General features: G+C 39.9%; 1 protein-coding gene across 2 annotated transcripts; it reads left to right on the top strand.

Moving 5' to 3' along the window:
• The first annotated feature begins 64,035 nt into the window (after positions 1-64,035).
• On the top strand, positions 64,036-134,738 carry l(2)10685 (5-methylcytosine rRNA methyltransferase l(2)10685). Of its 2 annotated transcripts, none has more exons than XM_067147033.2 (8): positions 64,036-64,347; positions 66,309-66,488; positions 76,917-77,490; positions 89,281-89,412; positions 91,410-91,564; positions 104,869-104,993; positions 114,224-114,361; positions 134,519-134,738. In XM_067147033.2, exons 1-8 carry the CDS (start codon positions 64,258-64,260, stop codon positions 134,661-134,663), a joined length of 1,539 nt encoding a protein of 512 aa, XP_067003134.2. In that variant the 5' UTR covers positions 64,036-64,257; the 3' UTR covers positions 134,664-134,738. The 2 variants fall into 2 exon arrangements, with proteins under 2 accessions (XP_067003134.2, XP_067003144.2); XM_067147043.2 differs by lacking the exon at positions 134,519-134,738 and adding an exon at positions 106,798-106,884 and having other exon boundaries at positions 114,224-114,358.
• The last annotated feature ends 9,441 nt before the right edge of the window (positions 134,739-144,179 follow it).

The raw sequence follows: 144,179 nt of genomic DNA, 5'->3' as shown, positions 1-144,179 counted from the left end.
TGTGTCACCAGAGATCTTTTAACATGCTGACTCTTACAACATGGAGTGTCGAATGGACTTATTCTTGCGCCCTTTAAAAATCTGCCAAGTTTGAACCCACCAGATTGAGACCTGGAATTTCGTCAATTTACCACCGACCCGCAGAGGGAGCTTTACTAAAAAAGTGGGTTAACTACAGCGACTTGTGTCGTTTCTAACGGTTTATTTTAAACAGAACTTTATATGCAGGCGTTACCACGGTAATGTTACAAGAAGGTGGAGTACTTGAGTGGGGAGAATAGGCCAGCAACTTCGTGCCATACCAGAATGACCCCAACAGTGACGTCCGGCTGCCAAAGAACGGTTACTAGTTTATTTTAGCCCGCTATATTGAGTTCGGTTCCCAGTGTGACAGACGGAGCGCACTCAGCCTCAGCTGAAGAAGAGGAGGAATTTATTTAAGGAGAAGCGCTTTTCCCATGGTTTTACTATTCACCTCCAGCGAAATGCTGGGAAAGAACTGAACATTTAGGCCTCGAACACTTTTTTACTGTCTCCAGCCCAGGTTAGCCCCTAAATGTTTACTTTATTATTTCCCCTCCGCCTCTGTGGTGGAATGGTTAGTGCGATTAGCTGCCACCCCCGGAAGCCCGGGTTCGATTCGCGGCTCTGCCACAAAATGTGAAACGTGGTACTAGGACTGAAACGGGGCCCACTCACACTCAAGAGGTCAACTGAGTAGAGGGGGGGGGGTCGATTCCCACCTCAGTCATCCTGGAAGTGGTTTTCCGTGGTTTACCACTTCTCCTCTAGGCAAATGCCGGGATGATACATAACTTAAAGCCACGGCCACTTACTTCCCTCTTCCTTGTTTATCCCATTCGATCTTCCTATCCCCCCCCCCCACAAAGCCCCTGTTCAGCATAGCAGGTGAGGCCACCTGGGGGAGGTACTGATCCTCCATCCTAGTCGTATCCCCCCCAACCCAAAGTCTCGCGCTCCAGGACACTGCCCTCGAGACGGTAGAGGTGGGATCCCTCGCTGAGTCCGAGGGAAAAACCAACCCTGGAGTTTTGCTTTTGGGGACACGTACAGTCTGTCGTCTATTCGATTGCTCTTGATGATGGACCAACTCTCCTTGTTTGCACTGAGGCAATCCGTCAGTCAGTCCTCTTCGGCACTTAATTCGAAGACGAATGGAGGATTGTATTCAGGTCGGAGGAGATCACTTTGAAAAATTCATGTGATACATGAACAGAGTGTTGCAGCAGGCGTTACAACAGTGTAACAGTGCAACAGTGGCGGTGGTGATTATTGTTTTAGTATGAAGTACAACTGGCTAACCGCCCCCTATTAACACTGATCAGAGGGAAAAATGGAAAGGATCCGACACTTAGGAAAAGGAAGGTATTAGCCAAAGAAAGACAGGAACCACGAAGAGAGTGAAAATGAAAGATTCCCGAAGCCTCGACACCTAACAGCGTCGAGGTCGGAAAAGAAAAAGAGTTAACCAAGGGAGGTCGGATAGAATAGAGGAAAGTGAGGAGCCTGACTGAAGTAAGTGGAATCAATGTCATGACTCAGCTAAGGTCCCCGTGGTCGCAAATGACCTTCCAAGTAAATATCACCTGGTGCCCCTTTTAGTCGCCTCACACGATAGGCAGGAGAAACCGTGGATGTTATTCTACCCCCCTTAGACCCACAGAGGGTGTAACAGTGCTGGGAGTGTGAGATTGCACTGACGTTACCAAAGGATGGATAACTCCGTAATTATGCATTTCTAGACCCAAGTTGCCATACTTTTTTTTCTATACATGTATATATTATGAGGAATCAATTTGTTAAGTTTGATCGTTGAGTTTCGATACTCCCTGTCTAAGTAGAATGATAAAAGGGCATAACCAAAGTTACTTACCACGCTCCAACCCTGTTTGATCTAAATAACGAACATCGGAATATTATGACGTCGAAAATGTTTACAATCTCCATCCTAAAGAAGATGAGGTTGAAAGAGAGCTGTGGTTTTATTAACAGAAGTGGCTTGGGCCTCTTGGCATAGGTTTTATTCTTTGATGTTTTCACAAAATTGATGTATATGATTACATGCAAATGCACGAGAATAGGGAACAATCTGGTGTCACAGTACAGTATGATATATTGGAATGATATACATTTAGAGGTAAGTATGAAAGTTTGTATATTTATCTTTATTTATTATTATTTTCTCAGATCTACAGTAAGAATACCTATTTGATCCGTTAAAGAGAAAATAACAATGTCCAGCCTAGGCCAAAATTCACACTCTATGAACTGTAAAACACACTCTGTGTGCTGTACAGAAAAAGAAAAGAAAATAATGTACGGAATGAACAAAAATGAATAGAACAATATTTCTATTGTTTTCCCAGAATATGCAATTACAGCTGTATTATGTATGTCACAGACCTTCGTGCCCCTGCTGAGTAAACACGGCGAACCTTTGCACATTCCATTCCTCCTACATTTCCTCTACTTGACTCCCTCGGAGATGCTGATTCCTTACTTCCGTTGCACACACATTCTGCTACAACGTACTCTGCACACGTTGCAAATTTATCACTGCACTACTTATCTGTTCCTGCTCGTCTTATACAACCATTCTTAATCTAATTTAAATAATCATATACAACCAACTTTGCTTACCGATCTACCATTAATTAATGAATCACTTATCAATACCATTTAAACTGTGCTGTCTCTCTTATCATCTATCCATCATCACCTTTCATACTTAACACTTCAATTAGAGTCCTCCATCTAAACTTCACTACCTTTCTTATCATCCATCTATCGAACTCCACAAACCATACACATACAGACACCATCACTTGAATAATTACCATCTAAACTTCGTTCCCTCTCCTCATTTCCATCCATCATCTAAACTTCACTACCTCTCTTATCATTCATCTATCGAACTCTACAATTCATCCATCTTATACCTAAAAACACTTGAATAAATACCATACCATTACAATAAACTTGAAAACACCTTATCCCTCGTAACCTCTCTTATCCTTCGTCCATATATACAGACACCATCACTTGGATAAATACCATCTAAACTTCACTACCTCTCTTATCATCTATACCATTTAAACTTTGCTACCTCTCTTATCATCATCCCTCTTGACACTTCCAATCCAGTCGTCGTATCATCACTTGAATAAATACCGTTCAATTAATCCATCCATCTTTTACCTAAAACACCATCACTTCAATAACAATTATACTACACATCATCCATCTATCGAACTCCCCAACCATCCATCATTTTCCAGGCCACATTTACTTCAACACTTAGTTACACATACTGACACCATCACTTGAATAATACCGTCTAAACTTCTTTACCTCTCCTCATTTCCATCCCTCATCTAAACTTCGCTACCTCTCTTATCATCCATCTATCGAACTCCACAATTCATCCATTTTGTACCTAAAGACACTTGAATAAATACCATACAATTACAATACACTTAAAAACACCTTATCACCTCGTTACCTCTCGTATCTTTCATCCATATATACAGGCACCATCATTTGAATAAATACCATCTAGACTACGCTACCTCTCTTATCATCAATACCATTTAAGCTTCGCTACCTCTCTTATCATCCATCCCTCCTCATCACCTTCCATTCTTAACACTTCAAATCCAGTCGTCAAATCATCACTTGAATGAATACCATATAATTAAGCCATCCATCTTTTACCTAAAGACACCATCACTTCAATTACAATTATACTACACATACAGGCACCATTACTTGGATAAGTACACACATACAGACACCACCATAAACTACACTTCCTCTCTTATCATCCATCATAGGCAAACTATGTTACTTACTACTGTTACTTGACTTTTTACTTCTCGTAATTATTCCTTCCATTTTTCCCTTTTTGTCCCATAGCTCCTTTAAACTCAAGCTTCTTCCTTTAATCACGGCACTTCTTACTTCTGCTTCCTCCCTCAAACCATTATTCTCGTTCCGATTCTGACCACTTGTCTTCCCTTGTGATTCTTTTTCTTCCCTCGCGCAGACCTCCGACACTAGTTCGTCCATTAATTTCCTAGCTACTTCCATCCTCCTTGCATTTCCTTTTTCTTCAGCTCTTTTCATGATCTCTTCCCAGGAACCCCATCTACTAAGTGTTCCTTCCTTTACAATATGTACATCAGCCCTGGTAATTTCTTCTTGCCTCGAACTGTCAGCCCTGCTTTTTTCTTCTTGCCTTACATCATTCCTGGTAGTTTCTTCTTGCCTCAATCTCTCAGCCCTGCTTATTTCTTCTTGCCTTAAACTCTTTTGCCTCGAACTCTCAGCCCTGCTAGTTTCTTCTTGCCTCAAACTCTCATCCATTAATTTCAGTTTCAATATTGTCCACTTTCGGGTCCAATTCCTGTCGCTCACCACAAGTATCTGACCACTAATATACGCTTTCAATCCCTGAATTTTTGCTTTCACAAAATGTTTCTTAAGGATTTTAAAATTTCTACTCTCTTCTCTTCCGAAATCTCTCTTAATTCTAATGTTCTCACACTGTAGGTTACCAGCGTTCCTTATCACTATATCTGCCATCAATGAAGATAGCAGCGACACTTTTATGGGCCTGTGCCCTCCCACCTTGCCAACTCTCTCCACATTGTCTATATCTACCTCACTGAAATTTATTTTCATTTTTTTTTGTGTGTGTAACATCTACCACTTTGTAAATAATGTCTACTTTAGATTCTGACTTTTCTTCCTCCACCCCATAAATAAATATGGATTTCTTCTTACGCTCCTGTCTGCAGACTTCAATTTCTTTCTTCAGGTTTACCATCTCTTCTTCCATATTTTTTATTTTCTCTCTTAGTGACACCAGTTCTTTCTCGCTGCCTTCTATCATCGCCTTCGTATTTTTCATATAATCCTGGATCCACTGTCTCGTCTTTTCTTGCTCCTGGACTTGTTCTTGAAGCATCTTCTTTAATTGTTCAAACGGACATACCTCCTGTATTACTTCTTTTACTACTTTCCTCATAGCCTCTACGTCTACCCAATTCATCGTATCTATCTCCTTGCCGACCACTTGACCTTACCGCTTCCCCACTCCTACTCCACTCCACTCAGCAGGCGCACGCCACACGATACGTCCGTCCTCCTCACTGGCTTAAGCTAGACTGTGAAGTTTGTATATATTACAGTAAACTTGCTTAATCTGGGCGTCCGTAATTAATTACGAGGGCTGTACATAAAGTAGTGGGAACATAGTCCAGACACTCGCAGGAGGTCGGGCATGAACATAAAGAATATGGGAGCGGTCAGATGGCGCTGTTGTCAATGTGTAGTGTGCATTTGACGGGCATCCAGTTGGGAGCGTTGTTGATGTGTGGCGTTGAAGTGAAGAGTGTCAATTTCACCATTCAAAAGCATATTTTCAAAAGGTTATCAGCGTTCGTGGATTAAAATCGAGGTTGCCTGCGGCCAAAATGCATCAGAGTGTTATCGAGGATTACCTGAAGCCTGTGACGAGAATGCATTACAATACAGGACAGTTGCACGATGGGTCAAGGCGTTTCCTGCGGGTCGGAATGATACTGCAGATTTGCACCGCACAGGTCGGCCGTCTATTCCTCAAGATTAGATCGACATCGTGAGTGGTCTCGTCTCCGTAGACCATCAATGGACTGTTCGGGAATCATCTGTAAAGCGTGATATCAGTCATCAAACGGTGTGGAAGATAGTGACGAAATGTCTTAACATGAGGAAAATTGCATTCCGTTGGGTTCCACATCACTCACCGACGTACAGAAATGACACCGGTATGCATTGTTTGGCATCCACCTGGTCAGATACCGCAACGAAGGAGACGCATTTCTGCAGCGTAATTTCGCCATTGATGGGACGTGGGCACGAACCTACCCTAAATTAAAACGTCAATCCCATGAATGGCGTCACCCAGGTTCGTCACGTCCACAGCAATTTTGACAGGAACCCAGTCGGGCGAAGCTTATACTAATTGTGGCATACGACTACGAGGGCGTTACTCGTATTGTAACGCATGCTGTGTCTGGGGGGGACAAACTGTCAACAGTGACTACTAATGCCAATTTCTGGAGCGAAATCTGCGTCCGGCTATGTGGCGCAAACGCCCGTGTTTATTGCGAGACGATCGCTCTATCGCTCATGTCGCAAACAATGTCAAGCTCTTAATGCAACCGTGAGATTGGGAGGTCTTGGAACACCCTCCGTACCCACCAGACATAAGTCCTTTTGATTTCGATCTGTTTCCGAAGTTGAAGGAACTCCTCCGAGGCCGCCGATTTCCTGAAGTGCCACCTGTACTCCGCGCAATAGGGCACTCCGGCGCTATCATCAACAAAGAAAGCTTTACCAATGGCCCCCAACGGAATCCCGACATGTGGCAAAAGGTAATAATAAACTTTTCCGGTGACTACATTGAAGGGATGTAATGCATTATTGTACTTGGTAGTTCATTAAATATTGCGTTCTATCAATATTGCCACTACTTCATTACAGCTCTCGTATAATCTAACATTACTTCTTAAATATGAATGAACAGCATACTTCAGTTGCAAAGTCTACATACCATAATCACATAATCTATCTATCATACGTCACGAGTCACACGACACTGTCAGCGGTATTCAGCAAGTAATCTCCGCATGCAATCTTATGTTTCGAGATTGTCTTAAGTTCTTTGCAGCAGCTGGAAGTGAATTCCAAAGTCGTAACCCAGCCACAACGAAGAATCTATTGTACAAAGACGAAGTGTTTGGCGGAATGAGGGTTACAATTATGGAATGAGAAGAAGAAATTAAATTTTGAAGAAACGTATTTGATGAGATTTTCCGGTATATCAACGTAAGTAAGCTCACCGGACAAAAATTAGTCAGCCTGGTGCACACGCACAGATGGATCATTAAGCCTGTACAGATGACGCAGCGAATGAGTCCCGTGTTCTACTGGTTCTACTGCTCGCGCACTGCCTCTACGTGAGCATAATGCAGTAGCAATCAGTGAGACATCGATGTTCTAAGCGGGCAGTGTATGTCAATATGGGTAGATATAAGGATGTGACAGAGGATAAAAGAGGGCAATCGTGTTTGGCCGTGCCCATGGCAATACGGTGCGTGAAATCGCTGGATTTGTTGGTGTTTCGTAGCGGACTGTTGAACATGTCTACAAGCAGTGGTGTACTATACGTAGCCACGAAACACGACGTCAGAATTGTGGTCGGATAAAGACCCTGACTGAGAGGGACCGGAGACGCGTTTCTCGGCTTGTGAATCAAAATCGCTTCCAAACCTGACAGGAATTGTTGCAGTCAGTGAGCGAAGGTCCGTCCCAACCTGTCAGCGAGAGAACATTGCGACGGGAACTGCATGCAATGAACGTTTGGAGTCGGTCATCTCGCAAGAGGCCATTGCTCACACAGGCACATCAAGCTGAGCGTCTCCAATGGGCTAGAAATAATCGAACGTGGACAGTAGCTGACTGGCGGAACAGAATGTGGTCTGACGAATCACGTTTTTGTCTGTATTCCAATGACGCACGTCCTCAAGTGCACCGAAGGCCAAATGAAGCATTTCATCCTGGATGTGCGCAAGGTCAGGTTCAAGCCGGAGGTGGGCCTGTGATGTTTTGGGGGTGTTTTTCATATCATGGATTGGACCTGCTCACTGAGGTGACCAGTAGCATGAACCAGCATATTTGTTTAAACATCTGCATGATGATTATGCTACTGATACCCCGATTTTTTAAGATGACAACAACAAAGTTCATCGGGCTGGACCCGTATGTAACTGGTTTTATGAGCTCTCCCCCACCCTATTACATTTCGATTGGCCTGCATAATCACCTGACTTCAAGCCCATTTATAATCTGTGGGACATGTTGGAACAGCGGGTAAAACGTCGATATCAGCATCCCCGCAATTTGGTGGAAATGCGTGATCACATCCTCAGTGAGTGGCTTAACCTGGATGCGACGTACCTGCACAATCTTGAGGACTCACTTTCTAACCGAATTCAAGAGATTATCAAGTCCAGAAGCGGAGTTATACGGTATTAAATGATTCTTGTAATGATTTTTCCGAGCGTGACTAATTTTTTGTCCGGTGAGCTTATTTGAAATTTCCTTCGCTTGTCGGGTTTCAACCGGAAGAGAGTTGTGCAACTAGGGATTAAGTGAGTATTGTAACTCAAATTAAAAGCAGTGGCGGTGTTATCTCTTTTCATAGTTGCCATTTGTCCACTTCAGTTGTGTCATCACGGTCGTTGATTAAATCTACCCATTATATCCATTGGTAATCAAGTCTGTATTCATTTCTCTTCCCTCTCTCGTATTAGTTCTCTGTAGTTCTCCGTAATGGCAGCGGCATCGTTCCACACATCCTGTGGGACTTTAAGCACACAGCCCGTAAATGAGCTCCTAGGTTTCTTCTCTGAGGGGATGGAGGAGTTGGTTGAAAGTGGTTTCTGGACTGTAGACGGTTGTGGGGGTGAAAGAGAATGTGGGCAGAGCCCGTGAACGTGATGCCAAAGGTACACTAATCTAGTCTGATAAATACAGCTTATTATTATTATTATTCCTGAATTAATTGTTGAGAGACAATAAAAATATATTGTAGAACACCAAATACGTATCCTCATACACTAAATATAGCTAACCATTGTCCTTCTTGCAGATACCATCCCGGTTGGAATATGCGATATATACAGATGAAAGGACGAGGTGGGAACTACATGTGTGGACCATGAAGAACACGCCAACAGTGTGCTTCACATATTTATTCCCTTAGCGTGCAGAACAATACTGGTTTCATTGTGAAAAATAATTACAGTTAAGCACATCTCCTACATTGCAGCACAGCACAGTACACATGTAGTTGACTTGACAAAACTGGGTCTAAATGCCCTCAAAGTAGTCCCCTGCAACGTTCACCACACGCTGTCAACGATGTGAGAGGCACAGAATACCATCTGCCTCACCATTCGTCGCACAGCTTTGGCAATGTCCTCTCGTGTCGCAAACTGCCTACCACATAGTGGTTCCTTTCCCTTTCGTATGAAATGAAGTTCACAGGGCGAAAGGTCAGGAGAGTATGGCGGGTAGCCGGGTGCTCCAATTCTTCCCAACCCCAGCATCGCAGTTGCCACCGTACACACTCTGCTTTATGTGGTTTTGAGTTTTCGTGTGACATTCTCTCGCATCTCCCCGCCCACCCCACCAAAGGAGAACAGCTATTCTGATATATGCGCGCTGCTCAACACGGGTTACTTCCATCTCGCACGGCGCTCGCCACACAAACAACAGATTTCACAGCGCTCTCTGTGCTACTACTAACAATCACAGAGCCATCTGCTGTTGTGAATACACACTATGCCTGCATAGCTTCCACGCGACAAATAGCAGTTTGTATTTGCTTACGTACCTGCAAGGAAAAAGTACTTGCAATGACTTTTTCACCAACCTTATAATAAAATTGTTCCGTTACTGTTTTCGTGTTATTTAACTGCCCACTTTGGACAAATGTGATAGACAGGCTATGATTTAATAGCGTTTACAGCCCCTTCAAATAAGAATCAAGTAGCGATAGTATCAAGGTTTGGAGAATTTTTATCCTTACGCCTTGCGGTAAAATATTTGTATATCATTTCAGAGGGAGTAGCGTCGCGTACATCTTTCTACATGTATTTCTTATATGCAGACCAGCCAAGAGTTTCAGTCAGGGTCACACCTAGGGTCTTCACTTCCTTACTGAACGGAATTATAGTTGTAGTTAATGTCAATGAAGGAGTAGTATAAATTGTATACATGGCATTTAATAATTTTTGACAGCCGGTTATAATTATTTGATGTTTTTAGGGTTGAGGAGGAGAGAGGTTTCGCTGGTGTACGCGCTGAGTTGTTGAAGGTCAGTATTAATATGCCCTGTCGCGTATGATATATATTTGTTATTAACGTGGCTGTAAATTTGGAGGTCATTTGCGTAAAGGTGATATCTATTACATTTTATTACGGAGGAGATATAATTAATATACAGGACAAACAGGAGAGGGACAAGGACAGAACTCTGTGGAGCTCCTGAATAATCGCCGTCTCTAGATGAGACATGCGTAAAAAAGCATGCATACTGTACAACTGCACTAAAGACTGCCTTTTCGGGGCTATACCTTAATTAAGGCCACGATGGCTTCCTCCCCAGTCCTAGCCCTTTCCCATCGTCGCCATAAGACATGCGTATGTCGGTGCGACGTAAAAAACAAATAATAAATACTCTTATGCCTTTAAACGTTCAGTCTTCAAGTCTTTGTGAATTAACTAAGAGCTCTCATAATCCTTTGTATGCAACTAGATCTGTAGGCTCGTTTAGTTTCACATCCCTTATCACTGAAATAATAAAAACTGAGTCTACCATGAGTCCCTCTACTTATCATAACCTCCATGGCCGATTCAGTTTTTCTCCTACGTAAATTATCCTCCCCTATTCGCCTCACATGACCCCACCACCGAAGTAGATTTTTATGTACTGTTACATCGACTTTATTTCCTCATTCCGAGCATCTTCTCATCATTGTTGCAACCTGCAATCAATGTCGTTAATGTCGTGTCTTTTACTTCCACCTTATGAATAAGATATACTGAGTACACTCAGCTTTCACTCCCGTTAACACAGTAGGTCTGAAAACACACCGAAGTAAAGACAGTTTCGTTCGGGAATACCGTTGAACGCAACTACAAGCTAATTTCATTAGCTATGCTGCACCTTTATTCTATCACGGGCGTAACGATTATGACACGGGCTCGCCTGAAGAAATAAAAAATTGGGTCCCCTCAAAGAGATTGTATAAAACCTATCAATAACGCATACAAATTTAACTACAGCAGATAATTATAATTAATTGCAACCTATATTCATTTAATATTGTACAAAGGACGCACTACAAGATTACACTGGTGCTCTCCAAATCCATTCCGTCGTGTTCCACTCAGTCCGAGAACCATCCCTTGAAATATCTTCCAAACAGCAGAAGTCCATGTTTTCATTCCAAAAAGCTGTCGTCGAGATTTCTATCCGGTTTACTTGTACAGGTGTTCTGTAATGTTTTATTCTCAAGTGTGCAAGTTATTAGCCCACAGTACCCAAAACACAGTGAAGGGGCTGCCTCCTATAGTATCTATGCGTACTAATTTTCTTTCAGCGTTTCTTCCCTTAGCCTTTGGAGAATCAATTCCATATACTATTAGGCAGCAGCTTAACCAGAGCCCAATAGTCGCTATTTTCAGGATATCTGTAAGGCTATCGCAGCTACAGTAACACACGAGGCCCCCATTGTACTTCACCCTTAAGCGCACTACACACATGGGAACCTGGTTCGCCGAATCGACTTCGTGAGTATCGCTCTCTACTAACAGTGAAGGGAAATGTCAAAAAACGGTTCATCCAAAAAGTCATCTTTGAATCCGGTCGAGATGAGTTGTTCAACGTTCCTCTTGTTTCTTAATGGAACCTGTCTTCCGTTAGTCTATCTATTTAAGACTTTCTAAGATGTATTAAAAAGTAAACTACAAAACTTGTAAATATAAATATTGTTTAAATTTTCATTTATTTTTTTTTAGTGTTATTGCACAGTTTGGCTGAATTTTATTCATAGGCTTACACTGGAATGTTTTCATCCCTGTTATAATAAAATTTGAGTTATCAATAAACAGTAAAAAACAAAAAAGTAGTCTCAGGAGTTTCTTATCTGACTTTCATGTTGAATTCCTTCGTCCACTGCTCCCTATTCACCGTGAAAAGTTGATGTTGAAGTATTGTACGCCTTGTGATCGGCGATGAACGATAGGATGTCATCATGGTCTATACACGCTCTCCTCAGACATACCAGATTTCATGGAATCTTTTACCTTTCTCAATTATTCTCTTCGGAAACTCTGCTTCCGTGACCCAATTCTGTTTTTGAGAAAGTTAATGTCAGCACCGGGAATGGTCTCACGAATCACGAGCAGAATGTTATTCAAAGCTTCGTCACGCTTGTTCCTGTAGCTGTACTCGTCAGTTTTCACTTTCCACAAACACTGGTACTGACGATAGGCTTTAGTAAGATCGTTCAGAAAATAAGTGTTCCTAAACTTAGCACTATCATACATTTTATCAGCGAGTTAAATAAAAAAGCAATGTAAACATAAACAACTGTAAAGTGAGTCGACCGGGCGAGTTGGCCGTGCGGTTAGAGGCGCGCAGCTCTGAGCTCGCATCCGGGAGATAGTGGGTTCGAACCCCACTGTCGGCAGCCCTGAAGACGGTTTTCCGTGGTTTCCCATTTTCACACCAGGCAAATGCTGGGGCTGTACCTTAATTCAGGCCACGGGCGATTCCTTCCCATTCCTAGGCCTTTCCTGTTCCATCGTCGCCATAAGACCTATCCGTGTCGGTGCGACATAAAGCAAATAGCAAAAAAAAAAATAATAATAAAAAAAAGTGGGTCGTTCCGAGCTGTAGTAGCGAGCGTCTCCACAGACAAAATGGCGAACAAGGTTCGTGGCCTCTACACACAGGCGAATGTCCTGAGCCCAGGCGGCGAACCGAACACATATTTTCCAACCCAATGGAAGACCAAGTTCGTCACGAACGTTCGTTAAACTGTACACACAGGCAAAAAAAAAAAAACGGCGAACTTGGTCCTTTTAATATTGCTACACCACTTGTAATGGTCACTTACCCCAGCCTTACCTCTCATACATTGCTCCAACATCGACATCATCTCCGGTTTTTAACTGAATGGTATAGCTATTCCATCAACTCAGTTCTTCAAAATCCGTCATGATATTAGCTCCGCACTTTATTCCGTGCACCACCAAGCAACCTACCAATTACACTAAGTGTTGGATGATTTTCAAGGCTAGCTCTAAAACCCCGAATTACTTCTACCCCATCGTCTGTTACGTTACATCGTGGCCTTCTTCCATTGGCCCCCAGTGACCCAGGACACTTGCGTACGTTAGTGTTGATGCCCCACCTCATTTTCTTACTATAAAAGCCCATCTAAAATTGGGCAATATTATACCTCATCAGTGATGAGTCATCACCTTATCTGCCTGGCAACATGCTGAGCATGGGGACAGGCCGATATTCCATGAGTATCAATTAATTCAAATCCTCCCTGCTGTCTCTTTCTCTCATTAGAAATAACAGCATGTCTGAGGTGGAAATTGTGTTGACCGCCACGCGTGGGGTGCCGGATTTGGGGGCCCATCCAAAAAAAAAATGGCGTATGTTCATTCACCACCTTACGGCTCTCATCAAGGAGAGATTGGATTTTGCAGCTCGTCTGCATTGTACATCAAAATTCGACTGGGGAAGGAAGGGCCATATAATGACTGTGTATTAAATTATAAACACGGACTCTGATATCAATCTGGCACTTCGCCAGCATGAGCTCTCGCTAGTTCTTCTTTTCTCTTTTTGCATGGTCGGACCTTTTGTTTTGAATTACGTTCGTCGGCTTTTTTATGGACAGTTAATAAATAAATTTATTGAAAAAAAATTAATGTCGGAGGCTGGGACACGTTCGAGTTGGGCCCACGGTCAAAACATTCCCCTGCGGATTATCGTCGATCCTCGAAGAGTCGAGGTCTAGTTGCGCGCTTGTTCGTTGGGGTAGGTTACTCCATTTGTTAATGTTCGGCCGCTTGTTTTTATTTGAATGTCCTTAATGTTAACAACTATCAAAATTACATTTCAATATCAATTACAGTTATTGAAATTATTACAACCCCATTTAATGATTACCGTACCATAATGATATCTCAGTTAAAATTACTTTTTAACATGCCGGGCTGAGTGGCTCAGACGATTGAGGCGCTGGCCTCCTAACCCCAACTTGGCAGGTTCGATCCTGACTCAGTCTGGTGGTATTTGAAGGTGCTCAAATACGTCAGCTTCGTGTCGGTAGATTTACTGGTACAAAAAAGAACTCCTGTGGGACTAAATTCCGGCACCTCGGCGTCTCCAAAAACCATAAAAGTAGTTAGTGGGACGTAAAGTGAATATTATTATTATTATTATTATTATTATTATTATTATTGTTATTACTTTTTAACAAACATAAAGTAAAGTTTTAAAAATCCATTTATGACTACATCATTACTTAGTTTTGAGTACGGACTCTACGCCGTTTTAAAACTTATTTTAACTGATTTCCGAAAGTTGTAACTACTGGGGGCAGTTCCATGGGGGTAATTCCAACCAACTCAATCATCCTTTTTATGGACAACGCTGACCGTGGGCCCAACTCAACATACCCCAGAGGTTGGATGGCGTAATTCTGTGCAGTGTGCATATAAATCCGCGTAATTGTTTGTTTGTGCATCACGCCAATATTTCTTTTTTTTTTCAATTGTTTTGGAAGCAGAGGGAAATGACCTTTCACTGTGACTGAACTTAAGTCAATGGCGTAACACATGTAGTTATTTGTGAAATTTTAAATCTCTCTCGGATAGGAACATGAATCTATAATCTGTGCTTCAAGAAGGGTTGGTTGTACATAGATTACAGCCTGCTCGCACTTTGTATCAGAGGTTCAAGGTTAACCACTGTGTCGCTCAATCTTGCTGTCAAGGTACTGGGCCAAGGCTTTCTTACAAGCATCTGGTTTCTCACTCTACGGGGTTACAAATGTTAATCTCTCTGTGTAGAGCTCACATTTCGTATATGAAACTAATTGTATTGTATTGAGCCCTTCCCACGTCCAGGTACGACACAGCTATCAATTCCAGTCATTCGGATGTACTATCAGGGTATCTCATCAAATAAGAAAAATATTTAATTTTTCTATAGGTTAGGCTTTACGTGAATTCCGAGAAAGACGTGGCGACCGTACATGATAATCACCGATGAACGTCTCCATCCTACCGCATAAAACTATAAATTCATCACCGACCACAATTTCTTAATGAAAATCACATGAAAATCACCTTACAAACTAAGTCAATCTCCTAACTACTACTATAAATTATCACTCACTGAATTATAAAATAATGAAGAAACATATTTATTACACTAAAAAAACTCAAAGAAATGAGAACTAGTATCATTATGAACTTCCACAATTGTTGTTTCAAATAAATAATAATCCGTAAAATTCAACATTTAAGTCAGCGCTGGCTTATTAATAAAATAACATGATATTATGAATTCAATATTTATGAAATGAAATCAAATTATCCATAATCATCTTTGAAAAATTAAATTAGTCATTCACATGCATCAGTGTGACACAATTACATTAGCATTAGGAAAATTTGGAATTCCTCCTCATAATTTATACACCTTTAATTCATGGAATCTGAATTCGTATTATCTTCGGTAATCCCTTGATGTATTTCTGAGATCCATTTTAGTCTGAATACCCCCCCACCCCACCCAACCCTGGTTATAAAATTTCTCTTAAATAACTGAAGATTTCGGAGGTTTGTTAGGATATCTTATTTTATTGCGATATATTTTACGATATTTTAAAATATGATATTGAAACACGTCTCATTTCCCTTTGTGTCTCGTATTACTGCCACTGGTCGACTAAGGTATATACGTTATGTTTTTTTATAATGCTATTTGTTCGGGGCGTCGACCTATAGAGATCTTTTGCCTCTTGTGATATGAACCTGCGTGTAATTGGAATTGCGGAAGTGTAGAGTGTTGAATGTGAGGAAAGGAACATTAAGGACGACACAAACACCCAGTCCCCAGGCCAGGGATATTAATAATTTACAATTTAAAATCCCTGCCCCGGGCGAGAATCGAACCCCGGGCCGCCGGGTGACAGGCGGACGCGGGCCCCCTACTGAACCCTTAATCCTACCGTTCCATCGTTGGTCGTCTGCCACAGCTGCTTCAATAGAGCAATATCGAACTCTTACATCTTGGGGTCGTAGCGGGTTTATTTCTGTCATTACATTGACCAAACGATGGGCTTCAGAAGAGAGCTTAACTACTTTAAATGAGAAGCAAAAATGTGCTTACTATAAAGTTTTACTCAATTAAATCACGACAAAAATATTTATTAAAATCATCCATAAAAAATCACTTAATCATTTATAATGTCTTGAAGCAGTATATGTTATAAAAAATGAAAATGTGTTATAAAATTCGTGGACCGCTAAAACGAGAAAAACGAGAACAAAACCTGAAAATAGGGCACCATTAATCCAAACGATAACTGAGAGTTAATCCACACGATCCGTGGAAAATCTGACCTTCAACAAGTAGAATTCCAGATTTACATTTAAGGTTATCCACCAGTGTGCTATCCTATCGGATATTGGAACATCCCCCAAATGGACCCTTGATCGAACCAAATCGACTATCAGTTGCTTTGGATAGGTTGCGAAATATTAGTAGAAAGCATGGTGTTCATTACAAGTTAACAACAACGGTCACAATCAAAAATAAAATTCATCTCATGACACACTTAAGTTACAGAATAATCCCGGTGCTGAAACATGCATCACCCAAACAGATGTTCAGAAGGAACCAACAACATCTTGATCCGAGAGGATCTTACGTTATGTCGTCCTGAAGGAACAAAACTGAGAAACGCAGGAAACATTAATTCATTATGCATTTAGAAGTAATGCCAAACACTGAAGTTAAAGAAAAGTGATGTCACTTGAAAATGTTCTTACTAAACCGACTTCCAGGTCATAAATAATTATATCGTTAAGTTTATTAATATACAAGTCCACGCCCAAACAAAATAAAGGAAATTTTTCCAATTTGTATAACTACGACTATCATTACATATCTGTCTACCTACACATGTCCCATTAAACCAAACTACAAGTAATCGGTAGACCAACGTCTCACCTAATATAAAGTGAAATAACGAAAATTGAAAATAAAATATATTAACAGCTGACGAATCGAATCCGCATTCATAACATAAGTTCAACATAAACTAACTAAGTGTCAAACAAGGCGCTATCCTAAGATACCAAACCTCTGAACAATAAATTTAAAAGGAAATAAATTAAATAGAAAAACGAAAGTTCATCGAACTTGAACAGGCACGGCTAAGCAGTAATGATTAGTCTCCATTAGCCACGTTTCCATGTTGGACAACCCTCACATTCATGCCACCACTGATGCAACACTATTATAGGAGCACCTTCTGACTATTAAGAATTATGCCGAAACATGGTCTGAATACTACCCGCTAACACTCTTCACATCCGTATTCACTACTGCATACACTAACATCGTTCAAGTCGATTCGCAAAAATGACTAACCTATGGCTTGACTACGTACAGACGACGCCCTAATCCTGTCGTTGAGCCTACGTAGTGTCTGCACATCCTTAAATTTATATAATACACGCAGCATCCTAAATCTATCGTTGAGCCAAACTTGGGATATCTATACATCCTCAATACTGTCAGGAGAAATTAAAACTTGAAACACAATGCCGGATATTAAAATTTAATCCTCGTTGAAACCCTAAAACAATGAAATGAAATTCGCCATAGAGTGAACTCAAACATGGAAATATAACTACAGTATGTCCATTTCTTACAATAAAACGTGAAATCGAAATTAAGCAACATGACCGACTACTTTAATCCATTCCTCAATACAGTCTCAACACATGCAGTGAAGTTTGGTAAATGAAAATAAATTCAACCTTCGTCTAATTTTACGTACAATCACTGAAAACAGTAATCACCACCATCACGAAATCCATAGAATAACTCAAGCGTAAGGCTTCAAACGGCCTTTCGTCTCACCGTTCCAAACATGTATTGCCGTGAACTATGCAGTAAATCAACTTTCCATCAATCTACTCAAGCTAGGCTAACATTCTAATAACATGCAATTTCTCACACGCAATGTTTCTAGTCAACGATAATTTCATCTCGTAAAATACAGAATAGGATTCAGTTTGCAATAATCAAATATTACCTTGACCGTGTGTCAGAATGAATTTTGTTGTGAGGTCGTCTATCACAAAAGTGCACTATGCTGGTTCTACATAGAATCGTCACTTGGACTTAACTGCTAAGATCTACGATCTCATACAAAAAGGGTAACCATAGGAAACATCGACTTGTAATATTAAAATAGTCGTTACAACGCGCTCGCTTGGGTTCTGACCACTATTAAATTAGTCAACTGTTCTGGATTCTTTACAGGACATCGATATCATACACAGCCTGTCTCCGAAATATTACATCATTTTATACTATATACATACATACATACATTATCATTATAGTCTGTCATGCCTTTCAGCGTTCAGTCTGCAAGCCTCTGTGAATTTACTAAACGTCGCCACAATCCTCGATTTGCAACTAGTGTTGTGGCCTCATTAAGTTCTATACCTCTTATCTTTAAATCATTAGAAACTGAGTCTAACCATCGTCGTCTTGGTCTACCTCTACTTCTCTTACCCTCCATAGCAGAGTCCATTATTCTCCTAGGTAACCTATCCTCCTCCATTCGCCTCACATGACCCCACCACCGAAGTCGGTTTATGCGCACAGCTTCATCCATCGAGTTCATTCCTAAATTAGCCTTTATCTCCTCATTCCGAGTACCATCCTGCCATTGTTCCCAGCTGTTTGTACCAGCAATCATTCTTGCTACTTTCATGTCTGTTACTTCTAACTTATGAATAAGATATCCTGAGTCCACCCAGCTTTCGCTCCCGTAAACCAAAGTTGGTCTGAAAACAGACCGATGTAAAGATAGTTTCGTCTGGGAGCTGACTTCCTTCTTACAGAATACTGTTGATCACAACTACGAGCTCACTGCATTAGCTTTACGACACCTCGATTCAATCTCACTTACTATATTACCATCCTGGGAGAACACACAACCTAAATACTTGAAATTATCGACCTGTTCTAGCTTTGTATCACCAATCTCACATTCAATTCTGTTGAATTTCTTACTACTGACATCAATTTAGTCTTCAAGAGGCTAATTTTCATACCATACTCATTGCAGTTATTTTCAAGTTCCAAGATATTACACTGCAGGCTTTCGGCACAATCTGCCATTAAGACCAAGTCGTCAGCATAGGCCAGACTGCTTACTACATTTCCACCTAACTGAATCCCTCCCTGCCATTTTATACCTTTCAGCAGATGATCCATGTAAACTACGAACAGCAAAGGTGAAAGATTACAGCCTTGTCTAACCCCTGTAAGTACCCTGAACCAAGAACTCATTCTACCATCAGTTCTCACTGAAGCCCAATTGTCAACATAAATACCTTCGATTGATTTTAATAATCTACCTTTAATTCCATAGTCCCCCAGTATGGCGAACATCTTTTCCCTCGGTACCCTGTCATATGCTTTCTCTAGATCTACGAAACATAAACACAACTGCCTATTCCTCTCGTAGCATTTTTCATTTACCTGGCGCATACTGAAAATCTGATCCCGACATCCTCTCTGTGGTCTGAAGCCACACTGGTTTTCATCCAACTTCCTCTCAACGACTGATCGCACCCTCCCTTCCAAGATGCCAGTGAATACTTTGCCTGGTATACTAATCAATGAGATACCTCGATAGTTGTTGCAATCCTTCCTGTTCCCTTGCTTATAGATAGGTGCAATTACTGCTTTTGTCCAATCTGAAGGTACCTTACCAACACTCCATGCTAATTTTACTACTCTATGAAGCGATTTAATCCCTGCCTTCCCACTATACTTCACCATTTCAGGTCTAATTTCATCTATTCCTGCTGCCTTATGACAATGGAGTTTATTTACCATCCTTTCCACTTCCTCAAGCATAATTTCACCAAAATCATCTTCCTCCCCCCCATGAGCTTGGCTGTTCGCAACACCACCAGGATGATTTCCTTTTACATTGAGAAGATGTTCAAAATATAAGTTATATATTTATACTCTGTCACACAAATTCCTTTCCGTCGTAAATCAGTGATTCTTAACCTCAGTTTCCTGTTCGTTACAGATCACTCATAAAATACAAGCTTAGTCTGCCTTTAAAATCTTCCTAACTATTCCCATAAAACAGTAGAAGTCCGCCGTAGCGAGTATGTCATATAACGAGAACCGCGTTTTAACGGCAATCTTTTTCTGTCCCTTCAAAATTCCTATATTAAACTGTGTATTTTCCTTCAGTTACAGCGTGAGCCCTCTCACTGACGCATCCGTTATTACGAGTGATTACGCGTGCGCTACTTTTTCGGTTACCGGTGTGTATGCACCCCAGCGATTATGTTGCATGCGATCGATTACCTTCTGTATCGTTCCCTCGCCATTTCCACTAGCGAGTTATCTCATCGACATTCGAAGGCGATATAGGAGTCGATTTTTAATACCCGTCGACTGCTGTTCCGTAATGAAAATTCGAAATGAAAGAGGACATATTTCATGATAAATGCGTTAATAACGTGTCCGATAACAGTTGTTAACTCGTTAAAAATAAAGGCTGACTAAACGATTGCTTAATTTTAATGCAAAATAATCCAATTAAGTAAGAATGGGATACACCTCGAGATATAGCAGAGTGCATATTTGATGTCTGAGGTAAGTTTATATTTTCTCGCGTCTGGTTAAATTACGGAAAGGCTATTATCGTGTTAATTTATAGCGAGAAGATCATAATTTCCCCACTGGCGCTTGAAGCGTGTTTTCATCATGTGTATAGTACGGTTAATTAGGATAGGTGACGCTGTTTGAATAAGAAAACTGGAACGTTTGCCACAAAATGCGATCATTTTCGGTACGGTATAGTTTTCTCACCACGTGCATTTGCGAGCTCTCTCGTAGACATTCGAAGGCGATTTTGGAGTCGATTAGTAATACCCGTCGACTGCTGTTCTCTAAAGAAAATTCGAAATGAAAGAGGATAACACGTTTTCGTAATCAATGCGTAAATAACGTGGCCGACAGCAGTTGTCAACTGGTTAAAAATAAAGGATGAAGTAAACGATCGCTTAATTTTAATGTTATATGCTGAAATTAAGTAAGAATGTGATACACGTCAAGATAGGACAGAGTACATCACTGATTTCAGAGGATAGTTCATATTTTCTAGTGTCTAGTTAAATTTCGGAAAGGCTGTTCACATGAAAATGTTTAGCGAGGAAGTTATCATTTCTCCACATGGGTTTCAAATATGTTTTCAAGGTACAGATACGGTTAGGTTAGGTGACGCCATTCAAAGAAGGAAACGGCAATGATTCTCACTATGAACACGATGTAGCTCGCGGAGTTTCTATGAACTGCTGGTTAATCTCATTTTTAAAGTCAACCTGTGCTTTAGAGTTTTGTTCCATCTTATCTTTCCTAATATTCTCACTAGCTTCCTTACAATTTTCCTGGGTGTCCTGTACGTTAATGTCCACTGTTTCTAACTTATTGTCCACTGTTTCTAACTTATTGTCCACCCTTTCTAACTTATTGTCCATTGTTCCTAACTTATCGTTGATAGATTTAATACTCTCACTTAAGCCCTTCCTATCTGCCTCCATACTATCCTTTAAGTCCTTCCTATCGGCTTCTACACTCTCCTTTAAGTCCTTAAGCATTTGGATAAATTCCCCTTGGGCAACTGCTGCCTCGCTCATAGAAATACTTAATTGATAGACCATTAGTCCCCGGTGAGCCTGCGACTTCCGCGACGTACTTCACGAATGCAGACGATAAACAATGTAACATTCTTTCAATAATTATTTAATAAAAAGGTGAAATTCAACGTTCACGTGATCAAAGTGATCAGTTAAGGCACTCAAACCAGTATATCAAATTTTGGGAAATTATTCTAACATATACTTAAATTATACCTTTCATTCAGTAGATAAATTACTCTCATAGTGGTATCTCCTAGCCTTACTCATCGAGCGTTTATCTATTTTCTTCGAGTTCACTCTCAACTCTGGTGCACAATTTTACCATCCATAATGCGGCATAGCCTCAACATTAATTTCCATTTCCTCTGGTACACGATTTTCCGAAATATCCTCACCGTTATCGTGACTCAGGTTTCCTCATCGTTATCGTAACTCAAGCCTCACTGTTAGTTGACTTAAGCCCGACGCTGGTCGCGCCAATTTACTGTCGACCAACGTGTAACATATCCTACAATTGGTCATCATTTTACTTATGTCAACCAACCTGACTTGTAGTTCTTCCCTTAATGTACTTAGGCCCTTTCTTAAGTGACTTAGGCCCCACGTTGGGCGCCATTTTACTGAACCCTTTGGTCCACTCTGAAGGATACCTACCTTCCTTACCTATCAGCAAAATTTCATGAGATCTGTCCGTGGCTCGTTTCGGGTTCTTCGTCACTTGCTGAGGTAAAAGGTAGGGTTCAGTAATCCTAATATATCTATTCAAATGAAAGGTTTATTCATAAAATATTTGTATTTTATTTTGGAAAAATTTACTGAAGAAACTAATAATTCGTAATCCATGTATAATTCGGAATCTATCTTGTCCACTTAACACCATAATCATTTTTACACAGAGGGGCCGAACGCTGGTTTGAGCCGTTGACTTAACTGCCTGATGGGCATCCTTACTAGAAACCATTTGTCTCAATCTATATATATAAAAGCAAGTCGGGCTGGAGCGATGTATATATAAATATTTAAAAATTTAAAAAAAACGTGAATTAATGAGGCACTTTCAGAAATCTCAGAAATTTGAAACTTGGTACGAGAGAAGCTGATGACCCCGGGATCCCTAGAAAAATCGGAAATTCACAAAATTCCCTCAAGGGGGCACGCTGGGGGGGGCCTCAAATTTTGAATTCAGCGTAAGAACGCAGTCGTATAATTTATCCAAAACGACAACCTATAGGTTACGGGTGGTTAAAAATTTTCGGGAATTTCCTCTTTTTTATCCCCCGTCCCCCCAAATCAAGATGGCGGCACAACCTGCCAGACGAGGTAGAAAATTGAAATTTGTTTAAATTATAGCTTTTGGTCCCTAACCGACGGAAAAATCCCAAAATGTTCAAATTTTTCACTTTTGACCCCCAAAGATATCGAAATATGGAGGCATTTTAGTGACTGTGCAGACATTCCTTTTGAGCTATTTGTTGGCTAAACGGTAAGTCGTATCACAAAACGGCTGGCACAGTCTCACTTCAATTCGGTGTGATCTACAACTTTGGTCCTATGACATTTTGTCGTATCTCTCTCCCTTATACGTTAGATTTTGCCGTATTTCTGGATTGTTGGTAAATTTGGTGATTTTTACAAGTTTATTTCATTGTTTACACAATTATATGAATGATAGGATCATCAAGTTGGGTTCGCACATTGGCACGATCAAGGGCCATATGTGGACCAAATTTCATGATTCTAGCTTATACATAAGTAGGCAAAAAGTAATGTAAAACGTTACAAATGTACCCAAATATCATCCTATTAAAATTTTGAACTCAATTTACCCACTAACTATTGGCAATACGAGGAAATGGTTTAGAAACAAACATGTAGAGCGATAAATGAGGCGTCTGATGGCACAAACCGTTTGTTAATATCATGCACCGTTTATGAGTTATGAATCTCGAAGTGGAAGTCTGCACTTTTCAACGTGCTCATGCTTATCCGTCATCTATATATATAAAAGCAAGTCGGGCTGGAGCGATGTATATATAAATATTTAAAAATGAAAAAGGACGTGAATTAATGAGGCACTTCCAGAAATCTCAGATATTTGAAACTTGGTACTGGAGAAGCTGATGACCCCAGGATCCGTAGAAAAATCGGAAATTCTCAAAATTCCCTGAAGGGGCCACGCTGGGGGGCTCAAATTTTGGGCTCAGCATAAGAACCCAATCGTATAATATTTCCGAAACGACAACCTATAGGTTTCGTGGGCTTAAAAACTTTCGGGAATTTCCTAATTTTTATCCCCCGTCCCCCAAATCAAGATGGCGGCACAACCTGCCAGACGAGGTAGAATATTGAAATTTGGTGAAATTATAGCTTTTGGTCCCTAACCGACGAGAAAATTCCAAGATGTTCAAATTTTTCACTTTTTACCCCCAAAGATATCGAAATATGGAGGCAATTTTAATGACTGTGCAGACATTCCTTTTGAGCTATTTTGTTGGCTAAACGGTAAGTCGTATCCAAAACGGATGGCACAATGTCCCTTCAATTCGGAGTGATCTACAACTTTGGTCCTGTGACATTTTGTCGTATCTCTCTTCCTTATACGTTAAATTTGGCCATATTTGTGGATTGTTCGTAAATTTGGTGATTTTTACCAGTATATTTCATTGTTTGACACACTTATAAGTATGATAGGATCATCACGTTGGGTGCGCACATTGCACGATTAAGGGCCATATGTGGACTAAATTTCATGATTCTAGCTTATACACATGTAGCAAAAAGGTAATGTAAAATGTTCAAAATGTACCCAAATTTCACCCTATTCAAAACTTGAACTCAATTTACCCCCTCAATATGGGAGATACGAGGAAATGGTTCAGAAACAAACATGTAGAGCGATAAATGAGGCGTCTGATGGCGCAAACCGATTCTTAATATCATGCACCGTTTAGGAGATATGAATCTCGAAGTGGAAGTCTGCACTTTTCAACGTGCTCATGCTTATTCGTCATCTATATATATAAAAGCAAGTCGGTCTGGAGCGATGTGTTTGTCCAACCCTTGTCCCGTTTCCCTATGGGGTCGGGTATGAGGTGAGATGAATCTGTCGTGGCGGGTTTTTATGACCGGATGCCCTTCCTGACGTCAACTTCATCAGAGGAGTTAATGAGAGATGAAATGAATGACGTGATATATGATAGTAGGGAGAGGGTGAAACCCGGTGCCGGCACATAGCCTACTCCTGTCGAATAGCACCAAGGGGTCTGCTCAAGGCTTAACGTCCCCATCCGACGGACGAATCACCATCAACAGCGTCATATGCCCTCACTCCATATGAGCACTGCGGAGAGGTTTGGAATTTAATCCAGGCTTTTGGCACGCAATCTAGTGATTAGAAATTGTATACCACCACCTCCCCTACCCTGCCGGCCAACATTCTGATGGTGAAATTTTTTTCGATCAACGGGACTCGAACCGGCTAACGTCGGTGTTAGACCGTTTTAGACTTCAGCGCCTTAAAGATCATGGCCACCAGGCGGGCAGGTGTTATATAAATATTTAAAAATGAAAAAAGACGTGAATTAATGAGGCACTTCCACAAATCTCAGACATTTGAAACTTGGTACGGGAGAAGCTGATGACCCCAGGATCCCTAGAAAGATCGAAAATTCTCAAAATTCCCATCAAGGGGGCACGCTGGGGGGCCTCAAATTTTGAATTCAGCGTAAGAACGCAGTCGTATAATTTATCCAAAACGACAACCTATAAGTTACGGGTTCTTAAAAATAATTTTCGGGAATTTCCTATTTTTTATCCCCCGTCCCCCCAAATCAAGATGGCGGCACAACCTGCCAGACGAGGTAGAAAATTGAAATTTGGTGAAATTATAGCTTTTGGTCCCTAACCGACGGAAAAATCCCAACATGTTCAAATTTTTCACTTTTGACCCCCAAAGATATCGAAATATGGAGGCATATTTAATGTCTGTGCAGACATTCCTTTTGAGCTATTCGTTGGTTAAACGGTAAGTCCTATCACAAAACGGATGGCACAATCTCGCTTCAATTCGGTGTGATCTACAACTTTGGTCCTATGACATTTTGTCGTATCTCTCTCCCTTATACGTTAGATTTTGCCGTATTTCTGGATTGTTGGTAAATTTGGTGATTTTTACAAGTTTATTTCATTGTTTACACAATTATATGAATGATAGGATCATCAAGTTGGGTTCGCACATTGGCACGATCAAGGGCCATATGTGGACCAAATTTCATGATTCTAGCTTATACATAAGTAGGCAAAAAGTAATGTAAAACGTTACAAATGTACCCAAATATCATCCTATTAAAATTTTGAACTCAATTTACCCACTAACTATTGGCAATACGAGGAAATGGTTTAGAAACAAACATGTAGAGCGATAAATGAGGCGTCTGATGGCACAAACCGTTTGTTAATATCATGCACCGTTTATGAGTTATGAATCTCGAAGTGGAAGTCTGCACTTTTCAACGTGCTCATGCTTATCCGTCATCTATATATATAAAAGCAAGTCGGTCTGGAGCGATGTATATATAAATATTTAAAAATGAAAAGACGTGAATTAATGAGGCACTTCCACAAATCTCAGACATTTGAAACTTGGTACGGGAGAAGCTGATGACCCCAGGATCCCTAGTAAAATCGAAAATTCTCAAAATTCCCTGAAGGGGGCACGCCGGGGACCTCAAATTTTGAATTCAGCGTAAGAACGCAGTCGTATAATTTATCCAAAACGACAACCTATAGGTTACGTGTGCTTAAAAATTTTCGGGAATTTCCTATTTTTTATCCCCCGTCCCCCCAAATCAAGATGGCGGTACAACCTGCCAGACGAGGTAGAAAATTGAAATTTGGTCCCTAACCGACGGAAAAATCCCAACATGTTCAAATTTTTCACTTTTGACCCCCAAAGATATCGAAATATGGAGGCATATTTAATGACTGTGCAGACATTCCTTTTGAGCTATTTGTTGGCTAAACGGTAAGTCGTATCACAAAACGGATGGCACAATCTCTCTTCAATTCGGTGTGATCTACAACTTTGGTCCTATGAGATTTTGTCGTATCTCTCTCCCTTAAATATGGAGGCAATTTTAATGATGGTGTAGATCTTCGCGAAGTCCCATCACATAAGGGAATGCACAATCTCCATTCAATTTGGAGTGATCTACAACCTTGGCCTTATGACTTTTTATTGTATCTGTATCCCTTTTACATTTGATTTTTGTCTATTTCTCGACGTTAAGTAAATTTGGACTTTTCACATGCATAATTCATACTTTCAATAAGAATGATAGAATCATCAAACCCTACACGAAAATTGGCCCACCCAGTAGCCATATGTGAGGCAAATGCTATGTATGTAGCTGTCACCTAATTATCTGAAAAGTAATGCAATGTGAGATAATCTTACAAAAAATTTACCCTATACAACGTTTCTAACTCAATCGGACCCATGAATAGATCAGATATCATACGACCAGCCATTTAGGCCGCTAAATTTGACGTCTTATGGTACAATTCTTTGTCGATATGACGTCCGTTTTGCAGCAGTCAATCTGTAAGTTAAGGTCTGCAATATTTTAAGCATGCATATACTTTCGTATGTCGATCTATAAATATTCACTGATGTCGTCTTGTAGCGATCGAGAAGGGGTTTGTCTGCTATTGTAATCAGTACTCCCCACATCGACTTTGGCAGTAGGAATGGGGTCCTTCTCCAATTCCTGTGTAACTGGCATTAATAAGGCAGGCCTACCATTGTAATGAATAATTCACTTCTCGATTTGACTTGCAGAAGGTAAGGGAGCATGTGGTTTTGTTCAAAACTCCCCTTACCCGATTGTGTTTGGCTGTAGGCAAGCGTTCCCGCAGTTATAAACAGATGTACCCATCTAAAATGTGACTGGCACTAGGCATACTGGCCTGCTATTTTGATGGAAACTCACCAACTTGGTGTGACTGGCAGTAAGCTGGCTGGCAGTTGGAAAAGGGGCCTCTCATTATAATGATAACTGCACAACTCAATTTTGACTGGTTGTAGGGAAGTTTCCTGCCATTATAATAAAATCTCCTCAATTTTTAATATGTCTGGAAGTAGGAAAGGGGGACTGCCATTGTAACGGAAAATCCCCAAATCGATTGTGACCGCGCAGTAGGCAATGGGGCCTGCAATTATAATGCAAACTTCCCAACTCGATTGTGAATGGCAATAGGCAAGTGAGCCTGTCGTTATCATCACAAATCCGTAACAAGCACTTTACATTGGAAACAACGTATGGGGACCTCTCCATGCTGTTTCTCGGATAACGCTAAGAGACATGCTATTTTAAAACAATTTTATTTACCGCATGTACAGTATTTACTTCAATATTCGTATACAATGCAGAATACCGTGGCGAAGCACGGGTACATTTGCTACTTATTGAATAAAGAAAGGAAAGTCTAGAAATCCTTAAATTCGGCTTCCATGTGAGACTACATGTACCATCATAATGATTCTTGATGGTCCAGCCCCGTGCGCGTAGAGGCGCGCGGCTGTGAGCTTGCATCCGGGAGATAGTAGGTTCGAATCCCACTATCGGCAGCCCTGAAAATGGTTTTCCGTGGTTTTCCATTTTCACACCAGGCAAATGCTGGGGCTGTACCTCAATTAAGGCCACGGCCGCTTCCTTCCAACTCCTAGGCCTTTCCTATCCCATCGTCGCCATAAGACCTATCTGTGTCGGTGCGACGTAAAGCCCCAAGCAAACAAAAGATGGTCCAGCCCTCGTAACACGAACTCTGGACTCTGGGTATAATTAAGGCAATCCAATTGGTGTGTGCCACACAGTGGTTGTACGGCATGGACCCTTAATTGAATCGATGTGACGTGCGACTATGTCATGTACCGACCTCTAAACTTCTAAGTTACTTTAAAGTCATTGTGGATGATGACCGCAAGAAAAATGATGCTACAGTGGCATATGGCCCTAATGTAAGTCACGGAGGTTGATGACCCCATGACCATCCAAGTTCCTGAGTTGAAGGTTAAACACAATTAAATTACATCGGTTGATGACCAAAGTTTCCACTTTACTAACCCCAGCACATTTACTGCTCGATCAGTTAAAGTCAAATAATGCAACAACAACAACGCTCACAATACTTTGTGCAGTAAAGTCCATTACCTTCGGAAATGTCCCCTTAATCGTTACGTTAACATTTAAATATTCCCAGAAAAATAAACTAAGATTTCCAGAATGTATCTCCAAGTTATTCGCTTGCTTTAAAGTTATTTCACAAATACGGTTCCATTGAATTTAATAATTAAATAAATTAAAAATGATTTAATGAAATCTTAATGAACAACAAATTCTATCTCCACGGACGAAGGGTTTCTTTCACAAGTCCCTACTCAACGTTTGACACAGTTATATTCAGCTCATGTTTAATGTGTATCATCTATCGTTATTTTGCAGTTGGAAAAAATTTGCATCATTCATTTCCAGTATTTATCTTGTTTCATGACATCACACTTTAAATCTAATCTAACCCTAGCCATTATTAATACTTGGATAACCCTAATAATTACATACAAACCAAAAGTAACTTGCCGTATAATGTAAGCCGATTACGAGGTCATATCTTGTCATAACATTTCATAAAGTTTTGTGCATCCCTCACAAACAAAACGATCATCACTACCACCACTCTATATTTTGGACAACCCTGAAATTGGCTAACCTCGCTCATTATACTCTAACTCTAGGGTTTCAAATATACATTACGATCTCAATTAAACAAATTCACAGTATCTAATAACCTACACGTTATTTCCGGATGATATTTTCAACTAGTTACCGCAGTTAATGATCTCCGTTGCCAAGAATGCAGTTTCATTTTTAACACGTAGCAAGCACACAACCACGTTATCTTTGAGCGGCGAACTCCGATCAGCTGTCGGCATCGAGCACAAATGACCCTCACCCTGTCTGTCAGTTTTAATATGAAACACATGTCTATCACCACGCTTGACTGGCTTCTAAGAATGAACCCCTCTGACTTTGCAAAATAGAACAAAATACGATATTCTGACCAAACAAATATGCACATAGATTTACTTTTAAATGTCCTACAATAATTGTACACGTCGCAAATTAATACCGGCGCGGATTCTCGCACTCTACTTTCCATCCCAAACATTATAAAAATCTTCCTCGGGCTCACACCAAAGTCCCGGGTTCACTACAGGCTTCCAATCTCCTGATTCACAAATCCTATCTCAACTCATACTACTCTAACTCTTGCCCCAACTCGACGACTCTCACTGACAAATGAACTGGAATAGAAATCCTTACTAGAATCCACGCCGCCAAATAACGCACAATACTTTCATAATGAACAACTTCGCATAAAATGATCTCGTATTTTAAAACTGGATTTTCACAAAAATGACTGACAAATTTTACTGCTATTATTGTCACTCAGACACTGTTTAAACGGACATAGAATACGTTACACTTCGCGACAAATTCACCTATCTGCATTACTCAACACTACATACAGCGCTTCCATACGATTGAAAATGGGTAACCACGGATCCCTTTTGCACCAATTCCATCAAAATTCCAACTGAAAATGTTACGTCGAATAAACATCTTAATTTGACATCACAAAATATAGGCAATAAATTCACGGAAATGACGATCCACTTTGGACGTGATATCACTTCGAAACCCTCATTAGTAACTTTTTTACAACATTACACGGCGCTCGCACTACTTTAAAAATTTATCCAAGCAGAAAATAAAACAAATGACCCTTTTATCATATTCTGACATTCACAAAGAAACATATGGGTGACCAACTGCGTCATAAATACCCATTTCAAATACATATAAGTTTGACATCATAAAACAAGATATAGTAGGCGGTATGATGGCATGTCACCCACCTTAGGTTACGTCAGCGTTCCTCTTCGGACTCACCTGTGACCCTCTGTCATTTATTTAGCCATTTTTACATTTTGGCTGTACATAACATTTCCCTTCCTGTTTCCTGAAAATAAAGCATAAAAAAGAAATGCCCTTCCTTGTCGTTTTTATTGATCGCACTCGACTGATTATATTTATTACCCGCACACGAATTACTTTGTTTACCACACCAAAAAATTTATAAATACTTCTTCGGTACCTTGACCGTCCTTTTTATACAATTACTTCTGCTCAAAAACTATCTTCGCATAGAGTCAAGACCCCAGCCACATCGGCTAAAATCTGTTGGTTGGACTTAGTCTACTTCTTGCCGACTGATTTACAGAACAGTTCAAACCTCTGTCTTCAGCCTCAACGATCCAAATGCAGGGGTTTCGATTTGGCGTCCCTATTTATTTATAGACAGTACCCCTCTCTCCAGGCATTTTCCCTTTGCCGCCAAGAAAATTTGCGTAACTTTTCGACTTAAATGAACTGTCTTTAAAAGAGTTTTGGATGTAACCACATACTTGCTACTTTACTAGCAGTAGTGTTCCTGAACCTTTAAAATTTATTCTTATTAAATTAACTGGTTAAATGACCTCATTTGATAGGCACTATTTTTTGTCGACTTAGCGTGGGTAAACTATACACGCGCGTCCTTCTGAAGTAATTCCCAGAAATGGCTTAGCAGTCTCAAATCCGTCTTACCAAAGACCAAGTGTCTTACAGATAAATGCAGGACCCTCATTATATTGCGTTCACCACTAATTCTTTCATTTAAATATATTTATTCAACATAAACTTTCTTCTGTATCCTTCCACATTCGACACGTGTGGATGACGTCACATCTCATAGCGTGGGACAGAAGGTAGCCACCCCCTTGCCACGTGTCACTCCCGTGATATCAAGAAATGTTCAAGCTCCTCATCACAATTGACATAGGGCCTTACGTAGTAACTTTCATACTTAAAATTCTAAGGGCATAAAGGTCATGGGTTCAGTATGTATCGATGTATGTATGTATGTATGTATGTATGTATGTATGTATGTATGTATGTACACGCATCTCGTGAAAACGGATGAAGGGAATTTAATTAAAATCGGTATGCAAAGTCGGGTAATAAGTCGCTACAATCTAGGCCATAAATAATGTTATTCACCCTGAGTGAAATGGTAATTTAGGGAAGGCCTAAACTTTAATTCTGAAATATTTATGTTATTAGTGGTCGTATTTTAATGAAAATCGGTAGGCAAAGTCAAAAATAAGTCGTTACAATCTAAGCTATGAAAAATTGCATTCAAGCTGAGAAAAAAGGTAATTTAGGGGAAGGCCTAAAATTTAATTCTTCAATATTTATGTTATAAGTGGTCCTATCTTAATGAAAATTGGTATTCAAAGTCGGGAAATAAGTCGCTATAATCTAGACTATAAACAATTTTATTCACGCCGAGTGAAATGGTAGTTTAGGGCAAGGCCAAAAATTTAATTCTCAAATATTCATGTTATTAGTCGTCGTATCGACAAATACTACATAACTGAAGTTATATAGTATTAAATTTCCGATCATTTATGTCTTATACATCCAGCATTTGCCTGGTGTGAAAATGGGAAACCACAGAATACCATCTCCAGGGCTGCCGACAGTAGGGTTCGAATCCACTATCTCCCGGATGCAAGCTCACAGCTGCGCACCCCTAACCACACGGCCAACCTTCCCGATCGTACCGAGTGTAACAGCCTGCCTGAATATTGTCGAGAAGTAGCTTGGGAGTTAGATAACTTTCTTCTTTAGCATGCCATTCCTCTGGTTCATAAATGTTCTGATACTAGGGTACGTAACACGCTGGTTCATCATAGCATTCGAGCTATCCAAACCCCATTCTGAGGGACTGATTAGAATGAGCAGTGTGCATATATTAACGGAATAATGGCAGAGGGGTGTTCACGGCTGTCTGCGGCCTGGTCATTCCAGCTCTGGGACATTGACTGTTTGATCGGCACCGTAGTACTATTCATTAAAAGTGAGAAAATGTGCGGTTTTTCACTTGATCCAGTATTTTATATAACGTTGCTTTTAACCGCTACATTCCTACTGACGTTTCTGTAATGAAATGAAATGGCGTATGGCTTTTAGTGCCGGGAGTGTCCGAGGACATGTTCGGCTCGCCAGGTACAGGTCGATCGCTTTGACTCCCGTAGGCGACCTGCGTGTCGTGATGAGGGTGAAATGATGATGGAGACGACACATACACCCAGCCCCCGTACCAGCGAAATTAACCAACGATGGTTAAAATTCCCGACCCTACCGGGAATCGAACCCGGGTCCTCTGTGACCAAAGGTCAGCACGCTGACCATTTAGCCGTGGAGCCGGACGTTTTTGTAATGACCTATGCTGACTTCAGTTAGGAAAACCACAAAGTCAGTCTTTCTGAGAATCCCGTGACGAAGCACGGGTACATCAGCTAGTTTATTTATATAGATAAATTGTACTTTTCAATTTAAAAGCTTCGAGGGAGGGGTTTGCCCAAGTCATGAGAATCGGGATATTCTGGGTCTCAATTTTGCGGATGACATCCTTCTGCTCACACCGACTCCCGCTAGCATGCAGGGAATTATAAATGAAGGGGTAAATTACTGTAAAGAGTTGAATTAAAAATTAATGTACAGAAAACCAAAACATTATATACATTGTCAAAGAAATAAGTCGCTATAATCTAGGCTATAAATAATTTTATTCACGCTGTGTAAAATGGTAGTTTAGGGCAAGGCCTAACATTTAATTCTCATATATTTATGTTATTAGTGGTCGTATCGACAAATACTACATAACTGAAGTTATACGAGTATAGTATTACATTTCCGATCATTTATGGCGTCTCATGCCAAAACTCGTCTTATCCACTTTTTTCCGAAATTGAGATAGCTGGATTCCTTGGGTTAATCCCTATTTGTTGGTGATACACATATCGTGCTAAAACTGATCATTTCCTGTTAAAATGGACGTGTGAGAAGAGATTAGAAGTTGTCAAGAAAGTAGATTATTTGGGTATGATATTAAGTGGAAATGGAAAATGGTAACAACAAATAAAACGAGCTGAACTAAAGGCATGAGTTCACTGACAGCTATTAACATTTCGGATAAAAAGGTGCCCAACACTGACTACAGAGTGTATAAAAATGTTTTAATGCATTAGTTATAACTAAGGTCTTGTACGGAGCAGAGATCTGATGAGTTGAAGGGAAAGTTTATACACTTGATGCAATTACAAGTAGATTTCCTTTACTTCTTTCTTTCTTAATCTGTTTACCGTCTGGGGTTATTTTTTCCCTCGGACTCAGCGAGGGATCCCACCTCTACCGCCTCAAGGGCAGAGTCCTGGAGCGTGAGACTGGGTCGGGGGAAATGACTGGGGAGGAGGACCAGTACCTTGCCTAGGTGGCCTCACCTGTTATGCTGAACAGGGGCCTTGTGAGGGATGGGAGGAAGAGGGAAGTGGCCGTGGCCTTAAGTTAGATACCATCCGGCATTTGCCTGGGGGGAGAAATGGGAAACCACGGAAAACCACTTCGAGGATGGCTGAGGTGGTAATCGAACCCCTCTCTACTCAGTTGACCTCCCGAGGTTAGTGGACCCCGTTCGAGCCCTCGTACCACTTTTCAAATTTCGTGGCAGATCCGGGAATGGATCAAGGGGCCGACAGGGCGAAACAAGCTAACTCATTATATCCTGGATGGAGGGAGTCAATCGAGCTTCATCCACAATTCTCTGATTGATTCGCTGCAGCTTAATGTTACTGATCGCAAGACTCTTGAGATAAGCACGTTTGAATCACCTTCCACTATGTATGATATTAGACGGAAGGTTTGTTTCGACATTATGGGCTACTCAACCAGAGCTCAAGTATCGATTCCCGCCTTTGAAAGTCACAGCTCCTACACCTTTCAATCAACTGCACCCCAAGACATAACCACGCTAGCATCGCTAAGGAAGATGAAGCTGGCTGATCCGAGTGACGACCTTGACAAGATCTTCCAATCTAGGTACTTATAGGTGCGGATTCATGCTGGAAGATAGTAATAATGAAAGAACCTATCAGAGTATCAACATCACTGGTTCTTCTACCTACTATCTTCGGATACATTCTCAGCGGAAGTAGATCTGGTACTACGATCAACCAAATAATGGTCCATCATGTCTCACTCACAACGGATCAGATAACTGATGAAAGCGTGCGACGGTTCTGGGACTTGGAAACTATTGGAATTATGGATAACCAGGTGCGAAAATTATTCATTAAAGAAAATACTATTTGTCAAGAGTTTCGAGACTCTTACCGCATCGAACATGGAGAGTTGTATCATTACCTCGAAAGGTGGGAATTCCTTAGCTGACAATTGCACCACCGCTGAAAAACGATTCTCCCTGTTAGAGGCGAAACTGCAGAGAAACAATGACTTGAAACACATCCATTACAACCATATGTGGGACTACATCAGACAAGAGCACGAGGAAGTTGCACCCGAGGACGTCACTCCTAATAATGTTTACTATATGCCACACCACATTGTAAAGAAACAAAGGGGAGACATCACAAATTACAGAATTGTCTTCGACGCGTCCACATGAACCAGACTTGCCTGCACTGAACGACACACTGAAAATAGGTCCTAACTTGCTCCCCGAAATATTGGGAACCCTGCTACGTTTCAGGAGCCACCCGAAAGCTATCGCGTGTGATGGTCACCAAGCCTTTTTGCAGTTAGCGTTAGACGAAAACGACAGAGGCCTCACGCGGTTCTTGTGGTATCGCACCGAGAATACAGGAGATGATGCGTACAATTTCACTGACGAGGTCATAGCCTACCGTTTCAAACGTTTGCTTTTTGGACTTACTTCGAGCCCATTTCTTCTGTCCGCTAGTCTTAGGGAACTGGCAACACTGCGTCAAGATAATCATCCATTTGCGTCGAGACTTCTCGATAAATCAACATTTATGGATGACTTTATAACAAGTGTTGCAGATGACATCCTCACGATGAGGTTATATCACTTTCTCACCGACCTTTTGATGGAGATCAAACTCCCACTCTGTAAGTGGGCTACCAATTCACTGACCTTGAAGGAAGCCTTGCGCAACGAGGGGGTGGAAATTAGATCCGTAACGAGTGTGCTGGGTATCGATTGCGATACCTCTGAAGACATCATTTCGACCGACCAGGGAGAAATAGCAAGAGACCTGGTGGACACACCAGGGACGAAGAGGAACATTCTACGTGCCACTGCCAGATTCTATGACCCTCTCGGACTTTTCGTACCTGCGGGGATCGTAGCAAAACTTATATTCCAAGACACGTGGCTCCGAGGCCTATCATGGGAGGAAGTTCTTCCATCAGATCTTGCACGTAACTGGTATTTGTGGACTTCTAAACATCAGCACCTATCAACCATATACGTTCCCAGGTGGATGGGCATTGCAGGACCAGGACATGAACCAGAGCTGCACGTCTTCTGCGATGCTTCGGAGAGAACATACGGAGCTGTCAGCTAACCGAAGTCAACGCTTAACGACACTCCGATCACAAAACTCGTCTGCAGCAAAACCAGACTATCGCCCGTGAAGAAGCTAACTCTACCAAGAATAGAGCTGTTAGCCGCACTTGCTGGTACACGCCTTCTTCACTACTTCTGTCAAGAGACTGGCTGTGGCATCAAGAAGGCTCAGCTGTGGAGCGATTCTACTGTTGCACTTGGGTGGATTCGTAACGATCCGAATAAGTGGAAGAGCTTTGTCTGCAACCGCGTGACAGAAATACATAATCACGTAAACCGCAGTCAATGGAGACACTGTCCTGGAGATCAGAACCCTGCAGATCATCTCACTCGAGGAGTATACGCAGATCAGCTAGCCTCCTTAGAAACATGGTGACGTGGTCCTCGCTGGCTCATCAAAGACAGAGGCGCATGGCCATGTGACCCAACGCCCACCAGCACGCAGTTGCCAGAAGCCAGGAAGACGCAACAAGTTCTCACGATCACTACAGCGGAACCCCTACTGGATATGTCGAGGTATATCTCACATTGGCCTTAAGTTAGGTACCATCCGTCATTTGCCTGGGGGGAGAAATGAGAAACCACGGAAAACCACTTCGAGGATGGCTGAGGTGGAAATCGAACACCTCTCTACTCAGTTGACCTCCCGAGGCTGAGTGGATCCCGTTCGAGCCCTCGTGCCACTTTTCAAATTTCGTGGCAAAACCGGGCCTCCGGGGGTGGCAGCTAATCACACTAACCGCTACACCACAGAGGTGGACTCATCCTAATTGTATGTTTAGTCCTCAGCCCGAAGGCTGGTTGGATCCTCAACAGTTCCACCATCAGCTGTCATAGATGGCCTAGGCATCACTGAAGAGGCGTACTAGGGAAATGAGGAGTGAGGTAGTTTCCCGTTGCTTTCCTCACCGAGCCAGAAGTTATTGCATATCAGTCTGCCAAGCCCACTGAAATGCATGCACCAACTGACCCTATGAGCAATATTTTGACACCATTCATAGCAGGGACTGGCTGCAGAAGGAATGGCATTACTAACATCACTCATACCTCAGTCACTTTCATTTTGTCAAAGCCAAGAATAAAGCTGAGACAGATCAATGAAAGTAACAAAATTGCTCTAGCCCATACCAGAAGACATAGTGCACTGTAAACACTAGGTCCCGCCATCAAAGGCATTCATCCTAATTATATTCTTGATAATGTTCGACCAACGAGCGGGAACTCATCCACTATCGTATTTTACATTTATAAGTATGACCAGTTTTCCATCGATCAAATCAATCAGTCAACGCTGATCTGCATTTAGGACTATCGCCCAGGCGGCATATCCCCTGTCAATTGTTTTTCTTAACCCGCCAGTGGTCGCTATATGAGCAAAATGCTCACGGTCATTGAAAGTCATCTGCTCTTTTGTACAGCATATAGTTTCGAACTTGAGCCCTGATGCACCTTCGCACTGCAGTTTTGAGAGAAGGACGGATGCATTGAAATGCACATCTGTGATTTTGAGAAGGGACAGGAAGGGAGGAATTATCAACGACCGTCAACGGTGAGCATTTTGCTTCACGCGCGACCAGACACGTTGGTGCTAATTTCCGTGCGTATTATAGTTTCGCTGTCCGCCTCTGTGGTGTAGTGGTTAGCGTGATTAGCTGCCACCCCCGGAGGCCCGGGTTCGATTCCCGGCTCTGTCACGAAATTTGAAAAGTGGTACGACGGCTGGAACGGGGTCCACTCAGCCTCGGGAGGTCAACTGAGTAGAGGTGGGTTCGATTCCCACCTCAGCCATCCCCGAAGTGGTTTTCCGTGGTTTCCCACTTCTCCTCCAGGCGAATGCCGGGATGGTACCTAACTTAAGGCCACGGCCGCTTCCTTCCCTCTTCCTTGCCTATCCCTTCCAATCTTCCCATCCCTCCACAAGGCCCCTGTTCAGCATAGCAGGTGAGGCCGCCTGGGCGAGGTACTGGTCATACTCCCCAGTTGTATCCCCCGACCATGAGTCTGAAGCTCCAGGACACTGCCCATGAGGCGGTAGAGGTGGGATCCCTCGCCAAGTCCGAGGGAAAAACCGAACCTGGAGGGTAAACAGATGATGATGATGATGATTATAGTTTCGCTATTGTTGCATGTTGTTTCATAGTTGAAACAGTTCTTTGCGACTTACTGTATTAATGTGTTGTGTAATTAGTGAGTGACAATGGTTTCAAGTCGTGATATTTTAGCTTGGTTTGATGAAATTCCTAGTGATCAACTCGAAGGCGAGAACAGTGACTTGGACTGTGAACAAGTGAACATAAAACGGATACTGAACAGTCCGAGACAGAAGAACGTGCTGATACAAAAGTACCTAGAGAGCAATTTGTAGCTGCTGGCGAACAACATATGTTGGAGGTAAATGAGAATTTCATGTTTAGTGACAATGTTTATATAGGGAAAGATAAGGTGACAAAGTAGGGCAGACAACCACCAACAAGAAATCCACGCTCACGTACTTGTGGTGCAAATATAGTGACTCTTCCTCCTTGTATAAAGTGCACTGCGAAAAACGCACACACTATTTTAGAAAGTTAGGAATAGTTTCTTCCAGATACAGTTATAACCATTTGAGATGAATTATTATTAGTAATTTTATTTGTTATTTGTAGTGTTCTTTATAACCATTTGAGATTTATTCCTATGTTTATTTAATGTTCTAATATATTTATGCCTGAAATCGGTTGGTATTTATCATGTAAACATCATATCATACCTTGAGCATTTTGCTCAACGCGCGACCACTCGCATTACTTTCATCCTAGCGACCACTGGCGGGTTAAATAATCTCAAGGAAGTTGGAAATTAAACATCTCCCTTAGTAATTTATGAAATCCTAATGTCTCTTCCTGTAAACGAATAACTGCCCACAGTATCTCTTCCTGAATTCCAACTTTATCTTCCTATTTTGACCCTTCCTGTTTTCAAAACCTCAATTCTAGCCATAGTTGAAAATGAAAACCTACAACCTGTTTTCCATTCATTGACCGGGTCAGGGATGGAATGAATGAAGCAGATATAGGCTATTAGTACGATGGGGTCGCCACTCCCAAGGTGATTTATTAATGACTGATAGATGCTATGAAATGAGAATGGAGAGTGTTGCTGGAATGAAAGATGACAGGGAAAACCGGAGTACCCGGAGAAAAACCTGTCTCGCCTCCGCTTTGTCCAGCACAAATCTCACATGGAGTGACCGGGATTTGAACCACGGTATCCAGTGGTGAGAGGCCGACGCGCTGCCGTCTGAGCCACGGTGTCTAGCCATTGTTATTTTTTATTATTGTTCCTGGAAGCAGTTGTTACTTTCAATGTGAAAAACTAATGAAGAAATTCAATTCAATTAATAATATATACACCGGGCGAGTTGGCCGTGCGGTTAGGAACGCGCAGGTGTGAGCTCGCATCCGGGAGATAGTGGGTTCGAATCCCATTGTCAGTGGTGTTACTACACAAATGAGATCCTAAGCAACGGAAAGTATCGGTATTCGGTAGGTTTTCACCTTTGACTTCAATATTACCGATACTCTCGTTTCTAAGCTATTCTGCCTTGTTGATGTTGAAACGAAGACCAAATCTGCTGAGAGCGTTATGCTAGGCTAGGACCTGGTGTTGCAGATCATGTTTGGTGGTACTGGCAATCGTGACTTCATCCGCATAAATTCCATGAAACTTCATGTGATCGTGCCCGTTACGCAAATAAAGAGTAGAGGTGACGAGGCTGAACCTTGATGAACACCAACTTTGATAGGAAAGCTGTCAGATATACCAGCGGCGCATCGTACTCTACTACTAGAGCATTTGAACTGATTTAATGAGTTGTTGTGGAACTCCATGATCTCGCAATACATACCAAATTAGACGGTGTAGTATGCGGTGTGGTAAACACATTAATGTAATGTGAATGGACTTTCTTTTTCACAATGCTTCTCAATGAGCTGTCGAGCTGCAAATAAGTTATTGCATCAGTGGATCCAGATCATTTAACGAAGCACACTGATTTAGGCTGAAATGGACAATGTCACGCAGTCGTTTATCATGGCTATATTTTCACTATCCTAACAAAAAACAACCATTAATAACAAGAATTTGTAGAAACGTTTAAATCTTGAACTACGTTACTTTGCCTTTCTTTAGTTCACATGAAATAAAAACCGCAACGATATGTCCGACTCGTTGGCTGAAAGGTCAGCGTACTGGCCTTCAGTTCAGAGGGACCCGAGTTCGATTCCCGGCCGGATCGGGGATTTTAATAACTTCTGATTAATTCTTCTGGTTCGGGGACTGGGTGTTTGTGTCCGTCCCAACACACTCCTCTTCATATTCACACAGCACACTACACTACCAACCACCACAGAAACACGCAATAGTGATTACGTCCCTGCAGATAGTGTTGACATCAGGAAGGACATCCGGCCGTAAAACAAGGCCAAATCCACATGTGCGACACAGTTCGCAGCCGCGACCCCACAAGTGTGGGAAAAGCGGTAGGAAAAGAAGAAGAAACACCGCAACGATATGTCTCCGTCCTGTTCTTGTCACCGCCCTAACAGTACAACACGACCACGAAGATGATGAGTAAACCACGACCTTGAGAAAATCAGTCAACAATAGGTAGGCCATTCATGTATTGGAGTAGGTCTTGATGTATCAAAGTCAGTCTAGGAAGGTCTGGACTCGATAACACAATCCTTTGCGGTGTCGGCTATATTGAGTCTTAAGCATCGTTGTGACGTGGGCGAGCCCGATGTGATAATGCGAAATACACTGACTGACAGAGCAAATGCAACACCAAGAAGGAGTGGTCAGAACTTTATGCCAATTGCAGGGTAGACTGACGTCACTGAGGTATGCTCATGATGTGAAATGCGCCGCTGTGCTGCGCACGTAGCGAACGATAAATGGGACACGGCGTTGGCGAATGGCCCACTTCGTACCGTGATTTCTCAGCCGACAGTCATTGTAGAACGTGTTGTCGTGTGCCACAGGACACGTGTATAGCTAAGAATGCCAGGCCGCCGTCAACGGAGGCATTTCCAGCAGACAGACGACTTTACGAGGGGTATGGTGATCGGGCTGAGAAGGGCAGGTTGGTCGCTTCGTCAAATCGCAGCCGATACCCATAGGGATGTGTCCACGGTGCAGCGCCTGTGGCGAAGATGGTTGGCGCAGGGACATGTGGCACGTGCGAGGGGTCCAGGCGCAGCCCGAGTGACGTCAGCACGCGAGGATCGGCGCATCCGCCGCCAAGCGGTGGCAGCCCCGCACGTCACGTCAACCGCCATTCTTCAGCATGTGCAAGACACCCTGGCTGTTCCAATATCGACCAGAACAATTTCCCGTCGATTGGTTGAAGGAGGCCTGCACTCCCGGCGTCCGCTCAGAAGACTACCATTGACTCCACAGCATAGACGTGCACGCCTGGCATGGTGCCGGGCTAGAGCGACTTGGATGAGGGAATGGCGGAACGTCGTGTTCTCCGATGAGTCACGCTTCTGTTCTGTCAGTGATAGTCACCGCAGACGCGTGTGGCGTCGGCGTGGAGAAAGGTCAAATCCGGCCGTAACTGTGGAGCGCCCTACCGCTAGACAACGCGGCATCATGGTTTGGGGCGCTATTGCGTATGATTCCACGTCACCTCTAGTGCGTATTCAAGACACGTTAAATGCCCACCGCTACGTGCAGCATGTGCTGCGGCCGGTGGCACTCCCGTACCTTCAGGGGCTGCCCATTGCTCTGTTTCAGCAGGATAATGCCCGCCCACACACTGCTCGCATCTCCCAACAGGCTCTACGAGGTGTACAGATGCTTCCGTGGCCAGCGTACTCTCCGGATCTCTCACCAATCGAACACGTGTGGGATCTCATTGGACGCCGTTTGCAAACTCTGCCCCAGCCTCGTACGGACGACCAACTGTGGCAAATGGTTGACAGAGAATGGAGAACCATCCCTCAGGACACCATCCGCACTCTTATTGACTCTGTACCTCGACGTGTTTCTGCGTGCATCGCCGCTCGCGGTGGTCCTACATCCTACTGAGTCGATGCCGTGCGCATTGTGTAACCTGCATATCGGTTTGAAATAAACATCAATTATTCGTCCGTGCCGTCTCTGTTTTTTCCCCAACTTTCATCCCTTTCGAATCACTCCTCCTTGGTGTTGCATTTGCTCTGTCAGTCAGTGTAGATTTGCATTTTTAAGGGAAAAGGGATACTGAGCTACACCAAATTGTCAGATAAGTCGAATGGCGGGATTAGAGTGTTTCACTTTCCAGTGATAGGCAGTGGTGAGTTCAATGGGTATCGTTCAAAATTTCAGACGTGATAAATGACAACCCACATATAAATCTGTCTTGTGCGAGGTTAGTAAGTTATCATATTGAAATTATTCCTGAAGAATCATGTGATATATGAACGAATTTTTAATTTATGGATTTTCTTCTGGGATCATTTTAATAAATCGCAGTTGAACATAAGGGGGTAGATGGACGAAAACACTCAAGTGGATTTCCATTCCAAAAATGTTCCTAACCGGGCGAGTTGGCCGTGCACGTAGAGGCGCGCGGCTGTGGACTAGCATCCGGGAGATCGTGGGTTCGAATCCCACTGTCGGCAGTCCTGAAGATGGTTTTCCGTTGTTTCCCTTTTTCACACCAGGCAAATGCTGGGGCTGTACCTTAATTATGCCACGGCCGCTTCCTTCAAACTCCTAGGCTTTTCCTATCCCATCGTCGACATAAGACCTATCTGTGTCGGTGCGACGTAAAGCCCGTAGCAAAAAAAAAAAAATATTCCTGATCCAGCCAAATCTTTAAAACGTTTCAGGAAACCTCCCAAACAAAATTATCCTTTTAAAAAAAGCAATGAAGGTGATAGGAACTGCATAATAATAATTACTGACGTTTTCTTTCTCGAGTTAACCACACAAGAAATGCCAGGACTCAGCTAAGGCCCCCGTTTGCCAACACGTGCTTCCAAGTTAAAAGTCCCTGGGGCCCTTTTAGTCACCCTTTACGATAGGCAGGGGATACCGTGGGTGTTATTCTACCACCTCTACCCACAGGGGATAAAGATTACATGAAAAGTGTTGATGGCAGCTACAAAGGGTTTTTTTTTTTTTGCTAGTTGCTTTATGTCGCACTGACACAGATAGGTCTTATGGCGACGAGGGGATAGGAAAGGCTTAAGAGTTGGATGAAAATGGGAAACCACGGAAAACCATCTTCAGGGCTGCCGACTGTGGGATTCGAACCCACTATCTCCCGGATGCAAGCTCACAGCCGCGTGCTCCTGGCCGCACGGCCAACTCGCCCGGTACGGTAGCTACAAAGGTAGGCTAGTGTAAAATATAGAATATTGTCTATAAATGATTAGTATACCGTAACCATATTATTCCTATTAAAACCAAACCAAACCAAACCAAACCAAACCCCATGGCACTACAGCCCTTGAAGGGCCTTGGCATACCAAGCGACCGCTGCTCAGCCCGAAGGCCTGCAGATTACGAGGTGTTGTGTGGTCAGCACAACGAATCCTCTCGGCGTTATTCTTGGCTTTCTTGACCGGGGCCGCTATCTCACCGTCAGATAGCTCCTCAATTCTAATCACGTAGGCTGAGTGGACCTCGAACCAGCCCTCAGATCCAGGTAAAAATCCCTGACCTGGCCGGGAATCGAACCCGGGGCCTCCGGGTAAGAGGCAAGCATGCTACCCCTACACCACGGGGCCGGCATATTATTCCTATTACTCAGTAAAAATCGTATCAATCAATATTTTGAAACCCATGAGGAACTTCTTATAGGACAAATATATAGGTAAGAGAGACTACCTGTGAACGTATTCATGTCACTTAAGTGTTATAGAATTATATATGCATGAAAAATAGACGCCCAGTTAAACTGTACATGAAAAATAATTGTTTGTTTGGTACCTAAATCCTAAAAAATCGAATACTCTTGCCTTTCGTTATGCTCACTTAAAAAATCAACACGGCGGCTCCATAAGTAACATTCGCGTCTTGTCCTCCATATACTGATCTTGTGATGTATACGTACCTGGTGGTGCCATCTGAGCGGAGCTTCGTCATGATGACTACAGGTAGGCTATGGGTAGTCATAATAACTGTGCCGTTTCGATCTGAAAGTAAACAGCAAAAAGCAAATCACAAGTTTCCCGAAAACGAGGAAATTAAAGGGAATGGGTTGCGAGTGTAAATGCAAAGACAGCACACACGTTGAAAGCGCACGAGTATCATTCATTTTCTTCCTGAGGATTAGGCCTATGAGAGATTTAAAGTATGGACTTTTAGAGTTTCCATTGAAAAAGATGTTGAAACTGGGTGTCATTCCTTCGCAACAGATACCTAAATGGCATCTTATCTTATCTTATCTTATCCTATCTTATCTTACCTTATCTTATCTTATCTTATCTTATCTTATCTTATCTTATCTTAATCTGTTTACCCTCCAGAGTCGGTTTGTCACTCGGACTCAGCCAGGGATCCCACCTCTACCGCTTCAAGGGCAGTGTCCCGGACCTTCGGGGATACAACTGGGGAGGATGACCAGTACCTCGCCCAGGCGGCCTCACCTGCTATGCTGAACAGGGGCCTTGTGGGGGATAGGAAGATGGGAAGGGATAGACAAGGAAGATGAAAGGAAGCGGCCTTGGCCTTAAGTTAGGTACCATCGCAGCATTTGCCTGGAGGAGAAGTGGGAAACCACGGAAACCACTTCAAGGACGGCTGAGGTGGGAGTCGAACCCACCTCTACTCAGTTGACCTCACGAGGCTGAGTGGACCCCGTTCCAGCCCTCGTACTACTTTTCAAATTTCGTGACAGAGCCGGGAATCGAACCTGAACCTGGACCTCCGGGGGTGGCAGCTAATCACACTAACCACTACACCACAGAGGCGGACACCTAAATGGCATGGAGAAAAATTATCTACAAAAAAAAGGTCAGTCTTAATAATAATAATCTGAAGAAAATCAGGTACGGTACAGGATAACCGGGAGGTTTGAATAATATGTGATCGACCGGGCGAGTTGGCCGTGCGCGTAGAGGCGCGCGGCTGTGAGCTTGCATCCGGGAGATAGTAGGTTCGAATCCCACTATCGGCAGCCCTGAAGATGGTTTTCCGTGGTTTCCCATTTTCACACCAGGCAAATGCTGGGGCTGTACCTTAATTAAGGCCACGGCCGCTTCCTTCCAACTCCTCGGCCTTCCCTGTCCCATCGTCGCCATAAGACCTATCTGTGTCGGTGCGACGTAAAGCCCATAGCAAAAAAAAATTTGTTCACGGTGACAAACACACAAAAAAGCATTAGTATGTTGTCTGAAACACTTCTAAATGATTTGTAGTACACACACAATCACGAACACCAAGTATCTTCCACTCCACAGCTAAAACATTATTATATCACTCTTCTGAATAATAACACCCCTATTCAAAACTCACCATTTAGCTTTAACAATTATTAACAACAACGATAAACACTCCTCTGCTTCAATGCCCAGAAACGTGGGAATCGGAGACATTACTAGTGATGTGCGCGAATGACGCCTGGAAACGCGAGAATCGGTTCGTACGACTCCGAGGTCGCATGCGAGGACGGTTCCCCAATGACGTCACCAAAGTGTGCTGGGCCGTTGCCTACGAGATATACAGCTAGGCGCACTCACTGGAGTAGAGTGAGTCGTCCGTATATAAGTGGGGCAAATTCGAACGTGCAATATTTACTATTTCTTTCGTATGCAGTGAAATGTCTTATTGGTTGTCTTGAATGAATTATGCCACGTAATAATGAAATAACAATTTATCCTGGCAGTCTGGAACTCACATTACACATTACGACACTGAGTGTAGCAATCGACATTGTTATTTATCAGGGGCGATTTCTCCGAGCATGCTACGCTTGCTGCGCAAGCGCAATATTTTTCTAAAGCAGGCGAGTTAAAAACATTACAATATGTACCGTATCTGTAATAGATCTGCATTATACAAATCGCATGTTGCATATATCTTGGCGAGTCCAGCGAGGCTTGCTTGTGTCTTAGGAGCTTCAGCGAGCTGTCGACACAGCAAGAAATGTATGCGCGCGCAGGTTTCTTCTCTCCAAGGCCGGTTGCAAGCTGTCACGTTTGTAATGTGTAGTTGGAACAAATAGCATAATATTAAGCTATTTGGTTGGAAGCTCTGGTCTGAGAGCTACAGATCTAGTGTGTTGTGTCAGTGAGTAGTGTACTGTAAGTTCCTGATCATCTATTCTGAATGATTTGACGTGCTGCAATGGGTTCCGAACCGTGCATTATTGACAGCTTGTTATCAAATCCATTTTCTCGGAGGACTATCCAAGAGAAAACAGACATTATTAAGAATGGCAGGCGCTGCCAGATTTAGAGAGACAGCACAGGGAGAAAAATAGAGAATATGTACGTTCGTTCTCCGTATCTCAATATAATAATACGCACTGGCTGACAGGGTTCAAGAAACTGAATAGACTATTTTGCTGGCCGTGTTTACTATTTTCTGCTGATAACGGTGTATGGTGTAAAAGTGACTTTGACAATTTGAACACCTTGACACAGTCCATTACAAGACATGAGAAATCGGCAAACCATATGAAGTGTTTCTTGCAGTTAAATAGCTTTGGGCGTACAAGGATCGACCACCAGCTGGATGAACAGAAACGCATCAGTGACCAACTTCATAATGAAAAGGTAAAGAAAAATCGTGACATACTTAAACGACTGATCGATGCAGTGTGTTCTTTAGCAAAACAGGAACTACCATTTCGCGGACATGACGAGTCTGCAACTTCCGTAAACAGAGGTAATTACATCGAAATTCTGCAAATTATAAGTGAATATGATCCTCTTCTGGCAGCTCATCTGAAAGACTCCACCATTTTTAGAGGGACGTCGTCTGCAATCCAAAATTATTTAATAGCAGAAATAAGTTCAGTAATTGTGAGAAGAATAAAGGAGGAGCTTAAACAAGCAACGTTTGTGGCAATAATGTTGGACGAAACGTCCGATATTATTAAGTCACAACTCTCTACTTTACTCCGTTTTGTAGATGAAAGTGGTGAAATTCAAGAGAGGTTTCTTGGTTTTGCTGATGTTAAAGATCGCACTGCTGGAGCCCTCTTAAATCATGTTCGTGCTATTTTAAAAGAGTTCAGTTGTGAGGAAAAGATTGTGGCTCAAACGGCGGTGCTGCTGTCTTAGCCGGTCATGAGAATGGGCTTAATAAACTACTTCAAGACCAGTATCCATATGCGACATTTGTGTCTTGTTATGGCCACCTATTCAATTTAACACTACAGCAGTCTGCTTCAAAAATCAATGAATGTACAATTTTCTTCCAAACAATGTCAGGACTTGCTGTTTTTTTTTTTTTTTTTTTTTTTTTTTTTTCCAAGTCTACAAAGAGAACAGCTGCTCTTCGAGATTTTGTTTAGAAGAAGTTGCCAACAGTAGCACCAACGAGATGGAATTTTGCTTCACGTCTTATTAATACTGTGAAGGAATATTATGATACGCTGGTAAAATTCCTTCAACATGTACAGGATACTTCAGACGACTGGGATGAAGACACTACATTGAAAGCACAAGGATTTTTGTTTTTCTTACATAAGTTCAACACTAGATTTCTGCTGGCAGTGTTTTCCAAGATTTTTTCATTCTCCGATACTGTGTTCAATAATTTACAAACAAAAAATCTGGATATTCAGTACTGTGGCAAGAAGGTTGAAGAGCTCCTTTTAAATATCCAGTCTATGAGAGATGAAGATTTTGGTAGTTTGTATGGACATGTTGATACTGAAACTGATGTTTATGGAGGACAGCCGTGCTCTAAAAATCGAAGAATTAGTGATGAACCAGAAAAATCAAAATACAAACGTCTATTCAATGAAATTATTGACAGTGTACTTATCCAAATAGGAGAGCGTTTTAAATGCATGAAGAAATTTGTGTTCTTCTCGCTGTTGGATTGTGATTTGTTTGAGAAGCACAGAAATAGGTTTCCAAACAGTGATGTTACTGCCCTGGAAAAGACCTATGGGTCATCTTTCGACATTGTTCGCTTAAAAACCGAATTAAGTGTGATGTATTCATCTTCTGATTGTAAAGAGAAAGGTGTTTCAGACTTAATGCAGTTTATGCATACTAATAAATTGTACATGGGTATGCCAGAAATTTTCAAGCTCATCAAACTTGTAGCAACAATTCCTGCTAGTACATCCCCTGCAGAATGTTCTTTTTCAACACTGAGACGCATTAATACATATTGCAGATCGACTCAAGGTCAGGAGAGGCTATCATCATTAGCTATGTTGTCGATTGAAAAAGGAATGCTTGCAAAAATTAGATTACAGTCCTCTTTCTATGATGAAGTTATTGATGGTTTTGTAAAGAGAAGCCGCAGAGTAGAGTTTGTTTTCAAGTAGGAAGATCTAATAAATAATTGCAATTTTTCTGTGTACATTGTTTGACGTTTACTTGTTTAAATTATATAATCACTGGCTTGTCATGATTTGTTAATAAATATAAAATGTATCTGATTGTTATTCTTTTGGCCATTCTTGAAGGTGTGACGTAACCAGTTTGAATGTAACCGATAATTAAAATGTTCATGTGATTTAGCGATTGTTGGGTTTATAAATTTTAATCATTTAGAACTATGCATACCCCACCCCACCAACTTTCACGAATGGAAGAACAAGTCTGACTTTCATGACCAGCATTCGCCCCTGTTATTTATGCTTTTACCGTAGTTTTCTAATGTGGTTTTCAAATATCGCTAGTATAAACGTATAAAGTCTGTGGAATTAAGTCACATTTTTAATAAGAACAAAACTTGTTTCGAAGCATACCTGTCTTCCGTTACACTTAATTTGCAATGAACGATTCCTGCGACTGTTTGACTCATTGGCTGAATGGTCGGCGTTGAGGCTTTCGGTTCAGAGGGTCACGGGTTCGATTCCCGGCCGGGTGGTGTATTTTGATCGCCTCTGATTAGTCATTTTGGCCCGGGAACTGGGTGTTTGTGTTTGCCCCAACACTTTCCTCTTCATATTCAGATAACCCACTACACTACCAACCACCACAGGAACATCCCTCCATATAGGGTTGGCGTGAGGAAGGGCACCCGGTCGTGAAACAGGGCCAAATCCACATGTGCGATACAGATAGCACCCGCAACCCCACAGGTGTGGGAAAAGTGGTAGAAAAGAAGACGAACATTTCTTACTACTTGCTTGCTTGTTGTTTAAAGGGGCCTAACATCTAAAGTCATCGACCTCCTTTCTTAACATTACTTTAGTACAACTGTATTTTTTGAAATAGTAGCAGGCCTATTATATTATGTCATAATCCCCGTACAAGTTTTGATTGTTTACAATCCATACAATTTGATTAGTTTCAAACAGAGAACCATACTTTCTGATCAAATTCAGTCGCATTAGAGTATATAACTCCAGGGCACTATAATGAGAACAGGCCTGGCTTGTAAAGTGACCTGGTTATAAACCAATACGAACTCACATTACAGAACATATTCGTACTGCACGTGTTTACGTATCTGCATCATAGATGGTGCTACTAGTTTCTCGGAAAAGATTCCGGGATCGGGTACCCGATTCACCAGGCATACGGAATCGACTCTTCGCGATTCCAGTCGCAACCCATCACTAGACATTACTTATTCGTCGTGTTTACAAGTTGGCCAAAGAGTGAATGTGACATCATGTGACATAACATCACGCAATAGAGCGATCTGTCAGGAAATGGTGTAAATAGTCGAAATTAGAGATGGGGAATCTGACTCATTTAGAAGAACCGATTAATTTGAAACGATTCACAAAAATGATTCGTTCATTCGATTACCACGTGACGGAGAGCCGAAAGCGAACCCATGGACTCAGATTGTCTTGCTGAGATGAACCATTCCGTTATGTTCTTTATAACAGCTACTGCTTTACAAGCTTACAAGTTAGAATAAGTGAAATGTTTAAGGTAATTGCTAGCATTTCAACAAGAGTAATACCCTTTTCAGAGGTTACAGTCGAAATATGCTACACAGCCGTCCGACTAATCCTTTCCAAACTTAAGTAGCTACCATTCGAAACTATACGACAATCTAATTTGAAATTTATAGTAGATATGAACATTTTTCTTGCAGCGTCCCAAGCGTTGCTTCACAGTAGTTCACGAGAACGAGAACAGGAACGAAGTAAACTTAACCTAACATTTCGCAACGAATTGGAAGTTGAGTGTTCCGTTAACTGTGTGACTTGAAACAACGTGATAATTTCTTATTTTTTTAAAAAAAAATATTTTTTCCCTCTAAGATTAGGATAGGAGTATTTGAGTTGTGAACCGGACTATAAGTTCAGGTTAAATAAAAAATTACGGAGTCGTTCTTCACAAGTTGTCATTGATTCAAAAATACTGGATATCCGATTTGGCGATATGAATCAGAACGAACGAGGAACCAAGGAACGAGTTGCGGCCGCCATCTCTCGATTCAGCTTTCGATTTACAAACGAGTCGATTCATTTCGTTTACTGGATTATGATTTAATCGTTCAGGGCAATGATTCGTTCATTATGAATCGCTCGTTCAGAATCTCCCCATCTTTAGTCTAAAATTTCGATGGGTCCAGTTAGTTAATTTGTGTGAACTAGTTCATTAGATACCGTTCATAACATTGAGTTGTTCAAATGAACTAGTTACAACTAGTTACTAGAACTAGTTACTAGATACAAAAGTTGAAAACTAGAAAAGCGGTTGGAATTGATCAGATTTCTGGGGATATACTAAAGACAATGGGTTGGGATATAGTACCATATCTGAAGTACTTATTTGATTATTGTTTGGTCGAAGGAGCTATACCAGATGAATGGAGAGTTGCTATAGTAGCCCCTGTGTATAAAGGAAAGGGTGATAGACATAAAGCTGAAAATTACAGGCCAGTAAGTTTGACGTGCATTGTATGTAAGCTTTGGGAAGGCATTCTTTCTGATTATATTAGACATGTTTGTGAAATTAATAACTAGTTCGATAGAAGGCAATTCGGTTTTAGGAAAGGTTATTCCACTGAAGCTCAACTTGTAGGATTCCAGCAAGATATAGCAGATATCTTGGATTCTGGAGGTCAAATGGACTGTATCGCGATTGACCTGTCTAAAGCATTTGATAGGGTGGATCATGGGAGACTACTGGCAAAAATGAGTGCAATTGGACTAGACAAAAGAGTGACTGAATGGGTTGCTATATTTCTAGAAAATAGATCTCAGAGAGTTAGAGTAGGTGAAGCTTTGTCTGGCCCTGTAATAGTTGAAAGGGGAATTCCTCAGGGCAGTGTTATAGGACCTTTATGTTTTCTTATATATATAAATGATATGAGTAAAGGAGTGGAATCGGAGGTAAGGCTTTTTACGGATGATGTTATTCTCTATAGAGTGATAAATAAGTTACAAGATTGTGAGCAACTGCAACGTGACCTCGAAAATGTTGTGAGACGGACAGCAGGCAAGGGTATGTTGATAAACGGGGCTAAAAGTCAGGTTGTGAGTTTCACAAATAGGAAAAGTCCTCTCAGTTTTAATTACTGCGTTGATGGGGTGAAATTTCCTTTTGGGGATCATTGTAAGTATCTAGGTGTTAATATAAGGAAAGATCTTCACTGGGGTAATCACATAAATGGGATTGTAAATAAAGGGTACAGATCTCTGCACATGGTTATGAGGGTGTTTAGGGGTTGTAGTAAGGATGTAAAGGAGAGTGCATATAAGTCTCTGGTAAGACCCCAACTAGAGTATGGTTCCAGTGTATGGGACCCTCACCAGGATTACCTGATTCAAGAACTGGAAAAAATCCAAAGAAAAGCAGCTCGATTTGTTCTGAGTGATTTCCGACAAAAGAGTAGCGTTACAAAAATGTTGCAATGTTTGGGTTGGGAAGAATTGAGAGAAAGAAGAAGAGCTGCTCGATTAAGTGGTATGTTCCGAGCTGTCAGCGGAGAGATGGCGTGGAATGACATTAGTAGACGAATAAGTTTGAATGGCGTTTATAAAAGTAGGAAAGATCACAATATGAAGATAAAGTTGGAATTCAAGAGGACAAACTGGGGCAAATATTCATTTATAGGAAGGGGATCTAGGGATTGGAATAACTTACCAAGGGAGATGTTCAATAAATTTCCAATTTCTTTGAAATCATTTCGGAAAAGGCTAGGAAAGCAACAGATAGGGTATCTGCCACCTGGGCGACTGCCCTAAATGCAGATCAGTATTGATTGATTGATTGATTGAAATGAACGAGGTAGTTCATGAGGTGATGTCCAAGCCCAACTCCAATCCTCAGACCGTAATATAAAAAAAAACCATGGCAGCTGAAGTAGCCGGATCGCTGGTATTAGCTAACACGAAAATATCACGTACATATTATATAAACAGCGGTAATTTAACATGATAAATGTAACATCGTAGGGAAAATAACTTTTACACGTATGAAAACACTTCGCCAACAAGTACGCACTACATATAATAAACTAGAATCACATATATTCTACTAGAAAAGAGACCAACAAGCTGATTATTTGGTAATTTCAATTCGTCAAATAACGTTTTCTCTTATATTTCACTTCGCTGGATAGATGAAGATACATGATAAAACTGTTAAAATGATATTTCTAACATCATTTTAAATGTTTCAAAATAAATTAAGGTGCGAAATTCCTCGATTTATTGACTCTCATGAGAACTATGAAACATAATTTGTTGCCTTAGTTCTGAAGTGGTGGACAATTTTTTTTGTTGCTAGTGGCTTTACGTCGCACCGACACAGATAGGTCTTATGGCGACGATGGGATAGGAAAAGTCTAGGAATTGGAAGAAAGCGGTCGTGGATTTAATTAAGGTACAGCCCCAGCATTTGCCTGGTGTGAAAATGGGAAACCAAGAAAAAACATCTTCAGGGCTCGCGACAGTGGGGCTCGAACCCACTATCTCCCAGATGCAAGCTCACAGCCGCGCGCCCCTAACCGAACGGCCAACTCGCCCGGTAATAATTTCTTAAATTCAGCACCCAATGAATGGGAATTACACCCGAAATAATAATGTTATTGGCTTTACGTCCCACTAACTACATTTATTACGGTTTTCGGAGACGTCGAAGTGCAGAAATTTAGTCCTGCAGTAGTTCTTTTACGTGCCAGTAAATCTACCTACACGAGACTAATGTTTTTGATCACCTTCAAATACCACCGGACTAAGCCAAGATCGAATCTGCCAACTTGGGGTCAGAAGGCCAGCGCCTTAACCGTCTGAGTCACTCAGCTCAAGTACACCCGAAATGATTATGTTAACCCAATGAACGGCCCTGGTAATGTTAACATAATGTTGACATATGGCATAACAGCACTTCACACAATGATAGTAACCTTAGTAATGAAACGTTCGGACACTAAAGATATAACATATTTTTACCCATTAAAGAACATGAGTGCAAAAACTCTTTTGACTAAATATTGATATTTAACCACATGGACGAGCTTCAGTTCGGCGCAGTCTGGTTGATAACAGATAACCACAGCATGAATGGGAAGGTGCTGGTAGTGTAAAAACCCTACGTTACAAACCCAGCTAATCCTTCTAAGTCACTTTTGCTTCTGTGTAACAGTGTACAGATTGCTCTATCTGTCACACTTATAAGTTTTGTTATACTCCGAGATTCAGCCAAACATTTCCGCAGGCAAAGCACAGATTATTGTAAAATACACTTGCATCTAAATCACTCGACACTCTGAAGCGCATAGACACTGACGGAATATCACAATATCAATTATATTCAATCTAAATTCATATTTTTCGAGGAACACGAATAGTTTGGAAGTAGAGAAATGGCTTCCCTAACCTCAGATTATTCTCAAAATGATGTATGCACGCTGCAATTTGGTCATGGACTTCAAAATAATCACGATGTATATTCCTAATCCATTTCTCTCTTAATGTTCTATTCCGTAGGAAACTTAAGAATAGTTGTATGAGAGGCATTGCCATAGTTGGACTAAAACCTGGTCAACCTACAGCACTCATGTTCTTTAATGGGTAAAAACACGAATAAAACAAGCACATTCTCACATTACTGCGTATAATTAAAGATCCTATGTGTCCACTGACTCATATAAATTCACTCGCACACTTATATTCTACAAATAAACTAACATTTATCGTTAACTTTCATAAAATTACACCGACTTCATACGATACGAACAAACCAAAACAAACCCACATTTTCAACAATTCCGGCTACTCGATTCGCCATCTTTGAACGATCGAGAGTAGCATTAAGGTCTGAGGATTGGAGTTGGTCTTGTGATGTCATAGAAACAGCCCTCGCGCCACTTCGTTCAAATGAACGAGTTAGTTTATTATGAGCACGAACAGCTACACAATGCCACCGCGCAGTCTGCCTAAGTGAAGAAATGGTACCTACGGGAGACGGAGGGACAGATAAACATTTTAATTTTGTATAACTCCTTCTCCCCCAGTTGAGAAGTGTGAGATGTGCTGTCACGTGACCATTAACACGGCACGGCATTGGCCATTCGTGATGCAAGCTTGTTTGTCGTTCAAATGAACGAGGTAGTCCATTTGTGCTGTATTCATGGAAACAGCTTTCGCGGCACTTCTTTCAATGAACGAAATCGTTCAAATGAACAAGGTAGTTTATTATGAACATCTTAACAACAGCATAGCGGCGCGAGCTAGTACGTATATTTTACGATAGATGGTGCTTGCTCAGGTCTTCGTCCTCCCTTAATATGAACGACAAAGTATATAGCTTTCGACTGCCCCATGACCTCTTACGCTATTCAAAGCTCGGCGATTCGAGGGGCGTATGAATCAGCTGTTTGAGAAAGAAGAAGCTTTTTACCGGTTTTATCCACGGAAAAACATTTCTCTGAGATGATAATTGTCCTTTTTAGCCGTTAAACAGGTGGGGAAGACGCATCCTGTGGAAACGTCCTGTTAATAAGGAATGTTCCTGAATAATAAACTAATATTACAATGTTAGATATAAGCCTATGAAGTGTTTAACCTATAAAACCAGTGTTTTTCCTTATGCCTGACACTACACTCATCAGAGTGGGATGTGTCAGGCCCTACCCACTGACGGTAGGATGTATGCAGGTGAATTTATCAGAAGCCCGTTAAATTTTGATGTGCTCTATTGGTGTGTAAAATCTAATTCCCTTAATATTTCCATTAATATTACATTGTAATAAGGGGAGTGATGACTGAAATTATGAACTTCTTTAGTTTTCTGTCGATCACCACCTAATTTTTACCACTACTACTATGATAGTACATATATCACACCCTCGCACTGTATTTAGAAATGAGAGATATTATTGTCAGTATTTGATTTATTATTATTATTATTATTATTATTATTATTATTATTATTATTTCATTTGTATATTTTGTCATTAATATTTGTAAGCTGGGAGGTCTCCATATGTGGTATGAGTAATTTGTTTTGTACAACGGCTGGGAAAATCATTGCTATTATAACTCAGGAAATTCGTATGACTCATGCGGGCATCCCAGCCTGATGAGATGGACTTGTTGATGTAGTTGGAAACTTCCGTTGAGTCATGTAAAACACTCCAGAGTTTGTTGATCTTGTGATTGACTTGTGACACAGGAAGAAGTTCAGGGCGTGGTCTTGACTAGAGGATCTACTCATGATTGGCTGGCCAGGATGAATCCAGACGGATCATGTGAGAGGAAGGGGAAGGCTGAGATCTATATATGCAGACGATACGGCGAGGGAGACACGCTGTACGGGAATGAAGTAGTGCTGACACACGATACGGGAGTGAAACTTCACAATACGGTACTGAAGTGACACTGCTGCACTATACTGGTCTGGACTACAAACGTTCGCGGAACGTAGTCTTTTTATGTTTGTGGAACGTGGCTGACCTACAACTGCGGAGTGCTTAGGCACTGGGTATTGTATGTTGGTGAAAGCTATCTCTGACTTTCCATCATTTATGTTCAGGAACGACAAGCGTGCGTTGCTCACATGAATATATCTTTAAAACAAGTGTTAGAGTCAGTGAACACATTATTATGAGCTACAGCATCTGTGTGATATAATAAGTGCCGATTATGATTGTTCAACATTGTTCAACGGACTAACTACAAATGGTGGCTTAGTTCTCGCTTTCGTTTTCCCACTGTTTTCATCGTTGTTGTTGTAAATATGGAGACTTCCAGCAATCTTTTGTGTGTGTATTATATGAATAGTTTGGTGTGTTGATGAGGTGCTCATGCACGGATTTAAAGAATGTCCTTAGTTATTTTAGAATCAGTAGAGTTATTGATGAAACTAGGTGCAGTCCCTACCTATTTAGTCGTTTTCAGAAGGTTAGGTAAGGCCTGAAGTAGATGTACCCAAAACGCAGCTTTATGTACACGCCCTGGAAGAGAAAGAATTATCATGCTCTATTAAAATTCGAGGGATCCATTCTGGTGAACCCTGGCGCCCATACTACGGACATTTCAATTAATTATTTTATTAATGTATTTCAATTATTTTATTAAGTTTTGAGTAATTTTATTTATTCAGTTATTTATGATTACTAATATTAACAGTAAAGTTACTAATGGCGCCCAGCGTGGGGCAATGACTATAGTTAATTATTATTATTATTATTTATTGGTATTACAAACAGTTACACTACGTACTCATTTTAGACATCATTAAACATGGGACAGGACAGATAGTGACCGAGAATAGGAATCGTCTCACAGGAAAAAAGGGTTGAGCAGGTATTATTTCTGAAGAGTAATATCTGAACTGTTTAACGGCCCCCCAATTATTGTTACGGTTCCCATGGACGTCGAGGTGCGGAAATTCTACCCCGCAGGAGTTATTTTACATGCCAGTAAATCTTCTGACAAGGGGCTGTCGTATTTGGGCACCTTGAAATTTATGAGCGTTTTCTGTGTGGTACCAATATGAAAAATTTTAACATATGTTGTTATTTTAGTTGATTATTCTTCTACGCCGATACACTGAGCCAGTCCCACGATCTCCCCAAATCGTCCAGACTGGTCAGCAAATAAATAAAACAAATGTTGAAGCACATATCACCATAACAGCACAAAAACAAGGAAAAATAAAATAAATGAGAACTTACCATAAACAGTGCAGGTGATGACAAACCGTGGAACGTGGTTGCTGTATTAAAACGTGTTTAACTACTCCAAGAACAACACAATACCACTTAAATAAATAACGAAATTTTATTTATGAAAATAATTAAGTAGAATTTAAAACTGAACATCCTCAGGACAAACTATAAAAAAACACAGTTAACAAGCGTGCGCAGGAATCGGCCGATACCCCTACAAAATACAAGAAGAAAATTGTACAGTAAAGCTTACAACCCTTTTTAACAATTTGTTCAAATTCACAGACCTTTGAAGGTCCCTCCTAATCTTGGTATACCAGTTTAACATTTTACAATTAATTAAAATTTACTAGATTCGAGACTTATCTCTCGAGGAGTTTTCACAAGGAAACTCATCCCAAATAACCACAAAGGTAGATTAAAATAAAAGGGTGATACTACAGAAATATCGAAAAGGCACAGGAAGGAGATGACGAGATCCAAGGTATCGAACTGAAAAATAAAAGGACTCCTACCAGGGTATCCCGTCAAAACGAAGCAAAACGCAACACCGAAACAATAATCATCACCAAGGCGCCAGGTCAACACCATAACTAGGCCTACTAGGATAACCCAATCATAAGACACGAGCACGACAATGCAAATAATGTAAAACAAAAGAAAAACGAATGAGAGAGGAACGGAAAATGAACCAAAATAAGGAAATAAATACTTTAAAAGCCCGAAAGGAACAAGGAAAAGTGCAATTACTTAGTCCTTGTGAAAACTTCCTAGTTATTTTACCTCACAGCAAAATAATAATAATAATAATAATAATAATAATAATAATAATAATAATAATAATAATAATAATAATAATAATAATATTTGAATTTCAAATGCCCAAAATAATCATCATGTAGTTAAGATACACCCGAAGTATAACATAAAATTCTTTAACTTTTAGGAAACCATTCACAGGTTGGAAACATGTAGACGTAGCTTCTAGAACGCCGTAAACATTAGTAATAAATCGAAAGTCATTTCTCCCAAAAATCAAAAACACTGTTTTCGAACTTCTTGAACACCAAACGTAAATCAATCTTTTTAAAACGGGATCAATTGCAGTTGAAGAGGCGAGGTTCCCAGCTCAAAGCAACTTCCAGAGTAACAAATAATGCAGAACTTACAGTCTTGAAGTTTCCGATGAGATATCCAATGCAGGAGACCACGAGGCTATGTGATAATCACACTTTCTAAAGTATAATAAAATGAATTTTGGAGGATGTATCAGTTACCAAGATATTCCAGAAGAAAAAAACAAACTCTCCGGGAAAATATTTTGTGTGTAGACAAACTATTTATTTACCAATGCCCGTGTATAATTCCCACAACTGTCGAGTATTACATAACGCTTACAGTACGTAAGTGCCAGACTGTAAAAACGCTTTTATTTTTTTCGTAATATTTTAAGAGGTAAACCAGCGACATTATCACCCCATTGTGTGTATTGAGGACCGTATCTTGCATAAGACCGGACTCGAACAAACATTAGCTCAGTTATGGTTAGCAGGCAAGTACGACATTCTGCGAACTTGGAATTTGATTGTTGTCTTTCGGAGCTCCTAGCACGAACAGAAAACAAGTACCCATGCACTGCGCCGCCGCTAGTTGAGAAGTGTGAGAGATGTGCTGTCACATGATCATTAACACGGCACGCCATTGGCCATTTATGTGCGAGCTTATTTTGTCGTTCAAATGAACGAGGTAGTTCATTTGTGCTGTCTTCATGGAAAAGAGCTCTCGCGGCACTTCGTTCAATGAACGAAGTCGTTTAACCGCCGTCTCGATCCTCCTATACTGCCTGCTCTATGCGAGCCTTTTTGTGACTGCGCTGCGACAAAATTTCTCCGCTAGATGGCAGACATTGATGCACAATGTTCTAAACTTATTCTAATGACGACAGCCTACAAAACACTATGCAGTATGGTCATATGTTCACTGAAGCTGGTAAATTACAGCAGTAATATTAAATATCGGCAATATTACCTGTATGAAGTCGCAGTTGGCCTCTTCATACACAATTTAAAGATTTTCCTGGACGAAAGCTTGGAGTGGTAGGCCTACCGTACTTTTTGTGTTCTTGCCAACGCAATATTAAATACCGTAATACAGGCCTTACGAACTTGGTTAGGATAATATCACTAACAGTTTGCTGATGTTCTTTGACCGCACACTGTAACAAAACACATTCGGAAGTTTTTTTTGCTATTTGTTTTAGTTCGCATAGACACAGATAGGTCTTATGGCGACGATGGGATAGGAAAGGCCTATGAATGGGAAGGAAGCGGCCGTGGCCTTAATTAAGGTACAACCCCAGCATTTGCCTGGTGTGAAAATGGAAAACCATCTTCAGGGCTGCCGACATTGGGGTTCGGACCCACTATCTCCCGGATGCAAGCTCACAGCTGCGCGCTCCTAACCGCACGGGCAACTTGCCCGGTATTCTGAAAGGGAAGACGTCGCAAGTCCTCGTATTACGCTCGTACGTTTGAAGGACTTGGACAATAGGGCACAGCAGCTTAAACGAACTGCTGCAGATGCTTCACCAGAGCAACAAAACAAGGTTTTGGGTATCTAACTCCTCTGTCCTGATGAATAATCAGTTCCATTTAGCGGTGTGTAGGCAGTGAGATGTTGCTGACACAAATGTCACACTCCATCCTCTCTTCAACAACACGAACCTAGTACCCGCAAATTAGGATTTGCTTTCCTGTTTCTAGTTTGATTGGAATATTATCGTTTGGATATCTGAGGTTGTCCAAAATGCCTAAACATGAAGACGTTTGTTTTTGTTTTGTGATTGTCCGTAACAATTCTTATCACAAGGAATCCACTATCCTCCACGGCTTTAATCACCTTCTGGAAAAATATCCGCAGCCTGTTTCCAGTCATTCGACCGGGTCAGGAATGGAATGAATGAAGCCCCCATCTAGCAGCGAGGATAGGAATTGTGCCAGCTGCCGAAGCCTGTCGCACTCCTCCGGGGCAATGATTAATGAATGACAGATGAAATGAAATTATATTCGAGTGTGTTGCTGGAATGAAATATGACAGGAAAAACTGGAGTATTCGAAGAAAAACCTGCCCCGCCTCTGCTATATCCAGCACAAATCTCACATGGAGTGACCGGGATTTGAACCACAGAACCCAGCGGTGAGAGGCCGGCGCGCTGCCGCCTGAGCCGTGGAGGCTCCATCGCCTTCTGAAATAAGGTCAAAAGGCACAGGTGCGGGAGTAATCTGAGGATATCCAATTACTTCCTTTATTAGGTCCTTGCCTTTTCTCTTAATTCCCTTCTAGACGGTATTTTACGGAGTCCTATCTTTTCTGGCTGCGAACCACCTTGCCGAGATTGGCAAAATGGTACACAACAGTTTAATATTTCGGGGAAGGAATCTGAAGTTTAAGTTCTATGAAAAATATACATTGCACGAACGGAAAGAAACAAGTACCAACACCTTAAAATCACTTTTGGAATATCTATAAGCATAACATGATTAATTCATTTCACAGTTCTATGCAAAATATCTCTTGTACGAACGGAAGTGACCAGACACGTTTACTCATTATACGAAATAATTCAGGTTTTCACACACATTCATGCACCAATAACACAGTGCTACACCCACACTGACAGCGAAGATTGTGCGTCTACTGTTGCACTCTTACGGCGACTTGGAGAAACATTGGTAGTCGCGCCTTCCTGTGTTAAACTCGTTGCCTACGCTATAATACAAGGCCTTGAAATGCACTCGTGGAAACGGGTTGCTTCCTAGTTCACCATTCAGCCGCTAGGATCGCGTTCTTGCCCCCTTGTATTCGCATGGCCGTATATGTCAATAAGTAAATTATAGCCTAAATAACAAGAACTGAATGTTTTTGCGAGTATTGACAGTACTTTATTTATAGAGCGGTGCTGCATTGGCTTGGATATGTCATTGAGGTTTCAAAACTTTCCTTTTGAGGGGCTTCTTATCAAGTTTCAAAACTTTCTCTCTTCTACTTGAGTGGCTCAAAGCAATGTTGTCTAACAGAGGTCTCAGAAATTTTCATAGTAGAAAAAGAGGTGGTTTGTCGCCTTTACACTTTCCACACTTAATTTCACTGTTGAACATATCTTTCGAAAAAATATACGTACGGTACACCTTTAAGTAACTCTCTTCGGGGCAAGTACTGCGTAGCGGAGGTGACAAATTCCGTCGTTCAGTGCAGAAGTGCCACAGACGATGATTTTCGGTATCTGAGGGCTCCTTGATCTTGAAAACGAATAAGACACAATGTTGGACTTTGAGTAGATGGAGAAGAGATGTGTTCTAAACAGCCTTTTACAGTCTGTTTTTTCTTTTGCCACACGAACCATAATTCAATTCTGCTTGGCGTCTTAGTTGAAAAGAGCTCGATGTCATAGCTCGTTAGGTTTCTCGTCAATGCATAATGCAAATGTATACTTATGAGGTATTTTACGCAGGCCACAGTGGATTGGGTAGTCAAGATCTATGCCTGATACATTTCTCTCATGAATTTTTTACTTTCTCTGAATGCATTTGAAGTTTCTTAATATATGACAGGAAATCATTAATTAATCAACTGAGGCGTTCATCGTCAGTACGGTACTAAAAGATGCTTTTTTTTTGCTGGTGGCTTTACGTCGCACCGACACTGATAGGTATTATGGCGATGATGGGGTAGGAAAGGCCTAGGAGTTGGAAGGAAACGGCCGTGGCCTTAAGGTACAGCCCCAGCATTTGCCTGGTGTCAAAATGGGAAACGACGGAAAACCATCTTCAGTGCTGCCGACAATGGGATTCGAACCCACTATCTCCCGGATGCAAGCTCACAGCCGCGCGCCCCTAACTGTCCGACCAACTCATCCGGTTAAAAGATGCTCGTTTGTTCTCGTTCCTGGAATATGTCCCATGTGAGGTGATGCAGACGTCATGCGCATCGAACAATTTCATAAAATGCTCCATAAAACAAATGGCTTATTTTTAACTGTATTTAATGCTCTCGGGACAAACCACCTCCATACTTTTCAAAGCAGAGATTGTTTCAGGGGAAAATACAACATTTTAAGCTCTTGCTACATTCATTTTCGCCAAATTTATTGGGCAAATTATTTTCCTCGTTGGTTTCCTAATTTAAGATTTCTGAGTCTGAAGATGCCTCTCAAATGATCGCCGGTGACGGTAGCATTGTTTACAAAAACGTCCAGTGACAAATTTTGGGATCGCCCGATTCTTATGACGTAACTCGGATCAAAACTTAGGAACAGAGGCCTACTTCGATCAGCTTGAATTCGTATCTCATGCGTACTTCCTCTGTATAATGATTCGAACATTCACTGGAAACTTGTGAAACGAAATTCCACTACCTTTAATTTCTCGTGAATAAACCATGACTGGAACTGCGAATACTTAACATCAGACGAATACATAATACATTCACAACCAACACAGTTCATGAACACATTTAAAGGTGCGAACCTAGTAAACAGGGGGCAAGAAAGCGATCCTAGCGGCCCGGCATTGAACTTGAGTGTAACCACTTCTTCTTCTTCTTCCCCTTCGTGATGCTTATGGGCTTTGTCGTAGACATTTCACCCAGTGAATACTCTCTGAATTGTGAAAGAAAGGAATGAGAGTTTAAAACCTCAGACTAGGAACTACTATCTCGGATTTCATTCAAATGGGTGACTTAACACTATAATTCACTAGAACAATCCGTAATCGTGGCTTGCGCAACATCATTGATACAGAAAACGAAAAACTTTTGCCACTTCGTCGTAAAGGACACACATGCTAATACTCCAGAAAATCACTCTCAGTGAACAGTCTTAGTGATTTGGCATCGAGTTCGAACTTGAACACTCTTAACACCTGTCAATATAATACACTACGTTACAGTAGAGGAGCTCTGAAGACAACACCTACAAATGCTCTTTTAGTAAAATCTTGCGGAACTCCTTTACATGTGCGGTCTCTCCAATATCAGTCAGACATTCCTAAAAAGCGATACTGAAGAATACGGCATAAATCCTTTACTAGATAGGGAAAAACTGATGTCTGATAATTTCACAGATATAACTATGCTCAGTAGAGATCGACGAAAACGGAATATTCCAGCCTGTTCTAGAAAAATCAGAAAGCACGATAGTTACACCCAGTCACTGTACTCAAATGGAAACTACTAATATCACTTTCGTAGAAAACATACTAGTATCGAAACGATAGAACTTTCCAGAATGTGCACTGAAGATAGAGTCGTAAATAAAGTCTCGAATATTTGTAATAGTAAAAGTAACATGGAAGCTAGGTGGAGTGGCTCCAATCCAGGCCGCGTACTAGGCCCGAATACGTAACCACTTCTATAGCGTTTTACGGGCTCTATTTCCAGGCCTTGTGTTATAACGTAGGCAACGGTTAAACTAGTGGCATAGAGCAGGCAGTATAAGAGGATCGAGACGGCGGTGATTTGAACGAACTCGTATCAGTTCAAATAAAAGAGTCGTTCAAATGAACTAGTCAGAAACTAGTTAGTTCATGAAAGACCAAACTCTAGCCCGAAATCGTAATCCCGTTTTGAAGCCGAAACTTCCTGGGGCTTCCTGGCCTTTTATATCAAGGATCATGTAAGAGATTTTATATCTCGTAGGCAACGCCAGTACTCACACAATTTTGCATGTGTTACACGATGTATGTTAACATTTTCTGATAAAGGAACAACATTAAAACGACGTAACCAAGCTAAGAACCGGTAGGGTGTTTCAGAATGTTCGGTAGCGGCTCAAGTTGCAATTATCTTCGTCCTTTGAGACTGTTTACAACGCAGGTACGATGTAGGCACAAAAAGGAACGAATGGTATGTATTCTGGTTATTTCAGTGTTTTCAATAAGACATTTTAGTATCACTTACAAGATGTTTGTTTGTACCAGTAAAGCTTTTAAATATTGTCGGTTGATTAACTTGATGTCTTAATCTAACCATTATACGTCTTGACACCAGTGGCGCAGCCAAGGGGGAGGGGTTTACTGGAGGGGGGGGGGGTCCCATGGAAATTTTTTACAAAATAAAATAAGAGGAACTGACAATAAACAAGTGAAAGTTGACTCTGTGGGTTGGCTGTTTTGTACATTTGCAGAGACATAATTGTAAAACCATTAAACCAACAAATCTCTTGAATTTATTTTCTAAGGAGCCTCGAAAGTTGGATTTTAGATTGTAATCTTAACATACCATTCGCCGTAAAACTATTCACCTCGATCATATTTTTCTTTTTCTGTATTTTAAGGTAAGATTTTGTAGTGTACCAGTACTGCAATCTGAATATCAACATAATTTACCTGTATGAGTGTCCTTATAACACACACACCTTCGTCCTGTCTACGCTACTGCTTCAAGCCGTAATATTATACACTGCCAAGGGAAAAAAAAAAAATCCAGCACCATATAACATTCCTCTATGACAAGGTCAATTTATTCATGAGCGATAGGACAGGTAGTCCTAGTTATTCATTGCAGGTGTATATGATCACAAATTCAGATGAAATGAAACACACTTATCACAGTAAAGTGTGCCCAAACAGTCGCAACAGTATAGAGTGTACGCCCCTCTAGTGGCAACACAGGCGTGTATTTGCACGTGCAAACGATCACAAAGGTGTCGATTGGTATCCTGTGATAGATTGTCCCAAGCATCTTTATCATGTTCCATACGTGTTCAGTTTGCGAGAGACCCAATAATCTTGCTGGCCAGGCCAGTTGTTGTACACCACATAGAGCATATTGCCTTAGCTGTATGTGGACCTGCATTATCCTGCTGCAAAAGCAAATCACCTTCCTGTCGAAGAAATGACAGTAGCATGGGGACAACAACCTGTGCAATGCAGCGGGCACTGGTTACATTACTCTGATGCAGAAACACCAACACAGTTACTGTGATCGCGAGTTGTAACTGATTGCCCCCCACACCATGAAACCTGGGCTGAGAGCCTGGATGTCGTGGGCGAATACACTCTGGAATAGGCCGCTCATTAGGTCTACGCCGTACATGTGTACGTCCATCACTTGCATACAGACAGAACCTACTCTCACCACTTAAGACAACAGAGAGCCATTTCCCTCTCAAGTCGACTCTTTCACGACACCAGAGTAGCCATACGTGGGGGTGTTGTGGTTTCAGTGGTAGCCTGGCCAGAGGCACACATGATAGTAATCCTGCTGCAAGCAGACGGTTCCCAATAGTCCTTGGTGACACAGGAGGTGCAGCATGTGGCTGGATTTCGTTCCTGGATGATGTTCGGTTGGCCACCGCTGCTTGCACAATGTGATGATCTTGACGTGCGTCTGCACTACGCGGATGTCTGGAGCCTGGTCTACGGGTGTGGGAATGTTCCACAGACCACCGCTGATGCATTGTGCCCAACATGTGCAGCAATCCGTTGATGCATCCATTCAGCTTCCCACAGGCCTACAATGCGACCCCATTCAACTGGCTGCATTTGTTCAACAGGAGCAGATCCTTGTCGGTGGGGCATGGTTGTACCCCAGAATGAATGTTGCAAATACTGTTCACCTCTAACCTCACTTTTTTTTTTTTTTTTTTTTTTTTTGGTTCTGTATAACATTCCGTCATATAGTGTTATAGTGAAATAAAGCATTATTTTGCCTGTAATAGCTTACTACTGTATATTATTTAACTATTAGGGAATGCTACTATAGGCCTGGATATGTTTGTCAATCCTCTTTCTTCTACCCTTCTGTGGACATTATTTGCTACTGATGACTAGTGCCGAACCTTACCTTTTCTTCTTTGCTTGCAGGCTGACTTAGCTAAGAAGAAGTTCCCAAAAGATAAAGCATTGGAACATTTTGACGACTTCTACAAAAATGTGTATGGGCCTAAATGGCCATCTATTCGATTGGCTTTACTCTCACCTCATAAATATTGTGCCATTGTTAATAATTTTGGAGATTCAGAGCAAACTGTAATGGATTTACAGGTAATTTTTCACATTCTTCTTGTAAAATTCAATTTTAATGTGTCTATATGCATATAGCTATTGGTTTAAAGTCATGACGAACAACAGGCATCTGAAATGTCTATTTTATGTAAGTATGGGTAGTAGGGGTTTCGGGTGGGGAAGGTAGGCCTCCCTCAAAAAATGTACAGGTTACAGCAGATGTAAAAGAGGGATGGGAAGGAAAGGGGGGAACTGCAGAAGACAGGTGGTCTAATGTTCTAAGGGGAAGGAGATTGCAAGCTAAGGGCTCTATTCAGGATCAAAATTCAGGACAGGTGTCTATGAGAATTAAGTACGAGCCACTCCAGGTAGAGCAACAGAGGGAAAATGAGGAACAGGGAATTGTTGCTGAGATGTGTGGAAGTAGGAGGAAGGGAAAAGGTAGGAAAGGGAAATGTAGAGTAGAGGATAGGAAAGACAGGTGGAACAGGGTCATGGGAGGGAGAATAGGGAGGACGAAGTAGCTTCTGCAGCTATCAGGAAAGATAGGGCTGACCAGCAAGGGAGGGGATCAAAGGAGGTGGGTAGGGTTGAGGCTCTGGTCATGGGGGATTCCATCGTTAGATATATGGGGAAAGTGAGAGGGGGAAAGGGAACCAGGGTAGAGTGTTATCCAGGAATTAGGTTGAGGCAGATGCTGAGAAAAGTAGAAGAGAAGGAGGGGGGGAAGGAGAAGGTGGTAGTGTTTCACGTTGGTACCAATAACGTAAGACAAGCTAATATAAGTACCAACATAGTTGGGGATGTGTGGGATCTGGTAAATGCAGCATGGGTGAAGTTTAAGAAAGCGGAGATTGTTATCAGTGGAATACTGTGTAGGAGGGATACTGACTGGAGAGTGATTGGAGATTTAAATGAGACTATGGAGTGGGTATGTGGGAAACTAGGAGTGAAATTTCTAGACCCTAATAGGTGGGCAGGAGAGGGATCTGTGCTCAGATGGCCTTCACTTAAACCGCAGTGGTATAACATATAAGTCAGGAAATTTGTTCAGAAGGGTAATAGGGAGGTACATTCAGGGAAATGGGGTTGTCTAGGGAGCGGTGATGAGGGTACAGAGATCTGGAAGTCAAGTGGGGATGACATAAAAATGTTATTGAACTGTAGAAGTATTGTAAAGAAAGGAATAGAATTAAGTAATTTAATAGATATATATTTACCAGATATTGTAATAGGAGTTGAATCATGGCTGAGAAATGATATAATGGATGCAGAAATGTTCTCACGGAACTGGAGTGTGTATCATAGAGATAGGATAGGAATGGTGGGAGGGGGAGTATTCATTCTGGTGAAAGAATAATTTGTAAGCTACGAAAAAGTTAAAGATGAGAATCATAAAATTCTAGGTGTTAGGCTAATTTCTAAAGATAATAGGCAACTTGATATCTTTGGAATGTACAGACCGGTAGTGCTGACACGGATTCAGAATTATTTGATAAGGTAATCAGCTATGTGGTAAACGACATGGAAAGGAATCTCATTGTAGCGGGAGATCTTAATTTACCAAATGTCAATTGGGAAGGAAATGCAAATGACAGGAAGCATGACCAGCAAATGGCAAATAAGCTAATACGGGAAGGACAAGTGATTCAGAAAGTGACGGAACCAACTAGAGGGGAAAATATCCTGGACGTGGTGCTGATAAAACCAGATGAGCTCTATAGAGAAACCGAAGTAATAGATGGTATTAGTGATCACGAAGCTGTTTTTGTGGTAGTTAAAAATAAATGTGATAGAAAGGAAGGTTTTAAAAGTAGGACTATTAGGCAGTACCATATGGCTGATAAAGCAGGCATGAGGCAGTTTTAAAAAAGTAATTATGATCGGTGGAAAACTGTAAGCTTTGGGAAGGCATACTTTCTGATTATATTAGACATGTTTGCAAAATTAATAACTGGTTCGATAGAAGGCAATTCGGTTTTAGGAAAGGTTATTCCACTGCAGATACAGTGAAACTCTGTTAAGAAGTTTTTCAAGGGACCACAAAAAAACAAAAAAAAGCCTCTTAAGCAGGAAACTTCTTAAAAGAGGTAATGCCCGAAAAATTCTCTACTTTGACATACATGTGAAACACACAGCCAACAGATTTCCTTGTTTGTGAACAATACCAAAATAGGCTGATATCTAAGAGCTGCTAAAAGAAAGCCACAATATAAATACAGTATTAGATTATCATGACATGTATTTTTAGAGATAAAGTAAGATACTATAATTGAACATACTGTATTATAAAAATTCTTGATAGAAAAATAAGGAGTGAACGAATGAAGAAGTTCTGGGAAGAGAAAAGAAGAAGACTGGCCAGAAAGCATTAAGTTTCACGTGGTCCACAGTTGGCCATATTCGGAAGCAAGAAGAAAAATTCTTGATAAGAGAAGGGAACATATTATATAAAACCTTGCACAAGAGATAAAAGAAATACTAAGAACATTAAAACGGTAGATGGTGACTGTACATTATGTAAATTCCATACTGCATTAGACATTAAATACATTTCCAAACACAAAAGTCTAGGCTCCTACTTGGAAAAGAAATTGTCCAGGGTTGACTGTTTTTAGATTTTTACTGCTTTCTTGAACTATAAACCACCGAGCTGGATAGCTGCAGTCGCTTAAGTGCGGCCAGTATTCAGTAGTCGGGAGATAGTGGGTTCGAACCCCACTGTCGACAGCCCTGAAGATGGTTTTCCATGGTTTCCCATTTTCACACAAGGCAAATGCTGGGGCTGTACCTTAATTAAGGCCACGGCCGCTTCCTTCCCATTCCTATCCCTTTCCTGTCCCATCGTCGCGATGTAAAGCAACTTGCAAAAAAAAAAAAAAATATGTATAAACCTCTCCATTTCCCACATTGCCTTCCGTGCGTTCTGAGGCACACTGACTGAACCGTTCCATAAACCACCTCAGTTTTTCTTGTGATTTCTTGTGAAAGGAGGAATAAAGAATACCCTTGTGTATAGAGCAGTAAGATAACTTGTGGTGAAAACGGTGGTTTAATGGATGGTAAGTTAGTGGTTTTTTCCCTGCTATTTGTTTTATGTCAGCAGGGCTGAGTGGTTCAGACGGTTGAGGCGCTGGCCTTTGGACCCCAACTGGCATTTTCAATCCTGGCTAAGTCCGGTGGTTATGAAGGTGCTCTAATACAGTACATCAGCCTCATGTCGGTAGATTATTTACTGGCACGTAAAAGAACTCCTGTGGGACTAAATTCTAGCATCTCCGAAAACCCTAAAAAAAAAAGTTAGTGAACCGTAAAGCAAAGAACACTATTATCGTTTTACATTGCACCAGCACAGACAGATCTTATGACAATGATGGGATAGGATTGGGAGGGGAGTGATGATAGCCTTAATTAATGTTCAGCCCCAGCATTTGCCTGGTATGAAAATGAGAAACTATGGAAAACCATCTTCAGGGTTGCCAACAGTGGGGTTCGAACCCACTATCTCTCGAATGCAAGCTGAGAGTTACATGATGTCCTGCTCGATAGACTTAGTCTTTTCATAACTTAGTTACATGATTTGTTGATTAGTCGTTCTACTTAGAAATTTTTTGAGCTTTTGGTGGGGTGCCAGGCGGAAAACTGTTCGTCTTACCATTACTGTGGCTTCAAGGGTACAACTCCTGGGCCCCTGCAGGCTCTAGTAAATGAATTCAAGGATCCTAAAACCTTCCACCTTATTTCCTAAACGTGTCTGTTCCGCTTCAGATTGTTGCAAATGGTTAATACGGGTTTTCCAGTGCTCAGTAGACAAAGTTATGTCGATCTACTGTTCCATTAAGTTTAAACTGGGCCTCATCAGACCTACCTTAGTCAGAAAGTGTTCATCTTGACTTGCCCTTTGTTGATACCATTTGTAAAATTGCAGTCAACTATCAGGATCATCATCATCATTAAGTGTATGCAGTAATCGTGGGATGTACACTTTCCACTTAGCAGCTTTCAAAATTCATTGTACACTTAGGGCCATTTTCTCCAAATCGAGTGAAACCTGGTATAAATTAAACCTGTTTAACTTTAGTACTTAGTTTAAACTTGCGTCCATTTTCTCCACCAATTTCTGACACTCGTTTAGTTTAAACGGGCGAGCTGTCGTTGGCGCTAACGTTGGCTGCACTGAAGGAATAGTCGAAGGCATGGTCGATTGGAATTGGCCAATCAGAGCCAAGTAATTCAATGACCGACATTTTTGTAATAATATCAGCTGTTTGTGGCGAATTAATGCTATCGTACGTAGTGAATAAAGAACAAATTCGGAGGGATATTAGCTTTACTGATAAATAAATTGTTTACATTTGTGCGAAGTGTTATGTCATATAATTTTACCTATTGCTGTCTACAATTTCTTGGAACGCACTTTTATTTCTTATTTTTCTCTGTCATGCTTTACCATGAACAAGTACCATGGGCCTAATACGTGTCTTTTGATGTCTGTATTGTCTTACGGAACACACGGGAACGTTGAAATATTAAAATCCTGGTCTTTCAGCAATAGGCAAACGGTATTCCTTTCCTCAGAAAATAAACATTTATGTGAATTTCACGTAAACAAATTCCAAGCATGTTCGGGATCTATCTCCTATTAAAATCCATCGCCCTCGGCCTTGGATCCAGCAGACAGACCACAGAGGATGTATTATTTGGAAATGTATTACTTGATTCCATATTCGTTTATAACATAACCAAATTCGCGGTATGTCGTGCTGTATGCATAATACTCTTCTCCCTATAGCATTAATATTTCTATTGCTGGTATGCTGGCAATAGTTATGATGAAACATTCTTAACTATAATTTATTCTATTACAAGTTTACTAGCAAGCATGAAACACTTTGTTTTTCTGATCCTATAAATATATAATCTAGCGATTAGAAATTGTATACCACCGCCTCTCCTACCGTGCCGGTCAACATTCTGATGGTAAAAATATTTTCGACAAACTGGATTCGAACCATCTAGTTACGGATTCGTACGATGCTGACCTAACGCTTTAGCGACCACAGCCACCAAGCATTGGCTGAAGGCCGGATGTATTACACGACTTATGTAGGAATATTTGTATGCTTCACATTACAGTATTCATAGTACCAACAGTATTTCACAGTATATAATATTATAAGGAGGCTGCAATTTAAGGTCTGTGGTCCGTGTTGTTAATAAGAAAAATGCCTGCTGCAACCAGAATCATTGCTTCTAGCGAAATAGCATTATTTCGTGCAGTTGACGTTTTAAATAAATCCTTCTTCGATACTAGACAATCCTTGCTGTTCGCTTATGAATTATAAATCCATCAAAAAAAAAAACTCCGTTACATCCGATTTTCCAAGATTGTAAACTTTTGTTGGAATGCGGCTTCTTAACCTCACTTGCACATCAAAATGATTTCCTATTTAACAAAAGACTTCAATAAATTCTCCCATTTTTCTAATGCTAATACTAGGTTATAATTTTAGTACGTTTTCTAGTAAAGTGTTACAGTACTGGTAGTCAAAACTAACCCTTCTACTAGGAAAATCACAGATACGTTAATAAAATGTCAAGAAAGTTGAATATAAACAACAGTTGAAACTAACAATATAGAAGGTTTAACTTTGAACCAAGTTTAAACTTAATACAAAGTTTAAACCAATATGGGGAAAATGAATGTTAGTTTAAACTCAGACTTAAACCAGATTAACATAAACCTAGTTTAAACTAATTTGGGGAAAACGGCCCTTATACTGCTAATCCCCACTTCCTGTGCACATTGTGTAGCAGACTTCTGTGGAGAAGCAGCAAACATTTCCAACACGAGAGCCGACGAAGTAGGACTAGCAGCTGTACGCATTCTTCCCATCTTCCTTTGTGAATATCACTAATTGTTCCATGTGTCCTAAACTTATCAGCAATAGGTTTAATTATTAGGTGTGTTGGAGATTCTGTTTCAAACTCCCTCCTACCAAGCTTGATAGCTGCAGTCGCTTAAGTGCGACCAGTATCCAGTATTCGGGAGATAGTGAGTTCGAACCCCGCTGTCGGCAGCCCTGAAGATGGTTTCCGTAGTTTCCCATTTTCACACCAGGCAAATGCTGGGGCTGTACCTTAATTAAGGCCATGGATGCTTCCTACCCACTCCTAGCCCTGTCCTGTCATATCGTCGCCATAAGACCTATTTGTGTAGTGTTGGTGCGACGTAAAACAACTTGTAAATAAAACCTCCCTCCTCCACTGCTTCAGAATGCCTTTTTGTTGCTCGAACGTCAAGTGTGCTCCAGCCATTTTGTTTTCCTGCTATCGTGATGACCCCCAGGGGTGGGGATGCAGACAAAGAATACACCCGTGGTATCCCCTGCATGTTGTAAGAGCCAACTAAAAGGGACAATCAAGGGATGATGAAATTAGAACCATGAGACAGCTTGTGATTTGTACCATTACGTGAGGAACAACATGGGTTGACGTTACTTGCAATTAGCACCACCATGTGAGGATCACCAGGGATCTACGTTACCTTGTAGTAGTACCCTTATGCGAGGAACATCACAGGTCCGGGCGTTGCCTGTGGTTAGTACCATCGTGTATATCCAACTGAGGCGGAGGGGGCGGCACTCGGCTGCACGGGTGTTATCAGTTTGGTTTCAGTATTGATAGTTCAACAGTTCACAATTGTGAATATTTGTATAGTGTTAATTACTGTATATATATTCACAAGAACCCCCAAACCTACAATTATGAACCGACTAATGTCCATGCGAGAAAAGGTGCCGTACGCTGTGCTGGAATGTGTCGGTTCCCCTGTGTTCACCTATGAGTAGTAGCACTGTATGAAGATCACCACAGGTCTGCGTTGCCTCTGATTAGTACCATTATGTGAGAAACATCACAGGTTTGGCTGTTACCTGTGATAAGTACCACTGTGTGAGGAACACTGCGAGTGATGCCATTGTGTGTGACATACCATGGGTCTGTATTACTTGGGATTAGTACCACTGTAGGATGGTTCTGCTTTACCAGTGATTATATGAGGGGGTCGGTGACCTGGATTTTGGACCCCTTTTTATAACAAGCATTACCGAGCTTTGTAGCCGCAGGCGCTTATGTGCGGCCAGTATTCAGGAGATAGTGTGGGTTCGACCCCACTTTTGGCAGTCCTGAAGATGGTTTTCCATGGTTTCCCCTTTTTCACACCAGGCAAATGCTGAGGCTGTATCTTAATTAAGGCCACGACTGCTTCCTTTTAACTCCTAGCCCTTTCCTGTCCCATCATTGCCATAAGACCTATCTGTGTCGGAGCAACGTAAAGAAACTTAATTGTTTAAAGAAACTATTTAAAATAGTTTGTTGGGTCCACCTTGTCAATACATTTTCAATGATTGAAAAATATTTTTTCTATCATACATGTTTCAGGAACATGTTTCTATCTTTTTTGTCACATCCAAGTGTTTGCCTTTACCTGCTATTCTTGCTCCCTACACTTCCACCTAAAACCAACTGAACAAGTGATTCATCTCTTCGTAATTGATAGTTTTCAGGCTTCTCGCTCTTAAAAACTAGCCAGATGTTCGCCCCAATGTGGCAGTAGGCTCATCATTTGAAATGTCGCACCTCTCCAAGGTGCTGGCTAGTGCTCTGTTGAGACATGTTTCAGGAACACGTATGATAGAAAAAATAATTTTCAATCATTAAAAGTGTTTTGAGAAGGTGGACCCAACATAAACTACTTTAAATAGCTTAATAGATTTAGACTAGTCAATACAGGATTAAATATAATACCTGTTATGGTTAAGTTTATCAACAGTAAAGAAACTTGTAAATATAACAAGCATCATCTCAGAAAAGACGGCATTGTGATTTGTATCCACTGATCGTTTTGGATTCATGATCATTTTTTCATCATTAATTATTCGTTTTATATTTTAGTCAGTGGATACATTTTGAAGTTTCAATTATAGTTTCATTTCGTTGCACCTCATACCATTAGGAGCCAATGACCTACCTGTTAGCCCCTTTAAACAACAATCATCATCATCATCATCATCATCATCATCATCATCATCAACAACACTCGTGATGCTAGTACCAACATCTGTTGGGGGAAAGACATACTACAACATACAAATACCTCAAAACAATTGACAATGTTAATATCCTGATACAGTCTGCAAGAAATGTATTCATTTTTCTGGCGGGCTCTGTATTTTCTAAGAAGCCTTGAAAGTTGAATTTTAGATTGTAAACTGAGCATACCATTCGCTTGATTGTATTGTTCTGTATTTTAATGTAAGACTTTTTAGTTTACTGCAGTTTGAATATCAACATAATTCACTTGTATCAGTGTCCTTATAATAACTGGTCATGGACGTGCATGCATCCATTCCCCTCCACCCACACACACACAAAAGCACCTTCATTGTGTTTTATCATCATTTTGTAACTATAACACACACACCCCAACTGGCCGATCTTGGATACACTAGTAAACTTGATGTAGTTCTCCACATCATCCTCTCCTGTGCCAATTTCATTTCTACGTAAGTCTTTTTGTTTCTATCTTTTTGTCACATCCAAGTGTTTGCCTTTACCTGTCATTCATGCTCCCTACACTTCCACCTAAAACCAACTGAACAAGTGATTCATCTCTTCGTAATTGATAGTGTTCAGGCTTCTCAGTCTTAAAAACTAGCCAGATTTTCACCCCACTGTGGCAGTAGGCTCATCAGTTGAAATGTCGCACCCGTCCAAGGCACTGGCTAGTACTCTGTTGAGACATCACTGCAGCCTCCTTTGTAGCATTATCATAAGCAGTAAACTAGTAGTTTGTAAGAACTTAAAATGTTTTACATATCTTACACTTTATGGTTAAAATGTGCCTGAAGCTCATAGGCCTATTAAAAATTTATTTCTTCGAATACAATTTTTTTTTTTGTCGCCATAAGACCTATCTGTGTCGGTGCGATGTAAAGCAAAAAAAAAAAAGAAACTGATCTACTGTATTTATACTATTTTGTGCCTATTTTTGTTTCTTCTCCCTGTAATTGGCAGTTTTTGTTGTAAGTATGAACACTTATTAAAACAACGTGTGTGTTCTGACAGCTCGCAGCACGTGGCGCCGAGCAAAGGATCACATGATCTGGCTGGAGTTACTACAACTACAATGAAGGCCTCGCGCTCTGTGCTAGGCGCTGAGGGAAATAATATCCATGTACGGGATCATTAAAACGATGAAATAACATTAAATATTGTTGCTATTATTCCAAGGTGGCTCAGCAATAATTTTATCAGCTCAAATATCGTAAGACATACTCAATTCCCCTCCCTCACAGGCTTTTATCAGTCTATCTCCAGATGATGGTTTTCATTTTTAGGTACATTTCAGCAGTAGAATGGCACTTTGACTGGTCTGCTGAACATTCTGGGTTCAAATCCGGGTGGGGATGGGAGAAATATCTAAGAAATGTTTGTATACATAAAGAAGGAAAATCGCTCGGACCCTGCCATGGGCGTTGGCACAATTTAAGATGCCAGCTATAACTGAAACGTGAGTTGTGATAGGTAATCTTTCACCTTGTCATTTCAAGCGCCTTTAAACTTGCGATCATTAGGTACGGGACGTGTTTTTATTGAAATCCAAAGCAACCTTAGGTATTCTAACCACAGATCGTGATTCTTAATTTCTAAAATCTCACATGCTTTGTCCAAAATTCCAAAAATCGAAGCCCATCCGCCTTAATGAGAAGAAAGCAAAGAAGAAGAAGAGTGTATAATTAATATTTTAGGAAACCAAAAATAATAAACATTATAATTTTGAAGGGTGCTGGTAACACCTGTTATACTTCAATTCAACTATTAACTTTTCAAGGCATTTTCCAATTTTGCTGACTTAATGTTAGAACTGGGAAAATTGTATTACTAATTTTCGATAAAATTCTGTAATTACATTTTATTAATATTATACTATGAAAAATGTACACTGCACTAAAATGCCAGTCTTGATAATGATACACGTATTATTAGTACTTAGTACTTATTAACATGAACACAATAGCACTATAAATATTTAGCTGATTTGAAATACACGCTATACAGATAAGGATATCACTTAAAGCAGATATTGTTATATAGCCCGGCCACATTGGTTATGGTATAACAAGTAGCAACGTGGAACTTGGACCGGCCTCCTCTCAGAGCTTTAAGACAGAGAGGGTAGGAAAAGGAGGAGCGCTTATCTACAGTAGCTGGAATTGGCTTAAACTGGAGGCATGTACTGTTCGCCATAGTACCTTACTACCATGCTGGGAGCTGTCAGAACACGCATGTTGTTTTAATAGCACTATAGGTTCATTTAGTTTAATTGTTATGGCCTCAACTTTGGAAGTTATTTTTTTTCAATATGGCCCATAATTATAACTTATATTTTGTTGTGTGTTCTAGAATCAAGGTGCATTAAATCTAAGGACATTGTATGAACTGGAGGAAAGCAGTTTGAAAGAAAAAGAAGATTCTGAAAACAGGAGTGAGGATTTGGAAAAGATTTTTAAATTGGACCAGAAAATGGAAATGATTAAGCACTCAAAACAAATCCACGAATATGAGTCTTTATATCCTGCAGATGAAAACAATTTTAGGTCTCTAGATCCTGACAGCAGTGAAGAAAGAGCTCATAGTAAGGAAGCAAATGTTGGTAGTAGTGTTCCTGTTGATCAGACATCCCTCAAGCACAGTATAGATAATGCTGAGATTGATGAAAGTCGTATTATAAATCCAGATATTGGTCTTTCGTCAGCTTCTCTGTATGAATTTGTACCAGCCACTAAACTGAAAGGTATGGAAGACTGGGTGCTAGAATCTCAACATTATGGTTTTTACAAAAGGAGCAGCGATTTTCCAGTCAATATCAAGAAAGAAGACTTTCTCCATTTTCCTAAAAATTTAGAAATGTTTATATTTGAGAGGGGAAATGTGTCGACCTTTCCATCACCCAAGCGTGGATCAACAGGGGTACTAAGTAAGTATGATTTTTTTTTTTTTCCACTCTTGAGTTTCAGTTGAACAGATGAATTAATGCTATTATAGCATAGTGTGGCTGATTTTAAATAAACATTCTTAAAATTTGCTAAGCATAAACATATCAATTTTACTAAAGCCTCAGTTGGGTCAATTAGTTTCTCTAATTTGAAGTTGCAGGAATTTACATATATTTACTGTTTTTCCACAATTTCAAATATGCTACAATCCTAGGACGGGGATTCAAGAGAGTAGAGATTTAGGCTTGGCGCAGGGTGATGCTCTTTTGGGCCATTCTATGGTAACGGGTGTGACATATGGACTACAAACTTTGAAACTACAAAAAAAACATTTCTCAAATATACTTCCACATTTAATTCCTATGGTTAAATGTATAATAGTCACCCTAATTTCTTGTGTAAATATTGACAAAAACATATTTTTTAAGTATGGAGAAAATAATTATTGAATCTATGTAATGGGCTGTGAAGTGAGCAAACATGAATCTTTCACTCGTACAATAATACTGTAGCATTAAAATTCTGTGATATCAGTGATTTTATATTTGTATTTTTTATCTATCATGAACATAAAACATTGTAGCACACTCGAACCTTGTTTCAAAATAATTAAATTTAAAATGTAAATAATATAACTTTTAAACATTTGTAATGGGTGTGACTTGAGATTCTTCATGTTTGGCTGGGAAATGTACAGTGCTAGTTTTCCTATGAAAACTGAAGTAATTCATTCAAAAACACATGCGAATCATCCACAGCTGGCCTTCTAACATGTAATTTTTAACTCTCATGCTATTGCTTTAAACAGAAACATTTCACATGTGATATAACTGTATCTTTTCAGTTATATATTTGCATATACTGTTTTTGATTTCTGGGAACTTCGCTTTTTGTCCATGAAATTGTTGGTGGTTACTGTTTGTCTGTTGAACATACAGTTGGTGTCAGGAAGGGCATCTGGCCTAAAACTGCCGCATCAATATGTGCAACACAGTTAGCACCCACGACCTCACCAGGATGTGGAAAAGGTGGCAGAGGAAGAACTTTGTGTGTTCAAGACAAGTGTTATTTTTCCTCCAGTCACACCGCAACTCTCGTCTTTATCGTACTTTCTTCTCGCAATGCCATTATAATTTGTCCTGACTCTTCAATAATTTAGAGCTTCTCTGTAGCCATGAATGACATATAACAAGAAGTCATATCAGCCATCCTGAACATAAAACATATGCTACTACTTAACCGCTCAACGTGGAGTGCCATACACTGCACGCCAACTCCCTAACGCTCTCTGTCGCGGAGTGACGTACATTGCACGCGCGTAGCAGCTTCTGTGTTGTGCTTCTGTCTAGCGAACAGTTCTTGAACTATTTCAGATGTAATGAGATATATATATATAGACAAAGCATCGATCTTTCATTTGATGTGTATATAGAGTTATTATCGATTACGTATGATATTTAAAGATAAAAATTTCATTGTTCCGTATTGAAAGTATTAACGTTAAAATTGAATAATTGAAAAAGAGGTTCAACCTATTCAATACATAAGAGAAAGAAATGTAGTGATTACATTCTTATTTAATAGTAATTAGAATTGGGACCGGTTTCGACCATAGTCCAGGTCATCGTCAGCCGATCAAAACATAACAAACATGAAAAACAATGCATATGAAAAAGAAAAAGATTAAGTGAACTCTGGATCGGTATAAGAGGCAATATAAAATGATGATGGAGGTAGAAACTGTGAGTCACTTAAAAGAAAACAGTGCGTAATTTTATGAATGGTGGTACGGCACACGCAATGATAGGTAAAGTCTCACAATGTTTATGAACAGCGGAGAACAGTCAAATGGGTCAGTTTTTACACACCGTCAGGCACAAAGTCACAACACTATCGAACAACATATGAAGATCTATCAATATGTTGAAGTCAAAGACGAATAGATTTATAGAAGCAAACTGCCAGTTCCCGGTGATCAGCGCGGCACACTCAAGGTCATGCGCTGTAGTCTCGAACGCCAAAGTAGAATGGAGAATATCCTGAAGATCCAGTATTTGCCTCGGTTGTGGGAAATACTGGATCTTCAGGATATTTTCCATTCTACTTTGGCGTTCGAGACTACAGCGCATGACCTTGAGTGTGCCGCGCTGATCACCGGGAACTGGCAGTTTCCTTCTATAAATCTATTCGTCTTCGACTTCAACATATTGATAGATCTTCATATGTTGTTCGATAATGTTGTGACTTTGTGCCTGACGGTGTGTAAAAACTGACCCATTTGACCGTTCTCCGCTGTTCATAAACATTGTGAGACTTTACCTATCATTGCGTGTGCCGTACCACCATTCATAAAATTACGCACTGTTTTCTTTTAAGTGACTCACAGTTTCTACCCCCATCATCATTTTATATTGCCTCTTATACCGATCCAGAGTTCACTTAATCATTTTCATATGCATTGTTTTTCATGTTTGTTATGTTTTGATCGGCTGACGATGACCTGGACTATGGTCGAAACCGGTCCCAATCCTAATTACTATTAAATAAGAATGTAATCACTACATTTCTTTCTCTTATGTATTGAATAGGTTGAACCTCTTTTTCAATTATTCAATTTTACGTATGATATATCGCGTCTGAAAAAGCAACAAGTTCTGTTGTTCACACCATAGCACCTAAACACTTTCTCACGATCGTGGATGCAAAAATTAACGATGTTATAGCAAATGATGATGCAGGAAGTTTTGTTTTGTTGAACTAGGACTAGGATATAGAATCAGAGAGTAAAAGTAGCGATCATGACAGCGATGTTGCTTGTGATACACGGGAATATATCTTCCATAATGTTATCAATGGCAGGTTTGTTTGGGAAGACATGGGTAATTTAAGGGGGAAAATCACAACAGATTATGGATCTCAGAATACTGCAAAGAATTGCTTATATCCTATGAACATTTTTCAGTTGTTTTTTTACTGTCGAGTTCGTAAAGATGGTAGTAGAACAGGCAGATATTTATGCTCAACATCACTTGCGGTCACACCATATGTTATTTCTGTTCCGATAGAGGGTAAACTAATAGGTACCAGGTACTGTTTAGGAAATGTATGTTGTTTTTGTACTTTATATGTTAATAAGAAAAGTACAGAAACCTAGACTGTCTTATTACTCGGAAAACTGGGTACTAGATACTCCTATGTTTGGTTCAGCCATATCCCCTGTTTTATGTGAAAGCATTACAAGATTCCTCCAGTGCACTGACCTTAGGTCATTCTGGTAACATATGCTGTATGTGTGTTTATGCACACGCATCACGAGAAAACGGCTGAAGAGAATTTAATGAAAATTGGTATGCAAAGTAGGGGAATAAGTTGCTATAATGTAGGCAATAAATAATTCTATTCACGTTGAGTGAAATGGTAGTTTAGGGGAAGGTCTAAAATTTAGTTCTCAAATATTTGTATTATTAGTGGTCGTGTCGATAAATACTACATAGCTAAAGTTATATAGTATTAAATTTCCGTCTTGCACATTGTTACCGTACCGGCTATGATCACAGAGACATTAATGAAATTGCATTTTTGTTAAGTCCATATCGGCGCCGAGTCATGAGAAAATGGGTAAACAGAGTCTAATGAAAATCGGTTAAAGTCGGAGAATGAGGAACTACAGTCTACGCTATAAATAATTTTACATGACGTCCTAATATCACAGAGTCGAAAGAAAACTAAATGTGAAGGCCTACAGTATAGAAAGCTCATAAAATTGATCATAATAACATTACATTGACCACTGTTTGTTGTGATGTGCTTTGTGTCTTCTGTTGCCACTCATCTCCTATCGATAGGATTATTGCTGCATACTGAGTATTTTTTTAAAATTTGCTTTACGTCGCACTGAAACAGATAGGTCTTATGACGACAGTGGGATAGGAAAGGACTAGGAGTGTGAAGGAAGCGACCTTGGCCTTAATTAAGGCACTGTGTAGAGATGAGAAGAATGCAAGAATGAGGAATGTGGCTGCAAGCACCAACTTCCTGTTCAGGCCAGACAGATCGGCCCTTATCTGCTCGTAACTGCTACACGAAAACATTGACTCACACCTGGCAGTGTTCAGCATCTCAGAAGAATCGGTCTGATTTTTTACTTAGTTGATCCACATATTGCTTTGCCACAACTAGTGTTGCTCGCACATATCAAATCACAGAATTAATGAGAAGAAAATCTGCAATATTATTGGCTAAATCTTTTGCAAGCGTTATTTCAACATGTTATGAAAATCAGGATTATTGCCTCAAAAACTTCCAGTTGGAGATGAAGGTTTAAAGTTTATAAATTTGATATAATCAAATATATTATATTAATCAATATAATTTCATAAAATATATTATATAATTAATTATATAATATATTATATCTAATCTCAAGTTGATAGTGCTATTAGTTCATGGGTAAACCGAGCTCGAAAGCTGCAGTCGCTTAATTGCGGTTAGTATCCAGTATTCAGGAGATAGTGGGTTCGAGCCCCACTGTCGGCAGCCCTGAAGTTGGTTTTCCATGGTTTCCCATTTTCGCACCAGGCAAATGTTGGGGCTGTACCTTAATTAAGGCCATGGCCGCTTCCTTCCCATTCCTAGGCCTTTCCTATCCCATCGTCACCATAAAGCAGATCCTACACGGTCAATAAAATTGTCAGTACCTAAAAATATTGACAGTAATACTGATCGTGTGTGTACTGGAATGATGGAATGAAGGCCAGTACTAAAGCAGATCCGGATTTCCTGATCTGCGAGCGTCAGTACTGTGGGGATACTGACAGTTATACTGACCGTGTGAGTGTGTTTGTCATTATTTCTGTCAGTATTAACGGAGCAGCGATGGATGACAAATGCGTTTCTCACCAAGGCCAAGTAGAGGTGCTTGTGGAACCACCAAGTAGGCCTATCGCAAAAGTTTATCGAGCTATATGAATCGCTGCCAGAATAAACGTAACACAATACTTCACATGTTTCCTTGCAAGATACCTCAATGTCACCGCTAATCTTTCTCTGCCACCGATAAACAGGTCCGCATGTTTGTATTTTGCCTCATTAGAAAAGGCTCTACCATTCGTAGTAATTTTGCAAAAGTAGGCCAACCTCGCTCATTCGGAGATAGTTGTGATGATAATCTCCTTCTTCGATATGTTGTATTTCCCTCAACAACTTCATATGAGTCTGCCTCTGTGGTGTTAGTGGTTAGTGTGATTATCTGCCACCGCCAGCGGCCCAGGTTCGATTCCCGGCTCTGCCATCCTGGAAGTGGTTTTGCGTGGTTTCCCACTTCTCCTCCAGGCAAATGCCAGGGTGGTACAAAACTTAAGGCCATGGCCACTTCCTTCCCTCTTCCTTGTCTATCCCTTCCAATATTCCCATCACCCATCAAGGCCCCTGTTCAGCACAGCAGGCGAGGCCGCTGGGCGAGGTACTGGTCATTCTTCTCAGTTGTATCCCCTGACCCAATGTCTCACACTCTAGGACACTGCCCTTGAGGCGGTAGAAGAGGGATCCCTCGCTGAGTCCGAGGGAAAAACCAACCCTGGAGGGTAAGCAGATTATGAAGAGGAAGAAGAACTTCATATGAGAATACTCTTCTCATTTAGGTTTAACACTGCGTTTCGTGCAGAGTGGATAGCTACACGTGCCTGTCTTTTACAATATCGCAATTTCAAGTTATATTTTCGGTTATTGACTTTTTATTTGTAAAGTGAGAATACCGCAATGGTAAGCAAGTGCACTAGTACTGACCAAAATATTGACAGTAATAATGATCATGTAAGGTCGCTACAATATTGATGCCTACTGTCAGTATTATTGACTCAGTATTACTGATCAATATTACTGATAGGTATTACTGATCATGTAGGGTCTGCTTAAGACCTATCTGTGTCGGTGTGATGTAAAGCCAATTCTAAAAATAAAAAAAAATCCAGCATTTGCCTGGATTAGAAGTGGGAAAACACAGAAAACCACTTCGAGGATGGCTGGAGTGAGAATCGAAACCCTCTCTACTCAGTTGACCTCCCGAGGCTGAGTGGACCCCATTCCAGCCCTCGTACCAATTTTCAAATTTCGTGGTGGAGCCGGCAATCGGACTCGGGCCTCTGGGGGTGGCAGCTAATCACACTAACCACTACACCACAGAGGCGGACATATTATACTTTATGGAAGTAAGTTAAATATACATTGTACTTATTTTTCATTTATTTCAGTCACATTGTTTAATGATATGAAAAGGTATGAAATGCATCATATAATTATTTTCTCTTTTTTGATTTAACATAAGCAATGAAATACTGTAGACATTGTGGCTATACCTAATTTGAAACTTCTCTTGAGATGTGAATAATAATAATAATAATAATAATAATAATAATAATAATAATAATAATAATAATAATAATAATAATAATAATAATAATAATGTACATACTTCATCATCATAGACCGTTATGCCTTTCAGCGTTCAGTCTCCGAGCCTCTGTGAATTTGCTATACACCGCCACAATCTTCGTATTTGAAAATAATACTTTTATTTGTTTTGTTTACAATTTGTTTTACGTCGCACCGACACAGATAGGTGTTATGGCGACGATGGGATAAGAAAGCTCTAGGAGTGGGAAGGAAGCGGTCGTGGCCTTAATTAAGGTACAGCCCCAGCATTTGCCTGGTGTGAAAATGGGAAAGCACGGAAAACCATCTCCAGGCCTGCCGACAGTGGGGCACGAACCCACTATCTCCCAGATGCAAGCTCACAGCTGCGCGCCCCTAACCGCATGGCCAACTTGCCCGGTGTAAATAATAATAATAATAATAAACATCCATAAATTTCAATCTACAATCTAAGCTATAAATCACTTTATTCATGCTGAGTGAAATGGTAATTTAGGGGAAGGCCTAAATTTTAATTCTCAAATATTTATACGAAGCATGTTTTTTAAGTCAGGTCCGTTTTGTTGTAGACACTAGTAGTTCGCACGCATATTGCAACGAGCGCGTGTGTCGTGTACCTGCATGCCTCGGGAACAACTGTGCTCAGTTTCAGCTCTGTAGCTAACCTGTATGGTTCTGTTCTGTGCTTTCAAAATGTTTGACTGTCAACTCGCCCACCGCGTGTGAGGTTCAGTCAGTGATATGGTTTTTGTCAGCAAGGAACCTGTCTGCTGCAGAAATTCATTGGCAGATTTGCGAAGTGTATGGTGATACTGTTGTGAGTGAAAGCAAGGTGCGTAAGTGGGTACGACAATTCAAAGATGGCCGTGACAACGTCCATGATGAAGACCGCTCCGGTCGCCCTTCTTTGATTAGACGATTTGGTGGCTTCATTTGAAGCGAAGATTAGTGAGAACAGGCGCTTCACAATAACAGGTATCTCAAACGAATTTCCTGACGTGTTGAGATCAGTGCTTTACAACATTGTTTCTGAACACCTAAAGTTTAGGGAACTGTGCTCCCGTTGGGTCCCGAAACTCCTAACAGAGGACCACATAAACCAAAGATTTGAGTGTGCGATGAAGTTCTTGACTCGTTATGATGAAGAAGGTGACGGCTTCTCGAGTCAGATCGTAACTGGAGACGAAACATGGGTTTCGCGTATCACGTCCGAATCGAAGCAACAGAGCATGGAATGGAGACACACACACTCGCCTGTAAAGGTGAAGGCCAAACAGACTGTCCCAGCGCAAAATCATGGCATCGGTGTTTTGCGATAGGCACGGTGTTTTGTTGGTCGACTTCAACGAGGAACCACAATCAATGCAGAAGCATACTGCCAAACCCTGAGAAAGCTACGCAGAGCGATTCAAAACAAAAGATGCGGCATGCTGACAAAGGAAATTGTCCTTCTTCATGACAATGCAAGACCTCACACTGCAGGTCAGACCTGTGATTTATTGGACAGTTTTGGCTGGGAAGTTTTAGACTACCCACCCTACAGTCCTGATCTTGTGCCGAGCGATTACCATCTGTTCCTCCACCTCAAACATCACCTCAGTGGCAACCATTACAATGATGACGACGATGTGAAAACAGCAGTGAACTCTCGGTTATCGGAGCAGGTGGCAAGTTTCTATGAAGAGGGTATTTAAAAATTGGTTATGAGGTATGACAAGTGTTTGAACAAACTTGGCAACTATGTCGAAAAATAGAGTGAAAAGTATGTACTTTCTGAAAATAAATTTACTTTTTTGAAATAACCTTTTGTTGTGTACTTATTTTCAAACAGACCTTTCTTAAAAAACACGTCTCGTATTATCAGTGGTCATACTGATAAATACTACATAATTAAAGCTATATAGAATTATCATTTATATCTTATACATTTTTACCGTACCGGCTATGATAACACAGCTATTCATGGAATTGGATTTTTGTTGCTAAGTCCATATCAACGCCGAGCTCTGATGAAATGGGTAAACAGAATTTAATGAAAATCGGCATATAGAGTCAGGGAATAAGAAACTACAGTCTAAACTACAAACAATTTTATTCACCCAGGATAAAATTTTAGTTTAGGGGAAGTCGCCTAAAATTTAATTTAGAAATACCTACGTTATTGGTCCCATCGAAAAGTGCTACATAACAAATATTGTAGAGAATAAGATTGCTGATCATTTATGTTTTATTCAGTTTTACTGTACCGACTATGATAAGAGTGGTATTTCAGAGTCGGAAGAAAACTAAATGTGAAGGCCTACAATATCGAAAGCGCTTAACATTGATCAACAATAACATTACATTGACTGTTGTTTGTTGTGATATTCTTTGTCTCATGCTGACACTCGACTCCAATACATGGAATTACTGCTGCGTGCCGAGTATAACAACCTGATTGAATATTGGCGGGAAATAGCTGGGGAGTTAGATAACTTTCTTCTTTAGGATGCCATTTCTCTGGTTCGTACATTTTCTGATACTGCTGGTACGTAACACACTGGTTCATCGTAGTATTCCAGCTATTCGATACCTACTCTGACGCGCTGTTTTGAATGAGCAGTGTGCACACTTAAGACAGAGGCTCAGGTAGTAGTAGTAGTAGTAGTAGTAGTAGTAGTAGTAGTATGAACTGGTCTAGAATTACAATGTAGGCCTATTCCAAATTATAGTACCACAATTCAGAATTCACTAAATAACTCAAAATTCAACCCTAGAAAAGAGCCGATTCTTAAGAAAAGCTTCTTCCTCTTCACTTTTATTAAATCTACGTTCATTTTATTCCAAATTAGCAGTGAAGATGTGGTTTCTTCTCGGACTTGGCAGAAAAATTGCCTCCACGGCAGATAGTTTTTTCCACGCCAGTGTAGTGAATTGAGTTTTTCCGACTCATCGGGTACTCGCAGGAAACAGATAAATAAATGGGCATAGCTTTTGCCCTGGGACAATCCACTATTCGACACACAACACAAGAGTGTTCACGGAGCATGGATGTCTGCATCTTGGTCATTCCAGTTCTGGAACTTTGAACTGTTAGTTGGGCAGCGTAGTACTGTTCGTTAAAAGTGAGAAAATGTGTGGTTTTTCATTTGATCGAGTATTTCATATGAAAGCATTGCTTTTAATCACACCATTCCTACTGATGTCATTGTAATGACCCATGTTCATTTCAGTTGGGAAAACCACTAAGAGGGTCATTCTGAGAATCTATAAAAGCAGTTGGAGGGTAAGTGTCTGCCATTATAATAAAAACTTACCTGATTGTTACTGATGGGAGGCAAGCAGGCCTACCATTACAATGAAAATTCCCTAACCCAGTCTTCATATGAGAAAAGACGTTTGGTGACTTCCCCATCGTGTTTCTAAGGCAACGTTACGAGCTATGCAATTTAATACAATCTTACTCACAATGTTTACACTACCCAACCTAGAATTCTGTATACAATGTAGAATTCCGTAGCAAAGCACGGGTACATCAGCTAGTATCAAATAAATTAAATCTGAATTACACGTAATAATGTATGTCTCAGGGTTTGTGATATGTCTCAGTGCAATAACATAGTTCGTAAGTATCACTTTACAATGCATTAAGTCTATGACATACACACTTCGAGACCGTGCGAGTTGGCCGTGTGGTCAGGGGCACGCGACTGTGAGCTTGCATCCGGGAGATAGTGGGTTTGTATCCCACTGTTGGGAGTCCTGAAGATGGTTTTCCGTGGTTTCCTATTTTCACACCAGGCAAATGCTGGGGCTGTACTTTAATTAAGGCCATGGCCGCTTCCTTCCACCTCCTAGGCCTTTCCCATCCCATCGTCGCCATAACCTATCTTTGTCGGTGCGACGTAAAGCAACTAGCAAAAAAAAAAAAAAAAAACACGCACACTTCGAGAATAATAAAGTTTGCACTTTCTATCACTAATCTTCAAATAAATAAGTGCAAATTATTGTAGTAGGTTAGTATAAAGGTTAGCAATATGATGCTCATAAAAATGCTTTTTTGAACACTGTGCGAAAATATGAACGGTGAAGTTAATTGAATGAACAGTTTGAGACTGAATAAATGGCATTAAGTACAGTACTGAGGAAAAAATTAAAATGTAGTCTGCATGGGGACACGGTAATCTTAAGGATTTTGAACAGCTATGAAAGAATGAAGAGCAACAACAATAGCAATGGGTACATGACAACTGAGAAAGGAACATGAATGAACACAGAACAATGCAACAGCAATGAACGCAGACACAGCTGGATTACAACTGACACGAGCAAAGAGCTGCCAGTAGAAGATATTGTAAAGTCGTCTGGGTAGTAGCGGGGTTGCTATGGTAACCTTTACGTCACTGGCTGTGCTGGCGAAAACCCCTTTGCCCCGTGCCTCACCGGGAGCTATTCAATCCCTACTCTGAGGCACTGATTGGAATAAGCAGTGTGCATATTTAACAGAATAATGGTAGAGGAGTGTTCACGGCAGTCTGCGGCCTGGTCATTCCAGTTCTGGAACTTTGGACAGTTAGGTCGGCACCATAGTACTGTTCGTTAAAAGTGAGAAAATGTGCAGTTTTTCATTTGATCTACTATTTTATATGATAACATTGCTTTTAATCGCTTCATTCCTACTGACGTTTTTGTAATGACTTTAGGAAAACCAAAAAGTCAGTCTTTCTGAGAACCCTGTAGCAAAACACGGGTACATAAGCTAGTTACATGTAAGTATCTGGGATTGTTTGTTGAGGGTTCTTGTAAAGTTTGATGATGCGATATTGTCATAGTGCTCAGTAAATTTTTCTCTTGCATAATACTAGCATTATCTTCGTGCACTGGATTGTTAGAAGTGGGAACAGGTTGCCGCCCTTCCTTTAGGTCTCCACATGCTCACTACAAGTCTAACTATATGCAAGGTAAACTAGCTGAATAAATGATTAACTGTTTTAACTCTCTGACTAATAATAAATAAATATACAGTATATGCATATCACCTTCACATACATCGCAAATACATAAGTATTGTAGTACTCCATCTCTTATGCGGTATTCATCTAGAGGAGAAGCTACACACTAGAAACATTTTCTAAATGACAGAAATATAGTAACAGCTTACCACACTAATAAACCGCTTACTTGTTAGAGGGATTTGAGAGTGGGTACAGGGTGGGGAAGCGTTAATAATTTTACCAAAGGACCCAGGCACAAAGCAGCTTTGTTAGTAATTGGAAAGGTTATGGCTGAGGCTGTTATGTAGTATAAGGAATATTACTTTGATTAATGTTTTAGCATTTCTCTTCTCTTTCTGTTTTTAATAGATTATTATCTTATGGATGGAGGTTCAGTTTTACCAGTATTAGCCCTGGGTCTTGAACCTGGAGATGCAGTTTTAGACATGTGTGCTGCTCCCGGTGGCAAGTCTCTTGCTATGCTCCAGACTCTTTATCCAGGTAAATTAACCTCATTTCTCTTTCTTTTGGAATCAACGGTGACACACATTATTGATAAAATTGTATTGGAATTTCTGATGAAACAAGGGCATTCTGACCTATCTACTTCTTACTTCTGACACACAGCATGTAGAGATGTTTCATGACTACAGGAGTTTGAGATGAGTCTCACATTGCTACCAGTGTGATTTGTTACTCAGTCATGTTTGCAGGAAGCTCTGAACTGTGCATAAAAAAATAAGTGGAGAAGTGCAAAGTAAAGGCTTCCACTATCTGCAACCTCGGCACTAATTGGGATAGAGTGGTTAGCTCTATACCTAGCCACTTTTGCCCCAAGGAATTAACTTGGTATTCATTTTGGTGTAGGTTGAGTGAATCTTGGGGCCATGTCCCTCTCTGGGAGTGGAAATATTGTTTCTTAAATTTTTTGACTTCTAGGTAGGGAATAAAACCCATGACCGTGGACTTCTTTACTGCCTCAGCTGGGCAGCCTTTTTGACTGTGCATCCTTTAACAAATTACCTCACTCTTGCTACTGTTCTTAACACTTTAAACACTACCATATTTTAACATGGGCCCTGGCAGTGAACTGGGTCTTTTTCCTGAATTTTAATACATTATAACACAACAGCAAAAGATAGTACATACCTGATTTTTGTATCATATAAAGGTATCAGCCATCCAGATTGAAGATGTTAATCAGGAAGTGCATATCTAAAGTAATTTAATTATACTAGTCTTATGAAAAACATTAAAAATGTACAGGAAAAATCTTTTACATTCAAGGTATACCACAATAAGCCTGCTCAAAAAATAAAAATGAATCATTTAAATGAATCCTTTAATGTGGCTACTTAAGTCACCAATGAACATAGTTACATTTTAAATACAAAATTGACCTATTTAGGAGTCGTTTGTTATAGTAGCTCTGAGAACATTGGGCTATGCACAGTCCAACCTTGCACCACCTTCTACTTTGTTTTTGTGGTACAGGTGAATCGTCAATCTGTGTTTTTGTAATGACTTCAGGAAAACCAAAAAGTCGGTCTTTCTGAGAACAAAAAACAAAAAAAATAGGCCCAAATTTCTGGAGACGTGAAGTATTTCTGTCGTTTGTATTCGGAGTAAAATAATGCAGCTAAAAACTTGCATTTGAAAGTGACATAACAAATAAAAATCTTGCGCGAACTATCACTTGATATGATATCTGGTTCGTAAGCAGGGTCTTCATCACTGCCATTTATTTATGAACCTACTCCTGATAAAATATACAAGATATCACTATCATTGACCGGGCATGAGGACATGTTTGCACAGCAACACAGCTGACAGTGCGAAATATTTGGCGCACTCTGCACCCAGAACATAGAGTGCTTCGATGGAGGTCACGGCATGGAGAAACTACCCTTTTTATCATTTCAGTTTGAACTTGCCAATAACTGCTGCATTCTAGTGGACAATAAATAAACTACAACCTCCAAGCAAGAGACTGGAACCGTATGGGATACGTGCACCTGCCTTATAAACACGGGTGAATATCACGGCCATATAGTATACGGACGCCATCCACAACCTGTACGGGCATAGTATTGAAAGTGTTAAAAAGCAGGTAAATTTATAAACAAAAATTTAATTCCTGAAATATGGTAAGCAGAAATTAATTTCTTATAGATTCAGTATTGTTGATCAGTGGTAATGTCAGCCTCTGGATCCCAAGACTGCAGGTTCAAACCCTGCAGTGTTAGATTTTTGAAGTTTGGAAAAAAAACTCAATATTTTACAGAGTTGGCATGTAAAAGATGTCTGGTGGCAAACTTAGCTATAGATCACTCGTCGGGTAGAGTACAATGTAATGTCAAAATTGACGCCAACCAGTGTCAAATTAAAATGCCTGTGCACACTAGCTGAGGTCATATGTTTGCTGTTTTTCACATTGTAGTATTTTCTTCTGTGGTCTTTTAAACTTCTTTAAAAAATAGTTTTACTTCCTGTTTTAGGTCAGCTTGTTTGCAATGACATCCAGGAGTCTAGAACAAACAGAATATATTCAGTGTTTAAGCAGTACCTTTATGATGTGGATAAATGGAGAGAACAGTTATTTATCACACAGAATGATGGGAGGACAATTCAAGATCAGAATTTATATCATAAGGTATAACAGAGTTTCAGTATTCTTTTTTTTTTCCCTAAAGTTCTGTATTAATCCCTATTTATTAATGCCCAAAACAACTTCCTAACTTGCGTGGATTAGAGTTGCTATTTCCCCTCCTGTTTTAAATGATAATTCCTGTTTATTCAAGAATCAATACTTGGAAATCTTCAGAGCTCCCAGTTTTGATTTTGTGATCTTGGTGGTATAAAGATTCAGGATCTGACTAGAAATGGGCAGTTCTGAAGTAAGTAATTTTTTTATCTGCCAAATGGTTTCTGACCAAAGCATCTAGCAGAATGAATAGAATGCAAGATATCAGTTTACACAGTTTTATTATAGAGATTAGAGATAAAATAATTGTGTCCTCATTTTTCCTTGAAAGTTTTGCAGCTTCTTTCAATGGAGGTGAGCTGCAGGTATCTTTGTAACTAGGCCTACATACCGGCCCACCTGCCAAACTAAACCTCTGACAGCATCGGAAATTGAACCCGGGCAGCTAACTGTTACACTATGGAAGTAGAGTAAAATGGAAATAAAAGTTTATGCACCAGTAACATAAATGACTCCGAGTCAAAATACCTGTCTGTAATAGCTGAGGCCATACAATTAGGGTGATCAGACATTTTAACCTTCTCTCCGGGTCCTGGAGAAATTTTCACTAATTAAAAAATGTTCTAAATTTTGAAAAACTAGATTAATTTACTGTCATCTTGTCATATTTTGGTCTTATTGGCTTCAGGTTTTCGTAAAGTAAAATTGCATTTTCAAATTTTCCATGAGATGAAATAACTTTCTATTTTTATTGAAAAACATGGTGTTATTTACAGGATTTTGAAAAAAGATCGAATCAGTGAGTCCTGTGATAAAATTAATTCATTTTTATTCACACAAATTGGAGTCATTCCTTTTTGCTTTGCTTGAGGTGCAATAAATTCATCTGCAAACTTTGAAAAATGCTGAAATGTAGGTGCCAATTTAGAGAAACTTGGGCAGATAAACACAGTTCATTCAGATTTGGAAGAAATCTAAGAGGAGTCTAGTGCTTTCTTTGTCCAGTGGGAACAAAGATTTCTGTAGCCAGTAAATGTAAGTTCTTGAAAAATGTGTTTGTTTTTGTGAGCACATAGTCCCAACTAAAAAAATATGCCTACCGGTATTGCTGTAAGTTTTCTCGTAAAATCCAATATCAGACTTTAATTTTGGCTTCCATGATCTGGAAGAGTTTGTCAGAACAATATTGCAGTATAATATGTCGTAGTTTTAAATTAAGTGTATGAAACCATTATAATTGTGTTTTTCAGCTTATTTTTAAGTGCCCTATGTTTTTCTTGAATGTCCTACATTTTGAACCACCCATCCTCTCTCAAAATGCCATCTGGTCACACTGCATTTGATTATTTAAAAAAAAAAATTCATTTGGACCACCTGTGGACCACAGTGCTTGTGCTTTAGCTGTGTTGTCAATATTTGCTGCATCTGTTTTTTTATGGTGGGTTTGGTTGCTGCTTTCTTGTTTGTACCTTGAGCTTTTCTGTTGGCCCAGTAAATACTTCATTTTCTTCCTGAACTCTGTCTTGCATTCCTTGGACCATCTGCTGGTCTCATTGTGGTTAGCTTCTGTGAGGGATGTTAGGATGGGCCTGATTTTGATAATTGAACAGTAGTCTTGTCTGTTAGTTATTATGGCTTAATATATATTAAGTTCTGCAAAATACTTTTCTACCTGTTTGATCCACAGTGCACAGTGATCCAGAGACTTACCATTGCTGGATACTTTGAAGATCTTATAGGACAGCCATGGGAGTCTATTCTGTATAGATGTCTGTAGAAAGCCAGCTGTATTCTCCTGATGGCATCTGTGAGGTTTTCTTGGTGTTAGTAGAGTTCATGGTTTGGTTTGCACCGTCGCTTTCCATCTCGGGAACTTCCTTTCTTGCACTTTAAGGGCTCTTGGTGAGTCATCTTAGTTAGAGATAGGCACTCTGCTCTGTAGAGGGTTGGTGGTCTGGCTACTGCATTATAGTGTCTTAGTTTCACATTCATTGATAGATGTTTTGAGGCATACAGTTTTCTGCAGGCATAGTATGTTTTGCCTAGTTTGATTCTCCTCTGTTCAAGAGCTACCATTTCACTAATGTCTTCTGAAATCTATTCTCCAAGGTACTTTACAGTTTTGGCTCTCGTTGGTTTACTGACTCTCATCATTCTAGGGGCGTCTTTGATATTGGCAATGAACTTGATCATTCTGATGTTGAGCAGGAAACCTGTTTTAGCCACTATCGAGTATAGTGTTTGGAGTTGCTTAGTAGCCTCTTGCATGATGTTTGCTAGTTAAGTGCAGGTTATCAGCAAAGGCCAGGTATGGGATTCTTAGGTTGTCTTCTTTGATCTCATAATGCTGCTGCTGCTGCTACTACTACTACTACTACACACATGAAATCCTAGAGATACCATCAGCTAGTGGAGATTTGAAGCATAGACCGTATTTACTCACGTATTAGACCCCTTTTTTCCCACTTTCAAAGCCAAAAATAGTAAAGGGGGGTCAAGTATGTGATAACCTCAAAATTTTGTGCAGTGAACACATGACTTCTAGGCTATAAAGAGCTATAAATTGTGAGGCTGACGTCAGGAAGGGCATACGGCTGTAAAAACTCGCCACGAAGATTCGTCTCACTTCATACTCGACCCCGTAGAAAAAAGGGATAAGCGTATCGTGTTATCATATAATTAAACATTGATACAAAAGAACTTAATGGCCAGTCATTTGTCTCTGTCAGTTCAGCAGTAGGCCTACCGCACAGTAAACCTGATCACTGCTTTCATTTGAATATTATTGCCTTGCGCCGTCAACTTCCCAGCCCTGATACCTGTGTGTCAGCATTTCAAATGACGTCATCTTCACTGCCATCTCGTCAGTCGCGTCAGCCATGCTTCATTCTCTTTGAGCCATCCACTGTAATCGAGAGTATACGAGGTCCCGTCTTTTTGAACTTTTAAAAAATAATTTCGTTCCCGACTGTAGAGTCTAAACAGTGTGAATCTATTCCCAAATGGTTTCTGGAGATGGTCTCTTATATTCCCAGTTGGTGTATATGTAGCAGAAGCCACTCCTTCCAAATAAATCCATGCTGTAGAAGGCTTGCCAAACCATCAGCTGATAACTAGCGTGTGTTACGAGTTATACTTCCGAATGTAATACAGAGTAACTGAAAACATTCTTTTGGTAACTGCGGCTGTTGAACACAGACCCTTAATTTTAAGTACATTTCATGCTTGTTCTCTACATTTATCACATCAGGATTTACGTAAACAGCTGCCCATGTGATAAGACAGACCACATTGTTTAGGTTAGGTATATTATCACCCTGATAGTGCCAAAAGTTCCTTGATGGAAAGAATAAAAGTAAATAACAGGAAAATATACCGCATTTATGGATATCTACAGGTGTTGTGGTAATGCGTTTTATTATCATAATGTTTAATTTTGTACGTTTGTTGTCTTTTTTTTATTAACGCATACCGGTACCCTGGTATGTTTTGTTTGGCATCTCCGAAAATCGTTTAAAGTAGGCCTACGTTATCTTTTATCACATTTTAAACTTACATCTCGCCAAATATAGGTATACCTATATTGACCCGAGTTACGAGATATTAAACGGCCACTTTGTTAATGGTCTCGCCTGGTCTATAAATAGCAACAACTGCGAATAATTCTCAACTAAAGTAAACTCATTTCCTCATCCCGAGGTGTTACAGCTCTTTTTAGGCACACCCCCAGTGGAGGGGAGTTACATGTACCGCTTTTACCACATATCAACCTTCCTGCCATTCGTAAATGTCTGCCAGTACAGTACCGGGAATCAAAGTCAGACTCCCGAGAACAGCAACTAATTGTCCTAATCATTACGCTGGCGGATTATTATTAACTACAAAACACAGACATATAGCATGACTGATGCATGCTTACAATGCGCGGGTCGGACACGAAGCTAGGCCTTTTCACCTACAGTATTTGTGCGACGTCATCAGAGCTGCAGTAGACCTACGCTACGGATGCGGACCTTTCTTAACTACGAAACACAGATGTAGGTACTGCATGGATTCGACACGTTTTCATTATGTAGGTCGTACGGACGAAACTATTCACAAATTTGTGCGATATCATCAGAGCTGCAATAAGACTTGTGCCCGCTTCGAAGCGGAATCATTGTTCTTCTCTGACGAATTACATTGGGGGGTCTTATATGCAAGATTTATTTTTTCATTTTTTTCGTCTCGAAAAGCCAGTGGGGGGGAGGGGTCTAATACACTAGTAAATACGATATACTGTACCAGTTAACTCATTGGTACCTGCCCATGGAACAGTTCTGTACGAGTTTTTAAATTTATCTAGTTGACACACCCCCTATCGCTTGTGAGAACAAAATGGCGTCCGGCTAGTAACGCCATGGGGTGACGTATCACAACAATGAAACAAACAAAATAAAATGCCACAGTAACACAGAAATAACTAACTCAAAACAAATGTGGAAGAATGAAAATTGAGCAGAAAATACCCATTTTTCCCAGAAACCAAAAGAGGTGGGATCAACAAGGATACCAGAGCAAGCATCTAAAGGAAAGAAAAAGTAACATCCTATTCTTTAAAAAAAAAACAAAAAAAAAAAAAACTACTATAATTGACTCAATGAACTATACATAACTTTACATCTTTAGTAAGAAATTAATTACATTACATTACACACATTATCATTATAGACTGTTATGCCTTTCAGCGTTCAGTCTGCAAGCCTCTGTGAATTTACTAAACACTGCCACAATCCTCGATTTGCAACTAGTGTTGTGGCCTCATTTAGTTCTATACCTCTTATCTATAAATCGTTAGAAACCGAGTCTAACCATCGTCGTCTTGGTCTACCTCTACTTCTCTTACCCTCCATAGCAGAGTCCATTATTCTTCTAGGTGAACTATCCTCCTCCATTCGCCTCACATGACCCCACCACCGAAGCCGGTTTATGCGTACAGCTTCATACATCGAGTTCATTCCTAAATTAGCCTTTATCTCCTCATTCCAAATATCATCCTGCCATTGTTCCCACCTGTTTTTACCAGCAATCATTCTTGCTACTTTCATGTCAGTTACTTCTAACTTATGAATAAGATATCCTGAGTCCACCCAGCTTTTGCTCCCGTAAAGCAAAGTTGGTTTCGTCTGGGAGCTGACTTCCTTCTTACAGAATAGTGTTGATCGCAACTGCGAGCTCACTGCATTAGCTTTACGACACCTTGATTCAATCTCACTTACTATATTACCATCCTGGGAGAACTCAACTGCACCATATCATTTTATGGTACGTTTGCCTTTTCTGAAGTCTTTACGTTCCTAGCGAACTCTTGTATCTATTCACTATTACTCTTTCCCATCATGTGTTGTTACCACTATGTAATCTTTCCTTATTCTGGTAGATGGCATCTCATACGATAGCATAGGTCAAAGCATTTCTTTTCTGCCCCGTCTTATTGGGTTATCTTTCTGGTTGGTGGGGTGTGGAGATTTTTGACTTGAGAAGATGGAAGGATTGGATTTCCAAGTCGCCTTTGTGGCATATAAAAGATATTTCAACAGAGTCAAGATGTCTGTACATATCTCGGCCTTTCGAGAATGTTAATTGCTTATGTAATTGAGGTATTTATTTTTCTTTAATCTTCTCGTGGTTTTATTATTGCTTCGTTCTGTGCTCACCATGGTTTGGCTAGAAAGGCTTCCTTCATTACATGTGTTTCTAATTTATTTGTGTGTTAACTTTACTTTTACACGCTTCTTTCGGTATTTTCATTTACCAATCCTCTATGTTTATTTTGAGAACAGAAGGTGACACAGATTCAAGTGTGTGTGTATGAGATGGTTTGCTGTGTGTGGCCGAGACCTTTTACTCATGTCACTTCATTATCATTCCACTTGAGGTCATGTTGTATTATTTTATCGCTTGTTCTGTATAATTCATGTCCACTTCATAGACCTGGTATGAATTCAAGCTAACTACACGATTTGCCTGTTTCTGTGTGTTTTGGTGTTGGAGACACTCCGTCTCTTTAAGATGGACCACTTTGTGGTTCATACTGTCTGACCTCGAGAGCGGTTGTTTATTTTGTTATGTGCTGTGCGTTGACATTCTTATACGTCCCTCTATTCGGCGACCTAACCTCTCAGTCTATGTGTGAGCGTGGGTGGTTCTGACGTTTGAGTCCGTGAAACCTTTTATGTCTAATTGTATATTGTTCGTTTCACATTGCCATCATTGGCTTTCTTTACCTGTTTTCTACTTTAATTTGTTTTATTCTTTGCTGGGCGCCTTCTGTGTTATTTTAGTTGTTTTGTGTGAAACCATGATAACCGCCCCTTTTCCCTTTTTCTCTCTCTGCTTGAATTTTATGAGCTCGGTGCACCCTTCCCTCTTCTCCAATTTTAAGCTCTTTTACTTAATGGTATTGTATTCTCGGGGGACGTGATTTTTTATTGTTGAGAGTTCTATGTCTTATCTGGGGAATTGAAAGGGAGGATGTTATGATTAGATGCTGTTACTCCCTAAACTTATGACTGTTTAGACCCGATGTGCTACAAAGAAATGTTTTGTACCCACATGAATTCATATTCTTCAATTAATTAATATAGATGCCAAGTCCTTATTCCAAACTTTTCGTCACGTCTTTTATGAAGGTAAGCGTGTGCGAAGGTGCCGTAATCAATGAGTCTGGTGTATTTTGATTATGGGCCACATATTATTAATATTAGCTATTTAATTTTGGCCCCCTTGTTTTACCTATGCAACCTTTTATTTTTATTTTTATTTTTATTTTCTTTCCATAATAAATTTCAGTTCTTGCCCTTATTACTGTTATATTTTTATTTCTTTGCGTCTCTTATATGTTTGTTGTGTGTAAGAGGCCCGGGTCCAGTTCCTGGCAGTCTTTTTGCTAGTTTTGACCAAATCCACCGCATTGGGTCTTCGTCATGTTCCTAGTGTCATTTCAGAACACACAACCTAAATACTTAAAATTATCAACCTGTTCTAGCTTGGTATCACCAATCTGACATTCAATTCTGTTGAATTTCTTACCTACAGACATCAATTTAGTCTTCGGGAAGCTAATTTTCACACCATACTCATTGCACCTATTTTCAAGTTCCAAGATATTACACTGCAGGCTTTCGGCACAATCTGCCATGAAGACCAAGTCGTCAGCATAGGCCAGACTGCTTATTACATTTCCACCTAACTGAATCCCTCCCTGTCATTTTATACCTTTCAACAGATGATCCATGTAACCTACGAACAGCAAAGGTGAAAGATTACAGCCTTGTCTAACCCCTGTAAGTACCCTGAACCAAGAACTCATTCTACCATCAATTCTCACTGAAGCCCAATTGTCAACTAAATACCTTTGATTGATTTTAATAATCTACCTTTAATTCCATTAGCCCCCAGTATGGCAAACATCTTTTCCCTCGGTACTCTGTCATACGCTTTCTCTAGATCTACGAAACATAAACACAACTGCCTATTCCTCTTGTAGCATTTTTCAGTTACCTGGCGCATACTGAAAATCTGATCCTGACAGCCTCTCTGTGGTCTGAAACCACACTGGATTTCATCCAACTTCCTCTCAATGACTGATCGCACCCTCCCTTCCAAGATGCCAGTGAATACTGTGCCTGGTATACTAATCAATGAGATAACTCGATAGTTGTTGCAATCCTTCCTGTTCCCTTGCTTGTAGATAGGTGCAATTACTGCTTTTGTCCAATCTGAAGGTACCTTACCAACACTCCATGCTAATTTTACTACTCTATGAAGCCATTTCATCCCTGCCTTCCCACTATACTTCACCATTTCAGGTCTAATTTCATCTATTCCTGCTGCTTTATGACAATGGAGTTTATTTACCATCCTTTCCACTTCCTCAAGCATAATTTCACCAACATCATTTTCCTCCTCCCCATGAGCTTGGCTGTTCGCAACACCACCAGGATGATTTCCTTTTACATTGAGAAGATGTTCAAAATATTCCCTCTACCTCTCCAGTGATTCCCTGAGATCTATTATGAGTTCACCTGAATTACTCAAAACACTGTTCATTTCCTTTTTCCCTCCCATTACATAAAATAAACTTCATTATTCCCTCCCTTCCTAAGATTCTTTATTACTGTCCAGAAAGGTTTCCCTGCTGCTTGACCTAGCCTTTCCAGGTTGTTACCAAAATCTTCCCATGGCTTCTTTTTGGATTCAACAACTATTTGTTTCGCTCTGTTTCTTTCATCTATGTACAAATCCCTGTCTGCCTCAGCCCTTGTTTGGAGCCATTTTTGATAAGCCTTCTTTTTACGTTTACAAGCTGCTCTCACTTCATCATTCCACCAAGGTGTTCGCTTTTTCCCATCTTTACACACAGTTGTTCCTAGGCATTCCCTTGCTGTTTCTACTACAGCATCCCTGCATGCCACCCATTCACTTTCTATATCCTGAACCTGCTTACTGTCTACTGTTTGAAACTTCTCACTAATCATATCCATGTACTTCTGTCTAATTTCCTCGTACTGGAGATTTTCTACCCTTATTCGTTTGCAGACAGATTTCACTTTCTCTACCCTAGGCCTAGAGATACTTAGTTCACTACAGATCAGATAGTGGTCTGTATCATCGAAAAATCCACGGATAATCTGTACATTCCTAACAGATTTCCTGAATTCGAAGACTGTTAAGATATAGTTAAGATATAGCCTTATGCTTGAAGAATGTATTCGTAACAGCTAAACCCACACTAGCACAAAAGTCCAGCAAACGCTTCCTATTCCCATTAGCTTCCATATCTTTCCCACATTTACCAGTCACCCTTTCGTATCCTTCAGTTCTATTCCCAACTCTCGCATTGAAATCGCCCATTAGCACTATTCTATCCTTGCTGTTGACCCTGACCACAATGTCACTCAATGCTTCATAAAACTTGTCAACTTCATCCTCATCTGCACCCTCACATGGTGAATACACGGACACAATTCTAGTCCTAATTCCTCCAACTGACAAATCTACCCACGTCATTCGCTCATTTACGTGCCTAACAGAAACTATGTTGCGTGCAATGGTATTCCTGATAAAGAGCCCTACCCCATACTCTGCCCTTCCCTTTCGAACACCCGTCAAGTACACTTTATAATCTCCTATCTCTTCCTCGTTATCTCCCCTTACCCGAGTATCACTTACTCCTGGCACATCCAAATGCATCCTCTTTGCTGACTCAGCCAGTTCTACTTTCTTTCTTCCATAAGCCCCATTAATATTGATAGCTCCACATCGAATTCCATTTCGTTTGCCAAGTTGTTTCCAAGGAGTCCCTCGCCTGTCAAATGGGAGTGGGACTTCGTTACTCCCATAGGTCCGAGGCTTGCTTAAAGTGTTCTGAGCTCAGTAAATTCATGAAGCAGGATGCTACCCTACTTGCACATAGTCCAAGTGAGGATCTCTCCTCTAACGGGTTATGGACCACCGGTGAATCGTATAGTCCTAGCCGCCTGAGCACAAGGAGGGCCATGACTCAGAATATGTCCGAGATGCCCACTCCCATTCCATAGCAACTGGTATCCCGACTCTCAGGACCACTTACTAGGCCACTAGCCGTTGCCCATGGTTCACGAACTAGGACGTGACTACAGTAACCCACAAACATGAACTTAATTTGTAAAATAAATTCATTTTGTCTAGATAGCAGAAAAATTAGAAATGTAATTAAATAAATCAATCTTCATTCACATTAATAAATTCATTTTTAAAAAATTGTGAAATTTGGTTAAATATAGTGCCTTTCAATTAAAATAAATAATTTTATAAATCATAAGGTGAGGTTTTTCCGAAAAATATAATATCTCTTAAATAAAATAAATAAATAATTAATCTTGAAGTAATTAATTCAAAGTTTAAGTAAATATAACCTTTTAAATGGAAATATTAACCTAGCGACCTAACTAAGTAAATTAACTTAAAATATTCCATGCTTACAGCCTATTTACACTTAAAAATAAATAGAATTTCTCAGGACCATTCTCGATGGAGGTATTTACACCAAATGCATAGCAGAAGATAAATGCCATAACACGTCGCACCAAAACAATTTACCAAGAGATATCTCGACGCAAAAATATCATTCACCTTAGCAAGTCCCAAAATATAGAACAATCTTACCATAGCAAAATTAAACTCAACCCAAATTTAAACACTAACAGAAAAAAATGAGAAATCATAATTCACATGCCATACACTTCAAGACAGAACCGAGCAGATAATACAAAATGCCTTAATAATCACATATTCTCAAATACACTCTCATAAGGAGCAACAATCATGATCCGTTCACAACGGCATTCAGAGACAGACTCCACGTGAGATAAAATAATAATAATAATAATAATAATAATAATAATAATAATAATAATAATAATAATAATAAAGCAACAGTTATGTAACGACCAGGAAAAGGTAGGAAGAGATAATCAACAATAGCGGATACAGCAAGGCCCGAGGTAAGATAAGATGACCCAATAATGCAAAAATGACGACACAAACGTTAGCAAATCCTCCATCAAGAATCCCTTACATTCTACTCAAGCATTATTTGTTAAATAGGTAATATGAGAAAGGATTCCTACCACCAAGTGGACCAAAATATAGCTATCAAATTTTTAATTAATTTGAATAATAATTGCTCGGCACACAATTCAAAATGTACCGTCAGAAGGGAGAAAACAACCCGCATGAAAAATTAAATAAATAGAACAAGATGGCAAAATAAAATTTACAACGGTCTGCAATAATTAAATGTTAACACCTGCATAAGGGAAAAAGTATCATGCAGTACACACAAAAATAGCAGAATAAAATAAATTAAAATAAAATGAGAAATGATCAAAGCACACCAAAAGGTCACCAGACAACCATCACAATGCCCATTAACGGCAACGACCTGAATGTCAACTTGACGATAATGAAAGAACACAAATCACGCCCCGCAATAATATGTATGGCAAAATACAAAGGCACACACAAAATAAACTTATCAACAAATAATTAAATGCAGTACTTACAGAAATAAAGAGAACAACATTACCATCTAATCCATAATGAATTACGCAACCGAGCAACCACTATCATTCACTAAAATTAACGCTACATATAAACTAATACTCTATTCAGATTAACACTACACCATTTCATACAACCATAATACATGTTTTATAACTGCAACTCATCCCTGAAAGGGTTTCATCCTATGATTTTACCCAATACCAGTTATAACAAGTTTCATCTTGCAAGATGATATCTGAGACATTACAAAGCGTCTTTCTCCAGTAAGTTTAATGGCAGACAGCCTTTTGCGAAGTGCCCAGCGCAGAATGCAGTCAGTCTAGTCAACCGTGCGTGCTCTGTCTATCAGCGTTCAAACACACTACAAGTTCCACTGCACGGAGGTAGATGGCGTTAAGGTACACTTTTCAGTCTGTTGAATACACACGTTAACAACATCAAAATATTAAATGCGCCGTGCATTTAGTCCAATGAGTAGTCCAGTGATATAATGCACATATACGAAGACGTATACAGTCAGATTCCAAATGTTTATTCAATAATTATAATGCCACATAGCGAAACAGGCAGGAAATTGGTTATGCTTTTCTCCTAATTTACTCTAAACAATTTAAGTACTTTGCTGAGTGGAGCACGCTTTTTTGAATTTAAAAAAAAAAACCTAAAGGAAAATGTAAATATTTTACATCCATTAGTTGGTAAACAGATCTTACAACTTGTGAGAAGTATGTTTCACAGTGATGTGAAAGTGATAATGAATGCATGGTATGAGAAAGCAATGTTTAAAACTGTAATTATGGTGATGGGATATTTTACCTAAAAATAACTTTAGTGATGTAAATAACGCAAATTACAACCATGCTGAAAGTAATGATATACAAGCAGAAGCTGTGATGTGGAAATGGTCCAACTTTTCCAATGGTTGTACAAATAAATTGCTCTGTGATTATGCTGTGCCATATTTTATTACAAATATATTATGTTAACTTCATTTTCCATTAAATTACTCATAATTTATTAAGGTTGCATTGGATTGGTGAGATATTTGTAATATTGCAGTCTCTGATAGAACAAAGTGATTGATTAATGAGGACATACCTGCCAACTTGCCCGATTTAGGCGGGAGATTCCCGATTCTCGACTTTTTCCCGCCTAATACCAATATAGTTGGTCTGTTCCCTATGGGAATCAACATCTTTATCATATTTTCCGCCTCCCGATTATTCTGTTATTTCTCCCGATTTTAGCTTATTTTTTGGTGAACTTCAAATATTTGTTTTTCAAATCCCGCCATTTCAGCTTTGTATGTTTGTGGCCAGAAGTCCTTCGCTCATTAGCTGCTTTCAAATGAAATATCGACGTTTATTAATACAAGAAATGTGTGCAGTGTTTATTGAAACCTGTATATTGCGATGTGTATATTGAAACCTGTATATTGCGATGTGTATATTGATTATTAATCTCTCATTCTCGCATGCTATGTTTGTTCATATCAGTCTAGTCGATTCTAGAGACTAGTCACTAGATTTGGAGTCTTTTTTTACAAATTTAGTGACAAAATTTCAAAGATAGCAACTAGTGACTTTTCTAGAGATTTTAGGAGCCATTTGGAGAAAATTCTGGCAAATTTTTAATTTATTACTGGATAAAAATAGCATTATGCTTCGCATAAATATCCGGGCACATGATGTAATATATTAATCTATGCATTTGCTAAGTAATGGCATCTAAGTGCATGACTGATTCATACGTGTGGAACATGAGTTGATACTATTTTCGGAAGGCTTGTTAGAGACTGATCATCTCATCCACATACTTCCTCTGAGGGAATTTTAATTTTAAGCCTTGTAGCTCTGTATAACAACAGTCAGGTTTTGAGACAATAAGTGTTGTAATATACAGTATACCATAGTACTGTATTGTGCGTGACATGTAGAATAAGCAGTTTTGACCAATATGTCTCCTGATTTCTCTCTCCAGATTTCACTGGATTTTTCCTGATTTCCTTTTTCAAACAGATAAAGCTAAAACTCCGCAGTTGTAAGACTTACTATTGACTCTTTGTTGTTTTCATTAGATTACTCTTTCTCACTTGTATTTCAAGGTATTGTATGAATATAAGAGAACAAAAGTTTTCTGATGTTTTGACACTATTTCCTTTCTAGATTCTTGTGGATGTACCCTGTACAACAGATAGACATTCTGTACATGAAAATGATAATAATATCTTCAAACAAACGAGAACTAAAGAAAGGCTGATGATACCAGAACTTCAGGCAGGCTTGTTAAGGTGAGTATACCACCACAATCACAAGTTCATGGACTGGGACCTAGAGTTTAGGCAGCCATGCAATATTCTTTACTCTTACACAGCCCTACATTGTCTCTCAAAGTAGTTGCTGTCAGCCGCTATGCACGTCTGCCAACATTGGTATAGCTGTTGGAAATACTGTTGAAAGTTGTTAGCATGTAGACCCTTTACGGTTGCTCTTGTGGCAGTGATGATCTCCTTGGCAGAATTAAATCAACACCCACATAGCTTTGCTTTTATGTGGGGAAAGAGAAATAAATTGCATTGTGCAGAATCGGGTAAGTATGGAGGACGTGGCACTGCCAGTTCCTCTGGGATAAGCACAGAGTGATATGCAAGGAATTGTCTTGCATCAATAGTCAGTACTTTCCCACACCATAGCTCAGGACACTTACGAGAAATTAAATCACATAGACGGCGAAGGATCTCTGTGTAGCTGTTCTTGCTTATAGTTGCTCATTATAGGAAATGAACTCCATGTGCTCATTTACCTGTCTTGTTATAGTTTTTCTACTGTGGCAATGCGGGTGATTTCAGCTTCATCATCTGAAACATTCCGTTAGTGGATTTGCTTATTTTTAGTAGACTTTGACATTTGCCCATTGTTTAAACTGTGATATTGTGTGAAGATAATGACTACCCTGTCTAAAGTCTACCACATGTCCAATTTAGCAGAGAAAACCACATTAACGTTCAAAACATCATGAACAACAATCCAGTCTTTCATTCATTGACATCTCAAACGATTACACTACTCCCATCACAATGATGTAGCACTCAAGACTGTTTTGTCCATAAAGTTCACAACATAGTAACTGTTACGCTGTTCATACTTTTGACAACCTCCTACCTTGTGTTACACCAATAGGAGTAAACTCCTAAACAACAGCAACATCATTACAGTTTCACACTGAAGACCTCAATCACTGAACTGCATTCAGTAGAAGAAAGTCCTCTCAGTAGTTACACTAGAAAATTGCTTGGCAGTTTTTCCCTCCCACCATTTGGTATAGTGATAGGAACTAGTTGAATGTCGGAACATCTTTGCACTACAGGAACTATGGGAAGGGAATTCACCCACCTATTTCTTACTTGACACCTCCAGGGGATAAATACACTGGACAGGTTTCAAGAGTTCTCCTGATGATGTCCTAAGATGTACCGGGCGTACTACCTCTCCATCTACACCAAGGATTAGTTTCACAATCCTTGCTAAGGGCCAGTCTTTTGACATTATTGCTTCCATATAGAATTTACTTCACCAACTTCTATCTTCCTTCAGACCCCCTAGTTCTTTCTCTGTATCAGTTGTCCCAGGTATCCAACTATAAATCGCTGACACAGTTCATTTCTTAGTTTCTGGTTCTAATTAATATATTCTCATGTTGAAACTATTACAGTCAGGAATCCCTCACACTGCAAAATTGCCTCAGAAACATTGCTGGAATCAAGTCCTCTGAATCCTTGGACATTTAGGTTAATGGCCGTTCATTAATAACAACTTCAGTATCATACAACACTGTAAACGTTTCTTCTAGTGACAATGAAGCACATTCCATTATTCTCCGCAACAAATGTTTGATTGTTCACACCATTCCCTCCCATCATCCACCCCAGTAGGCTGCCGGATAATCCTTTCTAACATGCTGCCACGTTGGCCCCTTCAGTAATTTCGATTCAAGCAGCTGTTGCCTTGCACAACATCTGGATGAAAAATCTGCTTTATTCATGCTACCAGGCACATGCTGCCACTGCTCATCTTCTGTCATTTTTCTAATTTCAGTCACTTTATTGTAGACGACAACTTTCCACTCTGCATTTCTGCTGATCCAAGGCAGGAGAGCAGATGAATTGCTCCAGTAATACACAGGTATGTCTGGAATGGATATGTTACTACCAAAGCACACAACCTAGTCCCTATTATAGCAGCCAGCAGTTCGAGCCACTTGTGCCTTTGCTTGCAATAGCTTCACAGACACTTCAGAGTTTGATTCCATTTGAAGAAACACTGTTGCAGAATAAACTGACTGACTGGCATCACAAAACATGTGGAAATTCCAATAATTTATCCCATCAAGGCATTCTAACACACTATACAAATTTCAATTCCTGTACCTAGTCTTGAAGTTTTTGCTCGATATTGTCATAAATAGAGCCCGGATTTCCATACAAATGCATGTTTTTAAATAAGCTGGTTACAATTCTCAAACTTTGCAAATATTCGTTTTATAGCTTAACGGTTCCAAATAACCGTTCTTTTTTCCTGCATGTTTGCATGTTTTAGCCTTTTTAGAAGAAAATTCATGCATAATGCATATTTTGAAGATTTTGGATTTACTACCGAATATTTGGACGTTTGTATTGCAAAATATGACTGTTCTTGCCTTTTATGAATGTTGGTTTGCAGAATTTGGGACTCTTATTCCACATTATACAGTAGGTCTATTTCTGAGCGACGGCGAGAATGTATTCCTGGCATTCTATGTGACAACTTCATTTAGTACCACATAAGGTTAACGACATATAATCCAATTAACCAAACACTTTCTTATCTGTTGCTTGAGTAAACATTGACGTAAGGCAGAAGGCCCCACGCGAATCTCTGTAATTCTTAGGAATAAGCTGTCCCAGTCATACATTGTTATAAATTGAACCGTAAATTGTGCATTACTCATTAACGGCTCATTTTTTCGCGTATGTTAGACGAACAAAACAAAACTTGTATCGCACTTCTGTGACGCCGCGTTACTGAGCTAGCAACTTACACTGAACCTTCTTCTGTTGTTATCCTGGATTTTCCTACCCGTATCTCTCGCTCGTCACTTTGTTATCGTAGCAGGCAATCATTACCAGTTATTAAGGACATTCAAATGTGTCTGCCATCATCGCACGGAGAAGTAGCTGCGGTTAGGGCTCTCTAAAGAGCCTTAGCTGCGGCAGCTATGTAGATATAAATTGAACAGAGTGATCCGTTCAAATCCTGATTTTGAATTCGTGAAGCTTATATAAGACGTATTGTGGTGAAAATGCAAAAGACTTACAATTTAACCTCACTTCGTCCCAAATGTCTTCGTTTAAGTATGCACCTGTCACTTCTTGTGACGTAGAAAGGTAATTTTCTGATCTTAAGGTGCTGACAGATAAACGGCTGAGCTTAAATCAAGGCAATTTAGGGAATTTAGTTGTTGTACAATGTTTCATGAGAAACTGATTTTTGATCGTGCATATTTTCCAGTTTATTGTGCATGTTTCGCCATATGACAGTGCATGAATGCATGCATATTTTGAGATTTGATAGTGCATGGAAATCCGGGCTCTAGACGTATGGTATCCCAGGCTACTCTGGATTACCACATTTGTTAAGTCAACACTTTTGGACACTACACAAGCAAACCTGATTGGATCAAAAACAAGCTCTTCTACGGAGAACATCACTCTCTTAGTTACAACATCCAAATTAATATTCTTAAAACATTATATTACTAATTCCACCTTAAGTCCCAGTACGTGTTTCTTTTCAACCGAGTTCAATCCTGCAATTTTTCTAGGCATGGAATATTCCCTACCCGTGATATCAGATTTCCTAATGGCCATCAACTCACGAGCCTCTTGAATGAACGTACACATGTCCATTGTTGACATTGTCGCACAGTTGCCCCCTTAAACACTCTAACAACATGTGAATTATCATTTTGACTTTCACGGCCTGTGTAACTACTATTCATGAAGTATATTTTTGGGTTTATGCCGTGTAATTAAATATAAAAAACTCTACACGTTTCAAAAGGAACCTTGCCTTTCTTCATCAGGAGAAAACAACAAGGAACCTAAAATGGTGCCCTAAGATGTAAAAGGGACACCATTTTAGCCCCATGCTCATTCTCTAATGGTTCTGATAATAGGTATCCATGATTCACTGAGGTTGTAGCCTGTATCGTGGTTGAAATTATCTGGTGTGAAATTTAATGAAGCAGTTAGAGTCCATATTTAAACACAATTAGACATTGCACTTCTGGCACCTCACTCTTGATTGACTTGAACAACCCTTGAGCCTGCAGCACAGTGGGGCTTTCAACTTGCCGACTACAGGCCAATGGTTGTACCAGTCTTGTTTTGACAGTGGGTATTGCTGATGGTCGATTCACTCTTTGTGATGGTGAGAATTTTGGATCAGGTTACTCATGGATTTAGCAGATATATGCATTTTGGCTATATAGATTATTAAAATGATCATTTTAGTCATAGGGTATAAACATCATGGTTTTGATCCATATTGAATTTTGATCACAAACGTGAGTGCCAGGTCTGTAAGTCTGTATGCCTCAATCGTCTACAGCACCTGGTATAGGTATGATGCGGCCTGTTATGCATCATACTACTGAATCTGGATAGATATACCTAATTACAACTGACATGTGTATTTCTTAATTTACTTGATTAATAAGGGCTAATGTGAACTTGAATTCCTTATATTCCATCATTCAATTGCCCAGAATAATCAAATAATGTTATACATACAGCCACACTGTTTTCAGGAGTGTGTGAACCATGCTCGATGGCTTGCACAAATGTGCCTGTGAGGAACTTATATAATATTCTTTTTTTAACAACTATACGTACATTGGCTATGTGTGATACACCAGTTATTAAATAACATGTCATTAAAATCTGGGCATATTAATGGAATTTTTATTTTCATAAAATCTCTCAACTTATGTGGCATGCGGGGGGAGAAATGTATTATATTTGACTAAATTTGGTATTAAATGGTAGAAGCTTGTTTGCTTTCTTGCGGAATTAACATGAATATTGTTATGGTGATTAATCATAATCATCATTATTTCCCATTATCCAGCTGTAGCCGGGTAGGGGCAAATATGGTTCCTCTCCACTTTCTTTGGTCTTTCCACCACTCTTCCTCCAACACTGTGTCCCAGTCCAGGTTTCTTTCTCTAATACTGCGTTGGTTTGTGTCCTTCCATCTCAGTCGTGGTCGTCCACGGTCTTTCCTTCTTCAATTTGCATTTCCATAACTTTTTTGGCATTCTTTCACCATCTTAATCGGCTCTTCTCTATTCTATAATTTTTTCCACTCCAATTTCTTCCTGGATTTTCTCGTTCCTTATTTTGTCTCTTCTACTCTTCTGTATCATACTCCTCAAGAACTTCATTTCAGCTGCCTGTATTCAACTCTCATCCTTCTTTGTCATTGTCCAAGTTTCTGCTCCGTAAGTTGTTATGGATACGGAATACATCTTGTACATAGTATCCTTTGCTTCCATTGGCACATCTTTGTCCTATAACATGTTTCTTACACTATGATAGAAACAGCTTCCAGCTTGAATCCTTTTACTAATTTCAGTATCCAGTCGAGCATTCTCCATTAATTCACTCCCCAGGTATTTGAACGTCTCCACTACTTCCAGGGGCTTGTCTGCAAGTCTAATCTGACCTTTCCCTTCCTTCTCCCCTCTAATCATAACAAGAATTTTACTTTTATGTACACATATTTTCAATCCACATTCTTCAATTTTCCCATTCACCACATCCAATTGTTCGTGAACTTTCATGTCGTCTTCTCCCCAAATCACAATATCATCTGCAAATAACAACATGTTCATCTCCCTTCCTCCATATGCTGCTTTTGCTGTTTTCAGGATGTCATCCATTACTTCTGTAAACAGGATTGGTGATAGAACACTTCCCTGTCTCAGCCCACTAGTGATTTTGAACCAACTTGTCCTGCCAACTTTGTTTGCACGCAACTACAACATTCCTTGTACATTGCCATGATCATTTTTATTAATCCCTGTCCATTTCCTTTTTGCACCAGACTGTCCCAAACTTTAATTCTGGGGACACTGTCGTATGCCTTTTCTCTGTCATTGAATGTCATCACCAAATCATTCCCATACTCTCACTGCGATTCCATTGGTTGTCTTATAATGAAAATGGGCTCTATTGTTGACCTTCCACTTCTGCACCAAACTGATTTTCCTGTATCTGATTTTCAACCCTCAACCTTATCCTACTTTCAAGTATCCTCTCCGTTATCTTAGCAACGTGGGATATCAGAGTAATTTCTGTGTAGTTCTTCAATACTTCTTATCTCCTTTCTTGAAAATTGGGATGATTATTTGTGATAGTACATATATCACACCCCCGAATTATATGTAGAAGGTAGAGATATTATTGTCAGTATTTGATTTATTATTATTATTATTATTATTATTATTATTATTATTATTATTATTATTATTATTATTATTATTATCGGTATTTCATTTGTATGTTTTGTCATTTATATTTATAAGCTGGAAGATATCCACATATGTAGGTATGAGTAATTTGTTTTGCACGAGTGGGAAAACATTGCTTTAATAACTCTGGTAATTTGAATGAGTAATATGGCTGCCCCAGTGCTTGTTGTGATGTACTTGTGTCGGGAAATTCATGAGTCATGTATATATCCCAGCCTGATGAGATGAGCTTGTTGTTGTAGAAGGAAAGTTTGGTGATTCATGTAAAACTCCCGAGTGTTTGTTTATCTCTTGGGAGAAAGGAGAAGTTCAGGGCATGTCTTGACAAGAGGTTCACTCATGATTGGCTGGCAAGCACCAATCCAGACGTATCATCTGAGAGGAGGGGGATGTTGATGTCTATAAAGGTTGATGATACGGCGGCAACCTAGAAATTAGGACATTGTAAGGAACATTGTAAGGGTGATTGTAGAGGTGATTGTAAAGGAACGAGAAGGAAGATAACTACAACTACAACTGACGCACTGTACGGGAAGGAAGTGGTGCTGATACACGGTACTGGAGTGACACGGCTGCAATGGACTGGACTTCAAACGTTCGTGGAGCGTAGTCTTGTTATGTTTGTGGAAAGTGGCTGATTGTGGAGAGTGCTTGCACATTAAGTAGTGTAGCACTTGTGGCGGCCTAGCATTATATGTTGGTGAAAGCTATCTCAGACTTTGCATAAATTTATATGTTGAGGATCGACAGACGTGTGTATATATCTTTACAACAAGTGTTAAAATATGTGAACACAGTAGTACAAGGTACAGTATCTGTGTGATGTGATAACTGCCGATTATGAGAATCGGTAAGTCGAATTGATATAGAGACAGTGAAGGGTATTTATCTTCATACATGTACATTGTTCATCGGACTATTTACAAATGGTAACTTAGTTCTCGCTTTCGTTTTCCCACGATTTTCATCATTATTGTTGTTGTTGTTGTAAATATGGAGTCTTCCAGCAATATTTTATGTGTGTATTATATGTATAATGTTGTATGTTGATGAGGTGCTCATGCACGGAATTTGTTAAGAATATAGTTAGCTATTTTAGAATCAGTGTTATTGATGAACCTAGGTGCAGTTCCTACCTAATTAGTCATTTTCAGGAGGTTAGGTAAGGCCTGCAGCAGATGTACCAGTACGCAGCATTATGTACACGCCCTGGGATATAAAGTTTATCATGCTCTTATCTAAATTCGAGGGATCCATTCTGGTGAACTCTAGCGCCCATACTACGGACATTTCGGTTAATTATGCTTATTAATTTTATTAAGTTTTTGAGTAATTTTATTTATATATTTTATTTATTTATTTATTATTATTATCATCAAAAAGTTACATATTATTTTTGCCTATCCTCAGGGACCTCCTTATTCTCCCAGATAATCCTGAGAACTCGATATGTCCACTGCAGGCCTACAGCTCCAGCTGCCTTTATCATCTCCACTGAAATTTCATCTATTGTGACAGTTTTTCCATTCTTCATCTTTCTTACTGCCATTTCAATTTCATTCCTTGTAATTTCTTTATCCATTTCTTCATCAACTAATTGCCTTTCCTAGTGGTCCATTGAATGACTGTCATTATTTCTCATGTTCAGCAACTTCTGAATATACTCTCTCCATCTATTTCTTATTTCTTCTGGCTTTGTTAATATTATGCCGTCTTCATCCTTCACACATCTGGTGTTTACTTGATCTTTTTCTTATGATACCATACAATAATTTCTTGCTGCCCTGCATATCATCTCCCAATTTCTGTGTGAATAAGGCCCAACTTTTCCTCTTGTCTTCCTCCACTACTTTTGTAGCCAAATTCTTTGCCTCCACATATTTTCTTCTACTTTCTTCAGTCTTACATGTTCTCCATGCCATTTTCTTTTCCTTCACTTTACTCTTTACCCTATCATTCCACCAGTGTGTCTCTTTGTCTTTTACATTTTCTGATATTCTACCACATACCGTTTTTGCACATCCAACTATTGCTTCCTTAAATCTTTTCCATTCATCTTCAACATTCCCCATCTCCATCCTGGGTACCAAGGGTATTCTTGTATGCTTTTCTCTTTCAACTTTTTCTCTCTTCTTAAGGGGGTTTTTCAATCTTTCCCATTTTCAGTTTTCCTATCTCAACTCTATGATCTCCACCAAAGGCTTCTTCAGGCATGTCTGTAACATCTAAAAGGTTCTTCTGGTGCTCTTTCTCGATGATTATATAATCAATCATGGTCTTTGTTCGTCTGTCTCCCCAATCATACCTTGTAATCTTCTGACTGTTCTTCCTAAACCAGGCGTTTCCAACAATCATTTGGTTCCTCATGCAAAAATCCACCAATAACTTGCCTTCTGGATTTACATTTCTATATCCAAAGGGCCCTACAATATCTTCCTTTCCTTGTCTTTCCATTTCAACTTGTGCATTTAGATCTCCCATCAATTGCACTTCCTTATATTATATCTGTCTCTCCACTTCCTCTAGAGTGTCCTCTAGATGTTCATCTATGCAACCTATTTGTGGGGCATACAACTGGAATAAATCTTTCATGCCATTTTCAAACTGGAGTCTTATCACCATTATCCTATCGCTGACGGATTTTGTAGACTCCACATATTCTTGCATTTCTTTTCTAAGTATGATGGCCACTCCACTTTTTGCTTCAGATCCTCCGCTGTAATACAGCCTGTATCCTTCTTTCAGGGGAATCTCTCCCGTACCTCTCTTCTGAAACCAAACTGATTTTCCTGTATTTGATTTTCAACCCTCAACCTTATCCTACTTTCAAGTATCCTCTCCGTTATCTTAGCAACGTGGGATATCAGAGTAGTATCTTTTTTCTTATGGATAAAGCAGAAGATGGTGGTTAATATTGTCTTTTATTACTAAAATGTTTTATTTTCTTAGTTCTGCCTTGAAGCTGGTGCAGCCGGGAGGAACAGTTGTATATTCCACATGCTCACTTTCACCAGTACAGAATGATGGTGTAGTGCATATGGCACTGCAAAACATATGGGAAGACTCCAATATCCAGCTAGAAGTGAGGTAAGATTATTATGCTTGATTACTTCTGATGTGTGAGGATTATATTACCCTTTGTTTTCAAGAGTCCCATAAATAATATTCACTCATTCGTTTTTTTTTTTTTAAACAACTATACATAAGTTGGCTATGTCTGTGACGCACCAGTTAAATGAACGGACAAAGCTGGAGGGTGCTCATACACCACACCCGGGCAACTGGTTAGAATCTTTTATTGCTTTCAAGTGTAAAAAGAGCTTCAGATCAAAGTTATTATGAGAGGACAAGATTGGGAGAAGGTTATGAGAGAACAGTGGGAGTAGCAAGAGAGCAAACAGTTGAATGATCAAGAAGGCCAAAACCCTACATACCGTATTTCATTGCATAATCGTCGCCACTGCGTAATTGTCACATCCTTCATTTTCAATACAAAAATTGGGTTTTAAAATGTCATTGCACAATCGCTGCATGTCCAAATTTTGTTCATCAATCTGTTTAAAAGGTAAATGGAACTGCAGTGTAAGTTGCATATGAATAAGCAATTTAAATACAAATGTGGCTTACGGACACTTTCACAACACATTCACATTTGCAAGACGTCGCACTATGAATAAATAAAAAAGGAAATAAATAATGCTGGTATCTGTATGATGGATGGCTTATTGGTAGTTTGACAGCGTGGTTGCAAGACAGTGTATAATTTATTCACTAGTGACATTACAGTGAAAACTCTTTAATTCAAAGTCAGTTAATTCGAATGCCATTCGCCGAATTCAGATATAGGCCTTCATGTGTTATTTCGATCGGTTAATTAGAAATATGGTTAATATGTAATTCGAAATTCTCATCAGGCCCCCAAACTACGTAATTCGAAATCGTACTGTAATCTGGTTCTTGTAGAGCAGCTAACAAATAAAGACATTGTAGATGACAATTAACTACAATGAGTGACTGTCTCGTATCCCTTATTGTCACATATGCACCAGAATAGTAGGTTGGCCCTACTTCAGTTTTTGAGGAATTAAAGCTTTTATTGCTTCTTCTTTGAAACTTTTCAATTACATTGTCACCGAGCCTTATTATTTTCATGAGTACACGTACGGTACGGTCACAGAGTTATTTTTGTTCATGTTTCATAGAGTCTAAATTTGTTTATAATGGAATCGCAAGCAGACGAAACATCGGAAGCGGAGTCTTCTCACACACCCGCCGGATAAAGATTCTGGACAGTGTCATCTCTACCAGCAATGCCCCAGAAAATGTTGTAAATGCAATGGATGTAATAGAAAATTTTATTTTGACAACTTACAGAAATGCACTTAAGCAGAGCACCATTGACTCGTATTTCAAAAAGAATGACATTGTTTTCCTGTGTTTGCCTAACTAGGAAGATGTTGAAATGCTTTGTTGTTGGGACTTAATTTCTATGTTGGCTACCATGTTAGAATAATTTTTTATTGGCCACCCTGTCATATATAGTTTTTTCACGTTTTTATTTGTTTTCATGTGATTTCAACATCGAGGTATTGATGGTTTCAAACAAAGTTAAATAGAATATCGTGTGTGCATTGTATCAGGCCACAGTGGTGACGCGTGACGTTTTTGAAAAGTGTTACCACACTCCTTCTGAGAGTATATTGTCGCTTGCACCGCAGCATTTTTATGAGCAGTACAGAGGTAATTTCATAAAAGTGAAAGACACTATAATTGATACAACCGTATTTAGTCGTGTATTAGACCCTCTCGCGTATTAGACCCCCCCCCCCCTAGCTTTTCAAGACGAAGAAAATTTTAAAAAAAGAAATCTCGCATATAAGACCCCCCAACATAATTCTTGAGAGAACAACAACTATTCCGCTTCGAAGCGGGTACAAGTCTTATTGCAGCTCTGATGACATCGCACAGATTTGTGAATAGTTCTGTCTGTATGACCTACGCAATGAAAACGCGTCGAATCCATGTGGTACATCTGTGTTTCATAGTTAAGAAATGTTCGCCTCTGTAGTGTAGGTCTACTGCAGCTCTGATGACGTTGCACAAATAGGTGAATAGGCCTAGCTTTGTCTCTGACCCGCGCATTGCAAGCATGCATCAGTCATGCTATATGTCTGTGTTTTGTAGTTAATAACGTCCGCCAGCGTAATGGTTAGCACAATTAGTTGCTGTGCTCGGGAGTCTGACTTCGATTCCCGAGACTGTACTACCAGAGATTTACGAATGGCAGGAAGGTTGATATGCGGTAAAAGCAGTACATGTAACTCCCCTCCACTGGGGGTGTGTCTAAAAAGAGCTGTATCACCTTGGGATGAGGAAATGAGTTTACTTTAGTTGAGAAATATTTGCGGCATTTGCTATTTATACAGCAGGCGAGATAATTAACAAAGTGGTTGTTTAATATCTGGAAACTTGGGCCAATATAGGTATAGTCTATATTTGGAGAGAAGTCAGTTTAAAACGTGATGAAAGCTATCCAATTAAAACGATTGTTTTACTCGCCAACGTACCTAACAAATAATAATAATAATAATAATAATAATAATACTGTTATGTCCCCACGTACTTTAAACGATTTTCGGAGACGCCAAACGAAACATACTAGAGTATGCGTTAATAAAAAATGAGACGACGAACGTACAAAATTAAACATTATAATAATAAAACGCATTACCACCACACCTGTTGATATCCATAAATGCAGTATATTTTCCTGTTATTTATTTTTATTCTTTCCGTCGAGGCACTCTTTGCACTATCAGGGCGATAATATACCCAACCTAAACAATGTGGTCTATCTTATCTCATGGACAGCTGTTTACGTAAATCCTGATGTGATAAATGTAGAGAACAAGCATGAAATGTACTTAAAAATAAGGTCTGTGTTTCAACAGCCGCAGTTATCAAAAGAATGTTTCCAGTCACGTACCTAACAAATAATAATAATAATAATAATAATAATAATAATAATAATAATAATAATAATAATATCTGTGTTTCATAGTTAAGAAATGTCTGCCTCTGTAGTGTAGGTCTACTGCAGCTCTGATGACGTTGCACAAATAGGTGAATAGGTGAATGGGCCTAGCTTTGTCTCTGACCCGCGCATTGCAAGCATGCATGTCATGCTATATGCTATATATAATAAGGCGATAATTCAAATGAAAGCAGTGATCAGGTTTACTGTGTGGTAGGCCTAGAAGCTTCTTTCAGCGGAAGCGCTAGTTGCCAGGATGGTGAGAATGAGGTCAATCAATTTCGCTGCTTCCGGATATGCTTTTTTAAGACCACTGGTGTGCAAATATTGGTAGTCATATGCATTATTTTTCACAAGGTCTGGCTTCGTGTAGAGTACAAACAGTTCACTTTTAAGTTTCATGGAGTCAAAATATCATTCGGAAGTACAACTCGTAACATACGCTAGTTATCAGCTGATAGTTTGGCATGCCTTCTACAGCACAGTTATATTTGGAAGGAGTGGCTTCTGCTACATATACACCAACTGGGAATATCAGAGACCATCTCCAGAAACCATTTGGGAATAGATTCACACTGTTTAGACTCTATAGTCGGGAACAAAATTATTTTTAAAACGTTCAAAAAGATGGGACCTTGTGTATGCTCTCGATTGCAATGCATGGCTGATGTGACTGACGAGATGGCAGTGAAAATGACGTCACTTAGAATGCCAACAGCAGGGCAGGGAAGTTGGCGGCACAAGGCGATAATTCAAATGAAAGCAGTGATCAGGTTTACTGTGTGGTAGGCCTATTGCTGAACTGACAGAGACAAATGATTGGCCATTAAATTCTTTTGTATCAATATTTAATTATATGATAACACAATACTCTTATCCCTTTTTTCTGCGGGGTTGAGTATGAAGCGAGACGAATCTTAGTAGCGAATTTTTACGGCCGTATGCCCTTCCTGACATCAATCTCACCAGAGGAATTAATGAGATGTAACAAATGGCGTGATATGAGTAACTGAAACAAACTTTCATATGTTCCGTAGGCCTAAAAGTTGTGTTCACCTTTTTTTTTTTTTTACGTTTAGAAATACTGCCTTCCGACGAAAATAGCCAGTATAACTTAAATACATTCTAAGTTTGTTAATTAATAGTTGGAATGTTTTCACGTACAATTTATAGCTCTTTATAGCCTAGAAGTCATGTGTTCGCTGCACTGAATTTTGAGGTTAATGCATATTGGACCCCCCTTTACTATTTTTGGCTGTAAAAGTGGGGGGGAAAGGATCTAATAGCAAGTAAGTACGGTACTTTTGTATAAGATAACATCATTTGAAAATGATGAAATGGCACATAATATATTGAACACCTAAAGTTTAAAATTAATTTCTAACAGAGCTTCAGGGCTTACTTCAGTATTTCCTATTTGTACTTCAGCTCGTTACGATTGCATGTTATGGCATCAAAAATATCTATCACAGCATCGTAGAAATTAGGCCTCTTCATTATGTCACTCAGAAATTTCTTCTCAATTGCAATCAAAGAAAGTGCAGAGAGCCTGTCCTGTACTTGTGAATTTCTTTGGAAGGTGTGTATCCTTTTTAAGGCCTAGAAGCTTCTTTCAGCGGAAGCGCTAGTTGCCAGGATGGTGAGAATGAGGTCAATCAATTTCGCTGCTTCTGGATATGCTTTTTTAAGACCACTGGTGTGCAAATATTGGTAGTCATATGCATTATTTTTCACAAGGTCTGGCTTCGTGTAGAGTACAAACAGTTCACTTTTAAGTTTCATGCAGTCAAAATTTCGTCCATAGGTCTTCTTTAACGACTGATAGGCACTGTTTGGGAACTCCTTCGCGAAATTGTTAAACTGGTCAATATCAATTAACTGAAGGAACTCCAGCTTGTTAATATCAGAAAATCTATCTGATAGTTGCACGGATATGATGTCAATTATTTTCAAATACAATCAGAGATACAATATTTTCTTAGTTCCTATAAAATCAATTTTCTGGCGCTTTTAAGGGTAAACTTGCCTCTCTTCATTTTCTTGCAACTTTGACCACATAGTTTCAAAATTATTTCTTGTTGTCTGCAGAAACGCTTAAAATTGCTGGATCTCTTTGGAGCAGAAGGCAATATCATATATTTTCTTTTGAAGGATCTGATACGGAACATCAGATTCAGGAAGCACTTCAGCAAATAAATTTAATAGGAAATAGAAATCAAAGTCTTGCAGGGTGACATAGTAACTCTTAGCTTGAATTCTCATTCCACTGTCCCATTTGTCTGCGTTTTCTTTAATTTCTCTGAAGAGTTCAAGGAGATCTGCATGGAGAGAGGACACAACTTCAATGAGCCTACCGGCATGTATCCATCAGGTAACTGTTGGTAATCTTCTCTGTATTACTTTGTTAAGAGCAGCGGCCTTTTTAGGGGATGATGAAAAAAAACCTGTTAACCCGGACAAGGTCAGAAAAAATATTTTGCATTCTTTGATGTGGTTGACAGATTGGTGTAATACCAAGTTGAGCCTATGACCGTAGTAGTGAACAAATATAGTATGGTTGTATTTATCCCTGACTAACTTCTGCAACACACTGTGCTGTCCTGCCATCACTGCTGCACCATCAAATGTTTCTGCTACTAACGTTTCACCATTTTCACCACACTGAAATTCTTGTAACACTCCAAAGAGATGTTTAGAGAGAGAAACAGCAGAACGGTCACCGCTTACATCACTTAATCTCAAAAATCTCTCTTGAATTTCGCCTTCGGGACAAACATATCTGAATACAGTCGAGAGTTGTTCTCTGTTATAAACGTTTGTACTTTCATCCAAAATAACGGAAATAAAATTTGCTTTCTTAACCTCGTCTTAATTTTGCTGGTCATAAAAGTAGCTATGGCTTCAATAATATTATTTCGTATATCAGATGACAGTTCTGAGGAAACTGTAGATGTTTCTCAGTGGTGCCGAAATACATCACCTTTCTTAGTAATTAATGCTAGTAACTCCCTATAATTACCTCTGTTATCGGATTCTTCAGTTTCTTGTTGACCCCTGGAAGCTAATCCTTGCTTTGAAAGAAAACACACAGTATCTATTAAAGTGCTGACAATATATCTGTTATTTTTTATTAGCTTATTATGCTTGTCAATTCTGTAAGCTGTACTTAAACAGAGTTCTATTCTGGACCTTCCGAACTGAATCATATCGGCAACAGCGTTTATGTGTGCTTAAGACACCTCATGGCGTCTCTTTAAAACACTGAAACTATCTAAATTGTCCACACCATCTTTATTCCAAGATATATTTTCTGAGCACAATAGAATACATGGCCAACAGTACAGTTTATACATTTTTGCACAACCGCATAACTAGTCCAGATTTATGTACCACGAGTCATGTAAATATCGTACTGTTCTTTTCGAATCCTTCAGTAAATTTTTACCGGGTGAGTTGGCCGTGCGGTTAGAGGCGCACAGCTGCGGGCTTGCATCCGGAAGATAGTAGGTTCGAACCCCATTGTCGGCAGCCCTGGTTTTCCGTGGTTTCCTATTTTCACACCAGGCAAATGCTGGAGCTATACCTTAATTAAGGCCACGGCCGCTTCCTTCCCTTTCCTAGGCCTTTCCTATCCCATCGTCACCATAAGACCTATGTGTCGGTGCGACGTAAAGCAAATAGCAAAAAACAAAAAAAAAAAAGGAAAAAAAAGAAAATTTTTTTTAAGAGAAGGCATGGATGGGTCTACCTTTTTCAAGTATGTTTCTCTTTTCTTCAAAAGTTCTTAATGAAAATGGCGTGTTCATTAAGCTTTCTATTATATATGAACATTCTGGGTCCGCCAACTCACTTATTTTTGAGGTGGAAGCGACAGTACTCATTTTAATGTTTAATACGTTGTGCTGTCCTATAGGCTATCCTTACCTAACATAAAACAAATATAAATTCACACTATAACAATTAACTATTATAATAGAAAATAACACAATATAACAGTGCACTGTTGAGCGCAGTAGAATGAACGGACGGAACAGCTCAGCACCCACGTTATAAGCTTTCCTTTCCATTTTCCACTGTGGTAACACGAGCAGAGAACATTGTAGGATACATCCCAGTGTCGAGGGGAAAGGGGCCTTGCTTGGCGCAGGCGCAGTAATACTCGCCTACCTGTAAGAAGAGATTCAACGTGTAACCACTGCATGGAGTGGTAACAGCTTCTTGCTCAGCTTTGACGGTGGCAGACTGCTACAATAGAGTTCTCGCGGCACGTCCAGACGAAGAAACAAAAATATTAATATTAAAGAATATTCAATTTTTATATTTTTATATTTATATTTTATATTTTCAAACTCTTACTTCGCCACTGTCAGGACGTAAATTGATTGCATCCTGTATTATAATCAACTTACAATAGTTATGCAAGTACTTCATACCGTAGATAACTGCAGGATTTACTTTTCTTTCGTAATTATCGGATATAAAGCACCACAGATCAGAAACGATTTGGTGGCGCACTTAACCCAATTTCTGGCCTGTCAACCGTGCATAACTCGACAATTTCAAAGTTGTGGTTGCGTCCCCTTTTTATTACTGTATTGTTTTTGTGATTGTAGACAGGCCTATGAATGTTTCCAATTGTCTAATGGAATTTGCTACAATTGCACACTCTTTCTGCCGATAGCAGAAGATCAACAATAGTTTTGTTGCTTCAGTTTATTGTTCCGTATTTACAAAAAAGTAATCAAAATAATGGATAGGTGTGTTCTAAACATTCAGGAAGAGCGGGCCAGTCTGTTTAGGTATGTAAATTTTAAAACTGGTGAACCCCGGACTTCTTTATTATTATGTAAGTCTCTGTACAGTATACCCAATTTTTGCAGCTACCTTTATTCTTGTATTGAAGACTAAACAAAAAAGGTAATTATTATCTTCCTTACAGTTTCTGCTCTATTCTTCTTAAGGATCGGATGTATCTGGTTTCAAGTCGCAAATACAACACTTAACATATTTTCAGTAATTTTTTTGTTACACAGAATTTGTTTAATTTGAAGCTACATAATTCGAAGTCCGATTTTTTTCCCCTATCACTTCGAATTATCGAGGTTTTACTGTAATTTGAAATATACAAGGCTGTAAGTTATCGCTTATCGGCAATGTCGCCAGGAAATACTGGCACTGCACACAGTTGTTTTCTAGTATGGCTTTCAAAGCCTTGCACTGGTATCATGAAGAAAAAAAGAAGTTAATAATTGTTCTTATCAATGGTAAACACCAGAATGAATGCGTTCTTTTCTCGTAACGTTGTCGTGTTCTTGTGGCCTGTTATAATACACAATTGAACGCAGATGTACTGGGAAATTTACGAGTAGGTACATTCCTGCTTGTAACCCTCGTACTTCACCACAAGTGGGCCTCTCCATGTCGTGGGGGTATGTAGGTTTTCCCATTTCTTGTTTATTAGGTACTCTAGCGGAGGTATCAACTGCTCTGGAATGTACAGATGCATGCGTTTGTTTGTGAGTGACTTGATTACTGTAGACGTGTGCTTGAGAGAATTTAAGTTTTATTTTGTTTTGGAGTGTTTGTAGAAATATTTTGTTTTGGAATACAATAATACGGAACAGTTACGGGTAGTCATTTATATAGCAACACATTAACATTTGAAGCATATATTTGTAATTATGGATAATTACAGAAACATTTCTGCGGACTTCAAGCTGAAGTATGAAGTATGTTCTCGCAGAACAGCACAGTAACAGAGCTGTGAAAATAAAATTTTCGGTCAGTGGAAACTTGGTGCACGACTGGCAGAATTAAAAGACAAGGTAAAAAACACAAACTATTTTAGACATGCATTTAGATGTCTGGAAACAGGGGAGTGTCCGAAAATTGACGAAGAAGTGTTTGTGTACGTCAATCAAATACTTGACAATAGCTACAGTGTATCAAATGAAATGTTGTAAATGAAGCACAGGAAGTAGTGCGCGAACACAACATTCCCATAACTCAGTTTAAGGCAAGTCGTGGGTTGGTTATAAGGTTCATGCGATAACACAATCTGTCGATACAAAGGAGAACAACACTATGTCAAAGATTGCCCGGTCATTACATGGATAAGATAGTGAATTTTCACCAATTTGTCTTACGTTTGTGCCAGGAAACTTCATACTTAACTGTCTGAAATCGTTAATGCTGATCAGGTTCCAGCCTTTTTCAATATGCCTCGCAACAATACTATTGTGCTAAAAGGATCACAGAGAAAATCGGTGGTAGTGAGAAATTTCAATGCACTGCTGATAGAAGTTTTTTTCCAAGTTGCTTTACATCACACTGACACAGAAAGGTCTCATGGCGACAATGGGATGGGGAAAGGCTAGGAGTAGGAAGGAAGCTCCCGTGGTCTTAATTGCATTTGCCTAGTGTGAAAATTGGAAATCACGGAAAGCCATCTTCATGGTTGCTGACAGAGGGGTTCGAACCCACTATCTCCTGAATGCAAGCTCACAGCTGCGCGCCCGGAAGAAAGTTGCCATCTTATGTAATTTTCAAGAGGAAAACAGTGCCTAAGCAAACACAGTTTCCCCATGGAATTCATGTACGAGTGAAACTAAAGGGGTGGATGGATGTAGAACTGACACTGTACTGGGTTAAAACCGTATACAGCCGGCTCCTCTTGTTTTAGATAATTTCCGAGGTCACCTCATGAACAAAGTGAAGCAGCTTCTCAATGAAAATAAGACACGACAAGTAGTCATCCCTGGTGGCCTCACATCTACTTTTCATATTAGGCTATTAAAAAACCTTTAAAGACCACTTAACGTAGATTTTATAGCGAGTGAATGATGTGTGGCAATTAGCAATTGACGCCCCTTGGAAATATTAGGCATCCATTCTTCAATTTATTGCGTTTGTGGGCATTGAAAAGTTTGGACCTTATATCACCTGAACTAGTCTCCAAGAGCTCTAAAACGATTGGGATTTCGAACGCGCTGTACAGATCCGAAGATGACTCGGTGTGGCAGAGTGACGAATAATCTTGATACCGTTATGAGCAGCGGCGACCGATACCGACAGAAGATTTTGAGTATATTGTTTACCGGGAAGTCCGTATTTCACAACAATGCCGTGTTTTCTTTGCTAGTGTAATATTTTAACTTTAATACTTCAATAATGACAGTTGACTTAATAATTTTATTTTCAGACTGGAGAAATGTTCGCCGAACTGTTGTGAATAAATTATGAATTTTGATTTCGACTATTTTAATTATTTTGATGTATATATGATATGCAAGTATGATGTGCACCTTAAACTTGTATAAAATGCAGTTTACTTATAAATTACTTTCTTCAGTAAGACAAATACTGGTGTTAAAACATTCACACAATGGTTGCACTACTACTTTTTTCAGAAATTTTGGTATAAAAAGTGCAACGATTATGCGGTGAAATATGGTATGTCTGTCATCTAGTGCTTTTCTCATTGCATTTAAAACCCTGTGATATGCAAAAATCTCATATTAGGTCCATGTTATATGTCTTATTCAATGCTCCTCCCTTTGAAACTTCCCTTTAAGAATGCAAGCAAATTTCCCTTTCTAGAGTTCATGTGAGTTTGAACAGATGGAAGCGGGAAATGTTGCGGTTGCCTCTCAAACTGTTGTTTTATGTCAAACATGCTGAATTGAAGACCAATGATGGAAAAAGTGTGAAAGTGCCAAAATATGAAGGAAAAAAAAGGTGTTTTTTTTTTCAAAACTCTTCATTGCCCATGAACACAATAAATTGAAGAATGGATGCGTAATATTTCCAAGGGTTGTCAGTTGCTAATTGCCAATCATCATTCACTCATCATAAAAGGTACGTAAGTGGTCTTTAAAGGTTTTTAAATAAATGTGTCCAGTGGCTGAAAAGTAGATGTGAGCCATGCCGCATACAGTGGTAAACGGTGCACGTGCCCAAGGTCATTATTTTAGTTGGTAGTAAATTCAGCCGGTAGAGAGCTGCAGTCCAATTTCTGAGGCTCTTAATTAAAAAAATGAAAGTGTTAAAAGCTGAATATTGTTTGATGTAGTATACTTGCACTTACATACATACATACATACATACATACATACATACATACATTATCATTATAGACTGTTATGCCTTTCAGCGTTCAGTCTGCAAGCCTCTGTGAATTTACTAAACGTCGCCACAATCCTCAGTTTGCAGCTAGTGTTGTGGCCTCATTTGGTTCTATACCTATTGTCTTTAAATCGTTAGAAACCAAGTCTAACCATCGTCGTCTTGGTCTACCTCTACTTCTCTTACCCTCCATAGCAGAGTCCATTATTCTCCTAGGTAACCTATCCTCCTCCATTCGCCTTACATGACCCCACCACCGAAGCCAGTTTATTCGTACAGCTTCATCCATCGAGTTCATTCCTAAATTAGCCTTTATCTCCTCATTCCGAATACCATCCTGCCATTGTTCGCACCTGTTTGTATCAGCAATCATTCTTGCTACTTTCAAGTCTGTTACTTCCAACTTATGAATAAGATATCCTGAGTCCACCCAGCTTTCACTCCCGTAAAGCAAAGTTGGTCTGAAAACAGACCGATGTAAAGATACAGTAGTTTCGTCTGGGAGCTGACTTCCTTCTTACAGAATACTGTTGATCACAACTGCGAGCTCACTGCATTAGCTTTACGACATCTTGATTCAATCTCACTTACTATATTACCATCCTGGGAGAACACATAACCTAAATACTTGAAATTATTGACCTGTTCTAGCTTTGTATCACCAATCTGACATTCAATTCTATTGAATCTTACCTACTCACATCAATTTAGTCTTCGAGAGGCTAATTTTCATACCATACTCATTGCACCTATTTTCAAGTTCCAAGATATTACACGGCAGGCTTTCGGCACAATCTGCCATTAAGACCAAGTTTTCAGCATAGGCCAGACTGCTTATTACATTTCCACCTAAATTAATTCTTCCCTGCCATTTTATACCTTTCAGCAGATGATCCATGTAAACTACCCCTGTAAGTACCCTGAACCAAGAACTCATTCTACCATCAATTCTTACTGAAGCCCAATTGTCAACATAAATACCTTTGATTTTAATCTACCTTTAATTCCATAGTCCCCCAGTATGGCGAACATCTTTTCCCTCGGTACCCTGTCATATGCTTTCTCTAGATCTACGAAACATAAACACAATTGCCTATTCCTCTCATAGCATTTTTCAATTACCTGGCTCATACTGAAAATCTGATCCTGACAGCCTCTCTGTGGTCTGAAACCACACTGGATTTCATCCAACTTCCTCTCAACGACTGATCGCACCCTCCCTTCCAAGATGCCAGTGAATACTTTGCCTGGTATACTAATCAATGAGATACCTGGATAGTTGTTGCAATCCTTCCTGTTCCCTTGCTTATAGATAGGTGCAATTACTGCTTTTGTCCAATCTGAAGGTACCTTACCAACACTCCATGCTAATCTTACTACTCTGTGAAGCCATTTCATCCCTGCCTTCCCACTATACTTCACCATTTCAGGTCTAATTTCATCTATTCCTGCTGCTTTAGGACAATGGAGTTTATTTACCATCCTTTCCACTTCCTCAAGCATAATTTCACGAACATAATTTTCCTCCTCCCCACAAGCTTGCACTTCAAAGACCTTAGGTGATTATTATTCTTGGTCTCCTTTGGCAGAAAAGGGGGAAAGTGCCAGTTTGCAAGGAATCTCTGTTATTGGCTTTTATTAGAAAAAATGTTTTTGACACTTTCACCCTTTTCCATATTAGGTCCTCAATTACCAAAGTTAATAAATCCTCATAAGTAACTTTCACCCTTTTCCATATTAGGTCCTCAATTACCAAAGTTAATAAATCCTCATAAGTAACTGTAATTGAGTAAAAATGTTTTCTGCAGTAGTAGTAGTGTTTTTTCTACTGATACTGCTATCTTATCGGGCATAAAAGAATAATAATATTCATCACATGACCTCAGCTACCATGTGCAGGTATTTTTGGTTTGTCACCGTCTAGGCTGCGCATGCATGAATTTTGTTTGGTAAACACCGAATGTGTCACTAAAAACCTTTTACATGTCAACATCGCATGTCATGGAGTGCCGAGCCTTCTTTTTTACACATTTCGAAAATCCGATTACCTCTGCCAAGTTTGAACCTGCAATCTCGGAATCTGGAGGCCTACACTCTACCACTAATCCGCAGAGGAAGCTGGGCATGCAATATCATCATCATCGTTGACCATCTTCAGTTGCCTGGATGTGGTGTATGAGCCCCCTCCAGCTTTTTCTGTCTATGAACCACTGTTCTCTCATAACCTTCTCTCGGTCTTGTCTGCTCATAATAACTTTGATGTAAAGCACTTTTTGAGTTTGAAAGCTTGCTAGTCCTATCATAGATTGCCGCAGTAAGTGTTTTGTTTTCCACTAGATGGTCAGTATCTGACAAGTATTTCCTCATGTCAGTTTGATCTATGGTTTGGGCCGATGACCTTCGATGTTAGGCCCCTTAAAACAACAAGCAACAAGATGTATGGTTTAGGTGCCAATACTCGATAGGCTGATTGCAGTGGTTGCCCACTGGGCAATGGGGCCGCCACATCCCTACACCTAAGGGTATATAATATTTGACCACTATTTTCTCAAAAAATGTAGAGGCTTCGTAATTAAACGAAAATAGACCTTTAATATTTTTACAAAATGTGATTGATATTTAAAAGTTTTCTAATATATAAAAATTGAGAAAAGTTTCCTTCTCACTTTGAAATGAAAATGCATGCATGAGAGGATTCATGATTAAACAGTTCTATGCAACATTGTAGAATCTTGGTGAAATTTTTTTCCTTCTGTTAAATTTTGGAGAAACAGCCTCAAAATTGAATGTTTCATTGAAACATATAGATCCTATTATTTTCTTAGCGCTAATTGTACACCAAACACCAATTTTTAATTATAATTGATTTGTTGCTATACGTAGGTTGTAAAAGCAAGTACATTATCTACTGTTGTGACTTTCCACCCTTCCATTTCATTTCATCCACAACTCATCCAAAAGAAAATAAGTTAAAGTTTCTACACAAAATCTGTGCAATATGGTCACACATAACATCATTCTGGGAGAGGGTGAAACCTGACACCGGATGCTCCCTTTACTTTCTCCCAGCTAGTCACTGGAAGGAAGCAAGCGAGTTATGCCCCCCCTCACACACACACACACACACACACACACACACACACACACACACACACACACACACCTCTCTCTCTCACTAAGGGAAAAATAACAGAAATACATTTGAACTTATAATATTGAACATCATCTTATTAATAACTCTAAAAATCAGAAACTAATAACACATTATATAGTCCATAGCATTAACACGTTGAGTGCCAAGCGACCCCATTTGGGTCCGTGAGACCCCATATGGGGTTGTACGTTCGTTCGAAATAGAGAACTGTGTGAACCCATTTGGGTGTGCAGTAAGTGCGTGTTTCAAAGCTGTATAAAGTCTCTTTCTGCCATCTGTTGGTCGTCTATTTATGTACGTACACGGTCCACCTTTCATTTGTCAATTCCTGTTTTGATATCTATGCCTAATTCCTGTTTTGGCGCGACCCCATATGGGTATGTCAAAAGTGCTTTGTGGGTGACAAAGTCTTATCTCGCGCACAGATTGTTTATGTAAGTGTGCAGTGCTGCGAGTTTCCCTTTTCTTTAAGTCACTATGAGTAAATCGAGCAGTAAAAGAGCAGATGGTCTGGACGATATATTGAACAGTCGGACAATGATGATGTAGACGAAGTATATAGTTACAGTGATTTCGAAACCAGAATAGAGCAAAAAGTGATCTCGCACGTCCATCCACATTGATAAATTACAGTCTTCAGCATACACTTCCCCACTGTACTCCGAGTTTCCAAAGCCACCTGTTACAACACTTTTGACCGACTTCAACCAGCTTCAACGATATAGTCACTGGTTTCCCATCTTGCACAATCATCACTGCTAGGTTCTCTTACTCAAATTAAAAGTTATACAAACATAATTATATACATATTCAATATTCCCTAACTACAAATTTGTCTAATAATATTATGCTCTTACATCCTAATTTACCAAAGTCTCATGATTCTCACTACTTTATATAACAAAATTTTATACGAAAATTTTCCAACCTTGAATCAGGAGATAGTTTTTTACAAACATTTCCTAATCTAAAATCGGGGATAGTACTTTTGTACGGCTCCAGTACGAACAAGCGAACACGTCTCTCATAATCAACGACATATAACGCATCCCTGCAAAGGAAAAGGTAAGTATGGCCGAGCGTTGGGACATTAACTACTGTATAAGTCTGACCCCATATGGGGGCGTGTGTACATATACAATGCGTAATGACCAATACGACCCCTTATGGGGTCACAATATTTGATCTAATATATATATAATAACTTAATGTATCATAAATAAATCCTCATTTCAGCCATCACTTGCTTGGTTAAGCCTGTGAACGTTTTGGCACCAGGGAGTAACTCGATGTTATTAGCCCACAGCACTAGATGGAAATCCCATGAATTTCGGTCTGGCACTCAACATGTTATAAACATTTGGAAATACAAAAAATATTATAGAATAGTACATTTGGTATTAGGACATTAACGGGAACTATTGAGAATATAGATATAATTTTAAAATAGACAATGACCCCCATAAAGTGGCGACTACTAAAAGACGGATTCTGGACTTTTGTAAGCCAAATCTGTTCTTTAAATTCATAAAAGAACCTACTTATAAAACCACATGCCCCTACCACTAAACCCATTACTTCCAGCTCTTTTAAATAGTACTTTCCCCTCTAAAATTTGATTTCAACGTTAACCACCTCAGACTGGCTGGTGTGATGTTCCATTCTGACTGTGGGATCGATTATATAATCTTTCTTGCTGTTATGTTTAAAGGCAGGCAAGACCATTTGGGAATAGATCCACACTGTTTGGACTCTACAGTCGGTAGATGTTGATTCTTCTGGTGTTCCTGTTGACACTCCATGAATGTCTTCATAAACGGTATAACACTTTCCATGAAGTTCTTCAGCAATGAATGATCTTCCTTTATGATGGCGGGCGTTTCTCAATGTGTCACCATAAGGGCAGTTTCCCAAGATGTGACCCTGTGTTCCATTCTCTCTGCCAAAAGTGCAACTTAAGCTGCCGCCTTGAGATCTCCTGGAGATACTTCTAAATGAGGAAACATTAGTTGTCATTTTCATTGCCTCCTGCCATTACTACATGTGAGACCGCGATGGCACTTCACCCAGGAGTTAGCAGGGGTATTCCATATTTACTCGTGTATTAGACCCCTTCGTGTATTAGAGCCCCGCTGGCTTTCCGAGACGAAGAAAATGAGAACATAAATCTCGCATACACGACCCCCCAACGTAATTTGTCAGAGAAGAACGATTCCGCTTCGAAGTGGGTGCTAGTCTTATTGCAGCTCTGATGACATCGCAAAAATTTGTGAATAGTTTCGTCTGTGCGACCCACGCAATGAAAACGCATTGAAGCCATGCGGTATATCTGTGTTTCGTAGTTAAGAAATGTCCGCCTCCATGGCGTAGGCCTACTGCAGCTCTGATGACGTCGCACGCCAAACAGTTTCATCATGCTCTATATCTGTGTTTTGTGGTTAAGAATGTTCACCGACATAATGGTTTGATTCTCGATACTGTACTGCCAGAGATTTACGAATGGCAGGAAGGTTGATGTGCGGTAAAAATGGTACATGTAACTCCCCTCCACTGGGGATGTGTCTAAAAGAGCTGCACCACCTCGGGGTGAGGAAACTAGTTTACTTTAGTTGAGAAATATTCACGGTTGTTTAATATCTCGTAACTCGGGCCATTATATGTAATTTTTTGGAGAGAAGTAGGTTTAAAACTTGATTTAAAAAATACCCAAATAACGATTGTTTTACTCACCAATGTACCTAACAAATAATAATAATAATAATAATAATAATAATAATAATAATAATGTGCACAAACAAGACTTTTTCAGAAAAAGCCTTGTGACTTTTGGAACTTTCCGGGATGTGAAGTGGACAACGGGTGCAAAGTGGTCGGATGAACGCTGTGCTCAACACAGTGAGCTTAAGAAAACCTACTGGATCAATCGAAAACTGAGTAAACGCCAGAATGTATAATGAAACTTGACCATAGTCCCTAGTAGACCTATTAGCGAATAATTAAGAAATAAATAAATAAATAAATAATAACTTTATGTTTACGCTTACTTTTAACGATTTTCGGAGATGCCAAACAAAACATACTAGTGTATGCGTTAATAAAAAGTGGAGACAACGTACGAAATTAAACATCATGATGATAAAATGCCTTACCGCTATGCCTGTAGATATCCATAAATGCGGCAAACTTTCGTGTTACTGGTATTTATTTTTATTCTTTTCGTCGAGGAACTTTTGGCACTCTCTGGGCGATAGCATACCTAACAAGTACAACTCGTAACATACGCTAGTTATCAGCTGGTGGTTGGGCACGCTTTCTATACGGCTTTATTCGAAAGGAGTGGCTTCTGCTACACATACACCAACTGAGAATATCAAAGACCATCTCCAGAAACCATGTGGGAATAGATCCACACTGTTTGGACTCTACAGTCGGGAACAAAACTATTTTTAAAAGGTTTAAAAACACGGGACCTCGAATGCTCTTGATTGCAGTGCTTAGCTGACGAGATGGCAGTGAAGATGGCGTCACTTGGAATAAAGAGACACCGGTAGCAGGGAAGTTGGCGGCGCAAGATGATAATTCAAATGAAAGCAGTGATTGGGTTTACTCAGGTTTACTGTGTGGTAGGCCTACTGCTCAACCCACAGAGACAAATGACTGCCTATTTAGTTATTTTGTATCAATATTGCATAATATGATACCCTTATCCCCTTTCTCTATGGGATCTAGTATGAAGCCAACGAATCTTCGTACCGAGTTTTTACGACCATATAGCCTTCCTGCCGTCAACCTCATCAGAGGAATTAATGAGATGTAACGAATGACATGATATAAGAGTAATTAAAACTGACTATATTTTTATATGTAGGCCTAGCCTTAAAAGTCATGTTATCCATTTATTGTCTTTTTACATTTAGAAATACCGCCTTCCATCGAAAAAGCCAGTATAACTCAAATACATTTGTTTTTTAAAGAATAGTGTAGAATGTTTACATGTACAATTTATAGATCTTTATAGCCTAGAAGTCATGTGTTCACTGCACAAAATTTGAGGTTATGAACACATGACTTCTACGCTTTTTTTTTACTGTAAAAGTGGAGGAAAAAAGGGGTCTAATATGCGAGTAAGTATGGTATTCTTTATACCGCTCTACTCCTAATCCCTTTTGAGGTAATGTCCACCACTTAACAAAGTGTCCTTTATGGAGTTCACTTTTTATTTTACTTGTATCCGTTTCTTTCAGATTACCTGGTATACAAGTATGCTAATAGGATTTACTATAATAAACATCTAGCATTTTTACAGAGGAGAGAGACGTCTGTCAAGCTATTTTTGTTGGAGCTGATATTACAAATGACAAAATGAATTCAATGATCAAAATCTTGTATTTTACATATGAATATACCACTCCACACATAATGAAACTAAACCCTTACAATAGGCACATACAGTAAGATAATGAACTGTTAATATTAAACCCATTTCAATTTATTTTCAGAAATTTCTAGTGATTTAACTTACAGAGTATTGTATTTAATACTGTGTCCGAAGAATCATATTCATTGACTAGATTATGTTGCACATCTTGAAGGTAGTCCAGTATTATTTAACAAATTATTTACACGTACAAGGAAACTTATAGTTAAAAAATAACTTTTGCTGATAAGCACACACTGTTCTAATGACAAGTGATGCACTAAAACATACAGCTCACACACGCCTAGGATTCAAACTTCAGCTGCTTTAGTGAGAAGCAGGTTACATTTTTCCTTGGCTGCCACACCACTCCTACCTCTCACTCCCTGTCCCAACCAATGCTTGTAGAACTCTTGAAATGAGAAGTCAGTGTTTGTGAGTTTTGGATACTATGTAAAACTGGAGATCTCTCAACTACGATCATGGTATCAATAGTCCTATACAGCTACATGCTTCCTTTTTCTTTTTAGCTACAGTTTGTATTTAAAATAACTTTACAGTTAGAAGGACATTCTCCTAATCACAAGTTACACAGCACAATATTGATCTCTCACATACAGCTAATAGTTTCAACTACTACTTCTTCTTTTCCCACAACTATGGGGTCGCGGTTGCGAACTGTGTCGCTCATGTGGACTTGGTCCTGTTTTACAGTAGGATGCCCTTCCTGACGCCAACCCTATATGGAGGGATGCAATTACTATTGCTTGTTTCTGTGGTTGTTTGTAGTGTAGTGTGTTGTCTGAATATGATAATGAAAGTGTTGGGACAAACACAAACATCCAGTTCCCGAGCCAGAAGAATGAGTCAGGCGCGATTAAATTCCCTGACCCGGCCGGGAATCGAAGGTCTCAACGCTAACCATTCAGCCAATGAGTCGGACAGCTAATAGTTTCAACTGATAAACAATATTCACAGGACCACTGGATATAACTGCAGTAGTTCAGATGTTCAAAGGGAAGGTAGTAACTGGCCGGGTTGCCTAATAATAATAATAATAATAATACAAATGATGTTCCAGTGTCAGGTCTTTTCCCCCATTATTCATATACTGGAAGGCAGATAATGCATTATATAATGATCCTGTAAATGGTATAGTAGACATACAGTGTATTGCTAAACTGTCTCCACAAATTTGTACAGAAGATAGAGAAAATCAAGACCATCATTATTTTGTATAGGAATGTATGTTGCCTGACATTAGCTTTTGGCACTGGGAGACTTTTACAAAGTTGTTGACTGGAGTGGAGTTAAAATCTGTTAAAAATAGCTGTTTATTTGCTTATAGTGCTTGACAGTGTGACCACCAGGATAAATGCATGCTTTTTATCATCATATCATTGATTGCCATACATATTCTCTATCTTCTGCATAAATTTGTACAGATAGTTCTGCAACACTCTGTATAATCATTTTCTTGTTATGATGTTCACATGATATTTTGAATGTCTACAGAGATCTGTCTCCTGCTTTGGCACCTCTTGGGAACATCTTCAAATTTGGTCAAAATATTGGACTTCGATATGGACATCTAGTGTTGCCTTTCTTGCCATGCAATTTTGGTCCTATGTATTTTTGTAAAATAGTGAGAATCAGTTAGTATTATATCTGTAATAATAATGAAAAATGTTACAAGTTGTAAATAATACTTATAAATATTGTGTTCCTAAAATAATTTTTTTTTAGATGTTTAAATCTTGTTTTGTTCACGGAGGAGCAGCTCATTATTAACATCACATTCAGTGTCTTCCCATGACTTTTGGCCACTCATTGTACATTATATGCAGAAAGAATGTAATGGATTGAACATATACTTTATCTAGCTTGAGGAAGTTCAACACCGTTGTTCTTTGACCTGTTTTATCAGTGTGATAAGTTGAGAAGATGGGGTAAACTGCATGGTTATAGCCTGCAACAGAAAATTACAGCTGCAAGCCTCTGTGCTTGATTTGAAGAATGGGAATTTCCTCATTTGAAATTATAAAGTTATGAGATGTAAAGAGAAAATAAATCTGCACGAAGTATGTGAGGAAGAACATGGACTTATGCTCAAGCGATCCTGTAAGTAGGTAGATATGATAGCCATGGTAGTTATCCTTGTACAAGCGTAATCCCAAAAATAAGGCCTCCTATTTTTTATAAATGCAGAACTCTGTTCATGTGGCTGTTGGTCACAATATTGTGAAGAGTGTTTCCCGCGCTTGCATATAAACATGCGCACACCACACTGAGGCACTCAGTCATGGCTTGGCAGCCATTGAGAATGGAGCTCCTGTTGGATGTTACCGCCAAGTGGGAAGTGCGTGCAGTTATTCGGTTTTTGAACGCAAAAGGTACTGAACCGATTGAAATCCATCACCAATTGACGGAAATGTATGGTGAGTCGTGCATGGATGTCAAAAATGTTCGTAAGTGGTGTAGAGAGTTTGCAGCCAGTCGGACTGAAATTTACGACGAACAAAGGAGCGGGAGACCATCAATTTCCATCGAGACAGTTGTGAAGTTTGAGAAAATCATGCTTGAAGATCAGCGGATCACCCTAAATGATCTGTGCACTTCGGTTCCTGAGGTTTCCCGAAGCACCGCTCACAGAATTTTAATGGAAAAGTTGAAATACCGGAAGGTATGCGCAAGATGGGTGCCACGCATGCTGACTGAAGACCACATGCGGCAACGAGTTGATTCTTCCCGCGCATTTCTTCAACGGTTTGCAGCCGAACAAGACAACTTTTTGGACTCAATTGTCACAGGTGACGAAACCTGGGCGTTCCACTTGACACTTGAGACCAAGCAACAATCACGCCAGCAGTGGCATCCCTCTTCGCCAAAGCCGCCGAATTTCAAGCAAACACTGTCTGCTGATAAAGTCATGACAACTGTATTTTGGGATCGAAAGGGTCGACTTTATGCCCGCTGGGACCACAATTAACACTGACAGGTACTGTGAGACCCTGAAAAAACTCAGACGGGAAATTCAGAACTGGAGAAGAAGAATGTTGAGCAAGGGCGTAAACATTCTCCATGACAACGCTCGCCCGCACATTGCCCGACAAACCGTTGCTCTCCTGCAACAGTTTCAGTAGAACATCATCACCCACACACCCTATAGTCCCAACTTGGCAACCAGTGACTATCACTAGTTGAAAGAACATTTGGCTGAAAAGCGATTCAGCACCGACAACGAGGTGAATGATGAGGTTCACAACTTCCTGAATGGCATGGCGGAGACTGGTGAGACATGGGCATACAAAAACTGTCACAGCGTCTACAAAAATGCATCGACTGAAGTGGTGATTATGTAGAAAAATGGCTAAATGTTCAAGCTGTAAAATTATGTAAACCATTGTAGAAATAAACAGGTCTGTGTATTTATAAAAGAACAGGAGACCTTATTTTTGGGATTACCTTCGTAACATCATCACACCATCTTCCCTCTCACTCTTTCCTCAATCAGCTGTTCACCACCCGGCATGCTTATATTTGATAGATTTGCATAGCTGCCACTGTAACAAATATATTGTGCAGTGTGGATGAATGTTACTGTGGCTTGATGCCTCCAGGGGGACAAGTCCCCCACCCATTACTCCTGCTGGTTACTATTAGTGACTGGTTAGGTTCTGGTTTGCCAGAATGTACTGTTAACAACAAGGTTAGATTTAGAGTTTGGTTAGGTCACACACACATACCTTCATACTACTGTAAAATAGCAGTATAATAAAATTTTGCGGATCTCAGAATTTACTTGCTTATAGTGAAATTTTGTTGCACTGAAATAAATCACTTCTTAAGAACTCGCCCCTTGCTAAACCTGTTGAAGAATCTACGTTATTTCAATATGAATTTACACATAATAAACCGTAATACTGTATTAAATGAGAGGAAAATTAGGATACATACACAATATATATACATGAAGTAATGATATAAAGTACAGGTACAGTACTTGCAATAAGTTTTCAGACCAAGCTCGATAGCTGCAGTCGCTTAAGTGCAGCCAGTATCCAGTATTCGGGAGATTGTGGGTTCGAACCCCACTGTCGGCAGCCCTGAAGATGGTTTTCCGTGGTTTCCCATTTTTACACCAGACAAATGCTGGGGCTGTACCTTATTTAAGGCCACGGACGTTTCCTTCCCACTCCTAGCCCTTTCCTGTCCAATCGTTGCCATAAGACATCTGTGTCGGTGCGACGTAAAGCATCTTGCAAAAAAAAAAGTTTTCATCTCAAATTTTACCCTGTACCGGTACATTATGCCCTCGACTTCATATTTTGAAAAAATCTGTGATTTTCTTCTGAACACTCCCAGACACAAACGAATATTCAAGGCAGTCAGCAACCACTGCACTTGAATTTAACACAGATTCTGGCACATCACTTCGTGACAGAAGAAAATCCTGAAGACTATGTCCCATGTTTGTTGAACACTTGAGGCACATCTTCCTCTTCCTCCTCATCATTACACAGATTCCTGTTACTTTGTGTTACTTTCCTGTAATTCAAAATCTTTGGTTCTTTTGCAAAATTAAATTATGTTGTTGAGTACTGCTGTCGAAGTAAACTTAAAATGTTTCTTTAAAAAAAAATCTGTATAAACTTTGCCATCATATAGGTTAGGCTATTTCTAAAATTTACTATTGAACTTACAGATGTATTTATTTTATGAATTGTGAATAGTGTAGTTTTAGTATTCTTTTTTGACATTTATGATATACAGTAAAACCTTGTTAAGACTTTTCTACAGAGGACAACATGTTAAACAAGAAAACGTACTATTGAACATATGAATAAAAACTATCCAAAAGAGATATAGAAACACTAAGCACAACTTTTTCCGACATGAAGGCATTTTACGATGTAGATGTTGATTCCCATAGGGAATCTGAAATATTTGTCCTGAATGAGTAAATTTATAATACCAATATAAATGGTCCATTATTGGACATTATAAATTTTCCTGCTAACTCATTCTTGGTTGCCAGCGTTTCGCCCTCGTGTGCTAGGGTGGGCTCATCAGTTGGTACCTAGCACACCTACCAATACGCTGGCTAGTGCATACCGTGGAGGCCACTGCGTAGGCTAACTGGAGCCACCGGCAGTGCCAATGCACTAAGAGACTTTGTCTCATCAGCAAAAATTGATGCCTGCTTGGCCATCAAATGATATAGATGTTGATTCCCATAGGGAATCTGAAATATTTGTCCTGAATGAGTAAATTTATAATACCAATATAAATGGTCCGTTATTGGACATTATAAATTTTCCTGCTAACTCATTCTTGGTTGCCAGCGTTTCGCCCTCGTGTGCTAGGGTGGGCTCATCAGTTGGTTCCTAGCACACCTACCAATACGCTGGCTAGTGCATACCGTGGAGGCCACGTATCCGCGTCATGTATCCACGGGTACAATGTAAACTATGTCTACCATATCTAAAGACGAGGGGAAAGTAATATTAAAAGGTGTAGAGAACACGAGAGAACATATATGAAAACCTTTTTTGCTGGGGTTCATAAAATAACAAGTGCACTGGAAGTTGTGAAAAACACTAAACAACAAATATGAAAACATGTGCACGCAGGCCAATAAAAATATCAGAGTATTATTGCAGATCACACTCTTTCTAAAACAAATGTTAGTAGAAGCCTTTTATTTCGGAGCAGGGGGTTATTAAACATTATTCTCGTCACACTCTCTGACCGTGAATTGGAGGTTACACTCGACCGTGTGCGACTGGAAGGAATGACTTTGGCCATCATTTTGAATGGAACAAAACTTCGACCCACTTAAGTGATCGAGTCGATACTTGAAGATGCGACCTCTGCGTGCTTCAAGATGCTGGCACCCAGTCCACTTTCTGACAGATTTTAATTTTGTCTTCATTAGTAAGGAATTTCACGACTTTGAAGGGCTGATGTCATGCACGACTGTCCTTCCTGTCTTGTCGATTGAAGTGGCATTCAACTCTCTCCACTCTTGTGTTAGAAGTTTCGTATCGTGCTAATTGATTCTGACAACAGACTGCTCTACTGGAGTTTCTGTTGCCATTTCTTGTTTTGAGTCGGCGACAGCCTATCCAATTGGGACTTCTGTCTCCATTTTTTCATCTTGGGCTTGCTCTTGCATCTGTTCTAATGGAGCTTACTTGGCTTCCCTTGATGTCGAAATTTTTTAAAATGGTTCTTTATAAGCATCCATATTTCAATCAAACATAGGGTTTTTGCCCCTTCTACGGTCCTGAGCGTCGTTCTCACCATCCTTGGTGGGGCATACAGCCAGACATTGTCCTCCCGAAACTCAGGCTCTCCGCCTCTCAGTCGTCCATCCAGCAGTCCGCCCCTGGCCCGAACCTAGCCAGGTTTGTTCCCTCTTCAGTAGGCCTACTCACGTGGTTTCCACCTGGCATTATCATGACTGAATTCACAGCCATAACTTCCCCCCTAGGTTGGGATCACCCTTTTCCCAACCCGCGGCTCATCAGGCTACGTAGAGCAAAGTGATGTGTTGGTTCTAGCACTCCGCAGTGAGCCTTCACCTCAATCACCAACCCCACTTCACCTGAACCACCGTATCTCACCCATGTGGAGGAACCATGGATGCCTCTAGCATGTGTGGGCAAGGCCTCCTCTTCCAAACCTTGACTTGGGCTAGTAACAAGTGTTTGATCATGAAAGTGAAGAAACTGCCAATTCTTCATAAATCAACTAGTTTACCTTGGTGTTTCAATTTTACACTTATCAACAACAACAAAAAATGAATGTCATTCTGGCAGATGCAGAATCAAAACCACAACCATTAAGCACAGACACTGATAATTAAACGATTTTTTTTTTCATTATTTATGAGTTTATGACAGAAAAGTCAGTTTTGACATTGGAAACTATGATGAAAACAATTCTTTCCATATTGAAAGGAAAAATGTAGGTGAAATGGGTTTTGTAGGACAAAGACCAAAGATGTACGCAATTAAATTGCGTGACAAAAAAGAAACCTAGTTTTAATGCCAAAGGTTTAATACCTAATGTCAGCAAATATATTTAAATTGAAAAATATAGAAATTGTCACACTATAAGTGTGCGTAACTTCCGCCTCTGATTCTGTGTTTACAGTTCATCAAAATAAACTTGCACTGTCTTGTAATGATGATAGGACACATCTCAAGTAACAGAATTAATACTTTAACATTCTGTCATTATAGTTTTACAGAGAATCAATAGGTGAATGAAGAAAAAGGCTTATAACTATTGTACATTCCCCATTTTATTGTAAATAAGGACAATTTTTTTGCATATAATAGAATTGTAATCACATTTATAAGAATGTATAAATAATTATGTAAATTACAATTAAGTTTTTAGTTTATTTAGCACACCTTTGATTTTTTGTGTAAAAGATATGTTTTTGTTGTTGTATTAACAAATATATATCTTTTATCGTTTTAAAGATTTTTCACAAATAAACATGATAAAAACATAATTTATTGTTTTTTACTCTACAGAATCAAATCGTCTTTGTGCACACCTGTATACTATATTGCAAGATCAAAAAAGGAAAGCATGCATATAAAAATGTACATGTTTTTTACCTTAGCTTTTTTCTTTTTTCTTTTTTTGAAAAATGAAGTAAATTAAGCCTCTACCCAAGTCTGCTTTAAAAAAAATAAAACCTCAATCTCTAGACGCTGCCACTGAATGTTGATGGGGTTGGTCTTTCTTTTAAGATAGTCTGTCAGATACTTCCAGAGGGCATCTAACTGATGTTGTTCATAACATAGTCAATATGTTTTCAGGAAAGAATGTCTGGTCAGAATTATTGAAACTGCTCAATCCTTCTTTCTTGAATTTCTTAATCACTGAACACACAATTCTCATTATACCATCTGATGATTTTATCCAATTATGAACTGCGTTAACGTTGAACATAGCACAGCTCTCTGAATTTCTTGCAACCTGAGGTAAATGATGTGGGCAGTTGATAGGGTAACACCTCTTACACATTGTCTTTGAATCTCGAGTGTGGAAACTCTCACAGTGCCAACAGAGATAATTTATTTATTTATTTGGCGTATGATGAATAATGACAACCTATAAACTATTTACACAACCAGTGAAAGATGAGTACAAAGTGAATACAAATTATCATATCTATACAGTCAAAGAAAGCAATTTACAAAGTTTGAAAGTACAAGAAGAAAACAATATATTTACATCGCTATCCACCTATCAACTCTGACAGTTCATATATACACACTGAGTGCGAGTGATGTACATGTCACTAAATGTGAATGTCCAAACCCGCCACCCACTTCACTGCTTCGGTTGTTGCTGAGTTGAGGTCTTCCATGGTGCCAGTGAAAGCACGGAGAGGACATTCCTGCACTACATGTTTCATTGTTTGTCGAACCTCCCCACAATCACAGTATGGAGAAACTGACCAGCCCCAGGTGTGTAAAGTCGATGCTGTTCTACCTACTCCACATCTCATGCGGTTTAGTCTACTCCAGGTGCAACGTGGCAGATCAAAGCCTGCCAGCTTTGTGGATGGGTTATTAATATCCACTATTGCCCGAGGTGGAGATAAAGACCACTCTGTTAACCATTTAGAGGTGGGGTTGAATTCGCTAGATGTTATCTTCACGGCTGTCTTCCAAGCAGGCTGGCGAGTCTTCAGGCGTGTGCATTTCTGTCTGATATCCTCATGAACAGGTAGACGTTCATCCTTTAGCATTCTGGTCCATAGCTGAAAAAGGGCCTTCTGTCTCCTGATATGTGGAGGTAGTATATTGCTGAGAACCGGTAACCATTGGGTCGGTGTAGCACGAAGTGTACCAGTTATGATTCGCATGGTTTGACGAAGTTGTGAATCTACTAGCTGTGTGTGAGCACTGTTAAGCCAGACACCAGAGCAGTATTCTGCTGCAGAATAGACTAAGGACAGAGATGTTGTCCTTAATGTGTTTCCATCCGCTCCCCAGGAAGTTCCAGCCAATCGTTGGAGAATGTTATTACGACTTTTTAGTTTGTTGGCGGTTTTCTGCAGGTGATTTTTGTACGTAAGAGACCTGTCCAATGTTACTCCTAAGTAACTGGGCTTGGCACAGTATTGTAGTTCATGGCCCTTGAAGAATACCCTTGGGTGGTGGTTTGCTTCTGCGTTGTTCAGATGGAATGTAGATGTCACTGTTTTCTGTGGATTGGGATGAAGGTACCATCTTTGAAAGTAGTCATCCAACAGTTCAAGGTCTCGGTTAAGAACTATTTCAGCTTCTGCGAAGTTGGGTCGTTGAATTGTAAGGCAAATATCGTCCGCATATATGAACTTTCGGGACACTGTTTCAGGCAGGTCGTGGATGTATAAGTTGAAGAGAGTAGGAGATAGAACCAACCCTTGAGGCAGACCATTGTTGACTTTGTGGAATTTGCTTCTTTTGTGTTCTGAGTGAACTTGAAATAGTCGGTTGCTTAACATTCTGTCAATTAGTGTAGTAATTTTTAAGCAAGGAACAGCTTTAATCAGTTTAAGCATAAAACCTTCCCTCCAGACTGTGTCATATGCAGCTGTAAGATCTAAGAAGACAGAGACGCTTTTCAATTTCTTCTCAAAACCAACCTCCAGATATGTGGTCAAGGACAGTACTTGGTCACTGCAGTCACGGCTGGGTCGAAATCCTGCTTGTTCAACTGGAAGGAATGCTTCAATGACTGGTGCTATTCGGTTTAGTATCAGTCTTTCTAATAACTTGTAGGTGACGCAGAGTAGAGCTATAGGTCGATAGCTTTGTGATAATGGTATTGTTGATCACTGAGAAGATTGGAAAACTACGTAAGCATGAATAAATTAGGTCCACTCATACTGTAGATAAAACATTGGTAGACTTATCTATATTACCAAAGGCTATCTCGTAACCTCCAGTAGGCAATCTTGGAACGTCCGTTATCAGACATGCTTGTTTCGGATATCGAAAATTTCGAAGGAATGAAGCCGAGAACGTCATCTCTCAAATATGTATATGTTTTATTATTATTATTATTATTATGGTAATGGTCATTTACAGTAGTGTGATAAGAAGTTAAAACATAATTACCCAACAACAACAAAACTACAATAACAAAAGTATAAAAAGCAATTCCACGGAAAGAAAATATTACAAAAAAAAATACCACTAGTTTAACATTCTAAATTCAGCATCATCGTCATACAAATTCACACACTAGTGCTTAACATTACAGCTTACAGTACTATAGGTTGAGCTTACTACTAGCTTAACCTTACAAGTGATAATAAAGTGAACTTAAACCTAACTAACCAACAATACCACTTCAACAACAAGAGTAGAACAAGCAATGATATGGAAAAAAAATATTACAAGAAATACTACTATTCTACATCCAGCATCATCACGCACACTAGTGTCCAAAAGTTAAGCATAAGTTACGAGTAAGCAGGGCAACAAGAAATAGACCGCAAATCACACGACATATGCACCTACCAACCTTACGTGTTCGCTCTGTATAGGAAATGAGTGTTCCCTGCTTTGACTAGCGGCGTAACTTTAAGGTAAACACAGCCAGTGCCTGCGCCCCATATTCCCTCAGTCGTGTTTGCCCTGTTATAGTGTGCGGAGTGTAGCCTCGTGGTGAACGTGACAACATAATGGCACAACAACGCCATTTGGACCCCGTTTTGCAGGGTAGAATACTCGGCCGCCTGGAAGCAGGCCAGACACAGACTGAAGTCGCCGTATCCTTGAATGTGCCACAAAGTGTAAATTCCAGGCTTTGGAGACAATTTCAAGACACAGGAGATGTAAGTCGTAGGCCAGTACCAGGTTGACCAAGGATAACCACCCCACAGCAGAACCAATATATGGCCTTAACCGCCCGACAAAATCTGAGTGCACCTGCAAGACAATTGTCGGCGGAGCTTGCAGCCGTTTCCCGGCAAATTGCATACCGGAGACTCAGAACAGCAGGACTCCGTCAACATGAATGAATGGAGGCATGTGCTCTTCACAGACGTATCCCGCTTCAGTTTGCAGAACGATTCCCGTCGCACATTAATCTGGAGAGAACAAGGTAGCCGATACAGCCACAGGAACATCGTGGAACGGGACCAGTATGGTGG

Source organism: Anabrus simplex, chromosome 1, assembly GCF_040414725.1.
Source record: "Anabrus simplex isolate iqAnaSimp1 chromosome 1, ASM4041472v1, whole genome shotgun sequence".
Classification (NCBI taxonomy): Eukaryota; Metazoa; Arthropoda; class Insecta; order Orthoptera; family Tettigoniidae; genus Anabrus; species Anabrus simplex.
This window is presented reverse-complemented; position numbering and strand designations above follow the sequence as displayed.